Below are 109,444 nucleotides of genomic sequence, written 5' to 3'. Positions count from 1 at the left end.
GATACACTTAGTTACAAATTATAAAAAAAAAATAATAGATAGGGACATTTTGATTAGATAAATGTATAAATATATCAAATCGTAAAAAAATGAAAATTCATGATACTAATAGTGAGAAAAAAAATTGAATGCCATTTAAAAAAAATATGAAAATTTGTGGTACTAAATAGTTATAAACTGGATGATATATATTTTATGTAAAGTATACAGAGCTATTTTTTTCAACATATTGCAATAAATTACATTTTGGTGATTATTTTTCTTTCTGGAAACTTATCAATGATCCTATATGAAGTTATGAAGTTTATTGATGGTTCTCTGCTCAAAACATCTTAACTGTAGAGATTCTTAATACATGGAAGGATAGTATGAAACCTTTTTTGTCCACGTTGGAGTGTTGTGCCTTGCAAAGTTGCAAGTATAATTCCCTATGAGCCTACTATCTATATTGCCAACTACCACGGGCCCAAATCATGGTGGGGTGTACCACGTGTCGTGGGCAAATATCGTCCACACCAATATACCAATATTTCCAGCCCATAATCTTTTATTATATATTGAGATATCGACATTAGGATAATAGTCGATATCTCTATAAGTTGAATATTGCAAGTATGAGCGCGAAGAAAGTGGAGAAGAAAATAATAGACACGTGTCATCATGTGATTAGAGTAAAGCTAATTGGAAAGGCTATAAAAGGACTGATCTAGGAGAGAGAAGATCATTATCTTCTCCACACCAAAAAATTGTAAAACGAGAGAGAGAAAGCGAGAGTTTGTAACCGATACTATTAATCAATAAAAATTGGTTCATTTCATATCAAATTGCAGTTTAATCTTCAAACATTAGTAGGATTTTTAGAAAATCACATCAGACTACCACATTGGTGTCGTCCGTGCATCAGGAGCTTGAGAGTTCAAGTTTGATCTTTCTCCCTGCGATTCACTGATCAGTTTGGAGTGATTTTGGTTGAAGATTTGCGTAGTGTTGTTTGCTCATCAAGAAAGCATCATACGAGATTTTCTTTGGTAAGCGGAGTGTATTGAGGAAGTTTTGTTTTGAGGTTTGTTCAAAATGCCTCCATAAAGAGATACAACAAGTAAAGCAGCAATAAATGAAGATAGTAGTTCTCAGGTTGCTTCCAAAGTTGATGAGAGAAGAACTAGAAGATCAGTTAGTAAAGTAAGAGAAGAAGTAGAAGAAGTAGAAGAGATTCATGAGAAAGGGTTATCTTTGCAAGTTCTATTGCAAAAATTTCAAGAGTTGGAGAAACAAAACAAAAACTTAATATAGGAGAACAATACCATGAGGGAGATGAATGTGAAGCTTTCGCAGCAAGTTATATATGGAAAAGATGGAGAAGAGTCGTCATCATCAGATAGTCCAGTTGTTAGACAGAGCCATCAAAAAGAAATACCCTCTACAGCAAAGAAAGGCCCGGACGTAATGCGTGAAGAAAAAAACTTGCAAATTGTTCAGCCGATAACAAAAGAAATTATTGAAGAAATGATGATAAAGCAGTTTGGTGATAAATTACATGATAAGACATCAGCATCGGTAAGAAAGTTGGCATCAGACTACCACACACGCACCACCCACTCGCTTACAAACACTTTTACTTCATCAACATCTTGGTACATAACCAAGTAAAGGAATCTTCAAAATCATGCAAAAGGAAAAGAAAAACACACTTCAGCAAATTGATTTTGAGTGCTTTTTTTTTCTTTTTTCAGAAATATAAATAATCACGGTTGTATTATATTTTAATATAATTGTAGGTACGCACTTCACTTCACAACACCTTGTTGCATAACCAAAGTACATAAGCCTTCCCTTTCTTTTAGCACCACCAAACAGGTTGGAAGAGAATCACTCCATGACTTCAACCCCACTGTTTTCTGCATTATGACATTTAATTTGTAAGATCAATGGAAAAAATAGTAAAAACAAAAATAGGTGAGTAAAGCATGTAAGCATTATTTTAATAGTGCATTAAGGATCTAAATCACAGGTTTTTTCACATTTATATTGAACATAAATAATGAATCAATAAAATGACTTACCTTGATCTATGTCGATAAAAATAATAAAGTGGAATAAAAAATCAATAATAACTTGAATGACTTTCTTAGAATAACCGATTCTCTTCCTTAACCATTAGTTAACTTTCAGCGTCACATAAACTATGTGATGTAAATCACAGTGACAAGCAACACTAACAATATGAATAGTCTACTTTAGTACCTTGCTAATTATGTTCTTGAAATTGTCCATCATAGAAACCTCACACAGAACAAGCTCATAGATCGATTTTGAAAGAATCCATAAGCTTTCTCATTCCCTACTCAATGAATGTCAGCAAAGACAGGCAATAGGATATATCTTGCCACTGTTTAATATCTACAACGAGTTCAAAGGCAAAAATTAAGGAGTAATGCTCAAATGAAATAACTTTTTTAACAAGCTTGGTCTTGTACTTTCTACAATTTTTTAGATTTCCACCCCCAGCAACTTTGCTAATTAGACTTCCACCCCCAGTACTTCAATTATTAGACTTCCACCCCCAATTTGACAACATGACCAAGTCAGCCTTCTTTGACTGGATGTCATCCAATTGGAGCATGTGCAATGTCCATTCTACCCTTAACCATATAAAATTATGAAAATACCCTTTGACCTTTGCAAGACCAAAACCAATCTGAATGCCACGTGTCCTCATCACATCTATTTAATCCAATGAATAGAAATTTTTCTCCTAAATGACATCTACTACCCCTGCCCACCTAAAATTACCAAACTAACCTCACTCAAGTTTCACTCAATTGACACGTGTCAGCATCCTAACTAATAACATCAACGGTGGAGATTTACTCATGCAGAACACGTCTCATCAGCACTGCAAGAGCACATTGTTTTAGCTAGCTTACACAAGTAAACAAAGTGCAGAATCTAGCTATCTTCTTCACCGTAAATCAAACCTCACTCCATCTGAACAAGCAAGTTTAGCTCAAAGAACAAGAACTCAAAGAACTCAAAGAAGATAAGTTACATAAGGTTAGCTCAAAGAAGATACTTAAGATGTGGTAGATGGTTTACTCACACGTGATCGAAACTTTAGCTCAAGATAAGTTGCTTAAATTTCACACCTTTAATCAATTGTAACATATTTTTAGGTGGTTTAGAGTGTGTTAATTGAGAAATGTGAAACTTTTATGAGAATGTTTAACTTTCATGATAATATTATTTTGAAAAACCGATGTTTGAGTGCATTACATTTAAGTTTTTGTCATTGTAACATGAGTTATTGTTTGTATAGTTGAAAATAACGTGTATAATGGTGAAATGTTTTATAACTGTATAAATATTGCATCTTGGTGGGATAATACAAAATTTAAGATTTGCAGAGGGTCAGAAAACTAATATTTATAATTTTGATTCATATGTATCAAACACAAATGGAAAGGGATTGTTTGGCTAAAAGAAACTTGATCCTTCACTATCATGGGGCATTTCAAGAAGCACCTGATGGTTCATTGTATGCCCGTGATAATTATCGAGGTGGTGTTATGGAGAAGATGAGGAATGTGGACGGGGATAGGATAAATTTTATGGATTTAATAGATGATCTGAAGGAGAACTATTTGTCTGATATTAGTGTAGGGTTTGAAATATTGTACATTTTTAATGGTGAGAAAGTATTTGTTAAGAATGACAATGATTTGATGCGAATGTGGGCTAACATGGAGGAAGATATAAGGGGGTGGAGTCATGTATCTATTGAACTTGAAGGTGAACTTACAGAGTTGGTGGAAACTATGGTTGTGTCAACTCCACAAGTTACAACTCCAAAGTGTAAGAAGCCTAGCAAGAATGTACAGAAAAAGAGTACAAGGAGAAGAAGTACCACGAACAATAAGTATACTGATGATTTTTATACCATTTTAGATGATTATGAGGAAGAAGATGACTGGAATGATGATTTACCACCAATAGCACCTCCATCAGTATCTACCAATTTAGCTCCACAAGTTAATATATCACCTCCACCACCACCACCTACAAGCAATGCATCTACTCCTCACATTTCAGGTCCATCCTATATTAAAGATACCACAACACCCATTTCACCTGCACAAACACCTTTTTCACCTCCACCACCACCACTACCAAGACCCATAGATGAGATTGAGGATGATGAGGGGTATAGGAGTACACATTCTTCTGAGGATGAGGAGGATCATGTCATTGCAAACTAAGTGGACTTCATTGACTTCATTGGCCTAACTGACAATATTATTGATGTAGGTGAGGGAAATGAGCAATCCATTAACAAACCATCAGTTTGGGAGGTAGGAATGGAGTGGCCTAACATTGATATTTTGAGAGATGATATAAAAGATTTATGTATAGCAAATAGGTTTGCTGGTGACTTAATCAAGAATGATCAGTTAAGAATTAGAGTGGTATGTTTAGGAGAAGACAGAAAAAAGGTACAATGTCCATGGGTAGCTTATTTCAGGAGAGATGATGATGGATTCACAATGAGGTTTAATACACTGAAGCCAGTACATACTTGTCAGGCTGATTGTGATATGTTGAACAGAATAACTAATGTAAATTGGGTAGTCAGAAAAATTCAAAATCAAATGAAGGTTACTTAATTATTAGTGTGTTGAGCTAAATTATCTGTTATTTGATTGTTTTACATTTTACTAATGTAGTAACTCTTCTATTGTTTTGTCCAAGGTTCATTTCAAAACCATGACTCCTGTTTTCATAAAAGAAGAAGTCATGAGGGTTTTTCATGTCAATATAAGTTATTGGACAACTTGAAATGTGATAAGAGCCCAAAACTGTAGTTTTAACCCCTTAACAATAATACTTTTAGACCAATTATGCGAGTAATAAATAAGAGTTAATGCTGATTACGTGTTTTTATGTATTTCAGGCATTGAAGTCAATTATGTGCAGAAATGTGCCACTTTGGAGAGATAAAGGAGCAAGGGTTGGTTGCTAAGAAGTTCTGGGATTAAAGGCCAAGATTCAAGGAGAAAAAGCTTTTGTAAAGCCCGGTCAAAAGCTGAAAAGTCAAAGTCCACACAGGCAGAAACAACACACAAAAGTCAGCAAATCTTTCGAAAACCGTATCTTTGGACTCATGCCTCGGAATTAGACCTACCTTATGTCAAAACGACCGGCTCAGAAAGAGATTTCCAATGGTCTCAGCCTTGACCCAATCAGAGGAACAAAAGTAGACGAAAAGTTTATTGACATCAAAGCTAGCTGAAAAGGGCTCTGTGGACTGAAGGAATTGGGCTTTGGGCTCGATTTTTCGGCCCAAAATATGGCTCCTCAGCCCATGCACGAAAATGTGGATCTAGTCTCCTCCATATTCACACATAAGACTAAACTCTTAAGCGTCAATTAGGTTAGGTAAAAAGTAACCATTAGAGCATAGTGCTAGATCTAGTTTTCTTCCATTAATTAGTTTTCATACCTTGTTTTAATTTAGATTATTGAATCATTGTTATTCATTTATTAGATTAATAAAAATAGTTAGTTCTTCATAATTTCGGTTTTGATTTATTAAATTACTTAGATTTACATTCATATCTTAGTTGTTAATCATTTCTTAGTTGTTAAGTTAGATTTGAATTATTGATTAGATCAAATTAGTAAATTTACAATATTTATATGATGTCTTGTTTGATTTCCATGAAAAATGATAGTTTTATGAATCAAGGCTAAACCTCCATTAGAGGGGTTTGATGAAGCCTTGATAAAAATTTGATTGTGCAGTGTAGAATCGTTGTAAGAGTCTATTTCACTCTAGAGAGTAGTTGATTCGCCATGAAAATGGGTAGAACTTCCTCACATGCTAGTCATTAGTTGGTAAAGATTGTCATGAATGATTAGGGATTAGAACAACCAATTCTTATCATAAGAACGTAAAAATTTGATTACGACAATCTATGCTAGTTTATTAAGTTGGATTCAATGTGGATTCAATCCCCCCTAATTCTTTATCTAGATTTGAACCTTAGTATTTCGTAGTTGAGTTATTCATATCTTATTAGTTAAATTTGCATCGTAGTATAAAATTCCCACCATTACTCTCACTAACTTTGGCTAGGACTGATAATATTAGAAAACATTGAGTGCTAAAGAACTAGGAGTGGAACGAATCTTTTACTCCACTTTATTTTGATAGATTCGATAGTAGAACAATCTTTGATAAACACACGAGTTAAGTTTTAGTTTTATTTGCGTTTAAGTTTCATCGATACTTATTCATAGGTAAAACTAATTTTACGGTTATCAAATGGCGTCACTTCCATCATAGTTCTCTTTAGTATTGTTTTCTTTAGAATTGTTAGTCTTCCAAAGTCCCATAGCCTACCCACCCTTGTTTGATTCTAACTGTGGTTGTCCATTTCAGCACTGAAATTTTCCTCGCAGAATTACACGGAACGCGACCCGCGCCCTAGGCATGCATAAACTGAGCGCGCCACGCACCCAAATGCCTAGAACTCCAATTATACACGGAGCGCGATCCGCACCTATCCAAGGAAAAACTCGAGTGCCCCTCGTGCTGAAGCGCCTGAAACTTGAGTTTTTACTCAAGTGCGACCCGCTCCCTACCAAGGCAAAGTTCGACCTCCCCCCATGTTGAAGCGCCTGGAGCTCTAGTTTGACCTGAGCTTGACCCGTGCCCTACCTAGGCCTATTCCTAGCACGACCCGCGCCCTCTGCTGAAACTGCCCGATTTCCACAGGTTTGTTTCAAACTTCCATTTCTTCAAGGTTTTTAGTATTCTAACTTGTTATATACACTGAGCACGCGTATACAAGACGCTATTCATAAGCGAAGAAAGGAGGCATTCAGGTACTTCTTTCTTCAACACCTCGCATCTCTTGTTAGAGGTTCATACTAGCATATCAGGATTGTTTGGAGTGTTGTCGTGTTTAGTTAAGATTTGTCTTAGCCTTGCATGAGATTAAGGTCAGGCCGAAGAAAAATGCCTAACGTAATCAACCGGCAACGTCAACAAACACGCCTTTCTAGTATACCACTCACTACACCTTTAGCTAGCATACCACACACCACACTTGAAATAATGGCTGAAGAAATAGAGTCTCCTCTCTCTGACTTTTACAAAGCCTTGAATCATAGCCCAAAATCTTGCATCGTTCTATCAGACCCAGTGGGGGATTTCCGAATTCCCCCAAATATATTTAATTTGTTACACATTTTTCATGGGTTAGACCATGAAAAACCTTATCAGCACATGCGTAGGATTGACCAAGTCCTTACTACATTCCACCATCCTACGGTTGGTGCTGAACAAATTAAACTGAGGGTATTTCCTTTCACCTTAGCTAATAAGGCGGCGTCTTGGTTAACTGCCCAGGCGCCTAATTCTGTGGACTCGTGGGCCAAACTTGTTCAACTATTTATAGAACATTTTTACCCACCACTGAAGACCGATGAAATGTTTTCCAAGATTCATTTCTTTCGACAGAATCCTCATGAATTATTTTCAAAGGCTTGGAATTGTTTCACCGATCTTCTTATAGAGTGTCCACACCATAACCTTGCGAAAGACATATTAGTTCGTACCTTTTTCAAGAGACTGTTACATCACCACAAAGAGGTGCTTGAAATAATGAATTGGGGTAGTTTCCTCAGTAAGGGAGCCTCAGAGGCTTATAAATTTTTAGAAGATCAAACAAAGCGTAATAATAATTGGGGGGGTAGTGACGATATCTCCCGTTCTGCTAGTTCTTTTACAACAGTTAAGGCCGCCGATATGTTTGAGATGAAACCCGATCCTGAACTTAAAAATTTAATCGAATCTCTCACTAAAAAGGTAGAGTCTATTTATGTTCAAAAAAAGCATATTCACGTCATGAATGTCAACACCAATCCATGTAATTTCTATTTGAGTCCAGAGCATCCCGACTCCTATTGTCCTCTTTCCTATGAACAACAACAATCACAACAAAATAATGTTTGTTCCATTAATAGCGAACCTAACGTAGCTTGGCGACAAAACCCCAACTTCGGTTGGCAAAATAATTAACAACCTCCAAGGTTGTTTAACCCAAATGTTAGGCCGACAAACAATTACAACCAAGCTCAACCGAGGCAAGGACAAGGACAAGGAAATTACAATAATTATAACAATAATAATTATAATGCTAATAGAGGTATCGTTCCAGCAAATAATAACTATCAAAATCCACCCATTAATAATTAACGTGACATAGTTCCTGTCACACAACCTATAGCTAACAGCCCTCTACAACCGGATCGTTTTGATACCTTTATACAATCTCAACAACAGATTTTACAAGTCATCCAACTTTTCTTACAGCAGTTAGCATAAGAGAAAGTACAACCCAAAGGTGTGTTTCCAGGACAAGCGATACCTAATCCTAAAATAACAAACACATCCTTTGAGGTAAACGGTAATACTAGTACTAAAAATACAAACGTAGGTGAGCTAAATGCCATCACCACTCTCTATTCTGGGAGAGTGGTTGATAACAATGTAACTATGCCTATAGTTACCCCACCAGTTGTCCCTACACCGGAGATTATACTAGATACCGAAATAGAAACTGAAGAGCCTACCCCTATAGAGGTACCAGTTAAACCACAACCTAAGAAACATAAAGCAAAGGTTAGACATCCAGTTGATCCATACGCTAAATATAAAGAGAAACCACCGTTTCCCCATAAATTAGCTATGTTAAACAGGGATACAAACTTTGACAAGATTAGAGAAGTTTTCAAAAATCTAACAATAAACATACCCTTTCTCAAAGCAATTAAAAAATTACCTCACCACGCTAAGTTTCTTAAAGAGTTGTGCACTACTAGGCGTAAGACTAATATTCCTAAAGATGCCTTTCTAACTGAACAGTTTCCAATTTTAACAGAACATAATGGAATCGTTAAGTACAAGGACCCTGGTCGTCCTACTATACAATACACCTTAGGAGATTTCCACACGACCACTACTTTACTAGACCTGGGGGCGAGTGTTAACTTACTCCCGTATTATCTATACAAACAAATAGGTCTACAAGAGATGCAACCTACAACAATGACGTTGCAATTAGCTGATAGGTCTATCAAGTATCCTAAGGGTGTAGTGGAAAACATGTTGGTTAAGGTTTAGGATTTTTACTATCCTGCGGATTTTGTTATCCTCGATACAACTGTTCCAATCATTTTAGGGCGCCCTTTCTTGGCAACTGCCAACGCGCTTATAAACTGCCGCGATGGTTCGATGTCCTTTTTCCTTTGGCCATCTTTCTGTTGAGGTCAATGTTTTTAAAATGATCAACCAGTTTTCTTATACGAATATTGATGGAGAGGTTAGAATGATTGAGAGCTTAGCTCATGATTATTTCAAAACCACATTTCTAGATGATCAGATGCACAAATTCCTTTCCTTTAGAAGTTCCAACTTCGATGAGAACTCCTTGGAAGTTTAGGAAGATTTCTTTAATCTATTTTGCAACTCTTCCTTGCCACCTTGCAAGTCCCACCCTGCCAACATTCCTTCATCCCTTGACACTATGACGGGAGATAAATTTTTCACCCTCTATCCCAGTGATTCTTTTGACCCACCTATCAAGGAATGTCTTGCATATCTCAAGGCTTCTAATGATCGAGACCTGAGAGCTCTAGCTGACACTCATTCATCTTCCATTACTAATTTTCCCTAGTTTCTACCTTTTCAATGGAACCTGGAGTTTGCGCTTGACCCTCTTGTTTTTTCTGTGCTTAATGATTTTCTAAATCCTCTTAATACAAGAATTAATTCCCAAGGGAAAGGCACTTGACACCTTCATTTTCATAATTGAGACAGTACCCACATTCTCATTTTTTCCATTCCATCCTTCTAAAACTTATCCATATCCAACATATCTTCCACAAACATCCATTTTCTCACGATCATTCACTTCGACACGCTCTCATTCAAAGATGAAGAAGAAGGTGCATGCTTGGTTACGTTCAAGATCTATCAGACTTCATTTTCATTTCAATAAGTTGCGTCGTAGAGAATCTTGGTGCTTGATTTGATTTGGGGGTGCATTCCATGTTATTTATTTATGAAAAGACCCACAACTCTTTAGGTTGTTGATATATAGAAAATTGCAGGGTATATATATATATATATATATATATATATATATATATATATATATATCAATTATTTGTTAAAGTCTCAAATATCTTACTATAAACGGCTCATTTTGTTGTTTGGTGTACTTCCTTACAATTCCATATATTGGTAAGTGCACTATTCAGGTAACCAGGCCCTCCCTATAGAATGTGTGGCTGTAAGTACCGGATCCTAAGTTCACGGTTAACATAATTCACATATTCCACTCATGCATATTTTCTCAGTTTTTTAGTCATGTTTCTCTATGGTGTGAATTATGCATTTATTGCTTTATTGTTTTTCTTATATTAAATTTTATTCATAAAAAGTAAAAAAAATAATATCAAAACCATAAAAATAGTAATCTAAGAAGTCTCGGGAATCTGACTTTAAAATACCCACTTTTAAAAACAAATTTTCTAAACTCTATTCTCTAAAATTTGTTTAGGGGTGGGGTGTTCATTTTTCCGTACTGGATTGTTCAACTTTCCATTTGTGTTGCTTAGGCCGTTTAATTATATTTCGATTCGGGTTGACATTATCTATGAATTTAGATTTCACTCGTTTGCCTAACTTACATCATACACGCACTTCGAGGCATTTTCCATCTACTTATATATCACCCTAAGTTAGAATAGAGTGTTTTATGTATCATTGGATTGGAAATTCTCTCCTGATCGTTTCCATATCTCATTCGCATAAATCTGACCGGTAACGAAGCGGCAATTTTAGGTTGAAGTTGCGCAAAAAATCGACGAATTTCAAAAATCAATTTGGGCTTGGGCCCAAGGCACGCACGTGTGACGCACGTGCGTCTCCTTTCTCCAAACAAAACAGAATCGCGATTTCTTTCAAATTCCACCATTACCAAATTCAAAACCCTACCCAAAAATTAAAAATAATAAAATAAAAAATAAAAAAAACTTAAATAGAACCACGCCCAAATTTTAAACCCAGCCCAAAACCTTCCCCAAAACACTCCCACCACCATCTCTAACAATTTCAATCACCGGAAACATCCAAAAATCCAAGAATTCGAACTGCCACCGTGCCTCCTCCCTTTCTTTTCAGTGAGTTTGATTTTAACTCCATTCCCCACCTTATTCAAACCCACAAGTCCACCCAAAACTTCAATGGCTCTAAGACGAAGAATTTTACCAGAACAAGCTTTTACTGCCGCCCGCTTTACACCATTTTTTCGTAACGAAATGATTAAGAGGAATTGGAATAAGTTGTGGTACTCGACAGATGATTTCAACCACTCCGATTTGGTCGAACAATTCTATAAGAAGAGAGAGTTGGATGGTCAGAAAATTTTCATGAGGTGACTGGGACTAGGAGAGAATTATCGAGAGAGAAGTTGGTTGAGATTCTAGGCATTACGCCTGAACACCACCTCAAAGCCACCGTGTAGGAATCCCAGTATACTGGAGTTCCTGCATTGATGAACGACACTCTCATGGAGGGTCAATACAATCAATTCTCATTGTGCTCGAAATATCTCTGCTTGAACCAACCAACTGGTTGTAGCTCAGTGGATTGGTAAGAACGTCATTGGGAAAGAGAAAGTGAGCGACATCGGTTTGACATGTCTACACGTTATCTGGATATTGCAAGAGAAGAGGTATGAATTTTGTATCCTCGAGTTTTTGATAAATATGATTAGAGGAGTTGGGAAAAGTATTGCACCATTTCTTGCTTTAATTACGAAGATAATGTTGTCTTGGGGACCAAGAACTGAGCGGACTATGTTGAAATTGCATTCAAATGAAATTATTTATATGGAGTGCATCCAAAAGACTTGGATGTTGCCGGAGGATAGGGTGGTTGATTCGGATGAGGAAATGGAGGACATGACATGTTTGGATGAAGATGTCATGGAGAGGTGTACATCTGATTCAGAACGCATGTCAGTGTTGCATACTGGCGTGCGTTGCATTTATGCTATTTGTGAAGATATACGGGATAGGCAGATTATAATTCGAAATAAACAAAAGAACCTTCAGACGAGTTTTGAAAACCTCGAAAAGGGTCAGGATGATCTCTTATATAACATGGGGACACTCCTTCTGTAGGAACCGTTATTCAGAATACAAATATTTCTACAAACCGCGAGAACCACGCGTAGCGGAATTACTGGGTTCACACGATTTGGATAGAGCACATACTTTTTAGATCCGGTTTTGATAACTCTGAGAATCCAAGCTTTATGAATCCAAATCAACAATCAACCTCTTGATCTTCTATTGTATTCCTTTAGAACAGATTGGACATTGTGTGGGCAACGATCTACCAATCCCCTTCTTTCTCTCAAGATCATAAACGAATTCAGATCTACTTTTCTTGCCTCTTTTTCAGAACAAATGAATAGTGAATTTCGGCCAGAGAGAGTATTCTATTTATAGGCTACAACTGGGACCATGAGGAGAAATTAGGGTTGGGCCTTCTGACGGGCTTGGGCTTCCCATGTTCACCCCGAACACATGGCCCAAGTCCGTCAACAAATGGCTTATTCCACTAAAGGCCATTGTTGCACTACCGCCCTAATCCCAAATTATGTGTCAGCGTTTATGGGCTTCATATTATATGCTCGTTGATCTCCACATGTTTAAGATATCGAATGTCCATTGATTAAGTCAAGTTACTGACAACTACATTAATTAACTTCTTATGTCCTTGAGTAGTACCACTCAACCTCATTGTCATGTCGGAATAAATCCACCTGCAGGGTTTACATGACAATCTTTTTAAGCTCCTCAAGGGGACATCATCAACCCGACTTTTTGGGACACGATTCCTTCAGAATCAGCAAACACACCTTACATACAATGTCATTACCCAATCCATCGAGTTTGTTGATTCACAAATGAATCTCACTCATTGATAATTTAAAGTAATGTATAATGCATGTAAGTGCTCATTATTATAACCAGATTAGGAGGACAAGCATCCATAATAACAGAGGCGTTTGTTCTCTTATATAATCAGTATAAGGAGAAACAACCTCACTTGGTCCTGTTCAATATACACAAAGTGTACTAGTGTAATCTTATAGTCAAGATAGACTAATACCAGATTATACTACAACCGTACTAATGGTTTGTCCAAATCCATCTAGGTTGTGAACGATTACTTATACTTTATAAGGTACTGATGATATGATCTTCTGTGTGTTCACACCATATCATCTACAATATAAAGTATTAGACACATGTATATAACTAATAACATATATAATATGCATAACATTTGCCCATATGATTCTCATTCAAAATATAAAGAATTAGAGTTAATACAAAAGTAATGTTTTTAGTATATAACTCTATCATCTTCAGCGTCACGATGAGCATTATAAAGAGATGAAGGCAGAGATGAAAGCAACAATGCCTGTTCCAAGTAGAGATTCTACGATGCATGCCACCCCTGGAGGTTTCTGCTTCAGATGAGTCTGAGAGGCGTGAGCGTCGTCGTCAAAGGACGGATGGCTCGGGCCCTTTTTCATCTCAGGACCTATCCCAATCTCAGGCCCAATCTCCATCTCAGAGTCCATCTTCATCACGTGGCTAGTTGTTTAGAAAAAGTTGTTATTTCGATGTTATTTAGTTGTTTTTATTGTTTTTATTAATTCAGATATTAAGTTTTTTGAATTCCGTAGTTAAATTTGAATTTGGTAGTTAAATGTTATTTCAATTTCAATTTTAATATAATGTGGTTCTTTTCAAATTGTGCGTTGTTTTCATTGTTAATCCCACCTTCCCGAATTGTTATTTAGTCTAGCATGATTTTTATATATTCCAAAATTTATAATATAATTTTGGGGTGATTGTTAGGAATGTTGCCGATATGGGCATGGCTATGAGTAGATATTGTGGTAGGATGAAGTATCGATGAGTTAGGCAGTTACTATCCTAAATTCAACCTAAAAGATATTAGGTTTGTTTAGGAATAGAGAATATGGGTTGTTTCCGTTTTCGGTTTCAGAAATATTTTGTTTCTGGCAACTGCCTTAAAACTTTTTAGCAACTTGCCGATTCGTTTTGGAAGCTCACAACCTATATAAACTTTCTTCATTCTACACTCACAACCCACACTACATTCCACTTTCATCTCTCACCTTTCACACCCACGCTTTCCTTCTTATTTCCTTTTCACTTCAGCACTCAGCAGCTTAGAGCGCGCCTGCGCCTCAGTGGAGCACCACCTGCTCCCTAGGCACTGTCAGCCAAAATTTCTTCAGAGTGTGACCCGCACCCTATCAAGCCCAAACTTGAGTGCGACCCATGCCCAAAACACTGGAATTCCAGTTTTCATCCGGAGCGTGACCCGCGCCCTACCAAGACAAAAAGTGAGCGCGCCCTACGCCTAAGTGTCTGGAACTAGAAATTCACCAAGGCGCAACCCACGCCCTATCCAAGGATAGGTCGAGCGCACCCTGCGCCCTGACCCCCGTGGGCACGAAAAAATCCAATTTTTTATAGGTTGTTCTAGGATCGTTTGCAGCTGTTCCAGCAAGTAGTTTGGTGATGACATCCCCTCGTATCATACCGGAACAGTCTTTTGAAGACTTGTTCCAAAGTGACACCTATGGTGCGTGGTTTCGCGAAGTGATCATTCTAGCAGGTTGGGAGCCGCTATTGGTAAGTCCTAATGAACTTTATTCTCTCGCACTTACATCTTATTTTTATGATAATTGTAAGTTCTTTGATAGACCAAATGGAGAACAAGTGTTCTCCATCACCATCGAGGATGAACTGATGGAAATTTCAAGGTTCTTGCTAGCCTTTGTTCTTGGACTTGCTATGCCCGCTGAAATACAAGACTCATGGGCCTATTTGGTAAATAATATGTACATGTATAACTATGAGGATTTGCATGAGTATTATGGGGCAAGAATCTTTAGGATAGAGGACCAAGGGGATTATAACGTCGCCCTGGGTCGCCTGTCTATGAACGTAGGCACTGTTATGTTTTGGATCATGCTAAACATTAGAGGGGAATGGCATTATTCTTCTGTGAATGATGAAACTTGTGATATTTTCTTTACTTTAGCTGGGGGACGCACACTCTATGATATTCCCCAGACCCTAATGTCTAGTTTAGCCCGAGCCCATAGCAAGAGGCATAAGTACCTTCTTATGCCTGTTTTAATTTGCCGTATTATGCTATGTTTCTTCCCTGCTTTTTGTGCTCGTTTCACAGATTGGGTTGGGGTCGACATTGTGAGACCCACCAATTTTATTATTCGATCATTCTGTGCAATGACTTGGCAAGGGTGGAGGATACAACCTCATCAGGTTGCACCTTACACCCCATCCGACCAAGTGGCACTTGACAGGTTAGCTATAGTAGACGATAAGTGGCGTGAAGCCTGGCAAATTACCATGGCGTGGCAGGATGCAAAGGAACCTCATTTCTTTATTGAAGATGAGGAGGATGAGGCTTAAATTGGAGTTAAGGTTAGTTTTTATTTCAGTTAGTGTCTGCTTATGTCCCAAGCAATTTGATTCTTGTTAACCCCATAATGGGTGGAACTCATATCGAGTTGCGTCAGTTTTTATTTTCTATAATAGTATGTTTTAACCTTGTTTTGCAGATGTTCCAGAATTTCACGCGTTTCCATGGTATTTCTCTACCCTATTTATTTAAATACTTTGAGGACACGTGTAATTAAGGCATCTGTTAGGATATAGATATGTATAATATGCACTTGTTTTCTAGTTAAAAATTCAAAAAATTTAAAAATATTAATAAAAAGTTTATGTTGTACACTTAGGAATATTAGTATTGTTTTATTTCTCTATGCCTTGATAATCTAAAAATCTCACGTAGCTTTTGCATTAGAATAATTTTTAATATGTAGGTAATAATCTTTGCATCTATCTATAAATATATTACATGAGTATCTATGATTGTCTGGCAGTAAGTTTCTGAAATCTAGGCTAGAGTACTTATTCTACAAATCCTGTGAGAATATAGCCTACAGCCTTATATGAGTGAAACATTTGAGAAATGACACAAGGGAAAAGTAAAATCCGGAAAGAGAAATCACACGTCCACTTGCTTGATCACTATACCGTATCCTAAGCGAGAATTTAGGCCCTCTTTGGATCGATATAGCCAGAAATTCAACCCTTATGAAATTATTTTCCGCTAGTCGCCCTTTTGAGCCTTTCTTTAGCCTTTCGTAAACCGTAAATCCTTTACCCTGTTACAAAAACAAAACAAAATAAATAAATATATATATATATATATATATATATATATATATATATATATATATATATATATATATCAGCCTACCCATTCTTTGAATGAGTCTGAGAATAGAGATGAAGAATAGAAAAGAGAAAGACCTTTGAAATCAAGAATTTGTTAGTCGCTTCAGATAAGAAAAGAAAGTTTTCATCCAAATAAAATAAATAAATAAAATAAATAAATATATATATATATATAAGGATGGAAACAAAATGTAGAAGCAAAAGTAAAGAACAAGGTTTTCTCTAGTTGCATAATATGAAGACTATATATATATATGGCTAAGGATGGAAACAAAATGTATAAGCAAAAGTAAAGAACAAGGTTTTCTCTAGTTACATAATATGAAGACTCTATTATCTCAGACTTGTCCGTTTTGAATATCCATTTCCTTCCTTCTTAAACCATCTCCTAATCCCCACAACACCTAATAAAGACCTCTAGCTCAATTAGGAATAGGTTAGTGTGATAGTAAATGACAGATATGTTTGATCGACTCCAGCTTCCTTGTGTGTCATTGAGATTGTAAGGTAGAGTGTGCCCACTGCACACTGGAGTAGCAAAACTTGAGCGGAAAAATCAAAGTATTTTTGTCTTGACATTTATGTGAGGACCTACTTAAGGACGATATTCCGAGTTTTCATAAACAGACCTGCTAGTGCATTTCATAGTATTACTCATTGTATATATGTTTATTCGTAGATGATTGATTATTATGCATATATTAGCTTAGGTTTTGACTTGATTATTTTATATTCATTGCTAGTGAGATGTATAGATAATTGAGGTATAAATAGGGAAACAATAGTTTTATTTCTTAGTCGTTGTAGTATAGATAAAGTTTGTGAGTACCTTCACTGGAAAACTCTCACGAGGCTATAACTCGTCCACTAGGGAATTCCTAGTGGTTTAAGGCCTTGTTGCATATAGTCAATGCAATCGCACTCGGCGAAACGAGATTAGTTAGAACTCCATTTTTGGTCACTTATGCTAATTTCTCATATTTGCTTGAGGACAAGCAAAATGCTGTTTGGGGGTGGTTTGATAAGAGCCCAAAACTGTAGTTTTAACCCCTTAACAATAATACTTTTAGACCAATTATGCGAGTAATAAATAAGAGTTAATACCGACACGTGCTTTTTATATATTTGATGTGAAGTCAATTATGTGCAGAAATGTGCCACTTTGGCGAGATAAAGGAGCAAGGGTTGGTTGCTAAGAAGTTCTGTGATTAAAGGCCAAGATTCGAGGAGAAAAAGCCTTTGTAAAGCCCGGTTAAAAGTTGAAAAGTCAAAGTCCACGCGGGCAGAAATAGCACACAAAAGTCAGCAGAACTTCCAAAGACCGTATCTTTGGACTCAGGCCTCAGAATTGGGCCTACCTTATGTCAAAACGACCGACTCGGAAAGAGCTTTCCAATGGTCCAATCATTGACCCAATAAGAGGAGTAAAAGTGGATGAAAAGTCTGTTGATATCAAAGTCAGCTGAAAAGGGCTCTGTGAACTGAAAGAATTGGGCTTTGGGTTTGATTTTCCAGCCCAAAACATGGCTCCTCAGCCCATGCACGAAAATGTAGATCTGGTCTCCTCCATTTCCACACATAAGACTAAACTCTTAAGCATTAATTAGGTTAGGTAAAAAGTAGCCATTAGAGTATATTGCTAGATCTAGTTTTCTTCCATTAATTAGTTTTCATACCTTGTTTTAATTTAGATTATTGAATCATTGTTATTCCTTTATTAGATTAATAAAAATAGTTAGTTCTTCATAATTTCGGTTTTGATTTATTAAATTATTGTATGTACCTGTGTACTCATACCCCTACAAACGACCATCATTGGGTACTACTATAAGAACCACCCACTAATGAGGCGTGCTTGCTTGCCCGCTACTGTGGCATCGCTTGCCTACTAGTGAGGTGGGCTTGCTTGCCCACTACTATGGTAGTCCTGCTTGCCTACTAGTGTGGCATTCGGGCATGCTCCCTATTGGAGCAATGACACTGCCCACTAATATGGCACCCAAGTTATATATAGCAGGTCCGGAGATATGTCAAGGGATTTTTTCCATATGAAGCTTTGGGAAAGATTTCATACAAAGAGGAAAATATCTCATCAAATAAGGAAAGGGTATTTTAAGCAATAAGATTCCTATAAATACCCAACAATCATTTCAAACAAAGAACTACGTGCATTTTTGAGACTTGATTCCAGAGAACAATTTGGATACGTAGGCAACCGTACAGTCTCTTTCACTCTATATCAACCTCTCCAACAAGATCATTAGTGTGTTTGTGTGAGTTCTCACCCAAACATAATTGGTGCCGTCTGTGGGGATTACCAACGAACCTTCGTCCACGTTCTTTTTTCCAAGCACCATTAATAGCAAAAACTATAAAGTCTCAGGCGAACAAGAATGCAAGAACACAACAACAACAACAAGACGAAAATCCGGAAGTACTAATCAGTCAGGAGGTGATAGAACAACCTGCTGCAATAGATCTGCAAGATCAGCCTTTTCAACTCCAAGTGCCATGACAACCCAGATCTAGACGTCTGCCATCTCAGGCTCCAGTAACTCACCTTTAAGATCTAGATGTTACAAATGCAAATGAAGTAGATCCGGAAAATATGGAGATAGGAGATGAAGACGTACCGTTAGAAGTACTGCGTCAGAGGTTCAGAAGAGAGAAAGAGCATAGCAACTACTTGCAGAAGCAACTAGACAAAGAGAAGCAAGTACAAAGGGATTATGCCGGTGCTACATCTTCCACACCAGCAAGAGCTCCCAGATCCGGGGAAAACCGGAGTGTATCCAACCGACTACAATTTAATTACGGTACATCCCGGCCCATTGAGCCTGGCCCCCGAAAGCATCATCACTCAAGGTCAAGCAGACATTCATCCCATTCAAGAAGATGATCCAGATCTCGAAATACCAACAACACTAGGCGTAGAAGTGGTCATAACATGACAAGATTATTGAATGTTGATCATAGCGCATCAGAAAGGTGGACAACATCCATTATAAGATGCAATGTTGAACGCCAAGATTAGGACCTCAGAGACGAATTGCAACATGACCTTAGACATGGCTTGAATACAACAAACTGATACAGACAGGTTAACGACGGTCAGCCTAGAATATGGCGACACCAAAGAAACGGCTCCCCAGTTCGACAGCCTATCCCGTTTTATCGGCATAGGTCTCGCAGCCCAAGGAACCAGCCAAATATAGAAGCAAGCAACAACTGGGGGCGACAACACCGTGAGATGCAACGTAATGAAGTTATTCCTTAAGTCGTAAATCTAAAAGCCACAGGTGCACCATTCACGGAACAACAAATCAAAGACATCATCAAGAAAACAATGACCAATATGGGTGTCACTGAAGCACGATGGAAAGACCTTGTAGTGAATGAAGATGTCGTCGGGAGATTTTCCCTAAAGATATAAAATGCAGAGCATCAGAAAGGATTCAAACAACCAGACCTTCCTACGTTCAACGAAGCAGGAGGAGACCCGAACGATCATGTTATGGAGTTTAAAAGCAGGCTAATTCTATGGTGCAAAGATGACCCCTCCTGTGCAAACTTTTTCCATCTATGTTAAAAAAAGAAGCTCTACGTTGGCTTCCCAGCTTGCCAGCTCAATCTATCGCGTCATTTCAGGAATTAGCAAACTAGTTCACAGATAGGTTTAAGCATAATTGGACACGTCCTAAGGATGTCAACAGCTTGCTCAACACCAAGCAGCAAAAGGATGAAGCATTGGCAAAGTTCGTAATTCGTTTTCGCCAAGTGCAAATAGAGGTCACCAATGTTCCTGACATAATGATCATTCATGCATTCAAGGAAGGAGTCCATTTCGATAAAAACGGAATTTATAACTCCCTTGTACGGGACCCCCCACAATCAAAATCTGATTTGTTTGCACGAACGCAGCAGTTCATTAACGTGGAAGAAGATGTTAGATCAAAAGCCTCAAGAGACAAAGACTTTCGGAGTAAAGACTCAAACGAAGGTAAAGGCAAACAGAAGCAGAACATATCGGAAGGGCCACAACAGAAGTCAGAATACAACAAGGTTAACACGGTTAAGGTGGAGGAAATGAAGCTCACTCCATTAAATACCAAGTACGATGCGATATATGAAAAGATCAAGGGACGCAACTTACTTTTTCCTCCGCTACCCTTGCCTGAAAACACTAAGTCTACACGTGACAAAAATCTTTGGTGTCACTTCCACAATGATTTCAGCCATGAAACAGGAGAGTGCAGATCCCTCAAGGGAAAAATACAGAGGCTAGTCGACAAGGGACAATTAGACGAGTTTGTGCTTTCAAAAATTGTGAAGTAAAATGTAGCAATGACTAGCCATAATGTCATACTAGCTGGTCATGCCAAAATCAATGATGTTTCACAAACAAGGCAAAAGTGTGAACAACGAGCCAATTTGGTTTCTTGCGGGAATTTTATCACGTCAATAACATTGATTTTGTTGAAGGACTTCGTTCAAAAACCACAGAGCATGGTCCCCTATGTTTTATTGATAGAAATCTAATTGGCATCCATCATCCTCATTATGATGTTGTCGTCAACTCAACTTTCATTGGATTATGGCGAGTTCAACGCATCATGATATATACTGGAAGTTCTGTCAGCATCATTTTTACAGGTTGCTACAAGAACATGCAACTGTCAGAAAATTTAATTATTGCAGAAAATACTCCAATCATTGGGTTTGACAAAACCGCAACAACCCCAGTAGGAAGAGTCTCTCTACCAGTCACGCTCATGGACAAGTCCATCGACACTGAATTCCTCCTGATGAATTGCAAGTCCCCTTACAATGTAATCCTAGGAAGAGATTGGCTCCACAGCATGGGCGCAGTAGTCTTTACTTTTCACCAGGCAGTAAAATTCCCATCTCTTGACAAAATTTGTAAGGTGTGCGGCAACTAGATGGCTTCCCACAGCTGTTGATAAGCACCCAAAAGTGTATTATGAAACCCCGTTGAGACATATAAATTTGGTTAACTATGTGTTTAATAATCATGAAATAAATATGTTTTCATACTTTTGCAGGTATTCGCAGTAGACATGGAAATATGGTTTAAACCTGCGATAAAGCACGAGGAACGACATATATATGAAATCTTCTAAATCCACACAGAAGCATCAAACTTTCGAAGCTCCTACCTCTTGAACTAGGACTCCAAATGCGACAAGTGAGCTGCTCAGACAATCAGGACGATGAACTCTATGCATAGGCGGGAAGTTGTAAAATTGCCCAAAGACCGGACCGCCACTGGACTGCACATAGGACCCACTATACGGGCCCGCAAGATTGGATGAGTCATCAATCATGGAGCATGTCAAGACACAAATGACAAATTATTGGTGTAAAGTTGACACATTACATGTAATTAATTAGATTAGGTGTTAATAGTGAAAAAAAAGGCAAGGTGTCACTTTGTTTTAATGTGGTGGATAAAAATAAAGTAAATATGGTTTGATGTTTCACATGGGAGGAAATGAGATATCTCTCAAATGAAGAAGAAAACAAAACAAGGGGGGGACACTCCATTTACTCCCTTGACTTCTGTTCCTTATCTTGTATTATTTTAGTTCCTTAGTCATTTTTATTATTTTAGTTTTTAGTTTTGTAAGAAAAGCTTGTAATAGTTTTAATGGAGGAAACCTTAGTTTTCTTCTAAGAAATAAATAAAAATCAAGTGAGTTTAGATAGTTAGTTTTCTTTTTCCTCTTTCTCTCTCTTTTTGTTTTTCTAACTAGTAATCCTTTGTCCCAAGGATCATGAGCTAACTTCCCTTTAGGGGAGTTAATCCAACTCATGTGAGGGAAAATATTTGTTGTTGGGTTGGTAAGTTGTTTAGGAAGAACAACTAGACCTACATCCTATCCCAAAATGATAATTGGTGTAGTGTCTAGTTAGGAATCAAAGTGATGAGCTTAGAGATAAGTCATTGCTTTGTTCCACTTGCTAACATGTATGAGCTTAGAGATGAGCCATACATGCTAGGGATCAAGTTTTCTTCCATTATGGCTTGTCTATGAGTCTAGGAAGAATCAAATGAACCTATTCAAATCAACATCAAAAAGTTAGTTTCACATGAGGAGGGTTGGCTCTCCACCTTTTCTTTAGCAATTTGTATTTTGTCTTAGTTTCATGATTTCTAATCTTAATGTTTTTTTTTTTTAATGTTTGTGTAGGAAAGATACTTAGTATTTGTATTAACTTACTCACTAGTTCCCTAAGAGTAAAAACCAAATTGTAGTTGTCCTAGACTTTAGGTTAGATCGAATCCTTACTTCAACTATATGAACACGAAATTTTGTGAGTAAGGAAACTTTGAATTCGCTCTTTCGCCAAATTAGAGAAACAAATCTCTAACGTAGTAAAAATCTTATATCAAAATGGCGCCGCTGCTATTCTAAAGCCATAGGACTTGTGCTACAGATTGGAAGTTGCATCAAGGGGGAACCCCCACTCTCTTCCTTTCTTCCCTTTCGTTCTTTTTACGTTTTTTTTTGTTATTTTCGAATTTTCTCAGTAAACAACTTTGTTCGGGCTCACGGATTTTTCTTTGTACTTCCGTGTACCAAAAGTTAGAATTTGGAAAAAGTACACTTCAGGCGATTATAAGAGTTCTGTGAAAAGTTGAACTCATTGTGACATCAAAGACACGTGTACGCGGTATTGGACACGCGCCCGCTGGTCTAACCCGCGTCCGCGGGTGTATTTGTTCTGTTGGTGCTAATAATTTACCTCCAGCATCCCCTGATCTATCTTGATCCATATCCAGGCCTCAATCTCTGGACCTGTAACTGAAAATTCGACTATTCTATTGGGTTTAATCACGTCAATGAATTGAAACGTTTTTTTCAATTTTTTTGGCAGAATAGCGGGAAGCTACAGGTTCCAAAGTTTTACTATTTTTTTTTTTTTTTTGTTGCATGAATGCCATGTACGTAGTTATTATAACTTAGTAAGGAAATGATCGGAATTGACTAAGGAAGTCCAAGACTTTTTCTATCCTGTAGACTTTGTTATTTTGGATACAGAAGTTGCATGTGATTCCATTCCTATCATCTTAGGACGTCCGTTCCTAGCAACTGCTAATGCTCTTATTAACTGTAGGGATGGTTCAATGACCATGTCCTTCGGAAATCTATCGGTAGAGGTAAATGTGTTCAAGTTGATGAAACAAATTCCAGAGCCTGACATTGATGGTGAGGTGAGCAGGGGTTGACAAAGATTCAGCAAAGAGTATTTAACAAACTCGTTTCCGGAAGATGAAGTGTACCAATTTCTTTCCTTTAGAGAATCCGAGTTTGAGGACGATGATTATACACAAGAAGTAAATGAGTTATTAGAGTCAATACCATTATTTGACCCTACGACTGTGATGTCCAGTAACTTGGATGAACATCAATCTGTTTACTGCATGGATGATGACTTTCCTCAAGAATCTTTAATACCCACTCCGCCCACCCCTAATTTAAAACCTCTTCCTTCGGAATTAAAATACGTACAGCTTGATCCAAATGGTTGTCACCCAGTTATCATTTCTTCACAATTAACTGACGATCAGGAAGCTCGTTTAATTAATGTCATTCAACAACACCGTTCTGCTATTGGATGGTCCCTCGACGACATTAAAGGCATTGAACCTACTGTGTGCACCCATCGTATACACCTTGAAGAAAATGCTAAGACGTCGCGTGAACCGCAGCGTCGCCTAAACCCTACCATGAAAGATGTGGTACGAGATGAAGTTTTAAAATTACTCGATGCGGGTATTATTTATCCTATCTCTGATAGTGTTTGGGTGAGTCCAATACACGTTGTTCCCAAGAAATCTAGCATTACAGTTGTGAGAAATGATAAAGATGAATGCATTTCTGCTCGTATCCCAGTGAAATGGCGAATATGCATTGATTATCGCAAACTTAATGTCATTACTCGTAAGGATCACTTTCCACTTCCATTCATCGATCAGATGCTCGAACGCTTAGTCAGTCATGCATATTACTGTTTTCTTGATGGTTATTCAGGTTATTTTCAGATAGTCATAGACCCTGCTGATCAAGAAAAGACCACGTTCACCTGTCCATTTGGTACATTTGCATATAAACGAATGTCTTTCGGCCTTTGCAATGCACCTGGTACTTTCCAACGCTGCATGCTTCACATTTTCAGTGATATGGTTGAACGTTTTATGGAAGTGTTCATGGACGACTTCTCCATATATGGAGATTCTTTCAATAATTATCTATCAAATCTTGAAAAAGTCTTTACACGTTGTGAAGAGAAAAACCTTGTTCTTAATTGGGAAAAATGTCATTTCATGGTTACAAAAGGAATAGTTTTGGGACATATTGTTTCAAAGGACGGAATCGAAGTCGACAAAGCTAAGATAGAAAAAATGGCTTCACTTCCTATACCAAAATCAGTTCAAGACATTCGCGCATTTTTAGGACACGCAGGTTTCTATAAAAGATTTATTCAAGATTTCTCAAAGGTTGCTCGACCTTTAACCAATCTCCTGCTTAAAGATGCCGTTTTTTACTTCAGTTTCAATTGCAAACAAGCCTTTGAAATTTTAAAAACAGCATTAACTACCGCTCCCATAATTCAACCACCTGATTGGTCTAAACCTTTTGAATTAATGTGTGACGCGAGTTTAACTATGCTATTGGAGCTGTACTAGGGCAACGCCGAGAAGATAAGCCAGTTGTCATTTACTATGCGAGTAAAACCCTTAATGAAGCTCAACGTAACTATACCACCACTGAGAAAGAGTTTCTCGCCGTTGTATATGCTTTGGATAAGTTTCATCCTTACCTAGTGGGTTCTCCAACTATTGTCTACACTGACCATACGGCACTTCGTTATCTATTATCGAAAAAAGATGCAAAACAAAGGTTGATCCGATGGATTCTCCTTTTGCATAAGTTTACTCTAGAACTTAGAGATAAAAAAGGTTGCGAAAATGTGGTTGCGGACCATTTATCACGACTTGTCAGTGATGTTGATATTGATACCGAACCTATCTGTGATTCTTTTCCAGATGAACACTTGTACTCTATTTTTTCGTCCCCTTGGTACGCTGACATAGTAAATTACTTAGTTACCGAAGAAGTCCCTTCATCTTGGTCTCGTAATGACCGGAAAAAGTTCTTATCCACTGTGAAATTTTATTTCTGGGATGATCCCTACCTCTTCAAGTATTGTTCCGACCAACTAATCCGCCGTTGCATCCCCGATTGGGAACACAATGATGTGTTATCCTTCTGTCAGGAATAATCTTGTGGTGGTCATTTTAGTGGTAAGAAAACTGTGGCCAAGGTCCTACAATGTGGATTCTATTGGCCAACACTGTTTAAAGATGCACATGAGCATTCCAAAGCATGCAATCGCTGCCAGCAACTAGGACACATTACTCGACGCAATATGATGCCCTTAAATCCCATTTTAATTGTGGAAATCTTTTATGTATGGGGCATCGACTTCATGGGTCCATTTCCAAATTCACATGGCTTCCTATACATTCTAGTAGCAGTTGACTATGTATCAAAATGGATTGAGGCATTGGCATGTCGTGCTAATGATCATAAAACGGTCGTTTTGTTCGTAAAAGAAAATATTTTCTCTTGATTTGGTGTTCCAAAAGCTATAATTAGTGATGGGGGAAAACATTTCTGCAATAAAATTTTTGAATCATTAGTAAAGAAATATGGAGTCACGCACAAAGTGGCAACTCCGTATCATCCTCAAACCAGTGGTCAAGTAGAAGTCTCTAATAGAAATATCAAATCCATTTTGGAAAAAACTGTCAATCCATCTAGAAAAGACTGGTCTCTATGATTATCTGATGCATTGTGGGCATACAGAACAGCTTTTAAGACACCTATAGGGATGTCTCCTTATCACCTCGTATTTGGAAAACCTTGTCATCTGCCGGTTGAACTTGAGCACCGTGCTCTATGGGCCATCAAAAGCCTCAATTATAATACTAACGCGGCAGCGCCAAGAAAAAATTGTTAAATGAGCTTGAGGAAATTCGGAGTGATGCCTATGATCTCTTGAAATCCTATAAAGCCAACATGAAAAGAGTGCATGACAAGCACATATTGAGAAAAGAATTCAAAGTGGGTCAAAAAGTTTTGTTGTACAACTCAAGATTACACATTTTTCCAGGAAAATTAAAAACTCGATAGTCTGGTCCTTTCACCGTCTCTGCTGTCACCCCTTATGGGGCTATTTCTTTAAAAAACGTAAATGATGACAGCGAATTTCAAGTAAATGGCCAACGCCTTAAACATTATCATAAGTTGCGCTCTCCAGATGTCGAAGAGACTCTTCTCAATGATCCAGTCTACATAGACTAATAGATTCGATGGTGTACTTCTTTCCATGTGTTTAAACAGAGAAAGTACGCCATTTGGGTAGTCGGGCCCTCTTCTATTTTCTTTTCTTAAAATCCCTAGAGTGTGTGGTTGCAAGCGCCGGAACCATAGTCTACAAAAACTCTACTTCAGAACTGAGTATAAATGTCTTTTGATAATCGAGCATACGTGCCTCCTGGAAAACAATGGGTACCAAAAATCTCAACTCCTTCTTTCTCCTCCCTTTTCTATTCTCTTCCTCGCGAACTCCAACTCATCATTTGGTGTAAATCTCACCCATCTCGAATTGGTAATGGTCGTAGTACTTTTGCTCGAAAGTGACATGCGCGAAGGATGGGGTGGTGTATGAATTGTCAACAACGCTTCTGTCCAGGTCTTGATCTTCTATCCGAGATGAGCCGGTATAAGGTATATTATTATCTGACACCAGCTCAGCAGGATAAACTTCGTCGTCGTCCCGTTGTTCCCACAGGTTGGGATTCGTCTTGAGGATCTGACGTTAAAAGACTCACATTCGTCTTGAGGATCTGACGTTAAAAGACTCACATTCGTCTTAAGGATCTGACGTAAAAAGACTCAACATGTATATAATCATTTTTCCCTTAGCACCAAGCATGGTGCCCAAAGAGAGTCGCGGATATGCAACATCGGACATTTCCTAGTTCGCGGGCAATGGATTCCACCGTGCCAACCCCGATCGGTTTTCTATGTGATCAGTATCAAGGGGCGGTTTGAGGCTATACCATATGTACTAAGGGTAATATTATTATTAGACCATTGCACATTGGTCAGGGATGGTACCGTCCTGAACCCTAGGCCCCCAAAACATAAAGGTTAAGCCACAGTCTGGCTGGATTGGGTTCGCCCAGAGCCGACATGAAAGTTGCCTGAGTTAAGCTGTTGTGATGTGTTGTTTTATTTGGACTTCCGGTGTTGTTGACACGTTCCTTTCGTCTTGTACATTTGTATATAAAAGTCTAAATAAATAAAACCAAAAAAAAAAAAAAAAAAAAGAGTTTGAATGTGATTATGTCATATTCCAATGGATGGAATTTTTAATGCCGATCGTTTTGATATCTCATTGGTTCAATTTGGAGTTAAAACGAATCGAAATTCCAAGTTTGAAATTTCGGAACAATTCGGGACATAAGGGGAATTTCTGGAAATCATTTGGGCTTGGGCAAAAAATTGGACCTAACCCAAATTCACGGACCCGGCTACAAAGACCCACACGCGGGGCACCCACGCGTCCACCCCTCTCATTTCTTCCCCCTAAAAATCCGGATCTTGGTCTCCTTCACACTCCCCTCGCGCACGCGACTCGACAGACGTGAATTCAACCCGCGCACGCGGGCCAAACTCCACCAAATTGAAACTCCTTCCTCCAGCACCATCTCCTCCAACAATCCTAGCGATTTCCACCCTCAGAAAATCATCTAGACCGCTCTATGTCAGCACGAAGGAGAATCACAGTTGAGAAGAATTTCAAAAATCTCTACAATTCCGGGATGTTCCATCCATTTTTCGATGAAGAAATTGCTAGTAGAGAGTGGGAATATCTATTGGATCGAATTCCAGCCCAGTATTCCGAAGATTTAGTGTTGAAATTTTACAACAATGGAGGTTTCCGGGGTGATGAATTTTGGATTACGGCGGATGGGTTGGAACGTGAACTCACGCTGAAGTTAATATCGAATACAGCACAGATTTCAATAAACTCTGATAGTCCGACTCTGTTGTTGTCTGAATATCCGACTACAAGGGACTTAATGTTTGACATGCTTCTTGAGGGAGAGTACAATGATGGATCGAACTACGTGTACCAGCACTCGCTCAGACGAAACCAACTAGCCGTTACTTAATGGCTGGCTTGCAACGTCATTGGAACTTCAAAGACGTCTAACGTGAACAAGACATTCTTGCACCTGCTGTGGATCCTCTAGGAAAAGAAGCACACTTTCTGTATGGTCCATTTTCTAGGCCATATTCTTACGACCGCGTCAAACAGGTCAGCTCCTCTTGCTGTACTTGTTACTCAGCTTATGCTTAACTTAGGGTTCCAGTCCGCTACTCCTTTCATTCCAACAAGGTCTTTCGAGAATTTCGGAATTTTCAAGACTTGTGTTCTGGACCACTGGGACCCAGTAGCTAGAGATGACATTGAGCGTGATAACGTACCTCCTCCTCCCCCTTCACCACCCGACTGTTTTAATGAGGCTACCATGCACTGAATCAACACTCCCATGGAAGCCTTGAGACACATGAACACTAGTATGCGCAAGATGTTTCTTCGTCAGGAAGAGATGCTTACTTCCCAAAATGACTTCCAAAGAAGAAATGCTTAATAATCGCCTGTGCCGTTTCAGAGAATGATGATGGCAAATCAGCTGCAATTCCAAGATCAATTGCTACAATCTATAGGCCACATTCCAGACCAGTCAGCTCAGCCAGAAGTTCGTCGTGGCCGACAACGTAGAAACCCGGGTTCATCTTCTGCTAACTCGGAGGATTCCCAGTAGCTATTTATTTCCCTTATGCATTGCATTTTTAGTTTTCTTGTGATAAAAACAGTAAATATCGGTTGATTTCTCATAATTTTCAATCTCCTGACGGTTTGAATGAGAAATTATTTATGTTATGCAATTATTGTAAATCCTACTATATTAGTTTGTCCCTTGATGCATTGGGCCTACTCTCAAAGCCCAACGGTCAGAACCAAATGGATTGATCCAAACGGTCAGATGCCCAACGGTCAGAAATCAAGTTATAAATACAACTCTCCTTTTCCACTTTCACTCATTCCCTTCTCTCCCTCTTCACAAATTCTTCTTCACAAATTCTCAATTTCTTGAACATAATGAATCAAATAGAGCGATGGGAAAAGGAGCAACGCGAATGGGCTATCACAATATTCGTGATAATAGTGTTTATCATTGTTCTCCTGTCACTCATGCATAATATGATCCAGAACATCTAGATCTATGTAACTATCTCTCTTTCCGTCTGTCGTTTTGTATATTAGTCTAGTGTGTTAAATAATTTTCACACATTTGTACGGGTTACGTATTAAATGGAGAAGTTTAGTATTAAATATTTATGTATATTAGTTGTCTTTTACTCTCTAAAAAAAAAATATATATATATATATATATATAATAAAAAATAAAAAATAAAAAATAAATAAAAAAATAAAAACCATAATAAAGAAACACCATCCCAAAGTTACCAAAATAATTAATTGATACACATGGTGTTCAGAGAAGATCGCGCACGCTACAAGGTACGCATAACACTTGTCACACATGCAGCTCGATTATTCTATCCATATTCTATTACTGAGTTATGATCATCATTTCTGAAATTACGTGTAAGTCTAACTACCATGTAAAACTTTCCTCCTTATTTTCTAACATTGTACCATCTCATTAATTGTCTTTGGAAATCTGACATGACAAGACTTACTATGGATCCCCATTGATGTTGTTCATAATCACATGGGTCATTAACTACACTTGGAATCCAGATTGGTATAGACTCATAGATTGGCTATAAATCTCGTCTTTTTCAGCCATTCTTATTCAAACAATTTTCACTATCCTTCCCACAGTAATACTACCAATGGATCAACCAAGAAAAATAACGGCTGAGAAAGACTACCTGAAAACTTTCGAAGATGGCGGTTTTCTCCTTATTTTGACACGAAATCATACGTCACGGATGGACGCCTCTTTTATATCATTCAGTAGCTGGTTATTCCCGAGAATTAGTTTTGATGTTCTACCGATTTAGCGGATCTGAAAATGGAAAATTCTACTTCAATGCCTATGGACGATGATCGGAATTGACTAAGGAAATGATCTCCAACATACTTCAAATCCCAATGAATACCCACGAGTCCCTTTTTCAAGAGTCATCATTTGATTCCGCCAAATCTTTACTACGAGCTACCGTATCTCATGACGACGTTGGAACTACACATCACATTGTTCTTCAACGCTCTTTGAAACAGAATCAACGTATTGTGCTCCACTGGTTGGGACACAATGTGGTAGGTACATCACACCAATCAGGTCACAAAGCCTCAACTTCACCTACTTTGGATTTTGCAGACTCAAAGAGATGACTTTTGTCTAATCCAACACCTCTGGAACGTAATCACCAATAAAACAAGAAGGTCAGCACCCCTACCCACTTTAGTCACGCAGATTATGATGCGTTGGGGTTATCCAGTAATTTCTCCAGAGACACCCCTTCAAAGAGCACATATAAAAGTACTCCAAACAGACTAGTCCGTTGGTTTTTGGACTCCAGATACTCTGATAGATGAACAGAACGACCCAAGCTCAAATTCTGACCATTTATTTGATGAAAATGTCATGTTGAACATTATTATTCCCATGGAAGGCATTCAACTTCTTCATCATGGTTTGAGGGAACTACACGCTCGTCTGAATATCATCATCACAACTCTTCAGGATTTCCAAGAACGTCAAGCAATGCATGATGTTGAACAGGAGGAGATCTTGGAAAATCATTCTCAGTCCTTGCAAAATCACGCTCTCCTAATGGAAAATCAAACTGTACTCTCTGCCAGCCAAGGGGACATTCAGATGCAGCTCGGCCAACAAATGGAAGAACTAAACAGTCTGGTGCATGATATGCGTCTCCAAGATCAACATAACAATCCATAATTTTCTAATATTACTAAGTCAATAAATAAATACTCGTATATGTTATTACATTTTTCGTCGTATTATCAATTTTGTCTTATCTTTGTGTTTTCTTTTGTATGAAATGCTTAATAGGATTGTCATCATTTGCGTTGTGACTAATATAATTTAACATGTGCTTACAGGAGGGTCTATTCTCTTACATACTCATTTATCCATCCAGTTTGCCTTTGTCGTTACCTATTTCTTTACTTCATCCACTATGGCATCTTCATCAATTGCATCTTCATCAAACATGGTATCTCCCAAACTCATTCTTGAGCAATCCTTTCAGTCTTTGATGGATTCCAATACCTATGGCCATCTCTTCCGTGACTACATTATAAACATCAGATGGTCTTTCTTAATTCTTCAACCTGACCAAACTTATTCTCCGAGTTTGGCTGCATACTTTTATGCTAATATGGAAGACACACCAGCATTCAACCATGCGCATGGTTTCTACTTAGATGGGTTCACAATCCAAGTGGTGACACACCTCATATCTTTTTTGAACAACAACTTGCACTAACTTTGGATCTTCCATATCACGAACCTGTTGCATCATGGCATTACATCTATCATAATTCTTACCGTTCTTTTCAGTGGCAAGCGTTTCGTGAAACTTACGGTGATGGTCTTGAGATTAAACGAGAAGGAAATGCCCATGTGGCATGGCGTGACATCACCATTCCCTTAGCAAGCATGACCATGAACATGGGGACTGCGATGTTATTTGTACTCCTGAACATTATGGGAGATTGGCATTTTTTCTCGCCAATGAGGTTGCTTGCGTTGTATTGATTGCACTAGCTCAAAGGTCATACATTATTTAACATCCTAGGTTATGTTATCTCCAACCTGAAATGAGCTCGCGACTTTTTAGGGATCGAGATATACTTTTACGGTAACCGCTTGCGAATCATGAAGACACATTTCCACGGTTTGCAGCTACTTTTCATGACTGGGTCAAGGTAGATTCTATGTGCCCAGCAAACAGAATCATTCGTTCATTGAGGTTTCGGCAATGGAAGTGTCCCGCTCGGTACCTGAGGCATGTTCGTTGTTACCCGAAGGATGAAAATATGAAGACACATTTGAGGAAATCTGGAAATGAAGAATGGGCAGAAATTTGGCAGACTATTATCTTTTGGCGCGATGCTAAGGAAATACATTTCCTTCAAGAGGATGCTGATTAAACACGCATTTTATTTCACGTTTATTGGTTTTCTTGATTAATTAAGTCCGAGGTCCACAGTCCAAAGTCCGAAGTCCAAAGACCAAAGTTCCAAGTCAAAAAGTCCGTGAAAATGCGTTTTTCGTCAAGTTACCTTACTCACGTGGGTTTGGTAGGATAGGTCGAGTAAGGGATCGTCCAAACCTTAGGGCTCGGAAAAGGTTCACAACTGGAATTACAACTTTTGGTGAGTAGGGTTTTTAAGTTTTTTTTTTTAGTTGGTTTAATTAATTTTACGGTAATGTAATTAATGTAAATTACTATGGTGATTTTGATGTAGGTAAACAAAGATGGAGAAACAGGGAGAGAGTTAATCATGTTCATGCAAGAATCGTTTTTCAACAGTTTACTACCACATCACTACATCTCTAATTCGTCTCGTGTTCGGAGACGACGTCGAGTATTGATCCCTAGCGCATGCCCACATCTCTAGGCCACATTGCACTAGCATAAGAAGTTTAACTAATATCTCATCTCTGGTATATTATTTCAGCTCCTGGCTCGATTTCACATCAGCTGGACAAATTGGAGAGCTATCGACACAAAAAGTCGTAGCGAAGACATTTTTGGGTCACGACGCGAGACCGATGCGGAGCATCAAGACTCCAAATTGGTACGATCTCGGTCATTTTGGGGGACCGGATGTCTAATTTATGCCTAAATCCTAAGTAGTGATTCTAGAATATTAAAGAGTCAATCCGATTTTCACATCGGCGAAGATAACCCCCCGAGGGGGATTAGCTCATGGTCATAGAAGGAATAATAAAACTTGTTGTATACATTAAGTAAATAAATGCAGGACAGGAATTAAACTAGAAAAGAAATGACTGTTATTAAGGGTAAAATAACTTATAGTATTTAAAATTTCTTTGGAATGAAAATGACAGAATGTAAATCTTGAAAAGAAAACGAACTAAAGCTAAGCGGATGCTAAAAGCATGAAAATCGGCGGGGAAATAATGAAGGCGACCCCCTCATATATATAGGCGGATGCCTTGTGAAGCCTTAATTGAGTTTTGTTCGTTAGCTAATTGAATTGTTCAAAACTTTGAGAATCAAAGTTTTGTTTTGTTTTCATCTGTTATAACTTTTGTCTTTTACTTATTAAGTTTTCGTCCTTTTATGTTTTGTTTTCGTCTTTTAGCCCAATTTGAATTGAATTGGTACGTGTCTTTCCTCTTGCAAGGTGGCACCAAATTGAACCCATCACTTGCCACCTGCCTATGCTGACTCGTCATGCCTTTGGGCCCTTGCAGAGTGGGTCCACTTAGTGTGTCCGATTGGCGGTAGCCGATTTTTTGCGTTTTACGACTTTTCGTCCTAGCAGAGTTCGTCGCCGGTCGCTATATGGCAGCTTCACTAGCCAACGTCGGCATCTAGATTTATCCGATTTGAGCTTCGAAGTTTGTCGCTTCTTTATATGTGGACCCGTTCTACAATCTTTGGTTTTGTTCTTTTGGAAACCGGCTCTAGTCGGGCTTTGTTGGGCTTCACGGGGGTTGAGTGGGAAACTTCAAATATTCCGGTATTCCGTGCCCGATGCATGTTTTATCATTATATTCATTTTAATTGCGGAAACCCGCAAAAGTACGAAAAATATAATTATTACATGATTATTAAACACATAATCGACCAAAATGCTATGTCTCTCAGGGTTTAATATTACAGTTTTGGGTGCTTATCACACCACCCCCAAACAGCACTTTGCTTGTCCTCAAGTAAAGAAGGGACATTAAAACGATAAGTGGTCAAAAAATGTGTTGTCCTAAGCTAAATCTCATTTCGCAGAGTGCGGATACTCACAAACTTCATTTATACTACAACGACTTAGTAACAAAGGCTTGTTTCCTTAATTAATCTTAGGTATCTAGACATCTCACTAGCGGGGGAAACAAGGATTTAATTCTTTTGAATTTCAAGTTAATATACATACAATAATAAAAACATCTACGTATGAGCATGCATGCAGTGATCTTATAATGAAATGTACGAGCAGGGCCGTTTCTGGATCCTTTGGATAACGTCCTTAAGTAGGTTCTCACAGGTATGTGTCGAAACACAATTTCTCTCTTATTCTTCCACTCAAGCTTTGCTATCTCCAGTGTGTAGTGGGCACACGTTTCCTCAAATACTCAATGACAGTCAGAGGAACCGAGGTCGAGAAGTCACAACTACTACTTATTATCATACTATCATATTCCTAATTGAGCTAGAGGTCTTTATTAGGTGTTATGGGGCTTAGGTGGTAGTGTAAAAGAAACTGGAATGGAAAATTCAAAAATGATAAGTATGAGAGAATAAGGTCTTCGAGATATTTATACTAGAGAATCCTTATTTTCTTTCATGCTTCTAACATGGGTTTCCATACTTAGATTTTTCAAGCTTTTGTATTCCCTTTTGATTTGATTTTTGGGGGGAATTCTAACCTTGATATTTCTTTTGATTTTTGGAAACATATTTCTTTTTTCTTTTTTCTTTTTCTTTTCTTCTGAAACAGGTAACTAATTTTGATTTGTGACAAGGTTTTTCTCTTCATTTTTCTGCACTTCATCCTATTTCTCATACTCATCATCTAGGTATGCTTATTTATTTGTGGTTACTAGATGGGTAATGATTTTTTAGGTGAAGTAGAAAGGATTAATGAAAGGTTCAGTGGGGCGACTAGCGGTAAATATTTTTTACAAGTGTGAATTTTTGGCTATATCGATCCAAAGAAGGCCTAAATTCTTGCCTAGGATTTGGGTAGTGATCAAGTAAGTAGACGTGTGAACTTCTCTATTCGGAAGAACTACTCCTCTGTGTCATTACTCATATATCACACATTTTGAGGCTTTTGGTTAGATTCTTACAGGATATGGAAACTAAGTTGTCTAACCGTGGGTCCTAGAAACTTACTGCTGTGTACATTAAATGATAGTCAGTGCATAAATGCTCATGAAAAGATGTAAAAACTATTGCATACGTATTAAATTAAGTTTCTAAGAACAAGTCCTAATTCTGATGCTAGGGTGAGATTTCTAAATATTTTTCATCATAAAAAGGGAAACGAGAATTTGTCACTAAATACGTTTATTTAGATATCAAGTAAACTATATATAACTATGCATGCCTAATTTTTGCGAAAGGTTCTCACCACCCCCAAACAGTCAGATGCTGTGTCCTCAAAGTGTTAAGAGGAAGAAAAAGTATACCTGAGAGGCTTTGAGCAAAAATATAGCTGACATCTTCCATAGAAATTTATTGTAACACACTATATATATCATAAAAGTAGAAGCACAATTGCCCCAACCTTGAACTGGGGGATAGTCCATCCTTGCCTCGTCCCAGTAGAAATGTCATTCCTTTGCATCCCGCCAATCTATCATAGCTTTCCAAACTTCACTCCACTTCCTCTTCTTTGCATTGTCTAGATGAGCTATCATTTTATCATCATTAGGGAAAGAACGAACTTTCTTAAGATACCTTGCAGGGCGTCGCCATGTCCAAAATCGCAAAGAACGAATTATCTTGTTTGTTGGACACATAGAGTTGACCTTTACCCGTCCGAAAGGTGGCATAAACCGAGGGAAGCGCCCTCACTATCATCGCATGTCAGAATCGGGGTGATATAGTGTTGCCGAAAAGACCGAGCCTTCTTAAGATTCTCAATTACTAGGTCCAGTAATGTCGGCGGTATGTTCTTTCGGGCCAATGCATGGAATGTCTTACACGCCGACTTTGATGCGGTGGAAAAATGTCAATCCCCATGATGTTGAGGAAGAATAAATAACATGGGGTCCAACATTCATGGTAATCGGCTAGTGAAATAGTGAAGTCCGCCATCGGCCCGCCTTCGCAGACTGCGTTCTTTGGCGTTGGCAAGGCCATCGCCACACGGGCAACAAAATCTTCCCTAGAATAGTCATTAAAGTCATTCTCTATCATGTATTGAATGGGGAGATCCGGATGAAGAGGAGGAAGGTCTAGAGCCATAGCCACTGTTGGCTCATAAAAAGCGTGTCGGGTGTTACCAATACGTAGTGTAAAACCATTCAAAGGGAAACCCTAGGATTTGGTAGATCTTCCATGTGATCATAAAAATAAGTTGCCAAACACGGGGAGTATGTCCGCTCGGGTGTAGAATAAGAGAGTTCCAACCAACTTGAGTGATGTAGTCTCTCGAAAAGATGTCCATATGCCGAGAGAATTCAACAACGAATGGAAAGATTGTTCTGGAATCATCTTTGGAGCTTCCATTGTAGAAGATGTGTAAAAAAAATGTGACCTATTTAGACAAGGATAAACAAATATTAGAGTATGATGAGAATAATTAAGTAAAACAAATTACCATACGAAAATTAAAACTAAAAAGAAAATGATAAATAATATAAAATTGCAAAATTTAAATGGTTTCATTGGCCCAAGTAACGTGAGGATCCTTTTGTGGGAGGGATCCGTTTTTATAAGATTTTCTATCGTCAATCAATCCCGCAACAAATGTTGTTGCAATATTTTGCTTTCTGTCTAGTAAATCTCGGCGTGGTTCTCCATTATGAGAGTGTGATTTGCCAAGAATTGGTTGTGGCTATGCAAGAATTGTGCTTGTTCCTCTTCGTTTATTGTCCGCAGGTCCTGAAATTCAAGAAGGCTGGTGATGATAATGTTCTGACGTTTGAATAATGTCATCAGTCCTTGTTGAATTAAGTGAAGCCCTTCCATGGGATTAAATACGTTGCATAATGCATTTTCAGTGAAGATGTTGTCGGCGGAACAATCTTCGTCGGTTTCTGCACCGACATGGTTCTTTGCAACGTCGGGGCTCCAGAATCCGTTCCTACATACTGAGTGAATGGTAAGAATGTTAGCTCTTCGAAGAGGTGTATGAGGAGAAGTACTAGAAAAACCCCAATGTATCATGATAAGTGTCACAATGGTTGGTAAAGGAGCTGCCTTTTTCCTGGCACGTGCGATCGCATTCCAGAGAAATTAAATAATGCAAAAATCATTGCAGTTACTCTGCAAGACCCAGAGTAAATGGAGGAGGGGTTTGGTTATTTCGGAAGTCTTAGACGTGCCGAGGACATTATGAGCTACCCATTGGATCACAGATAATTGGTTCTTTTGCAAAGATCGCTGATAAACAATACGGTTTTTCCAATTGTATTCGCCGTGAAGGATAGTTGCAAACATCAGATGCCGGATATTATCGAAAGGTGAATCCTGAAGGTGTACTCCTTGGTTTGTAATAGGAATTTGAAGTACCTCAGAGATGATTTCCATAGTCAATTCATGCTCACATCCGTTAGCACAGACAAAGAATTGTCCGTTTTGGAAATAACCGCTTTTATAAAATAACAAGACCAATTCTCTGGAATAAAATGCTTGCTTATAGTGTAAAAGAGGGTACCATCCTCGACGTAATATTTCAGTGTCAAAAAAAGGATGAAAAAGACCATTTTGGAAATTTTCCATAAAATTTTGCTCGGGCACGAAACTTCGAGTGAGGGCCATTAAAGATGGAGTGGTGAAGAAAAAGATTATTTTGAAAAAGGGAAGTTAGATTTTTGAGGTGTCTATCCTTGTTATAAATAGGCACCCATCCAAAAATGTAAAAGATACGTTTCGAGGTGTCACAGGGTAGTTAGACCACGTGTATCTTCTAAGATATGCATAAAAAAAGTGGATGTAGTGTGGATGAGAAGAATGCGCATGTGACAAGGAGTTTTTTTTTTTTTTTTTTTTTTTTTTTTTGACTAGCGTAAGTAGAAGGACAAGGAAAATGTAGATATACTATCACAATAAGATATAAGAACGTACAACGATATGGAAACACAACATAATGATACGAGGAATTAAATACAAACCTAAATATTATATAGAACTATATGCCACATTAACAACATGACTATAATAAAACAACCGAGCATGAAGACTTGAGTAGCATATTCAATCTGCTGCTGCTCAAACTTTTCTAGTGCATCCATGAATCTTGAAACTTGGAGTGATCTAAAAACGTTTTTTAGAATAAGAAGTGTAGAGGGAAGAATATGAAATGAGTAAATATGGAGGAAGAGTTGAACTTATTTATAGAAAGAAAATTGCCGTTTTCTGAGCGTTTTCTGACCGTTTTTTAGATGTGGTTCATGACCGTTTTCTGACCGTTTTTTTATGCGTTTTCATTATCGTTTTCTGAACGTTTTATAAAACGTTAGTTTACGTTAAAATTTTTTGTCTAAGTATGACATTTAAAATATATATTTATATATATGTATATAATTTATTATTACCAATATATGTTCCTACCTATATACTATAATATTAGATATAGCTAATATATCAAGATAGAAATTTTTAGGAAACAATCTACTATTAAGCTGGAAAATGCAAACACGTAAATAAAATATCGATATAAATATTATACAAGACCGAAAAAAAATCTAGCTACCGATGATCCTCGGTCTTTGTAGCGAAGAGAATCCTCGGGGCTCTGAAGAAGAACCGGGAGTCATGCGACGTCGTCGGCAAGATAAGCTCCCCGTGGAGGCTAATCGCTCCCCGATATCACCCAGAGTATCCATCACCGAGCCTAAAATCGATCTGCCGCTCGCCATGAACATTATTTGAACTGGTTCTGGCGAGTAAGCATATTGTCCTGAAATGCAGTCATGGAAGCTCTCATTTCCTGTTGGAATTCGCCCATGCTGTCTGTCATCGACTCATGGCGAGTGGTCATATATGTCCTTAACTCGCCCAAGGTACGTCTCATCAATACCTGGCGAGTGTACATCTCAAACCACTGTTCACAGCACGTAAGGCCTCTATGGGGTGGGTGATCTTACTCATGGCAGTCTCATCAAAGTAGGTTGGTTGAGAGGATCCTACGCTAGCGTGCTCGACAGCCCTAGGTGATGTGGGTTCCCAAGGGTCCAATATGCATTTCTTGAAGACAAGCATATTCTCATATTGTGGTATGGGGAGTAGTGGGGTGGCGGACAGAAAACCCAGATTAATCATAACTTGCGTTACTAGAACGGCAAGAGGGGCTGACCTAAGAGTGGCATGTGTGATAATATCAAAAAGAAAGGTAACGATGCAGAAGTTACCCTTTCGCTCCTAGAGGATCCAGAGAAGGTGGAGGAAGGTCTTGTTGATGTCCGAAGGCTTCGAGGTGCCAATGACGTTCAGTCCCAGCCATTGAGTCACTGCTAGCTGGTTCCGTCGCACCGAGCGCTGATACGCGCATTTCCCATCGATGTTGTACTCTCCCTCGATTAGCGTGTCGAGCATTAGGTTGTAAGTCCGTGGGTACATGGACTGCTGCTGAGTCAGTACGTGGTCGACCAGAGGAATGCCCGTGATCCCGGAGAGCAACACAGGTGTGACTTCGTGGCGCACACCCTCGACGGTGACCCAAAAATGGTCGCCATTAAAGCTCCCATTGTCGTAGAATTTCATCACCAAATCCTTGGAATAAAGCCCTGCATTGGCATATAACAAACTCTCCCATCCTCTAGAGTGAATCCCGTTTTCAAACAAATTTCCAAAAAAAATTTCCACACAAATCCGCCTGTTTCCGGCCATTACTGGTCTTAGGGAAAGGATGGCTATTGATTACTAATGAGGGGGAGAAATGGGATGTTCTAACGAAAGGAAATCTTGGTCGAAGATGTGAGGGTCTCGTGCGAGACCTGGTTTTAGTGTGGGCCTGTCTCGTGCGAGACTAAATCGAGAGGGGGCAAGATCCGGTTTTTTAGGGAGAAGAATGATGTAAATGTGACGCGTGTGTTCCGGTTTTTTGTGTTTAAATAGACCGAGAATTCAATATTTTGGTTGGGCCAAAAAATTTCCCCAAGCCCAAATCAAGCCTAAAGCCCGATTTAAGCCTAAAAAAAATCTAAATGCTTACCCACGACTCGTTTGGACTCCGAATTGGACGAATGAGATATTGAAATGATCGACACGAAAAATGCTATCCAATTGTATGAGTCATCCTCAAAGGTCACAAGAGTTTTTGAAAAGAAGGAGGGTGTTTTATTTATAAACCAAGATTTTATTTATATACAAAGGAGATAAACGTGAAGAACACTGGATGTCCAAAAGAGTCACCATCTATAATCATAGACAACTGTCATGTCGGCTCTGGAGCCAACCCAATCTAGCCAGACTGTAGCTTTACCTTTATGTATTATGGGGTTAGGGGCTGGACGGTACCATCCTGGACTGTGCGCGCTACGGTCTAATAAAATTGCCCTTATTACATACGGCTATTGTAAGCACAAAAATGTGTACCTAAGTCTATGCAATTGCTTTTAGAGTCGCCACTAACTTTATTAAGGAAAAGTTGAGTAAAACCTATGTGAAGGACTAACCCTCGAAACTAGATGATTATTGGGTTCGGGAGTCAAGGTACGACGTGGGAAGGTGTTAGGCACCCACAATCGCCTGGTAAAAACCAGCCTTACTTCTATTGAGGTGTAACGTGTTAAGATAGGCAAACGAAGAAAGCTTGAAAAATTAATCTACCAAGTTGGATTAAAAACTAATAACTATATGCTATAATAAAAAAAGATAACCTAATATGCAATGCTAAAGGAAATAAAAGAAAAAAGAAAGATGTCACCTTATTTGGAATGTTGCCTCATACTTGATTGTAGATTGATTGATTGATTGATGATAAACTTGATTTTGAACTGATAACTGTGATTTTTGGATTGAAACAGGTGATTTGAGGAAAAAAACAACTTTTGGTGAAAAGAAGTTTCTACTCAAGATCGACAAGAAGAAAAAGAAGGCTAAAATAAAGAACTAGAAAAAAAAAAATGAAGAAGAACATTTGAAGAAAAGAAGGCTATTAGCTTTGAATAACTAGGTCCAGATTATTAACTCCGAATTCCTAGCTCTAGCTTGCTCTAGATTGATTTTTGTGGGTGAATGAGACCCATATTTATAGCTTTTTGGGATGGATTCAAATATGGTAATGAGTTTGATCCAATGGCTGAGTATTGATGAAGAAAAAATCCAATGGCTTGATATCTTTTTGGTTGCACCTCCTAAATCTGGCCCTTGATTCAAGAGGTGGGATAAGGGGTGCGATCTTGGCCCTTGGTTTTTGGATATTTCAGATGGATTAGGGAAAAAAAACAAGCCCTACACGTCCTCAATGAGCCCATAATCCAGGGTTTCCAAACTTGGCTCCAAAATGGCATATTCTCTAGAATATTCTTGATTTTAGGGATCAAATCAAATCAAACAATAAAGGAAGGTTCTCTAGGTTTTTGGAGGCTTGAAAATGGGCTAGAAACCCTAATAAAAAGGTCCAACTCGAGCTGGATCCACAGTCCATGAGCACGGGTCCAAAATCCACAAAAGGCCCACTTTGACCATATTTTCAAAATCGCAAATTCCCTTTGATTGGGGTCAAAATTAGGCAAACTCTTCTTCAAAAATTGTTAACTAATCCATTAGGAAGGTCCATGAACTCTTAAAAATACCCTTGGGTCGAAATCTTACTCAAAAAAAATGTTGCACTCAACAAAGGTCTGAGTAACAATTTGGAAAGCGGGATATGGCAAGATTAGGGTTTCCAAAATCCAAAAGGAACCTAGGCAAGCTTGTACTCATTTCGAAGGATTTTTCAAGGGGAATTCAAATATGAAATAATCTCATCCAAAGAAAGAGTGGAAAAAACGAGATTTGGGCTCCAAAGGGTTACAGGGGCATTTTGGTCATTTTCAGCTCAAAACTCAGATAGCAACGAAACTTCAGCCATAGCTAGAACATGATGAGGAGAGTCTAAAGACGCTAAAAGAAGATGAAAAGAAAGAAGTTTGATATGGAAATGAAGACTCTAGAAAGCAAATCACCTTATATGATCAAATTTAATTCAAGGCAAAATCGTGAATGAATTATGCCTGAGGTGCAAAAATGGGGTGTCTACAGTTGCCCCTCTTTGGCGGAGGTTGCTTGCAACGGAACGGCAAAGCCATGGAGACAAACCATTTTTGCCAAGCTCCAGCCAAAAGATCTCATGCAATTTTTTTGAAAATTCATTTGAAAAATATTTTTTTGAAATAGGGCTTTTCCCTAGATATTTGAAATCCTTGATTTTTTTTCAAGTTGTTTGTGAAAGCACAGTTTAAAATGGTTGTCACTCAAGAGAGGATGGTATCGTACTTTACAAATGCGTGTTTTACGTCTTACAATTTTTCAGTACTCAACCAAAGTATCACACCTTCTAATGCGTGTATTTTACGTCTTACATTACATCAGTGTGTACTAGGATAATAATTTCGGGCCGGGCACTTAGGCCAAAAATGATGATGGATAAGGATGAACAACTTTTTGAAATCAAGGGACAAATTTTTTTGAAATCTGATATTTTTCAAATTCATTTTGGAAAACTGGTGAAATCAAATGGATAGATCAATTCATTCATGATTTTGACTTAGATTAAAGATTCTCATATAATTGTGATAACCAAACACTGACGAAAGACTCACTGGGGAGAGCAAGAAGATCCACTAGGGATAGGAGATTCTAAAGATGAAGAAAGAAGACACAAAAAGATCAACTTTGGGGAAGATAAGAGATGTCTTTGGAGATGAAAGATGGATCTTTGGGGATGATGATATTCAAATTTAATCAATCAATCAATCAATTACGTTCAAGTACACTTGGGTTGGAAAAGATGTCACTATGAGTTCAGTCGATCCATCCGTGAGGTCGCCGATAAAATCGACATTGTTCTCATGAACAATTTTAATATTGCACAAATAATTCTTGAAATGATATTAATGATCAAGTGGTTACCAATAGTGCGGTGAAAAACAAAATTTGATGAATATTTTCATATCTTTGGAGGGTAAGAACCCCATGGTACTAATAATATTCATTTTTTTTTTTTTTGAAAAGTTTTTTTTTTTTTTTTTTTTCAAACTTGGTCAACTGTCAAAACTGGTCAAAATCGGGTCAATTGGTGAAAACCGGGTCAAACAGTTCAAACCCGGGTCAGTCTAGACCAATCGGGTCAACCTGGGCCAACCGGATCAAACGGGTCCAAAACTGGTTGAACAGGACCGAACCTTATGCCAAAATAGGTAAGGGGTACCCGACCTTCCTTATCTGGTGCTTGCACCGAATAATTGAATTAAACAGTTTTGTTTATAGAAGGGAATCTTTGAAGAGTCAAACCGTTTTGTTTCCAAAACAAACATTACTTTTTTTGTAACCAAAAAACGAGCAGTACCTATTTTGTAAACAAAATCCGCCGCACATGCCACTTTCTAAATGACCCATCCACCATGCCTATATATATACAGAGGACCCAAGGAAGAATTACAAGAAAACATACCTTCGTCCAGAGCGAAAGAGAATAGGAGAGTCGTACCTTAACCATCGTCCAGGGGAGTAAATAAGCCAAAGTGCCACACTGTCAGACATTCTACACCACGCCATGCCATGCCGGCGCCAGGCCAAGGTAAGCCAGCGCAATATTTTTTCTCGTGAAGCCCATACATGCGCTTGCGCTTCACTTATTTACATGTTAACTCAAATTTGCGCTTTCCTCACCAATCAATTAGGTCTGAAATCAACAAACTCACAGTACACACATACGATGAGGATGAGCCATACCTTACTCAGCCGATCAGTCCAACGGAGGAGAAGTTGGTGATGCCAAAACGTCAAGCTTACTTACCAATGACAGCTTTGCTCTCACGTACTCTTGGCATTTAGCAACTGTGAAACTTGGAGAAACTTCTTTGGCCAAGGTTAGACAATTTATTTTCTCTACATATTACAATAGAGTGAAATATACAATGATATGCATGAACACAATGAACGCAATGCAACTATGTTAGCGTGAATTATTAGAAAGATTATGGTGTATGCATACTATGTTAATAAACAAAAGTACATGGTTTAGTTAGGAATATTGGCTTGAGAATTTTCTACGTGCTTGAAATCCTAGATTTTTTTCATCATAAGCCATCCAAAGCAAACCAAGTTTTGAAAACAAAATTTTTTTTTTTTTTTTTTATTCATTTTGAAAACAATGGAAAACAAAACATTTTTTTTTTTTTTTTTTTTTTTTAAAGAATAATAAATACCACAGATGATTGAATAACAAGTGAAGGTGGGGGAATGAATTACCGACAAGAAGATGGGCATGAAGACGACCATAGGATAGAAGTACGATCAAACTTGGCACCTATGAAGTAGATGATATTCTTGTCCCTTTGATTGCTTGACCTTCACAACGTACTGAACGACACCCAAAAACTTTCTTCCAAAACAGATAGAGCATAAAGCATAGGACCAATCTTCTGGAGACAACTTCTTCATATATCGCAATCACTAGTAGTGAATCCTCCAATGCTTTTTTTTTTTTTTTTTTTTTGAGTACTTCTCAACTAGGAGATATAGTGGACTTAGAGATCAAGAGTGGACTTTCATAGGACTATAATGTAGGCTTAGGTGATGGGCTCAGAAAGAAATGATAGGATCAAAAAATTATTTTTGGAGTAGAACTTGTCATATAAAGGGAGGAGTAATTGGAATGATAGTAGTGAGATGATGATACGGATCCCAAATCTCAAATGACGCTGCCCCTTGTTTAGGTTTCCCATTTTGGACTAGTGTCGATCATTTTGTACAACTCTAAGCATTTTGAGCTATAACGGGGGGTTTTTTTTTTTTTTTTTTTTTTTTTTTTTTTTTTTAACCCCTTGCACTAGGAGTTTTTTTTTTTTTCTTCTTCTATTTTTTTCGACACCTTCTTGGGATAAATAACATGGGGATAATTGTTTCGTGATCAAAGATGAATGGAATGATGCCCCTGGAATATGACAAGTTCTATAAAAATAGGTATGGGTAATCTATGGGCAGGCTAAAGATTTATTAGGCTTCCTAAAGGATATGGGCTTGTATTGTGGGAAGTAAAAGAATAGGCTAAGGCTCAAATGGGCTTCTGATGGTAGCATATGACATTAGGTGGGCTTATGAGGCTAAAAACAAAACGATCAAAGATGGCCTGTTCCATCGTCTCTCTAAGATTTCCACTATACTCTTCGTCTTAAAATAACCAAAGTTGGGTAAAAAGTAGTACCTCTTTAATTGGTCGGCATTGGTAGGATTTTCCACGTAGAATCTTCATAGTGAATTCACTGTTAGGTTCGAACTTTTTGGTTCATTGATTCCACTCTAGTCTGGATTCGCTTGCTCAGCTTTACTTGCAACAATCTGTCTCCATTGGTATCTAAGTCCCAGTAGAACATCAATGCTCTCCTTCATATATCTCGGCTCTCAAAAATGTTGATCGTAGATGAACTCCTCTTAGCATTTCGCTCGTTGATGTAGTCAGATTCGAGTCAGCTGACTTCTTTGGTAGATAGCTCTCATGTCTTCGATGGATGCAAATGGATGCTAATTATGCAATATGGAGTTTGCCCTCTCCACGGTAGGGTAGCTGGTTGGTTGATTGGCTAAGTAGCCGTTGATTGATGGAATGCAGAATATTTCCCTTTTTCAGTAGGATAGTTGATCAAATGATGTTGTGGAGCTTTGTCCTCTCCACAAGGGTAAATGCATAATCCTGAATGCTGATGTTGATGTTGGTGATCTTAGACATTTGAAAAACCTTCTCAAACATAACCGCTGAACTTTCTTCCTCCTCAATTTCTCCTTCTCGGTGAGTGATTCTCTCATCTTCAAACAATGAAAATCATGCACCACCCTAAGATAATAGATTGTCATAGGTATGATCAACACTTCTATAGATTCCTTCAGTAATTTGATCAGGCTTCAACGCTCAGAGGGAATCAAGGTTATACCAATCTGCACATAATGTGGTCCATCTGTGGTGCCAAGGTTGATGGTCTTTGTCTCCACAATGACTAGTGTCTGTCAATCCTCAGACTGCTCATGAGAAAGAATGGACTCAGCAGCTTCATTGTCCATTCCTTCTTCATCATCGGGGGGAGGGGATCATAATAATCTGCACAAGTCATTCAATCATCTTGCACTAAGGTAAGTGGGTAAATTATATTCTGTGGGATTTTGAAAACTTTTTTAATTTTTTTTTTTTTGTTTTTTGAAATATCTGGATTTTTTTAGATTTTTGAAATATTTGATTTTTTTGGATTTTTTGAAATATTTTTTTTTTTTTTTTTTTTTTTTTTTTTTTCATAAAAGAATAAAACAAACTAATTGAGAGTAGAAAACTTATCTGTGCTAAGCAGCGGACCGGGATCAAATATAGGAGAGAAATTGATTTGGAACCCATCAACCAATGTTGTAGCTCCATGCATGAGTGATGAATTTTCTGAATGATGTGATTTCTCCATGAGCAACATATCAAACTTCGTGACGTTATGTGATTTGTACGCCACACCCCCTGAGAAGTCAAGTTTCCATCCTGGGTCTAGTGCATGAATGTCATCAAAAACACATGAGCGCCTAGACGTGCCCCTAGCTTGAAAGTGATTGTGGTGGTTGAATGGCCATTTCATATGATCATGGTTGGTGGTGTTTCCCAACCTCTCCATTGTCAACTTACTTTGGGTTTGATGGCAGCTAGATCTTGAAGAGACAAACATAGAGTAGTCCCATTCACCAAATACCAATAAGGTCATTAGAAGAATAACTGCGAGAATATTGCAATGGCAAATGACTTGATTTTCTTGAGCTCGGCATCGATCTTCCAAGTGTGAGGAAGATGTCAAGTCTTTGAGACTAGTAGTAAGGCCCAAAATGCCTATCATCGAATCCGACTTAGCCATTATAAACCGGTCTGAGGAGAAAAGTATTGCAAAAGCATCATTATAGTCCTCTTCCTTGCATTCTAGTGAAGTGATCTTGATAGCAGAAATGGAATCTTTTTCTTCATAAAAAATAGGACAAAACATGTCAAAGAGCTCGATACCATAATCTTCTGAATCATCTATTGGGGATACGTTTTGAGAATCTCGCCATCGATTGAACGTAGACTTGGTAGACTTCTCAAGTACCATTTCTTGGACCTTTTGGTCTTCTAACAAACTTAACTCACAAACCTTCAACTGTCGGAAAGAAGATGGGGAAGTATATACCTTATCTTTGGGCTTATCAAACTCCTTATCTAGAACATGCAACAAAGGTGGAGCGGTAATGGTGCCTTCTTAGTTGGTGATTCAGCAAATAGAGGTGCTACTTTTTCATCCAACGATATAGCCTTGGCCTTGGGCCTTGCTTGTTTTGTGCCTTGTAATCTTTAATTGCATCTTGAAAATTGAGCGGCTTGAAAAGCGACATGGCATTAACCTTGGATGCTTGCTCGAGTGGGGTAATGAATGAGGCCGGACTTTTTTTGACAGGCTCTAATGTGTGAACTTCTCCCTTATAGTATGGTAATGGATTTGTCACAACATTTGGAGCACCGAGATGTGATACATCAATTCTCCCGATTCGATCAAATCTTGTATCGCATGCTTAAGAGCTCCACACTTTTCTCGTAGGATGTCCAATAGATCGATGGAAATCACAATGTTTAGAAGCATCATACCAATATGGTGGTGGATTCGAGGAGGAGGCCTAGGCTGCAATGGTGTAACTAGGCCTTCTTTGGATCAAAGCCTTGAGAATGACCGACAATGGAGTGCGGTAGCTCGTGAACTGCCTCGTGGCTTAGGGAACCCTCTATTTTGGTATCCTTGTTGTCTTGGAAGATATGCAATCTGATTGGAGGAAGGATGAGCTGTCACCTCTTCTTGGATGCGTGTGGTTGAGATCAGTACTTGTGTGGCCTTGGCGTTGGCTTCTTTGTTGTTCACCGTTACGATTGGGAGGCTTCTTTTCGCGGGTTAGATCCTCGTAGACATTGAGCTGATGGGAGAAATATTGCGGATGATAACCCATCTTCTATTTGTGATCCAGTGGCAACTAAGGCTTGATATGTCGGATGATAACTAGCACTTAGCCCGGTGTGCATACTCTTGGTTCAAACTCTTCATAACCATCCTAATTTGCTCTCTGTCCGTGGGCCTATCAATGATTTGGGCGCTTTTGTCCTCCATCTTGTAATGTACTCTGTAAAACTTTCATTCGGACCTTGCTTCAAAGCTTCAAGTTGCCTTGGCCCATTTGGATGTCGGTGTTGTAAGAGAAGTGAGCTCTGAAAGCATTTACCGGTTCGAGGCCAAGTCTTGATTTTTTGCGTTTGGTATTCATCCACCAAGTAAGGGCTGCACCCTTAAGACTCCTCTGGAATAGTTGAACCATTAGTTCGGCCCGATTCCCATCGGTTGTAGATAACTTGCATACATAATGAATGTGGGCCTTTGAATGGCGGTTCCCTCATATCGCTCCATCTTTGGAAATTGAATCCATGTGGTACTACGATCGTGGATATGGACCTGATTATCAAGGTCCAGTCTTCACCTTTCATCTTGGTCATTGCTTCTTTCAATTTCTTAATCTCCTCCATTACGGGGTCAACCGGTGGTTGGATTGGGTTTTGGCGCTTGGTATTGGGGGTTCGTGTGTAGAAACGATGGTTGTGGAGTTTGTGGAAAATAGGTTGGGGTTGGTAACATAAATGGGTTGGACATCATGGTTGTAGTTGGAATTTGGTTTGGGCTTTGAAAAGTTTGATGAGTGAACGGTTGAGGCATGTAGGTTGTGTTATCCCCGAGGAAAAAAAATTGGGACGAAGTATGGGTTGACATGGGAACATGCAATTGGGTTGATCTATGTGTGTCGCGATCTGGAGTAGGTAATGAGGTTGGTAGAATGGTAGGGTTAGGACTAACCATGGGAGGTAGTGTGATACCCGGTTGTTGTGGTTGACCCGGACTTGGAGTTATTGCAAACTTTGACATCATCTTGAGAAACATCTTTTCCATCGCCTTCTCCATCAATTCCTCTTGACCGGTAGGGATTGACGATTCACCGAGAATTACTTGTATGTGGACTTGAATTTTATTTGATAAAATTTGTCCCTCATTTGGAGGTCTTTGGTGGAGAACTTCCTTGTGGCACATACATCCGTGATGAAGATATAGGTGGCGGCGATAACTCTTGAGAAGATGCGTACGGTAGATTCTCCATTTGAATCAGTGAGTTAATGGTTGCACGAGATAACCTTAACCCTGGTCTTCTATTCCAACTAGCTACGGATAAGCCTTCTTCTTTCCTATCTTACCTGAAACACCTCAAAGAAAATGTAAGTCGACTCTCTAGGGATGTCCCCCAGAGTCGCCAAAAACCGTAAGCACAAAAATGTGTACCTAAGTCTATGCAATTGCTTTTAGAGTAAGCCACTAACTTTATTAAGGAAAAGTTGAGTAAAACCTATGTGAAGGACTAACCCTCGAAACTAGATGATTATTGGGTTCGGAGTCAAGGTACGACGTGGGAAGGTGTTAGGCACCCACAATCGCTGGTAAAAACCAAATTTTACTTCTATTGAGGTGTAGCGTGTTAAGATAGGCAAACGAAGAAAGCTTGAAAAATTAATCTACCAAGTTGGATTAAAAACTAATAACTATATGCTATAATAAAAAAAGATAACCTAATATGCAATGCTAAAGGAAATAAAAGAAAAAAGAAAGATGTCACCTTATTTGGAATGTTGCCTCATACTTGATTGTAGATTGATTGATTGATTGATGATAAACTTGATTTTGAACTGATAACTGTGATTTTTGGATTGAAACAGGTGATTTGAGGAAAAAAACAACTTTTGGTGAAAAGAAGTTTCTACTCAAGATCGACAAGAAGAAAAAGAAGGCTAAAATAAAGAACTAGAAAGAAAAAATGAAGAACACTGAAGAAAAGAAGGCTATTAGCTTTGAATAACTAGGTCCAGATTATTAACTCCGAATTCCTAGCTCTAGCTTGCTCTAGATTGATTTTTGTGGGTGAATGAGACCCATATTTATAGCTTTTTGGGATGGATTCAAATATGGTAATGAGTTTGATCCAATGGTCGAAAGTATTGATGAAGAAAAAATCCAATGGCTTGATATCTTTTTGGTTGCACCTCCTAAATCTGGCCCTTGATTCAAGAGGTGGGATAAGGGGTGCGATCTTGGCCCTTGGTTTTTGGATATTTCAGATGGATTAGGGAAAAAAAAACAAGCCCTACACGTCCTCAATGAGCCCATAATCCAGGGTTTCCAAACTTGGCTCCAAAATGGCATATTCTCTAGAATATTCTTAATTTTAGGGATCAAATCAAATCAAACAATAAAGGAAGGTTCTCTAGGTTTTTGGAGGCTTGAAAATGGGCTAGAAACCCTAATAAAAAGGTCCAACTCGAGCTGGATCCACAGTCCATGAGCACGGGTCCAAAATCCACAAAAAGGCCCACTTTGACCATATTTTCAAATACTGCAAATTCCCTTTGACTGGGTCAAAATTAGGCAAACTCTTCTTCACAAAAATTGTTAACTAATCCATTAGGAAGGTCCATGAACTCTTAAAAATACCCTTGGGTCGAAATCTTACTCCAAAAAAAATGTTGCACTCAACAGTGCGAACAACGGGCTGAAACGGGATATGGCAAGATTAGGGTTTCCAAAATCCAAAAGGAACCTAGGCAAGCTTGTACTCATTTCGAAGGATTTTTCAAGGGGAATTCAAATATGAAATAATCTCATCCAAAGAAAGAGTGGAAAAACGAGATTTGGGCTCCAAAGGGTTCTGAGGGCATTTTTTGGTCATTTTCAAACTCAAAACTTCGGATAGCAACGAAACTTCAGCCATAGCTAGAACATGATGAGGAGAGTCTAAAGACGCTAAAAGAAGATGAAAAGAAAGAAGTTTGATATGGAAATGAAGACTCTAGAAAGCAAATCACCTTATATGATCAAATTTAATTCAAGGCAAAATCGTGAATGAATTATGCCTGAGGTGCAAAAATGGGGTGTCTACAGCTATCCTCAAACCGCCCCAAGGGAACTCAAAGTAACCAATTCTATGGTTGGTCTGGTGGAATCCATTGCCCGTTTATGTTCCAAGTATGCGACATCCGAGGTTGGACACGAATCTCATGTGCAAAACTTAATGTAAAGGGAAAAGGCAACAATATAAACATATCTACAAGATGAGTCTTTTAACGTCAGATCCTCAAGACGAATTGAGTCTTTTAACGTCAAATCCTCAAGACGAATCGAGTCTGTTAACGTTAGATTCTCAAGATGAATCCCAACCTGTGGGAGAAACAGCTCGGCGATGAAGATTATCCTGCACAGCTAGTGTCAGACAAAAGTATACCTTAAACTGGCTAGTATCGGATAGGAAGTCAGGGCCTAGACAGAAGGGTGTTTGGCCATGCATACACCAGCCCATCCTTCGCGCACGTCGTTTACGAGCAAAAGAACTACGACCATTCCCTATTCGTGATGAGTGAGACTTACACCAAATGATTAGCTGAAGTTCGCGAGGCAGAGAGTAGAAAAGGGAAGAGAAGGAAGGAGGTGAAATTTTAGGTACCCATCGTTTACCGAAAGGCACATTTTCTCGTGTTGCAGAAGACATTTATACTCAGTTCTGAAAAAGAGTTTTCGTGGACTAAGATTCCGGCGCTTGCAACCACACACTTCAAAGAACTTTGGAGATCATAAGATAGAAGATGGCCCGGCTACCAAAATGGCGTACCACTCTATAGAAACAAGATTGAGTACGCCAAAACGAAACATCTAGTGCGGTATCTTTGGATCCGAAGAAGAGTTTGTTCAACATCGGTGGCGTAATTCGTGTGGTAATGTTTTAAGCGTTGTCCATTGACTTGAAATTATTTGTTATCTTTTGGATTAAGCAAAGAGATTGCCCCATAATGTTTCACGGTGACACAATGAAAGGACCATACCATCGTGTTTTCAATTTACCAAGAAAGATGTGTAATCCGAGTTAGACACGGTAAAACTTTTGGCCAATTTTGAAATCCTTACGCGAAAAATGTGCTTGTCGTGCACTCTTTTCATATTAGCTTTGTAGGATTTCGAGAGATCATAAGTATCACTCGAATCTCCTCGGCTCATTTAATTGCAGTTTTGCTTCGCTGCCTCGATGATATTGTAATTGAGGCTTTTGATGGCCCAAAGCGGCACGATGCTCAAGTTCATTTGGCGGATGACAAGGTTTTCCAAAAACAATGCGGTAAGGAGACATCCCTATAGGTGTCTTAAATGTTGTTCGGTATGCCCACAAGGCATCCGATAAGTGGAGAGACCAGTCCTTTCTTGATGGGTTGACAGTTTTCTCCAGAATAGACTTTATCTCTCTATTGGAGACTTCCACTTGGCCACTCATTTGTGGGTGGTATGGAGTAGCAACCTTGTGAGTAACTCCATATTTCTTCATTAAAAACCCAAAAAATTTGTTACAAAAATGTGTACCCCCATCACTGATGATAGCTTTGGGAACACCAAAATGAGAGAAAATGTTTTCTTTTACAAATCTCACGACAGTCTTATAGTCATTTGAGCGACATGCGAGTGCCTCAATCCATTTTGGACACATAGTCTACAGCGACTAAAATGTATAGAAAACCTTGAGAAATAGGGAAGGGTCCCATAAAATCAATGCCCCAAACATCAAAAATTTCCACAATCAAGATAGGATTTAGGGGCATCATATTTCGCTTTGGTAATTAGACCCTAAGTCGCGACAACGAATGCAAGCTATGCAATGTTAGGTGTGCATCGCGAAAAAGGGTAGGCGATAAAACCACATTGTAACACCTTGGCGCAGTTTTCTTTCCACTAAAATGACCTCCGTAAGATTGTTCATGGCAAAAGGATAATACGTCGGTGTGTTCCCAGTTGGGAATGCAGCGAGGAATGAGTTGGTCGGAACAATACTTAAAGAGGTAGGGTTCATCCCAGAAATAATATTTCACAGTGGATAAGAACTTTTTATGATCGGGGCGTGACCAAAAAGGAGGGACTTCAAGATAACTAGGTAGTTAACGATATCCACGCACCATGGAGATGAGAAAATATAGTACAAGTATTCGATGCAGGAAGGAATCACCGATAGCCGGAATCACTATCGATGTCACCAAACCAGCCTTGATAAATGGTCGGCTACGACATTTTCGGTTCCTTTCTTGTCTTTGATTTCGGGGTGAATTCTTGTAAGAGAAGGATCCAGTGAGAACAATCGTTATTTTGCATCCTTTTTAGCGAGTAAGTACGAATTGCGGCATGGTCAAGATATATCGATGGTCGATGTTCCAACTAGGTAGGGGTGAAACTTATCCAAAGCATAGACAACAGCTAGGAATTCTTTCTCAGTTGTGGTATAATTATGTTGAGCGTTGTTTAGAGTTTTACTAGCATAGTAAATGACAATGGGTTTGTCGTCACGTCGTTGGCCTAGTACGGCCAATAGCAAAGTCGCTAAGCGTCACACATCGATTCGAATGGTTGAGACCAATCGGTTGGGTTGAATAATCTGGCGGTAGTCAAAGCGGTTTTAGAGTATCAAAAGCTTGTTTGCAATTGAAATTGAAGTCGAAAACTGCATCCTTAAGCAGGAGATTGGTTAAGGGTCGAGCAACTTTAGAAAAATCCTGAATGAATCTCCGGTAAAACCCAGCGTGGCTTAAAAAGGCACGGATATCACGAACTGTACGTGGGAAAGGTAGCGAAGCAATTTTAACAATTTTATCTTTATCGACCTCTATCCCATCTTTCGAAACAATATGACCTAGAACAAGTCCCTTGGTAACCATGAAATGACACTTCTCCCAATTGAGTACCAGATTTTTCTCTTCGCAACGCGTTAATACTTTAGAAAGGTTGGATAAGCAGTCGCCAAAGGAATTTCCGTAAATGGAAAAGTCGTCCATGAAGACTTCCATATAATGTTCCACCATATCACTAAAAATGTGAAGCATGCAGCGTTGGAAATTGCCTGGGGCATTACAAAGACCAAAAGGCATTCGTTTGTATGCAAAGGTTCCAAAGGGACATGTGAAAGTTGTCTTTTCTTGATCGGCTAGATCGATGACAATTTAGAATTATCCGGAATAACCATCAAGAAAACAGTAGTAAGCATGACCGGCTAAACGTTCTAGCATCTGGTCAATGAATGGGAGAGGGAAGTGATATTTACGGGTTCTAGCATTAAGTTTGCGATAGTCAATGCAAATTCTCCATTTCAAAGGAATGTGAGTGGAGATGCACTCACCATTTTCATTTTGTACAACTTGAATGCCGGACTTTTTGGGAACAACGTGGACAGGACTAACCCAGTCACTATCAGAGATAGGGTATATGATACCCGCATCAAGTAAACGTAAAACTTCCTCTCTCACTACTTCCTTCATGGCGGGATTAAGGCGGCGTTGTGGTTCTCGCAATGTCTTTGTGTCGTCATCAAGATGTATGCGATGCGTGCATATGCTAGGGTCTATTCCCTTGATATCATCTAAGGACCATCCGATAGTGGAGCGGTGTTCACGAATGACATGAATCAAACGTGCCTCTTCGTCGGTAGTCAAGTGAGCATAAATTATGATAGGGTGACTACCATCGAGATCGAGATGCACGTACTTCAAATCAGAGGGTAGAGGTTTTAAATCCGGAGTTGGAGGATTGGGGATCAAGGATTCGTGAGGGATCATCTCTTCAATGGAAAAGAGCGAATCCGGTTCTTCTGAATCAGTTTGCAACGCAGCATTAGGGTCAAATAGTGGTACTGACTCTAATAATGCATGGACATCCTTTATGTACGAGTCATCGTCAAACTCCGGATTATCAAAAGAAAGAAATTTGTGTATCTCGTCTGGGGGAAAAGAGTTTGTGAAATAATCATGTTCCAGACTATCAACCAAGCTAATCTCGCCCTCCATTATAGGATCGGGAAACTATTTCATTAATTTGAACACGTTGAGTTCGACAGAAAGGTTCCCGAAAGACAATGTCATTGAACCATCCCGACAATTTATGAGAGCGTTAGCAGTTGCAAGAAAAGGACGTCCCAAGATGATAGGAATGGAGTCACATGCCACTTCAGTATCTAAAATGACAAAATCAACTGGGGAGTAAAAATCTTGGACCTTGACTATGACGTTCTCTACTATGCCCTTTGGGTACTTGATGGAGCGATCCGCGAGTTGCAGTGTCATATTGGTAGGTTTTAATTCATGAAGACCTAACTGCTTAAATAAGTAGTAGGGAAGTAGGTTAACACTAGCACCTAGGTCTAAAAGTGCGGTAGCGGTATACTTGTCATGGCGTGCATGGTACAGTTGGTCGACCTGGGTCTTTGTACTTTACCACACCATTGGTAGTGGTAATAGAGGGAAATTGCTCAGTGAGGAACGCTTGTTGAGGAACATTCGTACGTCGTTTGGTGGTGCACATGTCCTTCAAAAACTTGGCATGCTTGGGTAAATGCTTAAGCGCATCTAGGAAAAGTAAGTTTATGGTCAAATTTTTGAAGGTTTCACGGATCTCATCGAAATGTTCGTCACGTTTGTTCTTTACCAAACGGGCAGGGAATGGAGCTTTTGGGCGGAATCACGTATAAGGATCAGTGGTATCTTTTCCTAGGGACGTGGGTGTAGATTTGGAAGGACGTCAGTCGTGGCTTTCGTCGATTCCTCGTCTGGCATACGTATATTATTGTCAATGGTTCGGCCAGAACGAAGAGTGGTAATGGCATTTACCTCACCCTGGCTTGGATTACTAGATCCTGGTGCATTGTTGAGTTCAAAGGCAGTGTTTGTAGGCTTAGGGTTTGGAACTGCTTGCCCAGGGAACACGCCCTTTTGACTTTTATCCTGAGCTAACAGCTGAAGAGACTGTTGGATAGAAGCTAGGATTTGATTCTGTTGATTCATGTATGTTAAGAAAGTTTCAGCCGTTTTATCGGCTGTGGATTGTACCAGAGGAGCAGCAGGAACTAGTTCACGGTTATTATTCACGGTTTGATTTTGGTAGCCATATCCTTGATTAGTGGGAACAAGGTTGCAATTGTTTTGGTACCCTATATTTGCATTGTTGGGAAAATTACTTTGCCCTTGCTGGAATTGCGGAGGATTTCCTTGACGATAGGAATTGTAGTTCGCGGGTGAATTAAATGCAGGAACATTGTTGACACCTGGAGGAGCTTGTTGTTGGACAGGGGGTGCCCAAGCTAAATTCGGATGTTGTCGCCAAGGTGCATTAGGGATGTTGAAAGCACAAGCCTCTTCAGAAGATTGGGGAGGGCACTTTCGTGATACCAAAGGACAATAAGAATCGGGCTTTCGGGACTTAAGCAAAGAGGGCATGGGGAAGCATTGGCAGCCATGACCTGTTTGGGTTTTTGTTCATTTACTTGTACCGAAAGAGCATCGACCTTTTTGTTTAGGGACTCGATTAGAGTTTTTAATTCCGGATTAGGTTTGACCTCGAACATAGACGTAACTTTGGCAGGAGTGTCTTTAGAAGATCTAGAAGAATCAGTGTTTCCCCAATGGGTGCTTCGTGAAGCCTATTTCTCAAGAAAAGTGTATGCTTCAGTAGCGCCCTTGTCCATAAAACAACCGCCGTTCATGATATCTAATGTTTCCTTTTGATGGTCAGAGAGACCATTAAAGAATGAACGGACTAATACAGCGGTGTCGAGTTGATGATAGGGACATTCGAGAAGCAGATCAGTAAATCTGCTCCATGCTTCCGAAAAGGATTCCTGGGGGTGCTGGCGAAAGAATTGAATCTTTTGAAGCATTTCTGTAGTTTTCTTCTGAGTATAGAACTTTATCATGAATGCTTATGCGAGTTTGGCCCATGTGTCAATGGATGCGGGCGCTTGTCCAAATGAGCCAAACTGAAGCTTTATCAGCTAAGGTGAAGGGAAACAACCTAAGCAAGACTTGTTCGTTGGTAACGGTCGGATGGCGGAAAGTGGTGACTACTTGTTGCATCCGACGAAAATGATTGTACGGTTTTTCATGGTCTAAACCATGGTAAATAGGTAACAAACCAAAAATGTTTGGCGGAATGCGAAAATCACCTACAATCGCAACGAGTTTAATGCAGGAAGCAGGTCCTTCCTATAAGGCAATATAGAAATCCGAAAGGGGTTTCTCGACTGTGAGATTTTCCTCAGCCATAATTAAAGGAGATAATGGCAACGGAGATGTTTGACGAGGTTGATTTACGGAGGAAGAACTATGTCTAGGAGATAACATAAACAGTTGTTTCTTGTATTTTCGACGACGAAATGTAAGTTCTAATTCCTTATGTTTACCAGACCGTAGTCTCATACAAATATAAATTTTAATTTAAGGCTCATAAGGAACGAATAATGACTGGAGGTTTTAGAATTTAGGAAGGAGGGAGGTGAAGCACGTCTTCCTGAGCTGTTGCTAACTCGAGCAGGTAAGCTAGGACAACGTGTGAATATTCCAGCAGCCAGGTCACCTGAGAGGATTGAGGGAGGTTGTCCGTGCTAGCACGTTCCTTAATTAGACAACCTCAATCTTTTGAGTTTCCTAGACACTGATGGAATATGATGATGATTTATGATGGTGTATTATGCGGGGTATTATTAAGATTATTAAGATGAAATTTTTAATTACTATGGTTTTTTTTTTTTTACGTAATTAATGTATTATGGAGACGTGATTACGAAATATGCAATTAAAACGATAGATGCCAAAATAGAAATTAACTAATATATACTAGTTTACGCAGAAAGTCTACACATGCAAATCTATATTACTTATACGTGCAACTATATGTAAGTTATATGTGAGCTAGGGAAATGTCGAGAACGAACTCATGCAATTGAATACCGCGTACGTGAATTGATGTAACATACACATACAAAAATATTCTAAGCAGGTGGTTTGAAGCTACGCATATATCCAAATATATTCGAATCATATTAATTGTGTTAACGTGAATATGTAATGACGAACCACCTTTACATGCAAGGAGTTCTCATGCCAACATACAAATATACGAGGTAAAACAGGTTATAGGAAATAATATCCTCGAAAAAGTTTGAGGAGTTTAAGAGTTTGAAACCTGGCGTCCCGAGCTTATGCTTACTAGAAAAACAGGACCAGAGAGTCCAAAAGAGTACTGAAAAGGAAAGTGGCATGTACCTGAAAACCGGAGTGTTGATACTCTAGGTAAGTCTCGCGTGCTACTAATTCAGTCTCGTCCGAGACTCTTTTGTCTGTTCAGTACTTCAAATCCCTACGGAGTACTTAGACTGTGCTAATGAAAATAAACAAAACTTGGTTCACAAATATTTGTTAGTAGAAAAAGTTAGGGTAAAGAGTTACGTAACTCGTTAGTATTGTAACAGAAATGAAAATTAAAAAGATGAGGAGGTAGGGGAGGGGGTTTTTATGGATGTATTCCAGTTATTACGTTAAGTCCAGAGTCCTTCGGCGTGCAGCGGCGCCATTTGAATTAACAGCCTTTTTATTTCATGTTTATTGGTTTTCTTGATTAATTAAGTCCGAGGTCCACAGTCCGAAGTCCGAAGTCCAAAGACCAAAGTTCCAAGTCCAAAGTCCGTATAGTCGTACGTTTTCGTCAAGTTACCTTACTCACGTGGGTTTGGTAGGATAGGTCGAGTAAGGGATCGTCCAAACCTTAGGGCTCGGAAAAGGTTCACAACTGGAATTACAACTTTTGGTGAGTAGGATTTTTAGGTTTTTTTTTTTTTAGTTGGTTTAATTAATTTTACGGTAATGCAATTAATGTAAATTACTACGGTGATTTTGATGTAGGTAAACAAAGATGGAGAAACAGGGAGAGAATGCTCATGCAAGAATCGTTTTTCAACAGTTTACTACCACATCACTACATCTCTAATTCGTCTCGTGTTCGGAGACGACGTCGAGTATTGATCCCTAGCGCATGCCCACATCTCTAGTCCGCATTGCACTAGCATAAGGAGTTTAACTAATATCTCATCTCTGGTATATTATTTCATCTCCTGGCTCGATTTCACATCAGCTAGACAAATTGGAGAGTTGTCTAACACCAGAGAGTCGCGCGCGAGACATTTTGGGTCGCACACGAGACTGTTCTAGAGCATCAGCACTCCAAATTGGTACAGTCTCAGTCATTTTGGGACCGAATGTCTAATCTATGCCTAAACCCTAAGTAGTGATTCTAGAATATTAAAGAGTCAATCCGGATTTTCACACAAGCAGCATAACCCTCCCCCTGAGGGGGGGATTAGCTCATGGTCATAGAAGGAATAATAAAACTTGCTTTGTATACATTAAGTAAAATAAATGCGGGATGGGGAATTAAACTAGAAAAGAAATGATGTTATTAAGGGTAAAATAACTTACAGTATTTAAATTTCTTTGGAATGAAAATGCCGAGAATGTAAGTATTGAAAGAAAAAACGAACTAAAGCTAAGCGGATGCTAAAGCATGAAAATGTTGAAGGGGAAATAATGAAGGCGACCCCTCATATATATAGGCGGATGTCTTGTGAAGCCTTAATTGAGTTTTGTTCGTTAGCTAATTGAATTGTTCAAAACTTTGAGAATCAAAGTTTTGTTTTCATCTGTTATAACTTTTGTCTTTTACTTATTAAGTGTTCGTCCTTTTATGTTTTGTTTTCGTCTTTTAGCCCAATTCAATTCAAACATTGAATTGGTACATGTCTTTCCTCTTGCAAGGTGGCACCAAATTGAACCCATCACTTGCCACCTGCCTATGCTGACTTGTCATGCTTTTGGGCCCGCAGAGTGGGTCCACTTAGTGTGTCCAGTAGCGGCGTTGATTTTGGCATTTTTACGACTTTTCGTCCTTAGAGTTAAATTAAGCCCGGTCGCTATGGCAGCTTCACTAGCCAACGTCGGCATCTAGATTTATCCGATTTGAGCTTCGAAAGTTTGCTGCTTCTTTATATATGGACCCATTCTGCACTGGTTTTGTTCTTTTGGAAACTTCGGCTCTAGTCAGGCTTTGTTGGGTTTCACGGGGGTTGAGTGGAAAACTTCAAATATTCCAGTATTCCCGTACTTCGATGAATGTTTTATCATTATATTCATTTTAATTGTGCAAACCTGCAAAAGTACGAAAATATAATTATTACATGATTATTAAACACATAATCGACCAAAATGCTATGTCTCTCGGGGTTTAATATTACAGTTTTGGGTGCTTATCAGATGCTAGAACTTCACATCCTGCTGGATGGTAAACTTGATCTTGCCATTGTACATATATCTAGCTAAACCTTATGTTTGGTGTGCTATTGTTTTTCATGTTTTGTATGCTATTGTTTTTTATTTCGTGTGCTATGTTTAGTGTGATATTGAACATTTTCTTGTTCTTTTTGAATAATATATTATGTTCTCCAACCTTTCTGTTCCAGCAATATAGCCCTAATCTTGCTCACGGTTCTCAGGTACTTTCTCTCTTTAATTATTGATACTTCGAGGACTAAGCATCATTCTGTTGGGGGTGCTTTAACCCTGTAGCAAATATTAGGCAAATTGTAACCTGTATATAGTTTTTATTTTCATGTTAATAATTGTACTTAGTGACAAAGTCTTGTTTCCTTTTCAATGATGAAAATTGTCTAGAAATCTCACATTAGTATCCGAATTAGGATTTGTTTTTAAGAAACTTAAGATAATATGTATGCAATAGTTTATACATCTTTTCATGAACATTCATGTACTGAGTATCATCGATTGTACATAGCAATAAGTTTCGGAACCAACGGTTAGTTACTTAAACTATAAATCCTGTGAGAATCTAACCAAAAACCTTGACATGAGTGATTTGTGTGTGATGACACGGAGGAGTAGTTTTCGATTAGAGAAAATCACGATCTACTTACTTGATCACCACCGAACCCGAAGCGAGAATTTAGGCCATTTTTGGATCGACATAGCTAAAAATTCTTACCTCAGAACAAATTTTACCGCTAGTCACTCCACTGAACCTTTCATCAAACCTTTCACTTTCACCAAAAAAATTCCTTACCCATCTATTAAACCAAATAAAAGAACCTACCTAAGTGATGAGTATGAGAAATAGGATGAAATGTGGAAAGAATAAAGAGAAAGACTTGTCCCAAATAAAAGTCAGTTACTTGCTTCAGGAAAGAAAAATAGAATCATGTTCTTAAGCCATCTAGATAAAAAATCCATTAGAGGCTTAAGAACAAGGTTGGAAAACTCAGTTAGAAGAAGGAAAGAAAACAAAGATTTCTCTAGTGTAAATATATGAAGACCATATTCTCTCATACTCGTAAATTTTAATTATCCATTTCCATTTTCTTGTACACTATCACCTAAGCCCCACAATACCTAATAAAGACCTCTAGCTCAATTAAGAGTAGGGTGGTGTGATAATAAGTAGTAGACGTGATTGATCGACATCGATTCTCCGATTTGTCATTGAGATGTGAGGAAACGTGTGCCCACCGCATTAATGGAGTTAACAAAACCCGAGTGGAAAAATTTTGAGTGAAATTATGTTTGACACATACCGCGGAGAACCCATTCGTGTACACTCTCCAAAGGATTCGAAACAACCCCCGCTAGTACATTTCAATGAAAAGTTCACTGCATGCATAATCATATGTAGATGTTTTAATTATTGAATACATATTAACTTGAGTTTCAAAGAAATCAATCCTCGTTCCCTGCTAAGGAGATGTATGGATATCTGAGATTAATTTAGGAAACGAGTTTCTATCACTGAGTCGTTGTAGTATAAATGAAGTTTGTGAGTATCTTCTCTGGAAAACTCTCACGAGGCTATAACTCGTCCACTAGGGAACTCCTAGTGGTTTAAGGCCTTGTTGCATAAGGTCAATGCAATCGCACTCTGCGAAATGAGAATTAGTTAGGACTACACATTTTTGGCCACTTATCTGTTTTAATGGCTCTTTTTTGCTTGAGGACAAGCAAAGTGCTGTTTTGGGGGTTGTGTGATAAGCACCCAAAAGTGTATTATGAAACTCCGTTGAGACATATAAATTTGGTTAACTATGTGTTTGATAATCATTAAATAAATATGTTTTCATACTTTTGCAGGTATTCGCAGTAGACATAGAAATATGGTTTAAACCTGCGATAAAGCACGAGGAACGACATATATATGAAATCTTCCAAATCCGCACAGAAGCATCAATCTTCCGAAGCTCCTACCTCTTGAACCAGGACTCCGAATGCGACAAGTGAGCTGCTCAGACAATAAGGACGATAAACTCTACGCATAAGCGGGAAGTTATAAAATTGCCCAAAGACCGGACCGCCACTAGACTGCACATAGAACCCACTATACGGGCCCGCAAGATTGGATGAGTCATCAATCATGGAGTATGTCAAGACAAAAATGACAAATTATTAGTGCAAAGTTGACACCTTGCATGTAATTAATTAGATTAGGTGTTAATAGTGAAAAAAAAAAAGGCAAGGTGTCACTTTGTTTTAATGTGGTGGATAAAAATGAAGTAAATGTGGTTTAATATTTCACATGGGAGGAAATGAGATGTCTCTCAAATGAAGAAGAAAACAAAACAAGGGGGGGACACTCCATTTACTCCCTTGACTTCTTTTCCTTACCTTGTATTATTTTAGTTCCTTAGTCATTTTTATTATTTTAGTTTTTAGTTTTGTAAGAAAAGCTTGTAATAGTTTTAATGGAGAACCTTAGTTTTCTTCTAGGAAATAAATAAAAATCAAGTGAGTTTAGATAGTTAGTTTTCTTTTTCCTCTTTCTCTCTCTTTTTGTATTTCTAACTAGTAATCCTTTGTCCCAAGGATCATGAGCTAACTTCCCTTTAGGGGAGTTAATCCAACTCATGTGAGGGAAAATATTTGATGTTGGGTTAATAAGTTGTTTAGGAAGAACAACTAGACCTACATCCTATCCCATAATGATAGTTGGTGTAGTGTCTAGTTAGGAATCAAAGTGATGAGCTTAGAGATAAGTCATTGCTTGGTTCCACTTGCTAACATGTATGAGCTTAGAGATGAGCCATACATGCTAGGGATCTAGTTTTCTTCCATTATGGCTTGTCTATGAGTCTAGGAAGAATCAAATGAACCTATTCAAATCAACATCAAAAAGTTAGTTTCACATGAGGAGGGTTGGCTCTCCACCTTTTCTTTAGCAATTTGTATTTTGTCTTAGTTTCATGATTTCTAATCTTAATGTTTTTTTTTTAATGTTTGTGTAGGAAAGAAACTTAGTATTTGTATTAACTTACTGACTAGTTCCCTTAGACTAAAAACCAAATTGTAGTTGTCCTAGACTTTAGGTTAGATCGAATCCTTACTTCAACTATATGAACACGAAATTTTGTGAGTAAGGAAACTTTGAATTCGCTCTTTCGCCAAATTAGAGAAACAAATCTCTAACGTAGTAAAAAGCTTATATCAGCTGTCACGAAAAAGTATTGGAGGAATATCGTCAATCGGATATGCGGGAAAATACAATTCTCAGTAATTCACAAGCAGTATCTAAATCAGAATCAGTCACGCACTGTATTTATACTGCTAGTTCACAAAATGAAGGACCGCCGACTATCGACTGCCTCTTAGAAGTTCAAATTGGGAATTTAGGCGGAGAAACAACTTTCATATCGGCAAAACTGACGGAAAATGAACAAAAAGAAATGGTAGCACTCCTCAAAAAGAACAAAAAGATCTTTGCTTGGTCAGTCGAGTAGATGCCAGGAATCAGCCCAAAAGTTGCATGCCACACACTTGACATGGATCCTACCATCAAGCCAATTCTGCAGAAGCCTAGCTGCATGGCCTGGATAGAAAACTCAACGTCAGAGAGGAAATTGATTGGTTACTCTCAACTCAATTCATATGGCCTGTTTCATATCCGTCGTGGTTGTCTAACGTGGTTGCAGTGCCCAAGAAAGATGGTAAAATGAGAGTGTGCATTGATTTCACGAACCTTAACAAAGTTTGCCTGATTCATCCCTACCCTCTTCCACGAATATCGGAATTGGTAGATGCCACGTCTGGCTACCCACGCTTACCATTTATGGATGCGTATTAAGGATACCACCAGATCCCGCTAGCTGTTAAAGACCAAGAAGCAACTGCATTCATCATTGACCAAGGGATTTTTTGTTACCAAGTTATGCCTTACGGTTTAAAAAATGCAGGGGCTACGTACCAGAGGATGATCAACACCATATTCGAGATATGTTGGGCAAGACAATGGAGGCTTACATTGATGACATGGTTGTAAAATCCAAGCACAGTGGCGATCACATCTCTGACTTACAATCAGTTTTTGATAGAATTGACAAATTCAACATGCGGCTAAATCCTTTGAAATGTGCTTTCGGACTGATATCAGGAAAATTTCTACGGTATTTGATGACTCGTCGAGGCATCGAAGCTAACCCAAAACAAATCCGATCCATTCAAGCCATGCCCTCTCCAAAAACCAAAAAGGAGATTCAACAGCTCACAAGGCGCTTAGCAGCACTAAATCGTTTCATCTCTAAATACTCAAACCAGTGTCATCCTTTCTTTCAGACGTTAAAAGACTCAGCAAGGTGGAATGATGATTGTGAAAATGCCTTTCAATCAATCAAGAACTACCTGGTCTCGCCACCAATCTTGGCGGCCATTTCTGAGGCAAACTTCGTTGGAGCTTACTTGGCCGCTATAGATACTGCAGTAAGTGCAGTCCTGTTCATCGATGGAGAAGACGGTCGTCTGATCTTCTTCATTAGTAAAACACTAGCGGGGGTAGAAAGCAGATATTCGAGAATTGAAAAAATTGCTCTAGCGTTGGTTCATGCTACCAGACGCCTCAAGCCGTATTTCCAAGGAAGATTGATCAAAGTATACACGGAATATCCATTACACAAAGTTTTCCGAAGTGCCCAGGAATCAAGTAGACTCGCGGAATGGGACATCTACTTAAGTGCTTATAGCATCAATTTTGAACCTCGCATTTCAGAAAAGGGTCATGCACTTGCATCCTTAATGGCAGATTTCCCTATCGATGATTTTGTCCCCGAAGTCAACCAAGACAACGGTATCTATAGCGAAATGGCTATAGTTGGGGGCGAGGAAGCCCTGCCAAAACATTATGACCCGTCATCCGATTCATGGATTGTTTACACGGATGGCTCACACAACAAATCCGGCTCTGGATTAGGATGTGTTTTTATCAAGCCAGATAAATCAACCATTAAGCACTCAGTTCGTTTTAGGTTCAAGGCCTATACAAATTCAAAGTCGTGGAGGTTGCATTTACGACACCTTACTCCATGCATCAGAAAGTCGTGGAGTTTGTGTTGACAAAACCTTACTCCACGCATCAAAAAGTCATGGAGTTTGCGTTTGCAAAACCTTACTCCACGCATCAAAAAGTCGTGGAGTTTGCGTTTGCAAAACCCTACTCCACGCATCAAAAAGTCGTGGAGGTTGCGTTTGCAAAACCTTACTCCACGCACCAAAATGTCGTGGAGTTTGCGTTTGAAAAACATTACTCCATGCATCACAACATTGTGGAGTTTACGTTTGCAAAACCCTACTCCACGCATCAAAAAGTCGTGGAGGTTGTGTTTGCAAAACCTTACTCCACGCATCAAAAAGTCGTGGAGTTTGCGTTTGCAAAACCTTACTCCACGCATCACAACGTCATGGAGGTTACGTTTGCAAAACCTTACTCTACGCATCAAAAAGTCGTGGAGTTTTGCGTTTACAAAACCTTACTCCACGCATCAAAAAGTCGTGGGGTTTGCGTATGCAACATCTTGCCCCACGCACCAGAAAGTCGTGGAGTTTGCGTTTTCAACACCTCTCCACCCACCAAAAAGTCATGGGGTTTGCATTTTCAACACCTCTCTCCATGCACCAAAAAGTCGTACCCCTACGAACGACCATCATTGGGTACTACTATAAGAGTCGCCCACTAATGAGGCGTGCTTGCTTGCCCACTCCACGACTTTTTTGGTATCAATACCAACACTAGCATTAACAGATGCCATGTCAAACGGGCGGTTGCTACTATCAGCTTTGTCATGCACTTGCACTGCAGATATTTCAATCACACTATTCCATTCTTTTGCAGTAATATTATGTTTATTCTTCGCCGCAAGGAACGTATTCCATCCGACGAAGAGGGGGCAGTGTATGTACCAGTGTACTCATACCCCTACGAACGACCATCATTGGGTACTACTATAAAAGCCGCCCACTAATGAGGCGTGCTTGCTTGCCCGCTACTGTGGCATCGCTTGCCTACTAGTGAGGCGGGATTGCTTGCCTGCTACTGTGGCAGTCCCACTTGCTTAGTAGTGTGGCATTTGGGCATGCCCCCTATTGGAGCAATGACATTGCCCACTAATATGGCACCCAAGTTATATATAGCAGGTCCGGAGATATGTCAAGGGATTTTTTCCATATGAAGCTTTGGGAAAGATTTCATACAAAGAGGAAAATATCTCATCAAATAAGGAAAGGATATTTTAAGCAATAAGATTCCTATAAATACCCAACAATCATTTCAAACAAAGAACTACGTGCATTTTTGAGACTTGATTCCAAAGAACAATTTGGATACGTAGGCAACCATTGGTGGTACAGTCTCTTTCACTCTATATCAACCTCTCCAACAAGATCATTGGTGTGTTTGTGTGAGTTCGCACCCAAACAATTACTTAGATTTAAATTCATATCTTAGTTGTTAAGTTAGATTTAAATTATTGATTAGATCAAATTAGTAAATTTACAATCTTTATATGATGTCTTGTTTGATTTCCATGAGAAATGATAGTTTTATGAATCAAGGCTAAACCTCCATTAGAGGGGTTTGATGAAACATTGATGAAAATTTGATTGTGTAGTGTAGAATCATTATAAGAGTCTATTCCACTCTAGAAGGTAGTTGATTCGCCATGAGAATGGGTAGAACTTCCTCACATGCTAGTCATTAGTTGGTAGAGATTGCCATGAATGATTAGGGATTATAACAACCAATTCTTATCGTAAGAACGTAAAAATTTGATTACAATAATCTATGCTAGTTTATTAAGTTGGATTCAAGGTGGATTCAATCCCCCCTAATTCTTTATCTATATTCAAACCTTAGTATTTCGTAGTTGAGTTATTCATATCTTATTAGTTAAATTTCTATCGTAGTATAAAATTCCCACCATTACTCTCACTAACTTTGGCTAGGACTGATAATATTAGAAAACATTGAATGCTAAAGAACTAGGAGTGGAACGAATCTTTTACTCCACTCTAATAAACACACGAGTTAAGTTTTAGTTTTACTTGTGTTTAAGTTTCATCGTTTATTCGTGAGTAAAACTATTCAATTTTACGTTTTATCAGAATGCAAGATTCAAGTCTCTACAACATATTTATGGTTATTATGGGGAAAGCTACAATATGGTCCTAGTGCTATGTAACATGGTATACACTTTATAAATGTAGTGTTTACACATTGTGATTTCAATTGTTCCATTTTTGTACTTGATTGCATGTTTGTTGTTTGCTTGTAGATTCATGAGAGTAATGGTCTATCTACTATTGCAAAGTACTCAAGAGATGCTGACACACTTCAATTTGAAGGAGTATGTATTTCATTTGATGCTTGTATTCAAGGTTTTTCAATTGGGTGTAGGCCATTAGTGGGGTTGGATGGTTGTTTCCTGAAAGGGAAATATGGAGGGCAGGTGCTTAGCATGGTTGCTTTAGATGGAAATAATGGTCTATTTCCGTTGGCTATATACATTTGTAAATCTGAGTGTAAACAATCATGGAGTGACTTTTTGAGTATCATGGCTGAGAAACTAGAATTACACCCTTGGCCTGTTACCTTTATTTCTTATAAGCAAAAGGGTTTGATTCAAGCTATGAAGTGCATATTCCCTAGAGCACAACATAGGTTCTATTTCAGACACATGTATAAGAATTTCAAAAAGCTTTTCTAGGGTGACTATATGGAACAACTTGCCTGGGCTGCATCAAAGGCATATAAAAAAGAAGACTTTGAGAGGTGGATGGAAGTGATAAAGAAAGAAAACATTGATGTATGGAAGTGGCTGCAAAAAGAGGAATATGAAACATGGGCAAGGTCTCACTTTGTTGAGGAACTTAAAGCTGAATAGGTATGCAGCAATTTCTTAGAGTCTTTCAATAGTTGGATCTTGGAGCTGGGAGACCTTCCAATTACCAGTTTACTTGACAAATATCACATTTTGTTGATGAGTTTAAGGTACAAAAGGAAACAAGCTTGTAAAGAATGGGATCAAAATGGATTGGTCCTTAGAGTGAATAAGCATATAGCCAAGATGATTGAAATATGTCCAAACTATACATTTGAAGGTTGTTTGGAACATCTTTTCGTGGTGAAAAATTACCATGGTGATAGGTGGGCTGTCAATATTGTGGACCACACTTGTGAATGTAAGGTATGGCAGATGACTGGGATTGTGTGTGAGAGTGTTGTGAGATTGCTCTTACCAAGGAGAGTTGAGTGGGTTGAGTACTGCAGCTCTTACTTTTGGGTGTCAGAGTACAAGCTAGCTTACACAAGTAATGTCAAACCCATGAAAGATGTGAAAGTTTGGCCTAAACCTGTAAGTATTTATATATTTGCCTTGTTAAATGTTCTTCAAACAAATTTGTAAAGTGTTCTATTTTGTTAGGATCCAACCAAACATGTGAAACCACCTCCTTTGGTGAGGGGTATTGGAAGGCCTATAAAGGAGAGAATGAGAGCTGAGGATGAAAATGAAAATGAAAATGGGCATGTGCAAAAAAAGAGGAAAATGACTTGCAGCAAATGTAAAGGAGATGGGCATAATGCAAGGTCATGTAAGGGTCTTGCTACATCAAAAATGGCAAGCAGTGGAAGCAGTCAGCCAAAAGCAGCACCAAGATTGAAACCTAAACCTCTGACAAGGTCTAGAACTGTCACAGGATAGTCCACTGTCATGGATAGGGCAAAGTAAGTTTTCATTGTACTAGCTAGTTACTTGATTGCATGTGATTTTATTTGTTTTAAATTGGATTTTGTTTTGTTTTGTTGTAAACTTTGCTAGAAAAATTATTAGGAAAACTAAGAGTGGTATTAAAAAGGCAAAATACAAGGCATTAAGAAGTGGAAGTGATGGTCCTGCAAATGATACTCCAAGTGAGCCCATAGCAGAACCACCAAGCAATTCACCAGTAAGAGTGGCACCACCAAGACATGAACACCCAAGGAAGAGCCAAATCAGTGGACCTACCTTTTCAAAGCACCAGAGCACAGACATACTATGGGTGACTTGATCAGAAAGCAAGGAGAGGGGAAAAAGAATATTGCAAGTGTGCTACATGCTGCTACACAAGTTGTGAAGGCACAAGGCACTTCCAAGGCACAAGCAACTGTCCGAAGCCACCTGTGAAGCCAGTGGAGAAGCCTTCTCTCAAGCCCGTACAACCTAGACTAGGGTTCAAGGTGGTTAGGGTAGCTGATCCATGACCACAATTTGGAATTATCTATATTACTTTTGGAACAGTAATCTTGTATCAAATTGATGTAATGTACTTTTGTAAGTTAGTATGTTTGCTTTTTGGTTATTTTGGTTATTTTGGAAACAAATTGTTGTAATGGATTATCACTTCTGTTAATGGCGTATCTTGCCTTTTCTAATGCCTTTTCAAATTTGTAAATTGCATTTATGGAATGGAATCAGACTGATATTGTGTGTTTACTAGGCTAGCTAGTCAATGCCTTGAGAATCATCAAAACATTGTTCATCTTTTTTCTATAAAAGTATAACCACTCCCCCCAAGAACACCTCACATCACCAACCAAATCTCTCATCCAGTACTGCCTCTCATCTCTTACTGTCTCTTCTCAAACAAAAAAACAGTACTGACAAAAAACTTATACAAATTGCAAAGAAAACAAACAACTCCAGCAATGGCGAAAGCAGGGTTATTATGCGGACTTCAGTTAGATAGCAAACAAATTGATCAATCTTTTGAGCAAATCAAGTATTTGCTAAAAGATAAGAAAGATAGGAGGTTGTTCTTGGAGATGTTGGAGAACGATGGCAACTTGAGTCTCAAGGTCTGTAGGCACTGCAACAGCTTGTGCTTTTTAGAGTTGGATGATTATTTTGGTCTATGTGAATAGGAACTAGAAGCATATCCACCACCTGGCTTTCCCCCCAAACCAGGGTTTGCTCCTTCACCACCAGCCAAGGGATTTGCTTTGAAATTTGCTCCAAAATCAACACCACCACAGCCAGCACCACCACTTCAACCAACACCACTACCACAAATAACAGCAGCACCTCCTCCTCTCAGGAGATCAGGAAGAGTTACAACTCCACTTCCAGGACCATCACAATCACCTGCACGTCAAGCTAAAGAAATTGTCTTGGCACTAGAAGCAGCTGGAGTTGGAGTTTGCATGAGCAAAAAGAAGTCCAACAACAAGAAGAAGTTCTATGTTTGAAGATCTATGTCTTGTCTCATGGCAGTCTCATGGTGTGTTCTATGTTTATGCAGTGATGTTTTTGTTTGAAACTAGAATGGTGTGTTCTATGTTTAGAGTCCAAGTGTCCTGTGTTGCTATGTTTATTTTTAGTGTTGCAAGTGCAAGTGCAAGTGCAAGTGTAAGTGTAAGTGTTGCAGTGTTGCAAGTGCAAGTGTAAGTGTTGCAGTGTTGCAAGTCCAAGTCCAAGTGCAAGTGTTGCAGTGCTATGTTACTATAGTTTCATTTGTCAAAGTGGTCTATGTTAGTTTCATCAGTTTGTCAGAGTGTTCATTTGTGGTTGCCCAAGTTAACAGATTCAACAATTCAAATGTCTGTTAATTCAAACAAATTCGAGCAGAACCAAGCATTGTCAAATTAATGAAACTCAAAAATTAAATTAAACTAAAACTTCATTACTGATAGAACAAGATTACAAATTACAACATCCAAAAGTCCATAACAACATCAATACTGATAAAACAAAGTTGCTAACCAAATCCTAAACCAAATACACACTTAACTTTAAACTTAAAGCACACCCTTGCCTTTCCCTTTCCCTTTCCCTTTCACAGTCACATTTGCCTCAAACCCATCACATAAATTATCCACTTCTATTTGAATTGAAACTTTCGACTTCTCCTTGCAACTCCCTACAGATGAACTCTCCCCATCATAACTCCCCCCATCTACAGATAACAACTTACAAGGCTGCTGCTTGATTGACTCCTTCAGAGCATCCTTCATCCATTGAAAACTCCTGCAGTTTGGGGAACTCAAAAAAAATTCACCAAATGAATGAGGTTGTTGTGAAGTTCTCGCAACACGACCAGCAGAGCATCTCTTGCAATGAGAGCCATTCCAGGGACAGCTATCAATCCAATGATCAAGCATTCCACATGAGAAACAACCAAGATCCTAAAATTAACCAAAGTTAACATTTACTTTTAAAACAGTTTTAAAAACTAAAATTAAAACTAACCCATCACAAACAACTAATCACATCTCTCAAATTGAAACTGGAAATACCTACCTTCTCCAACGTTACTTTTGACGAGACAATTTTACCACCACCTCCCATTTTCACTGTTCTTCTTCTTCACTGTTTTTCTTCTTCAGTTCTTCTTGCTTCTGGTTTTTTTTTTTCGATAATCTCTGTTCAATTCTTTTGCTTAGAGCCCAAAATTCTTGCGAACTTAGAAAGGTTAGAGCCCAATGTCCAACCCAAACGACTATTTTTGCATGAGTAAATCTCCACCGTTTATGCTATTAGTTAGGATGCTGACACGTGTCAATTGAGTGAAACTTGAGTGAGGTTAGTTTGGTAATTTTAGGTGGGCAGGAGTAGTAGACGTCATTTAGGAGAAAATTTTATGTTCATTGGATTAAATAGATGTGATGAGGACACGTGGCATTTGGATTGGTTTTGGTCTTGCAAAGGTCAAAGGGTATTTTCATAATTTTATATGGTTAAGGGTAGAATGGACATTGCACATGCCCCAGTTGGATGACATCCAGTCAAAGAAGGCTGACTTGGTCATGCTGTCAAATTGGGGGTGGAAGTCTAACAATGGAAGAACTGGGGTTGGAAGTCTAATTAGCAAAGTTGCTGGGGGTGGAAATCTAAAAAACTGTACTTTCTAAAAACAAAATATGTCAGGCCTTGCACGAAAACACGAAAGGAAAGAGGACATTGGTGATATCAGGACCAATAATTAACTCCAAAGAGGCATACCTGAGACTCCGCTAAACCTATTGCAAAGTTTTTCAACCAAAGATTCCATTTGTTTGTCCTGGATCGAAATTAAAATCACTTTCTTGCTTCTTTAACTTAATTGATCTATATCCACCTTCTTGATTGAACCTATTAAGAACTGCATAATGTTGCAGAAAACCTCCTCCTTCAAGTTTTGGTTGGATAATCTACTAAGACTATCTGGAAGTAGATTATAAATCCGATTGCTTCCTGCAAAAAGTTGTCGGACTCCCATTAGGATGCACTCATACCATAGTACAAAATGCCAAATTTTGCAAAATTTCATCCCTGGATAAATTGATACAAATTGTGACCTGAATAATGTCCAGTGAAACTACAACGCTTGTGTTTTCTGTTTCTGTTCTAAAAAAGACTACTCAGTACTTTGCAATATCACGGCGTTTTGTACCATGTCAGTACTAATCCACATGAAAAATGGTTGTATATTACTTCTCTTTGATGACTCGTGGAAAAAGAGTTTGGCAAGACTCGAAATTCTCTCATCTTCATCTTCTAACCGCACAGCCATTTCATTTATTTAGCCTTTCACCTGATTAAGTAATACTTTGTGAATTCAGTCTAGATTATCCTTAAAGGAAGAGAAAAACAATGATCAAATTGTCCGTCAGACCTTCATCATGTCATTCAATATGAGATGAGAAAGCACCAAAACTGCATTTCTTCGGACAGATATCGAAGGATCTCGCAATCGAGCGTACATGTTTTCAGTCCAGGGCTCTAACAAATTAGGAAACTGAACAGCCAAATCGCCCAGAGCTATGGACCAGTTGGAACGGACAGTCTCTGATGTTGCATTCTTGGCGATCGTGAAAAGAAGCTGGAGGTTTGCTTCACTGAGAACTCATTTAGTTAGCATTCAGGTACTCTCATCTGTTTGTGAAGTTACTTACTAAAGATGTGATATGGACATACCAAAAATCGGCATCAATAATCATAAACCGACATAGTGTAGTTCTGGATGCTAGTAAATAAAGACATAAGAACAGTTCAGTTTGTAGTTACAAATCTCAGGTTGAAATAACTAATCTCAAAGTTTATCCTACTACAAGATAAGGATTTGATATGGCACAAAAGCAGTGTAAGGTAATAAAAGAGAACAAACGAATTGCCTTTTGCATAATACCAAAATTGCTACAAAGCTTTGACAGAAAAGGTGTGCATAACCCAATCGCCGGAAGCGATTTCTTTTTCTGATCTTTCAGAGAGAGTACCAAGTATTGCGTCCTTAGATGCGTCTAGACCTAACTCAGAATTTATTCCATCCTCCTGCAAGCAACCTCTAAAGAAGAAGAAATGATTGGACTAACAAAAAACATTAAAGCCTCAATATCCTCACCAAAAGACATGGAAACACACAAAAAATTTCAAGTGAAAGCACTTTGTTCAATCAACAAAACCATATGAAACATCCCAGTCTAGCCTTAATCGTTGAGTCCACTTTTGTCACACAATCATCTTGGACAGTCTCAGAATCAGCATCGGGTTTCTCTTCCTTCTCTTTTGTTTTCTAATTTTTCTGACACATGATTCAATGTAGACCAACTGGTTAAGTGCTACAAGGCTTACAACAAATAAATATCTACTTAGTTTCGCTATTTGCAGAGAGGAAACTCAATGTCATTTAGTAACTCATCTCCTCCAATACATTCAAAAACAGATCCAAAACACCTTTTCACAACATCAGCAGCAAAGGATTCAGGAGTTGGATGTATCGCATATACAACAGTTATGGCTTTTTCAGCAGCAGCGTACCATATGTTTCCCGGCAACCAAAGACCAGTTATTAAACCTTGTAAAATCCCAAACACCCGGTTGCCGCAACTAACCATCAGATTATCCTTCTCTTCTTTAGACAAGTTTTGAAGGGCAATACAAGCTGTTCTAGCAAGGAGTGGTTCCTCTTTTGCCCAATGACCAAAACCAATATCAATAACGTCCTGCAAGTGGGAACGAAAAACCCCTGTAGATTATTTTGCTGCCATGCAGAGGACTGAGAAAGCCCCACGGCTTTGCTCTGCCGTCACCCCCATTGACTTTAAAGGTAAAGAAATCCCACAAGGCTGATATCTGCAAATGGCGAGGCATACTATAACCTTTTACTAGGTAAAGGCGTAAAGCACATCATCAAAATGAAACAGTTGGAACTAGCTTGAATGTTTCTTCCAACTTTTATAATTTCTAAAAAATTCTTGATATTGCACCAGCCAGTGAGTAGAAGCATACTATCTTTACGGACTTAAATGGGTTACTTATAAAGGTATAATGTAAAATGCACAGGTAACATAAAAGTGTTACACATTTACACCACTAAATTGCGGGGATAATAACTAAATTAAAACAATGATTGTGGCAAGGGCTCTACAGCAAAACATAAAAACGACGATACACTAGAAAACTCAAGAAAAGAGTTAAAGGAAAATAGAAAAGGGATAAAGAAACATTAAAGATCAGATGGCAATCCTGCAGAAGGCAGCTTACTAGAACACACTCAACCAGCGGCGCATAGGCATTACACAAATTAATAACAGGGCCACACTATCAAACTTAGCAAATTTGACTCCCTAAATCAACATGAATTCCCAAGCAAATAAATAAAAGTAACTTGTATGGAGAAAAATGTTCATTAAATAAATAGAAAAATAAGCATACCGTGCTTGTAGAAATGTTGCCTTTGGATACCAAAGAAGAAAGTATAACCTCCAGAGCTGCAAGATCACCAATATTTGAATCTATTGCTAGATCCAATAAATTTTTAGCTGTATCATTGGCGTTTTTCCTAATATATTTTGTGATGAGCGCATCCTCCACAGCATCAGAAACGGATTTGTCCTGTGAAAATACCTGTGCAAATCAAACATTCATACTGTCACTGCGGACAGCCAATTAAAGTTCAAATTTACAAATTCATTCATCTTTGGAAAATGTCAGTATTTTAGAAAGTTTTGAAAGGTCCAAAATCAGGAGCAATACCAATGGCAACATTTTACGGAGACAGGCCTCTCAGCCATCCACTTCAAACTGTCTGAACCTCATTAGCAAGAGAATGGTGTTTTCAACATCAGTGGCAGAAGATGAAGCCATCAATTGAACAAGTGTTGGCATCGTGTCTGACAAACACTCTGAGAACCTCAGACCTGCCTCAAGTGATGCTACCAAGGCCCTATTCTGTTCAGAATTTTCAATGTTTGCAACTAAAGAATTTTTGTGTGTAGCTCGATCTTCCACATGAGGCAAACAACTATCACTGATGTCATGATCCTCCACGACCTCACCTTCAGATCTTCTATGATCACCTTTACTGTTTTCTTCAGACGTAACAATGCCAGGGAGCATTGCATCAAAGTGGCCATCCACAGTTCCACACATACAGCCAGCTCCTGCTCACTTAACTTCTCCCGATATTTATCCAAGGTAGCCTTGAAAGAAGAAATGCGAAGCTGTGGCCCAAAAGGATTATGCTGCAACATTGCAATGAGTAAATTCAAGGCAGATTTCCTCACCATTGCACTCTTATCCTCCAACCTACCAGCTGCTATCTTCACAACCTCATTCCACAAGCCAATAGAAATGGCATGTTCTTCGCACAGTTCACCCCACACCTGAAGCACTCGACTCCTTGTGTATGCTGAAACATTGTTTTGTTTTTTTTTTTGATTGGCAAGCCTGTTTTTAAATGAGATTAGTAACTCTTTGATGCTGGCGGGTTTTTGTTGGGAGATTTCACTAGAAAGTCACACCTCAATCTAGTTATTTTCTATCCCAAATAACTTCAACTTGGAGATCACACCAAGGAAATCACCCACCCAAGACTTTGGTAGTTATCACAACAAACCCAACAAAACAAAACCACTAATTTATCATCACACATAACAAACAAACAATAAATAAGAAAGTAAATGCAAAGAGACACAAAGATCTAAGGTGGTTCGGTAAATGTTACCTACGTCCACACAAGAGCCGAGTTTCTTTTATAGTAAAGATTGGAGAGTTTACAAGAGGTAACAAGAATCAAGAACAAGAGGCCTCACTCAAACCCTAGCTCAATAGAGCTCCCACAATTCCCATGAAATGAATCTCTCAAAGTTGTCTCAAAAACCTAATCTATTTCCTTTATATAGGTACACATAGAAAAAAGTGAGAAAATGGGCTTTGGGCCGAAATTTCGTAAACTGTCAAAATTCCAAAAATAAGGTTGAGTGCGGGCGCGCCTTTGAAAAGGCAAAGGAGAGCGCGTGGCACGCCTCCTTCATGTCCAACTTCCAGTTGCATTAGCGCGGGGTGCGCCTCGACCAAGGCATGGTTGAGCGCAGGGCGCGCCCCCTTCGTTGCCAACTTCTAACAACTTTCTCACAGCATGAGCGCGGGGTGCGCCTTGGACAAGACCAAGTGGAGCGCAGGGTGCGCCTTCTTCTCCAAACAGAAAATCATGAAAGCGGCATAGTCGGACACCGGAGCAAAGCTCGACGGTTCCATAAACCTAACAATCTCCCACTTAGAACCTTCGAGATTCTACATGCACATCACATCTCAATTGTAACAACTCCATCCAAATCCAATTTACTAATGAAACACTCGGCTCATCCATCATGGTCTTCAAGCAAGAAGACCCGACAAAGTTGAACATTTCAACTTCATCTTCACAACACCCCTACCATGACATAGACATGTCTCCGTGGTACTCCATGAATAGCACAATATCCATTTCATTCACCGCTTCCCAATGATGTTTGCCAAGGTTAGCCATAAATCTCCAAGCAACTCTCGCTGCATGGGATATATCTGGGTGCGTGCAAACCATGTACCACCGCCTAGGGGCTTGTTGGAAACCATGCAAGCTCTTTCTCAGCTTGCGCACCATATTCCCTCTATCCTTCCGTAGGAAACCCAACAGTTGTCGCGTGTAAATCTCCTCAATATGGTCGCAATGGAGGTGAATAGTTTTCACATCTAACTGCTTAAGATTTAAACATTCTGCTACAACAATACTAAACACTGACTGAAAAGTATTTGGGGAGAATATCATTACCATATATCTCTTGGAACCATCATGTTCCTTCTTTACTCGATACACCCATTTGCTCTGTAGAGTCATGTCCTTGGGTACTTTGGCCAACTCCCAAGTGACACTAAAGACGAGGGACTTCGTCTCATCATGCATAACAAGCTCCCACTTGCTAGCATCACCAACCTCCAATGCTGCATCATAGCAATGAGGTTCACCATCATCAGTAAATAAATAGGTGGAGGGAGGATACTTCATGCTCGGTACAGTTTGCCTGGATAACCTCCTTAGTGCACGAGGTGGAGATGGACTTGGTGGTGAAGTCTCTTCACCCGAGTCACTACTATCATCATCTGACTGTGGAACTTCCACAACACCACGACTCATATAAGAGTCTTCCAACTCAACATACTTAGTGTCACTGTCTGTAACCAGCTCCATGGGATGTGCTTCTTTCCTATCCTTGTACAAAACTGTCTCACTGAACAAGGCATCTCTGCGTCGAATAATTTTCCGATTTTGGTCATCCCAAAAACAATAACCAAGATCATCATCGCCATATCCAATGAAGGTACACTTGACATCAAGCTTACTCCTAGCTTGGTCACTAGTGTGCACATAGGACTCACACCCAAACACTCTCAAATGGGAAAGGTTCACATCCTTCCCACTCCACACTTCCTCTGGAATCCTAAAATCCAAAGGTACTGATGGTCTTCGGTTGATCAGGTAAGCTGTTGTGCTAACACTCTCTGCCCAGAATTGCTCAGGCAAGCCTGCTAGTGTACGCATACACCTAGCCCTATCTGTCAGTGTTCTAATCATCCGCTTTGCGACCCCATTCTCCTGAAGTGTCCCTCGCAAAGTCTTTTCCATCTTGATGCCACTGTTAGCACAATACTTCTCAAAACCTAAATCAACATACTCTCCACAATTATCGGATCTCAGCTTCTTCACCTTGAAGCATGTCTCATTCTCAACCATGGTCTTCCACATCTTGAACACTTCCAGTACCTCGAACTTGTGTCTCAAGAAATAGACCCACACCTTCCTAGTAAGATCATCAATGAAAGTCACAAAATATAACTTTTCGCCAAGTGAAGAGACATTAGCTGGCCCCCAGACATCTGTATGAATCAACTCAAGCTTCCTAGCTTTCAGAGTTCGACCCATCTCCTGAAAACTCACCCTTCTCTGCTTTTCAAACATGCAATTCTCACAGAAGTCAAAGTCCGTCGACTTTAACAAGAGTTTACCAGTGGAGTGAAGGACTTGCATTTCTTTCTCACTCATGTGACCAAGTCTGCAGTGCCAAATATTTGGTTCCTCTTTGCCATTTGCCACAGCATTCGACCCACACCTGTGTGCGGCCATGTAGAGAGTATCATCCTTGTCGCCTTTAGCAACTGTTAGAGAACCCTTAGAGACTTTCCCAAGTATCCCTCGTGAAAATTGTAACAAATCTTTCACTAGCCAATTGACCCACCAAAATCAAATTTTTCCTCAAATCCGAAACATGTCAAACATCCCTTAATAACCATGTCCTATCTTTCAACATGACACGGACATCACATTTGCCAACAATGGCACAAGATTGGTCATCACCAAGAAAGACATTTCCAAGGTCACCTTTGGTGTAGTTCACAAAGAACTTTTGATTTGAGGTCACATGGAATGATACGCCGGAATCTAAAACCCAAGACTCCTTATTGTTCTCTATCGAACATATCAAAGTATCATCTTTCACTTCAACTACATTAGCTTATTGATTCTTCTTGTAGTTGTCATTCCTTGGTGTTTGGCATTGGTTACTATAGTGGCCAGGCAAACCACAATTGTAACATATAATGATACTATCATCTCTAGGCTCATCGCTAGGGGCATGAGAGTTCATTCTCCCCCTTCTATTTCTAAGTCTACCACGACCCTTGTGCATGTGCATCCTCTCGGTACTCAAAGCCGAACCTGATGTCGAGGCCCCATTCGAAATCCTTCGAATTTCCTCCGCTAGTACCATACTAACAACATCGTCGAATTTCAACTTATTCATTCCCGCCGAGCCACTAATAGCCGCAACCGTAGCCTTCCAACTTTGAGGCATTTGTCCTATTATCACCAACGTTCTCACTTCATCACTAAATGTAATCTCAACTGACTCTAATTGGAGGCCATCGACTTTGAAAGACTCGATTGAATTGTCGCCAAAGCTTTTCGATCTAGCAACTCCCATTCACTTTGCTTGTAACTCGCTGGCTTCTCTCCCATCAAAGGTTCATACAAATCCTTTTGATAGAGTATGTCCTCAATTTGTATCCTTCAATAGCCGAAGTTTGTACCATCAAACTTCTCTATCTTGTAGCTTTCTTTATCGGTAGTCATGACCTCCACTGAACCAAAACAACGGTGGGAAACCTCTCAGAGGAATTTCTACAAACACCTAGCTCTCAATGCTAAAGGTGGAGTCTTTCCTCACACACCTTGTATACAATGATTTAACCTGAAGCTCCGATACCACTTGTTGGGAGATTTCACTAGAAAGTCACACCTCAATCTAATTACTTTCTATCCCAAATGACTTCAACTTGGAGATCACACCAAGGAAATCACACACCCAAAACTTTGGTAGTTATCACAACAAATTAAAACCACTAATTTATCATCACACATAACAAGCAAACAATAAATAAAAAAGTAAATACAAAGAGACACAAAGATTTAAGGTGGTTCGGTAAATATTACCTACGTCCACACAAGAGCCGAGTTTCTTTTATAGTAAAGATTGGAGAGTTTACAAGAGATAACAAGAATCAAGAACAAGAGGCCTCACTCAAACCCTAGCTCAATAGAGCTCCCACAATTCCCATGAAATGAATCTCTCAAAGTTGTCTCAAAAACCTAATCTATTTCCTTTATATAGGTACACACAAAAAAAAAGTGAGAAAATGGGCTTTGGGCCAAAATTTCATAAACTGTCGAAATTCCAAAAATAAGGTTGAGCGCGGGTGCGCCTTTGAAAAGGCAAAGGAGAGTGTGTGGCGCAGCTCCTTCATGTCCAACTTCCAGGTGCATTAGCCCGGGGTGCGCCTCGACCAAGGCATGGTTGAGCTTAGGGTAGGCGCCACCGTTTCCAACTTCCAAAGAACTTTCTCCACAAAGATGAGCGCTGGGTGCTTTGGACAAGACCAAGTGGAGCGCAGGGTGCACCTTCTTCTCCAAACAGAAAATCATGAAAGCAGCATAGTTGGACACCGGAGCAAAGCTCGATGGTTCCACAAACCTAACAGTTTCGACCCCCAGACCTCTGGTATCATCACCCAAAGGTTTTACCAACTTTGCTACTCGGCACCTGCTGTATGCTAAAACATCACGACACCGCTCAAGCAAAATCTCCAACATGGCTTGCTTGTTCCGCAACCGAACAGATTTTGAACTGACATCGCCCTCAATGTCCTTGAAAGCCTTAGAGACCAACTTCCCCAACACACCAACAAGAGCATTCCTTATCTTGTAAGATTCTCCACCAAAGTGATCGATCAAGACCCCTACATTTGTCGACATTACCTTCGGAAGTCGGTCAGCTAACTCCACAAGAAAACACCCTAAGTTCTCTGCTCCAACAGTGTCCTTAACATAGTCTTTCGGGTTAGCCCGACCAATTTGTCTGATAAGGGCAATAGCCAAGCTACCATCTGCATACTTTTCCTCCGCCTTGGCAACAGCCTAAGCAAAATGGGTAACAACAAAATCAAATTTGTAAATCAAATGCAGAACTGAAGCACAAGATTGTTCCAAACAATGGTACTTAGTAGCACAAGCGCCAATAGAAAAAGCACGAAACACGTAATTATTTATATGTCGTTGTTTGTGTTACGTATCTTTTGCAAATCTTACTTAGCCTAATATATATTGATTAGTATAGTGGCTAGCAAGGTATCAATCCTACTCTAAATAACTAAGTGATGATAATAGAAATTCCTAATCTAAATTACTCTAATGGATGCAAGTAAAAGATGTGGCTAAGTAATAATTAATATATAGTTGATTTGATTTGAGATTTAAGCTATGCATAAAATAAACTAAATTAAATATATAAATATGAATCAAGAGAGAGAATATCTTGGGAGAGATGAATCCACCAAAATCATAGAATTAGTCTAATAGATCTACCTATCATGCTTAATATAAATCACCAATAGAAACTCACCATACCTACAAACCTTATGCTCATAACCATGATGATAATATGTGGCTTTCAACGTGCTTTCTATCTTTCCATCAAATACTTATTCAATTTCCAATGATATCTTCTATCTAACCAAATTGTGCTTTAAGTGGCATTCAATATACAACTCTAGGTGCCATGGAAAATCCACATGTGGCATTAACCATACAACTAATTGAGGTGCCATAAAGAATCCAATCATCACACTAGAACACTAAAAACTAGAAGAAAAGAATCTAGGGTTTGTGGTATTTGGCTCTACACAATCTTGAATTACCATAAGACCTCCTAACCTCCACAGGAGCGTTAGATCAATGGATGAATAAGAAGAAACTCAATGAGGGATTTAAACTAAAACATGATAGAAGAAGAACTAAACTAAAACATACGAAAAAGGCTTCATCTCCCCTCCCAAGAGAAGGGAGATTAGCCCTTCATACTATGCTATGAACACAATATGAAAAGGAATAATCTTTATAGCTATTAATGGTGAAAAGGTCTGAACTTTCTTCTCTCTTAATTCTAGATCTAAGATGCAAACACTAAATTTCCTAGATGATGTAAACTGAGATTTTTGTGCCTTATATATTGGCTTACATGCTCGCGGATAGAGATCCGAATCCTATGTTTATTTGGTGTCAAACTCTCGTAATCTTTCTAGAAGCAATCCCGGAAAAGTTAGATTCGGTTGGACCGAAGTTGGACGTGGCTCCACTTTGCCCCAAGGGCTATTTCCCAATTTGCGACCGACGACTTCGGTTTCCTAATTCTTGTGAAAGTCCGACTTCTTTTCCATGTTGATCTCATCTTCCTATGAAGTCGAAATTAAGGCTTTGAGATCAGATTGAAGACTCTTCTAACTCAATTATTATCCTCTTTTAGAGTCCCATTAGGCTTGGCACTTATGGAGACAAATATGACATTTTTGCCCTAGGCCTTTAGCTGTAATTCCCAATGACTCCTTTTTTACTTGTTTGACTTCTTTTCCCTCCATATTTCACATTTAGGTTCTTTGACCTGCAAAAACTCAAATTGCATCATATTAGAATATTTAAATATAAAATGGATACTAACATACACATAATTGGGGTTATAAATTATTACTTTTGAGCACTTATCACCAATCATACGAGAACTCATGCGATATTCCCAATTTGCCCCTTAGATTCCTCGACGACAACAATACGATAGGAAGCAATTCGATCAATAATTGAAGAAGACGAATCATCATCATCCTCATTATCATACGCAGCTCGAGCGAGTGAATCAACAAAATAAAGGTAAAATTTGAGTGGAGTGAAGTAAACTTTTTTTTACCTTTGACGAAGTCGTTGAGTTGTGATGTTGGTGGGAGAGTGGACGTGGAGATGATGATTGTCTTCTTCTTGATCTTGGAGATTGGGCGGGAAAATGAAAGGGGGAGCCATCAAGTGAGAGAAAAATGAGGAGTGGACTAAATATTGATTAAAGAATTATGGCGGGAAAAATCGGTCAATTTGGGTCAACGTCGAGGTGGGTAATGGGACCTACTTTCTATTTGATATATTTAGCCACCGGTAGGTACGATTGGGCCAGTCACCAGTGCAGACCTCTGTATTGGTGGATGCCCACTAAAATTCTCCAATTCTCATCTAATTGGAATAATTGAAACTTTGAAAGTTGACAATTATCCCAATGTAAGTGGGAATGATATGATAACATCGTCATATCTAAGTTGTGTAAAGACGTCTGTTTATGTGGGCCATCACAGTCGCTATTATTGTTTCCATATATTTTTTTTAAACATGGACGTGAGTTAAAGTGATATGTGTTTTCTACCATTTTTTTTTTTTTTTTTTTTACAGACTTGAAATAATGTCTATTTTGTTTCCACACCTATGTTGGAAGAGCCATGGGGTATATCTTAATATACATTAGAAATGAGGGTGTAAAATCATAAGGACATCTCCAAGGAACCACCACCTTGTCCCCTTCATTCATATGTTTCCCATTTCCCATTATAACGGCCTAACATTAACTAGATGTGAGTATCCGAAATATGGGACCATATTTGGCTTCAAGGCCTTCAAGGATTTCTTTCGCAGTTTCGTATATCTCGTACAAAGGAATCAAATTGTCATTCATGCTAGCAAGTATGGAGGCTTTAGCAAGACTATTGCCTTCCTCCCATTTTTCCTTTGCCTTCGTTGGATTTTCAGGTTTAGGCAAGTTCATAACATAGTAAGACTTATCATGGATTAACATGTAAGAGATCTTACGTTTCCATATGCGGAAATTCATGTCATTCAACTTTATCAATGTTAAAAGCATTAAAGCTTCCCTTGTTATTTGACATATTTGAATAATAAAATAAACTTACAAACCTTAAATATTTTGATTGGTAACCGACTAACCGTCCACGGGTCTTGCATTGAACTCGTTCAAATGCTTACGCGAGTACCGCTTCTTAGGATCATAATCAACTTCAGAACTTCTAGGGATAATACTGTCTTCGTATTTCTCAAAGAATTTCTTCTCCTTCGACGGCAACAATTGGGTAACACGAATTGGATGTCTTCCCTTGATGCTTCGCTTAGAATCGATTTCCGTCGATAAGTGATCTGGGATAGTGAAACCAATTTCCTAGTATGGACGTATAGTCCAATAAGTAGGCTTCAAAGTTATTTTTAGCCTTTTGGATATTGGCTTCTTTTTCGGTTTTGCACAGTCAAAAAATTTTGGTTGCACTTTTTTATAATTTTTAGGATTGCAATGATCAAATTTAAGATTCTTTGAGGAGGGATTCTTAAAATTGAAATTCATTGTATTCGGCAAATTTGCCAAAAAGCGCCTAATAGATTTTTCTACTTTGTTCGCTAATCTTGTAGAACCCAACTCAAAAAAATTCGACGAGTTATTTTGATTTTCTGACTGAGTCGCCACAATGAAGAAACTAAGTAAACCTTGTCCAATAGTTCCAAACTTAATGAACAAATGGGGAAAAATTTTGTTCAGTGGTTTTTAGGTGGTTTTAAGAACCGTCACTTAACTGTTTACCCAAAAGTAAACTTTGAATTTATAACAAAGAGTGATGCTACCAATACACAGTAAGTGTAAATGGGTATTTGATGTCAAACCAACGAGAATGACAACACCAGTAAAAGCCTCAATCTTTGTTTCTCAAAACTGATGAAATCTCTCCCAAAAAATACAAAACAAACTCTAAACAAACCTTGCTCTGATACCACTGATAGAAGATTAAAAATCGGTATGAGTAATGTCGTGAAACTATCGATCACACACTCAGGGCCTGCTTGAAAAAATTTCTCACTTGCTGGGCAAATAGATAGTAGGAAAATAATTTCACACTTAAAAATTTGTCAGGAATATACCTAGTGGGAAAATAATTTTTTTGCCACTACTTGTTTACACAAATTGCATCAACTGGAAAATGTTGGCAAATATCATTTTCCAGGTTTCCCGATGCTGTACCAATGGCGTGTAGAACTACAGTTTATATAGAGATGGAAACACCTCTTCAAAGAGTTGTGTCTTTTCCAAGCGAGACATGTGTCTCTTCCAACAGACACTTGTGTCTCTTCGAATGGACACAAGTGTCTCTTCTAGCTAATGGACACATCTCTTGAAGGAGTTGTGTCTCTTAGAAGAGACACACCCCTTCATACAAACCTACCCATCACACTCTCTCTCTATAGTGTGGAAAATAACCAACTCACATTATTCCAAATATGATCACATATATCACTCAGTGCACCATGGTCCAACAATTTTTAGAATGAATTGAGTTGGTTTGTCATGGTCAAAGATCTACGAGAGGCATATACTTATCATCCTCAAAGAACGTATAAGTAGACCTGAAGGATATTTATTTAGAGTTAATAACTTTGTACTTTATTAGTACCCTGAGGCCTGAGCTATTACTTGGTATATCATAACCTTTTAATCTAGATTCAAGCGAGTTTGATGTGAATTGTTATTAAACTGATTAAACACACTTCTACCAAAAGCCGATTAGACGAAGCTCTCATCTCTCACATTTTAAGTTGGCTTGCTGACTAACCTGGACATGATTCTGCTGCCTTACACCTGCTATGAACCAACTTGATTCTGAAGATGTATGACATGAAGAAGGTTATGAATGTGCAGCACTCCTGGGATGAGGAAATATTTTTCGGATACCAGTATTATACCTAATAGTTCTTACTTTTTAGAGATTCAGAAAAGTTGTACATGAAGTCAAATCCCACGCATCAACAAAGTGGTTTGTTGTTCTGGAAGAGATGACTGCCATCGTACAAGACCTTCTGTATATGCTTTTTCAGGGTGCACATTGGAGAACATGACCCACTTTATCTCCAGTACCTCCGGAGATGTGCGCAAGATATCTGTTTCATAGAAGAGGCAGGAGTAAACTTTGCCTTGTTTTTTCGCTGCTGGAGATACCTCTTGGCTCTTGATTTCCTGGTCATCATCAGTACTCACTATTCTTAAATTTTGATCCTCTCTTCCAATGTCGCACAATGTCAAAGCATGCGCTAAAGGAACTAACAATATATACTTTGGAAGGCAAACTTTAGTTTTTTAGATTTCCACCCTCAGCAACTTTGCCAGTTAGACTTCCACCCCCAGTTCTTCCATTATTAGACTTCCACCCCCAATTTCACAGCATTACCAAGTCAGCCCTCTTTGACTGGATGTCATCCGGCTGGGGCATGTGCAATGTCAATTTTACCCTTAACCATATAAAATTACAAAAATACCCTTTGACCTTTGCAATACCAAAACCAATCCAAATGTCACGTGTCCTCATCACATCCATTTAATCCAACGAACAGAAATATTTCTCCTAAATGACGTTGACTACCCCTGCCCACCTAAAATTACCAAACTAACCTCACTCAAGTTTCACTCAACCGCCGTTTAGGTTGGACGTTGGGCTCTAACCTTTATAAGTTCGCAAGAATGTTGGGCTCTAAGCAAGAAGAACAGAGATTATCAAAAAAATAAATAAATAAATAAAATAAAATAAAATAAAAACCCAGAAGCAAGAAGCAAGAAGAGCAGAAGAACAGTGAAGAAGAAAACAGAAAATGGGAGATGGTGGTAAACTTGTCTCATCAAAAGTAACGTTGGAGAAGTTAGGTATTTCCAGTTTCAATTTAAGAGATGTGATTAGTTCTTTGTGATGAGTTAGGAGATTACTAATTAAAGTTATACTGTTAATTTTGGTTAATTTTAAGATCTTGGTTGTCCCTGGAATGGCTATCCTTGCAAGAGATGCTCTGCTGGTCGTGTTGTGAGAACATCACAACAACCTCATTCATTTGGTCAAAAAAAATTGAGTTGCCCAAACTGCAGGAGCTTTCAATGGATGAAGGATGCTCTGAAGGAGTCAATCAAGCAGCAGCCTTATAAGTTGTTATCTGTAGATAGGGGGAGTTCTTCTGTAGGGAGTTGTAAGGAGAAGTCGAAAGTTTCAATTCAAATAGAAGTGGATAATTTATGTGATGGGTTTGAGGCAAATGTGACTACGAAAGGGAAAGGGAAATGGAAGGGTGTGCTTTAAGTTTATAGTTAAGTGTGTATTTGGTTTAGGATTTGGTTATCTGTTTGTTTTATCAGTACTGTTGTTCTGGACTTTTGGATGTTATAATTTGTAATCCTGTTCTATCAGTAATGAAGTTTTAGTTTAATTTAAATTTTTTCATTAATTTGACAATGCTTGGTTTTTCTCGAATTTGTTTGAATTGACAGACATTTGAATTGTTGAATCTGTTAACTTGAGCAACCACAAATGAACACTCTGACAAATGAATTTTGAAAATAGGAGAAATGAAAACTAGCATTGACACCAAACGTTGAAACTAACATCGCACTACAACACTTGCACTGAAAATAAACATAGTAACACAGGACAAAACATGCAAAACATTGGACACTTGGACTCTAAACATAGACCTTCAAACATAGAACACTTAAACTTCAAACATAGAACACACCATTCTAGTTTTAAACATACACATAGAACACACCATGAGACAAGACATAGATCTTCAAACATAGAACTTCTTCTTGTTGCTGGACTTCTTTTTGCTCATGTAAACTCCAACTCTAACTGCTTCTAGTGCCAAGACAATTTCTTTAGCTTGAAGTGCAGGTGATTGTGATGATCTTGGAAGTGGACCACCTACTCTTGTAGATCGCCTGAGAGGAGGAGGTGCTGTTGTTTGTGGTTGTAGTGGTGTTGTTGTTTGTGGTTGTAATGGTGCTACTGTTTGTGGTGGTGGTGATGTTGTTTGCATATGGTGGTGGTGTTGGGTGAGGTGGTGGTGCTGGTTGTGGTGGTGTTGGTGTTGGTTTTGGAGCAAATTTCAAAGCAAAACCCTTGGCTGGTGGTGGAGGAGCAAACCCCTGGTTTTAAGGCAAAGCCAGGTGGAAGATATGCTTCTAGTTCCTCTTCATATAGACCAAAATAATCATCCAACTGTAAAAAGCACAAGCTGTTGCAGTGCCTACAGACTTTGAGACTCATGTTGCCATCGTTCTCCATCATCTCCAAGAACACCCTCCTATCTTTCTTGTCTTTAAGCAAATACTTGATTTGCTCAAAAGATTGATCAATTTGTTTACTATCTAACTGAAGTTTACACATTAACCCTGCTTTCACCATTGTTACTATCTGTTTTCTTTGCATTTTTTGTTCAGTTTTTTTGTTTGAGAAAAGATGAGAGGCAGTACTAAATGAGAGATGTGATTGGTGATGTGAGCCTTGTGAGGTGTGCTTAGGGGGAGTGGTTCTGCTTTTATAGAAAACAGATGAACAATATTTTGATTATTCTCGAGGCATTGACTAGCCAGCATAGTAAACTGATGTCAAATTTCTTATTATGAGAACACATAATATCACAGTCTGATTCCATTCCATAAATGCAATTTACAAATTTGAGAAGGCACTGGAAAAGGAAAGATACGCCATTAACAGAAGTGATAATCCATTACAACAATTTGTTTCCAAAATAACCAAAAAGCAAACATACTAACTTACAAAAGTACATTCCACCAATAGTACATTGACTGCATTGTTCCAAGATCATTGTTCCAAAAGTAATACAGACAATTCCAAATTGTGGTCAAGGATCAGCTACCCTGACCACCTTGAACCTTGGTCTAGGTTGTACGGGCTTGAAAGAGGGCTTCTCCACTGGCTTCATAGGTGGCTTCTCAACTGTAGTAACTCTAGACCTACTCGTAGTTGCTTGTGCCTTGGAAGTGCCTTGTGCCTTCATAGCTTGTGTAGCAGCATGTAACACACTTGCAATATTCTTTTTCTCCTCTCCTTGCTTTCTGATCAAGTCACCCATAGTATGTCTGTGCTCTAGTGCTTTGAAAAAGGTAGGTCCACTGCTTTGTGTCTTCCTTTGGTGTTCATGTCTTGGTGGTGCCACTCTTACTGGTGAATTGCTTGGTGGTTCTGCTATGGGCTCACTTGGAGAAGCATCATTTGCAATATCACTTGCAGGACCATCACTTCCACTTCTTAATGCCTTGTATTTTGCCTTTTTAATACCACTCTTACTCTCTTAGTCTTCCTAACAATTTTTCTAGCAAAGTTTACAACAAAACAAAACAAAATCCAATTTAGTATCAACCAACTAGTAAACATGCAATCAGGTAACAAACTGCAACAAGTAAAATCACATGTAATTAAGTAACTAGCTAGTACAATGAAAACTTATTTTTCCCTGTCCATGACAGTGGACTCTCCTGTGACAGTTCTAGACCTTGTCTAAGGTTTAGGTTTCAATCTTGGTGCTACTTTTGGCTGACTACTTCCATTGCTTGCTATTTCTGATGTAGCAAGACCCTTACATGACCTTGCATTATTCCCTTCTCCTTTATATTTGTTGCCAGTCATTTTCCTCTTTTTTAGCATATACCCATTTTCATTTTCATACTCATCTCTCATTCTCTCCTTTCTAGGCCTTCCAATACCCCTCACCAAAAAAGGTGGTTTCACATGTTTGGTTGGATCCTAAGAAAATAGAACACTTTACAAATTTGTTTGAAGAACATAAATTTGTTTGAAGAATATTAAACTAGGCAAATATATAAATACTTACATGTTTAGGCCAATCTTTCACATCTTTCATGGGTTTGACATTACTTATGTAAGCTACCTTGTACTCTGATACCCAAAAGTAAGTGCTACAGCACTCAACCCACTCAACTCTCCTTGGTAAGAACACTCTCACAGCATGAACATACACAATCTCAGTCATCTGCCATACTCTACATTCATAAGTGTGGTCCACAATATTGACAACCCACCTATCACCATGGTAATTTTTCACTAGGAAAAGATGTTCATCTGAACCTTCAAATGTGTAGTTTGGACCTATCTCAATCATCTTGGCTATATGCTTATTCACTCTAGGGACCAATCCATTTTGATCCCATTCTTTACAAGCTTGTTTCCTCTTGTACCTCAAACTCATCAACAAAATGTGATATTTGTCAAGTAAACTGGTAATTGGAAGGTCTCTTAGCTCCAAGATCCAACTATTGAAAGACTCTGAGAAATTGCTGCATACCTGTTCAGCTTTAAGTTCCTTAGCAAAATGAGACCTAGCCCATGTTTCATATTCCTTTTTTTGCAGCCACTTCCATGCATCAATGTTTTCTTTCTTTATCACTTCCATCCACCTCTCAAAGTCTTCTTTTTTATATGCCTTTGATGCAGCCCAGGAAAGTTGTTCCATATAGTCACCCTTGAAAAGCTTTTTGAAGTTCTTATATATGTGTCTGAAACAGAACCTATGTTGTGCTCTAGGGAATATGAACTTAACAGCTTGAATCAAACCTTTTTGCCTATCAGAAATAAAGGTAACAGGGCAAGGGTGTAATTCTAGTTTCTCAGCCATGATACTCAAAAAGTCACTCCATGACTGTTTACACTTAGATCTACAAATGTATATAGCCAATGGAAATAGACCATTATTTCCATCTAAAGCAACCATGCTAAGCACCTGGCCTCTATATTTCCCTTTCAGAAAACAACCATCCAACCCCACTAATAGCCTACAACCAACTGAAAAACCTTGAATACAAGCATCAAATGAAATACATACTCCTTCAAACTAAAGTTTGTCAGCATCTCTTGAGTACTTTGCAATAGTAGATAGACCATTACTCTCATAAATCAACAAGCAAACAACAAACATGCAATCAAGTATAAAAATAGAATAGTTGAAATCATAAAATGTAAACACTACATTTATAAAGTGTATACCATGTTACATAGCACTGGGACCATGTTGTAGCTTTCCCCATAATCACCATAAATCTGTTGCAGAGACTTGAATCTTGCATTCCAAGCTGTTCAATAACTTATATTGACATGAAAAACCCTCATGACCTCTTTTTTTTATGAAAATAGGAGTCATGGTTTTGAAATGAACCTTGGATAAAACAATAGAAGAGTTACTACATTAGTACAATGTAAAACAATCAAATAACAGATAATTTAGCTCTACACACTAATAATTAACTAACCTTCATTTGATCTTGAATTTTTCTGACTACCCAATTTGCATTGGCCATTCTGTTCAACATATCACAATCAGCCTGACAAGTATGTATTGGTTTTAGTGTATTAAGCCTCATTGTGAATCCATCATCATCTCTCCTGAAATAAGCTACCCATGGACATTGTACCTTTTTTCTGTCTTCCCCTAAACAGACCACTCTAATTCTTAACAGGTCATTCTTGATTAAGTCACCAACAAACCTATTTCATATACAGAAATCTTTTATATCATCTCTCAAAATATCAATGTTAAGTCACTCCATTCCTACCTCCCAAACTGATGGTTTGTTAACAGATTGCTCACTTCCCTCACCTACATCTATAATATTGTCAATTAGGCCAGTGAAGTCCACTTTGTTTGCAATGACATGATCCTCCTCATCCTCAGAAGAATGTGTACTCCTTCAATCTCATCTATGGGTCTTGGTGGTGGAGGTGAAAAAAGTGTTTGTGCAGGTGAAATGGGTGTTATGGTATCTTTAATATAGGATGGACCTGAAATGTGAGGAGTAGATGCATTGCTTGTAGGTGGTGGTGGTGGAGGTGATATATTAACTTGTGGAGCTAAATTGGAAGGTACTGATGGAGGTGAAATATCAGCTTGTGGACCTAAACTGAGAGGTGCTATTGGTGGTAAATCATCATTTCAGTCATCCTTTTCCTCATAATCTTCTAATGTACCCAGACACTTCTTCGTATAAAAATCATCAGTATCTTTAATGATATTGGTATACTTATTGTTCGTGGTACTTCTTCTCCTTGTACTCTTTTTCTTTACATTCTTGCTAGGCTTCCTACACTTACACTTTGGAGTTGTAACTTGTGGAGTTGGCACAACCATAGTTTCTACCAACTCTATAAGTTCACCTTCAAGTTCAACAAATACATGACTCCACCCCCTTATATCTTCCTCCATGTTAGCCGACATATATTTGCATCAAATCATTGTCATTCTTAACATACAATTTCTCACCATCAAAAATGTACAGTATTTCAAACCTTATACTAATATCAAACAAATAGTTCTCCTTCAGATCATCTATTAAATCCATAAAAGTTATCCTATCCCCATCCACATTCCTCATCTTCTCCATAACACCACCTCGATAATTATCGCAGGCATACAGTGAACCATCATGTGCTTCTTGAAATGCCCAATGATAAGGAAGGATCAAGTTTCTTTTAGCCAAACAATCTCTTTCCATATGTGTTTGATACATATGAATCAAAATTATAAATATTAGTTTTCCAACCCCTCTGCAAATCTTAAATTTCGTATTATCCCCCCAAGATGCAATATTTATAAAGCATTTCACCATTATACACGTTATTTTCAACTATACAAACAATAACTCATGTTACAATGACAAAAACTTAAATGTAATAGACTCAAACATCAGTTTTTCAAAATAACATTATCATGAAAGTTAAACATTCTCATAAAAGTTTTACATTTCTCAGTTAACACACTTTAAACCACCTAAAAACATGCTACAACTGATTAAAGGTGCGAAATTTGAGCAACTTACTTTGAGCTAAAGTTTTGATCACGTGTGAGTAATCCAACTACCACATCTTCTTCAGTATCTTCTTTGAGCTAAACTTGCTTGTAAGTAACTTATCTTCTTTGAATTCTTGTTCAGATGGAATAGTTGGATTTGTCTAGATGGAGTTTGTCAAGATGGAGTGAGGTTTGATTTACGGTGAAGAAGATAGCTAGATTCTGCTTCGCTTTGTTTACAAATTTAGCTAGCTAAAACAATGTGCTCTTGCAGTGCTGATGAGACGTGTTCTGCATGAAAGCATCTCCACCATTGATGATTTTAGTTAGATGATGACACGTGGCGGTTGAGTGAAACTTGAGTAAGGTTAGTTTGGTAATTTTAGGTGGGTAGGGGTAGTCAATGTCATTTAGGAGAAATATTTATGTTCGTTGGATTAAATGGATGTGATGAAAACACGTGGCATTTGGATTGGTTTTGGTCTTGCAAAGGTCATAGGGTATTTTCGTAATTTTATATGGTTAAGGATAGAATTGACATTGCACATGCCCCAGAAGTCTAATAATGGAAGAATTGGGGGTGGAAGTCTAATTGGCAAAGTTGCTGAGGGTGGAAATCTAAAAAACTGGACAAACTTCTCCATTTTAGTTGGCTATGTTCTGCAATGCTGCCATGATTGCCGTTTGGTACGAGAGCGGCAATATTTTTTGAATGTGAGAGTTTTTGGGATGACCAATGGTTACTGTATAATAAATGGTATTAAATAAATTTTTAATTATATTGGATGCAGACCTGCTTTTGGTAATATACATGCGCGTAATGCTACCTTCAGTTTTTTTCTTTTATCTCCTCTAGTTTTAAGTACTAGCATACATTGAATAAAGGTTACAGTAGAATACAATTAAAGGAAAGAGTATAAAAGCAAACGTACGCTTCAAGAAGTATGTATGTTACTAACCTTTGGTTCTACTTAATACCCCCCGTCTCGCTCAAATACAGAAGTAGTAGCAGCTGGGGGAGCAAACCACAATCAGGATTGAACAAAATGTCTTTGAAGGTTTCATTGATCGTAGCATGTGTAGCAATATCAGTGATCTCTCCTACAATAGCCCAGTTAGTTGTACCCCCAAATCCAATTCATGATATCACAAAATGCTGGTCGTCTTTCCTAAATGTTGATGGATGCGTGTCAGAAATTTTCACCTCTTTTCTCAGTGGTCGAGTAGGCTTACTTGGTCCTGCTTGTTGTAATGCCATCAAAGAAATTAGTACGAGTTGTTGGCCAGCAATGTTCCCCTTCAATCCTTTGTTTCCTCCTTTGCTCAGGCAATATTGTGTTAATGTTCAGTCGGGCACCAAGGCGGCCTTAACAGCTTCATCTGCTCAAACTGATTCCAAACTTGAAGATGTATCTCTGAATACATTTGGGTTAACCCCAGATGTCGAAACATGTATAGCGTCACTCCAGAAGACCGAAGGGTGCTTGAATGAGGTCATTACCTCTTTCTTCAGCTTCCAAGTTCGCCTACTGGGTCCAGCATGTTGCAGAGCTATCACTGCAATTGATATCGATTGCTGGCCAAAAGTATTTCCTTTCAATCCTTACTTTCCTCCATTGGTCAAGACCTACTGCACCAAACTCGGAAGCGAAACACCTAGCAAGACACCAACAACAGCACTTCCTCCCAAGACACCAACAACAGCACTCCCTCCCAAGTCCCCGCCTAGCCAAGGCAACTGATCCATTTCTAATTATGTCATTACATATCGTGCTCTTTTTGTTATTAGAAACCTAGGACGTGCTTATTTATTTCTTAGTTCTAGTAAGGAATGTATGCTTAGTTGCTCAAGGATTCTAATGTATCTCTATTAATTTTATGAATGCACAAGATTGCGAGAGACTTATTCCAAAATCTATAGTAAGTAAAATCTGGATTTTCAAGCTTGTTGAGCCAACATGGTTTATGATCCCACCCTTGTTTACAACAGTCACCTAGTGAAGCTCCTTTGTTTGTGCACGTCTCTGCAGCGAAGGTAACTTCCCTCCATGAACTCGTGAAATGTAGCCAAACTGAACAGTGCTTGGTGAAGATTCTCTACAAAAAAGCTGGTTTACCTTTCAATAAAACATACCCTGAGCTTGGGACTTTCAAATTTCAATTTATCGCCTTATATTAACACAAGGGACATTTCCTTCATAGAAAAATCAAAGTGCTAGTTAAGCTTAATAACTTGTTTAATCTTAAACAGGGAACAGTACAGAATCTACTTTTATTTGTGAGTCTGATACCGTATAAATACCTACTGCTCCTCTGACCCATCTTCTTTCTTAAATTCTTTGAGGTTCCAATTACAGCTGCTTCCCTACTTTGATCCTATCTAGAAGGGGTCCCGCCCAAAATTTAAACACTGATTGGATTTCAAGAAAACTCTAAAATAATCACCGAGTCTTATCCAACTTTTGTTGAGAAGGACCACATTTCAAGGCAGTTCTCGTGTTGGCCTTATTTGGTTTTTCTGATTTGATTAAGAAGAGAGTGAGAGTTTGCTAAATTTGGACATGGTAATGCCATGGGGAATGACACTTTGGATGACTAAGATGGTGTGGGTGGCTCTTTGTGGTTGGATTTCTTCATGTTTGACTGTTGCTCATGAAATATCTCTTGCAATTAGGAATGGTGATGTTGGTCCATTTCATGTGGGCTGATCATTCCATCAATATTCAGGTATGTTATTTGACATAGCAAGTACGATTTTCTGAAGTGAGTGTAAAGATTTTAGCAAGTATTTGCATAGCAAATACGATTTTAGCTGATGATTGTAAAGATTTAGCTAAAATCTATTAGAGAAAGCATGTATTTCTACAAGCACATCTTTAGTTAAGTCTTTTTGAAGGGTTTGTTTGTTGGGTATTGTGAACCTGAAATCTTATAGTCCCACATGGGAGAAGAAATGAGTTCATCATGGGTTGATAAAGTGGGAAGCTCACTAACCATAGTACCGAGGCCTTTTCAGATAAAACCTCACACCCATGGCCTGTAGGAACCGTTATGGTCGCAGTTTACAAACCGTGAAAAAATCAGCAACCTCTTGATCTTCTGTTGTATACCTTTGATCAGCTAAAATCAGCAACCTCTTGATCTTCTGTTGTATACCTTTGATCAGCTGTCTGAGAATCAGCAATCTCTTGATCTTCTGTTGTATACCTTTGATCAGCTGTCTGAGAATCAGCAATCTCTTGATCTTCTGTTATATTCCTATCTTAGAATGGGCGTTGTGTGGGCAACGATCTACCAGCCCCTTCTTTCTCTCTTGGCCCTCTCACTCACAAGATCATAACCGAATTTGGAACTTGTCTTTCTTGAGCAAACCCTGAGTAATTCCGCCAGGTGAGAAGGGTTTCTATTTATAGGCTACAACAGGGACTATGAGGAGAAATCAGGGTTAGGCCTCCTGAAGGGCTTGGGCTTCCCATGTTCGCCCAAAACACACGGCCCAAGTCCGTCAACAAATGGCTTATTCCACTAAAGGTCATTGTTGCACTACCACTCTAATCCCAAATTACGTGTTATGTTTATGGGCTCCATATTATATGATTGTTGATCTCTCCGTGTTTAAGATATCGAATGCCCGTTGATTAAGTCAAGTTACTGACTACTACATTAATCAACTTTTTATGTCCTTGAGTAGTACCACTCAACCTCATTGTCATGTCGGATTAAATCCACCTGCAGGGTTTACATGACAATCCTTATAATCTCCTCAAGGGGACATCATCAACCCGACTACTTGCAGGTCACAGATTCCTTCTATAATCAACAATACACCTTACATACAATGTCATTACTCAATCCATCGAGTTTGTTGATTCACAAATGAATCTCACTCATTGATGATTTAAATCAATGTATAATGCACGTAAGTGCCCGTTATTATATCTAGATTAAGAGGACAACACTACAAGAATACGTACTAAGTATTTGCCACGGCCATAGACTGTGGCTAAAGCCCTTTTGCCACGGTTTATGGCCGTTGCATGACTGTTGCCAATGCACCTGTTGCTAACATTTTGCCACTACTATTGGTTGTAGCCAAAGCTTGGTTTTTGCCCACAGTTTTGGACCGTTCCATAGGCCGTGGCAGATATCCCTTTTGCCACAGTTGTTAATCGTGGCCAATGCTTAGATGAACCGTGGGGATTGTTTTTCTTGAACTAGATCAATAATTCAGCCACAGTTCTAAGCCGTGGCAAATGTTTTGAATTGGGTAAAAAAAAATATGATTCCAACGCCTTTATACAACACCTGTAATTCATACAAAGATATATAATTCCATTCAAACCCACAAAAATCATAATTCTTCACAATTTAACACTTCATACACAATGTGTACTTGACATGAACGTTTTTACATCATATATTCCATTTGAAATCCAAACCAACATAGAGAAAAAAATATAGTACTCTTTAAGAAATTTGAAATATTGTTAGGACTCCCCCAAAAAAATGAAAACATCACCAGACATAGCGCCCAAACTCGATAGACTATATTCCTAGTCATCTAAACAGCACCTCAATTTCTTTGGATCAAAGTCCATATTCGGTTAAACTTGCTTGTACCTCATCATGTTGACATGATGGGCCATGTATTGAAGATATAGCTAAAACCATATAAAATCAATCATTAGAACTTGAATTACACACACATCTTCACAGAAAAATTAAATCGATATTTAAGATTCAGTCATCATCAAATAGAAAGATTAATAGTACAAAACACTAATAAATATCAGCACCAGCCTCTGCTCACTAGGAATGGTTTAGAGCCTCTGAAGCTGCTCCTATAAAGACCTCACATGAGTTTTATAGACATGAGCGTCCACAATTACATGGATAAAATCACCAAGAACAACATCGGGGTGTGAAGGAAAACAAAGCCAATTACAGAAGTAACTAATGAAAATTATCACATTACTAAACTAATCAAAAGTGTACTCGACAAAAGTAAAACTGGGAAAGGAGAAAAGGATTCTTCAACCCCTATGTCTTTCTTTTCTCCTTTTCATTAACTTGTTCTCTACCAAAACTACCAAGCTTGCCTTTAGATGTGTAATTATTAGGAAAGTGCAAAGAGTACACAACATTACATATGCAATATCATCATTGTAAAAGAGGCCATGCCTAGCTATTCTAAAGTCGATTATTTGGGGACTCCCATAAATAATTCTTGATACTGTGATACATCATTAGTCATCGCACCGATCAGGAACATGCAATAAGCTTAAAATTGCTGACAAAATAAATTCAGGTTTTAAAGATGAACAACACATACCACAAACACGAGCAATCATGTGAGAAAAGCATAAGATGCAATGTTGAAAGGCACACCAAGACCCAGGTCTGCATATCTCTAATACATTTGACATGATAACTCTCCATTGGCCACATAAAAACTGCCAAAAGATGAGAGAATAAAGGAAACAATAAGTAAAAATTTACATCAATGTAATAGCCTAGAAAAAATGACCAAGTCCAGCAGGGATAACCTATGCAAACATGTGGCAAGGTGGAAGGGCCATCAATTTGAGATCAGTAGGATTCCAAGCTGACAAAATAATCCACCGGTCGTCAGGCTTATTCTTTACCTTCTCAATCACGTCCAGGAACTGATCAAATCCTTGACCAGTGTAATCAGCATGCATATTAGTATACCTGTAAAAAGCAACTCTTTATGAGGATCCATGCAAATAGGAAAGTGAAAACATACAAAAGACTTGGGTTGCTCACCTGGCACCAAACTGTCTCCATTGGAAACCATAAATGGGGCCTAAATCACCATCGTCCCAATCACATAATATTTTTGATGTCAGTACTTCTATATCCAAAGTTCTATTCTCTTTCACCAATCACAAAATATTTTTAATGTAAGTACTTCTAACCAGTTTAAATAAAAGCAGAGAATAAGTTCAAATCAAGACCAAAATATTATTTATCCACGTTGTACATGTAAGAAAAGTGTAGTTGATACTTGATCTGATGTGCAACATTTCCTTAGTATCGGACCAACAGGTAGACCATCATCACTAAGTAGTTTTTTTCCTTTCTTCAAATCTGGTTGCGTTTTTGAAAGCCCCTCAAAGTCCTTTAAACGGCAATCATAAAAGTAATAAGCAAACCTCAAACAAATGAATTCGACCAACTTACACAACAGCGGGTAACTGGTGATATGTACAGTAGTTATACCATAGTCTCCAAACATCTTTTCAAAAGATAATTTCCAACAAAAAACAGACCAAACAACACTAGAATGCTTTTTTAACCAATGACGCAATTCATCGGTATCTTAGTATAAAAAAGTGTACAAGACATTCGTTCAAATTATCATCTTCAATAGAAATCAGATAAAATAACACAAGTACACCACATTTTCACATTATCATTTCTTTATTGAGATTCACGCATACACATTTCCACAAATCAAATAATTTTTTATGCTAGTACTTCTAACTTGGAAATGAAAACTGAGAATTTGTTCACGTTAAGACCAAAAGATTATGAAAGCACTTGTGCATGTAAGAAATGTGTATTTTGTACCCAGTCTAATGTGCAACATTTCTCAAGGAAAGGACCCACAGGTAGACCATCACTAGCTTGTTCTTTTATGTTCTTCAAGTCTCATTGTATTTTTGAAAGCCCCTTAAAGTCTTTCAAGCAGCGATCAGAAAAGTAGTAAGCAAACCTAAATGAAATAAATTCAACCAACTTACACACAAACAATTTACTAATTGTAAGAAGTAAAAACATACTCTCCACATATTGTCTAAAAGATTATATCCAACAGAGAACATATTTTTTTTACCGAGAGAAGACAATTCATTATTATCCTAAAGATAACTATGTACTAAGAGTTTATCAAGCTTTATAATAAAGACCATTCCAACCAATCAAATTACATTTAATACTATCTCGCTACTAAACACCAACAAACAGCATAATAGGCTTGTTGTTTTGTTAGCTAAGAAATTGCACAGAAGCTTATAAATAAGACCATCGGTCCATCATATAACTATGGAGAAAAGGAAAAAGGATGATAAAAGAAAACGTGGAGAGAGGATAACCAAGATTCTGAAAGTTTCTCCACGAAGATGAAGAAGCCAAAATCGACTTCGAATGCTCCAAAGACGATTTAGAAGAAGAAAAGTGGTGGGGTAAGGGTATGAAAAATGTTGATGGAAAAGCAGACAGTAGCAATGGTGGGTAGGGTGGAGGTTGCAGGTTACTGGTGATGGTGATTGTGCACGCATTTTGGATTCTAGTTATATCTATTTTGATATTCACTAAAACAGGTAAGTTACTGCATTATATCTCAGAAAATGTTAAAAAAAATATGTAAAACAAATGGTAGAAACATACCTCCTCAAAATTGAGATTTAATGAAATCGGTAGAATATTGATCAGCACATCGTCCATAACAACACAAGACTTGCGGGGCCTTAAAGAGATAATATGAAGCTCATTAAAGTGCCCGATTCACGGGATTCGGTTTGAAATCTCTCATGAACATTCTGAACAAGCAAGGTTCTATTGATAACAATGTCGGGTGGCATAAGAAACAGCATAATAGCATATAGTATTCATGGCACTCATTTCATCAAATGAATAGCATATAACAACATAAACAACTTGTTTATAAACAACATAAGTTCTATTGATATATAATTCATCTAGTCTGAAGTCTTTTTTTTTTTTATAAAGTCTAGTCTCGAGTCTATAAAACACAGTAAAAGCTGTCGCAGTTAGAAAAAGTATTGGTTTAACCCTAACTAATGCACTTTAGGCACCAACATGCCATTAATTAGCAAATAAAGTAATCTTCACCCCAAAGTAAGCTACCAAGCTCTCCTGAGTCCTATCATGTGATTGTGCAACAACAACTAAATACCTACCTTGTTTGCTGGAACTCCAAAGGCATACGGCATATCAAAGTCAAGACAACAGAATGAATTGGAATGGGGCATAAAAAATTAAGAATCACATTTAAATGCCTACACACTTGGACAGCCTTTTCTTTTCTTCCTTTCTCTTTTGGCCGGCCGGTTTAGAAATGAGCATACATCGTCAGTAAAACATCTCAAACTTTTATAGCATTACAAACAATACATTCGCATTTCTCTATTAGTCCAATGGTTTATGGTTTTATGTTACAAACCATTGAACATTTAAACGGTTAGATAAATTGAAACGGAACAAATGTTTCCAATGAGAATTAACAGCAATTCCTAATTCCCACCATTAACTAGCTAGAACTCTAGAGTACCCAAAGCAACCCCAGAACTAACCTGTTAATCTCCTTGCCGCATAGGCAACTGATCATTGCTAGAACCAATCAACTCTCCTCAATGCAGAGTCCCTTAAATCTTAAGATTAATCACTAGAATTCATAGGTTTTGTAAAGTATATGAGCAAATGATCAAGTGAATTGTTTCACTGAATGAATAAATAAGAATAAATGGCTCAAAAAATATAATCAGCTTGATTTAATTTATTGAACCATACTCTGATACTCTACAACGAAGAGGGAATCTAGGAATGCATTTCAAATGGGTTTACTATTCGAACAAAATTTGAACATGTTAACAAGACATGGACTAGAAACAATTGGTCACCAAAAAAATACACCCAATAGAGTGTATTTTAAAGGTCCATAGTCCATCCACACGACAGACATGACATTGAAAACTCCATTTACACCCAAAGCATTCAACCCCATGTGCAAGTGCAACACTGGCCAAGCTAGAATCTACGCCACTACTCTTTGTCCAAAGTCCAAACAAGATGTTATTAAACAAAAAAAGATGTTATCAAACATTACTAAAATTTGATATGCCTTAAATGCCCATCAACTTGACCATAATAATGTATCTATAAATATATCTGGGCACTTTCGTCATTAACGACCACCTCACTCACTCTGACATAATCTAACTACACAGCCAGAAAACCAATCACATTGATGCATACTGACAAGTGACACCACTACAATATCAGTTTCTAGTTTGAGAGTTTCTCTTCTCTCTTTCATCTGCAAGATACTAATGGCTAAACAAACAATACTTTTTATTAAATATCAAATAGGACATATGAACAGTGATGTCCATTAACAGTAGTAGATCTACAACATAACCCCCAAAAAATTCCAGAGAAAAAGACCTAATACTAAAAGAGTACATTACATACCCAAGATACCTTTGAAGATAAAGTTACTTATCAGCACCTCTACCAAGCATCTCCTTGTACCTGAGAATAGAATCTAACCTCTGCAACTTCAATAGAACTTGTTTATAAACAACTTGTACCTGAGAATAGAACTTCAATAGCATATTTGTGAGAGAAGGGAAGATCTATTAGAGGAGAGAAGAGAAGCTCATGTTTATAAAGGAGAGAAAGAAAGGAAACAAACCTGGAGAACGACTCGAGTCTTCTTCTTCAATTTTTGGTAGTTGTTTCGCGGCTCCTCATTATTTTCATGAGGGTTTTCATTAGATCTTAACCGAACATCAAAAGCCAAGTCTAATCTAACGGTGGACGAAACTATGGACACAGCCGTGCCCAAAATGCGAAGTAAACCCAAACTACACAAACAATATCCGACGGCCACTTAAAAACTTGGCCACGGCTGTGGGCCGTTGGACCCTGGCAACAGCTAATGACCGTAGCTAAACCTAGGTTGTACCTGTGGCCAAAGCTCAATTTTCTTGTAGTGCAAGCATCCATAATAACAGAGGTGTTTGTTCTCTTATATAGTTAATATAAAGAGAAACAACCTCACTTGGTCCTATTCAATACACACAAAGTGTACTAGTTTAATTTTGTAGTCAAGATAGACTAATACCATATTATACTACAACCGTACCAATGGTTTGTCCAAATACATCTAGGTTGTGAACGTTTACTTATACTTAATAAGGTACTTATGATATGATTTTCTGTGTGTTACCACACACCATACTATCTACAACATAAAGTATTAGACGCATGCATATAACTAATAACATATATAATATGCATAACATTTGTCCATATGATTCTCATTCAAAATATAAAGAATTAGAGTTAATACAAAAGTAATGATTTTAGTGTATAACCCTATCATGGCCAAGATGTGGTCCAAGCCCAATGGATGGTTAAGTGGAGGACAATATCGATACTAAGTTATCCCATGGGCATGAAGGCCCGAGGTCAGGCTGTGTGCCAGGCCAGCCTTATCAACTCCTATGGAGTTATGTAGACATATACAATAGTGTATGCAGCGGCCTTAATGACGGGGGTAGTGGCCTGTGTTAGAAAAATAGATTTGCACAAATTCATTGAGATATGAATGAGTAATTTGTCTCCCAAGTTACCCCACATTGAGATGAAATGGGTTTATCTTGAAATAGTACGTAAAGTGAGAAAAACCTTTTCGAAAGGGTGCACTGGTTTGAAACAATGCATCATGCCGAAAAGGTGCAACCTTTTGAAATGTGCACTGGTTTGAAATAGTGCATCATGCCGAAAAGGTGTGATCTTTCAAAACAGGCACTGGTTCGAAACAGTGCTTTATGCCGAAATGGTGTGTCCTTTCAAAACATGTGACTTTTCAAAAAGTTACTTACTTTTTCCCAAGAGTCACTGTGTTGTTTCGAAGAGGCACCACTCACCTATAAATAGTAGATAAATTCAGAGAGAAAGACACACGAGATCACACAGAGTTCTGATCTTTCTCTTCTCCCCTTGTTCTTAGTCAAATACTATGTTGTGTTCGTTGAGTCTATAGAATTGAAGTGCTAGCTTTCTATAGAAGGAAATCCGTTCTATCTTGAGAGACAGTTTCCCATCAACCTTCAAGCACCGTGAGGGGAAAAATCTGTCTTAAGGACATAGTGATCATCACTAGGCTTGGATTTAATCATTGGTAAATTAAGTTCATTACCTTAACTAAAAGATTTGTTTGTTTGTTGAACTAAAGGTTTGTTCATGATATATTTGTTATATCAATTTGATTTTCTTGTTTACTTAACAGTAAGTATATTTTTGAAATAAGTTTCCTACAGCCTGTAGTGGCGGGGTACTAGACTGTAGTGGTCTATAGTGACCGGTAACAGCTTGTAGTGGTGGGGTAGTCGATATGAACTTCAATTTGAAGGAAGAACTACGTAGGGCTTGATCCCTTAAAGAGTACGAAGGCAGCTTCTCAGCACAGCCATTTTATGATCTATAGAATTGTGTGATTCTGAATATTTGATCATCGATTAGTCTCGAAATAACATATGATTAAATGTGCTAAGTGTAGTGATGGATGTTTAGGATGTTTATGTGTTGGTTCTAGTATGAATTGAAACTGAGAAATTTTACGGTTTAAAGTTATATTTGTTTGGTTACAAGGGTACAACGCAAGGTATGTGAAAGTGTAAATGGTCAGTGTCTAAATTTCTAGATGCACTATATGTTGCTCTATATGCTGGTGTTATCTGTTAGCTCCTACTATTTGTTCTACTATTTATTCTACTAGTTCTATTATTAAAGGATGATTCACTGAAGTTTACCCTTGGACGCACATTGACTCATGGTAATGTTGGACTCAATATGAGCGGGTAAGTTTTGGGGATTAGCTTAATGAAACCTTGAATAAATCCATATCTTTTTATTGTTGGATGATGGCTATATTTTGAAATGATGTTTATAGTATCGGGAAGTCCATAAGTTGTATTTGTTTAAGTCATGGATGTGTCTTAACGTTATAGTTCCTTCAAGCATGTTTGCTCAAATTTTAGTATCGATATTTCTTGGTGTATGTATGGATGGTTTCGATTGTTATCATGTTCTTTCTTGCTACTTCTTACCTTCACTCATCATAGTGAGCCGGCGTTGGGTAGTTTTTATTCGCTTGGTATGTTGTTATTACGCCTTTACAAGTTTTACAGAAGTACTATGTTGTTTTCATATTTAGGTTATGACAGGTTTTATTTTTTACGAAAGGTTGAAAATACAGAGAAAGTTCTGTCGAATTATTATTATTATTTTTTTAGATTTCACGTGTCTTAGGTAATTTTATGGTTTGTGTTTTGGAGCGTTACACTCACTGTAGTGGTCATATTCGTGACACGAGAGGTTATATGTGGCAAGTGGACCGGATGGGAAATAGAAAGAAAGAACATACTGCAATATATCAGGTCCGCGGAACCCTAACTGCCAGGGACCTAGGCGGCACATGGAGAGGTAGTGGACACAAGATGAAAGGGAGATCAACGAACCAGAAAAGAGAGGAAGTTAGAAAGAGAAAAGGAGTTATAAAGAGGAGAGGAGAGAGAGAGAGAGAGAAGGAGGGGGAGAAAGAAAATAGGAGAACTACGGCACAACTTGATCCTCCGAAAAGGGCTCGGGGGTACGTAGGCAACCCAAAAGGGTTCAGCTGATAAATTCAAATGGCAATTATTTCTCATCTTCAATATGAAATCGAGGAGTGGAGACATGTAAGATTAGTGTGTATGAAAGGGGTTCATACAATGGCGCCATCTGTGGGGAACGAGTAGGTGAGTATAGCAGATGGGGTGAGAAGTAAGAGTGCCGCTAACGCTATTTGTGGTCGATGAAAATCATAGAAAGGAATCCACGCTTGAATTTTGTAAGGGGCTCTTTAGAGTTTTATTGTAGGTGTTCGATAAAATGCGCGAAAGAGAAAAACAACTCTGGAAATATGACAAGAAGCAATGGATTCGAGTTCAATATACTAGAGTGACAAAAGAGAGAGACAACTCTTCAAATGAGTTCGTTAAGTGGCGTGCAGACACTGAATGGTTAGCTTTCTTTGATGTTTGTTTTATTTTATTCATGTTCTAACACCACTTTATTTATGTGGCCTAGTGATTACTAATGAAACGACAAATTTTGTTGGAACTACACCTAATTTAAAAAAGTTTAATGACTCATATGGAGTTGAGCTGAAAACTGATATTGAGTTTGGAACTGTGGCTTGTGTCTTTATAATGAATTTGTTGTCCCAATCAAATAGTTTGTCCGTTCTAAAACTTTGAGCTCTGAGTAAGTTTGTTATTAGAGTAGAAGGGGAAAAACTTAGTCCTGTTTAAAATTTGGATATGGCCAGCCTATATGAGGATGTCTATGTTGTAAAAATTATAGTGTCCATATTGTCCAAAGATGAATGTGTGCTTTTACGAGTCAAGTATCATTGAGGCCTTTAAAGTAATGTTTGTATATATTGTTTGTATATATTGTTTGTATAAATATACGTGTGATTTCTCAGACTAGCTGAACTTGCACATAAGAATGAGGGCGGATGGGAGGAGCCATCCGCAAACCCACAAGTAAAGATAGAGCTTAGGGCAGTTGGATATACTTTGTGCTATCAAACATAATATAACACCACCGCTGTCAATAGTTCCATCTGCAAATCTGCGGCTACAAGCCACCAACTGGCCTTCTAGTGCCGGCGTAATAAGAATTTTATAATCTAATGTTTGCTTCATTGATACAAGGTGAATCTTGAGTCACTTTCGAGATTAACACTTTTGCTCTTAGGGCAAGGTATGTGCACTAACCCTTTTTAATATCTTAATAGCATGTTAAGCTTGAGTATCATGATTTCATTTGTTTGTTTGTGCTAAGTTCACCGCTTTACTTAAATTTAGCGTTGAACCGTCATTGTGGGAGTGGATTGATTATAAGGTTAAGTTCATAAGAATGGCGAACTATTGCAAAATGTATGAGTACTGTGTCACATTCATTGTTTCATTGAATTACTACGGCAATCCAAATTATAATCTATTATGGTCAAGTGTGTAGAGTAGTAATGTGGGTGGACTTATGGCGTGTGGGCTGTGTTGTAGTGTGTGGACTATGGCATAGTGTGGGAAATGGTGGCATAGTATGTGCGTTGGTGGACTAGGGCTAGTGTGGTAGTAGGATGGCCTAATACGCATACCACGAGTGGGAAAAGTGATACTTGTCCACAGACAAGCCATCATATCCGTATCACAATCTGAGTCCGCGACCATACTGGGGTAGTCGATTCCTATTCCTATCGTATACTGGGGGCAAGCAAGCCTTGTCCCCATCCTTGGCAGAGATGTATGTAGGGACAGGCTGAGGGGTCCCTAAACATCGTGATATTCCGTGGAGCTATTTGCTCTAGGAGTCCATGAGATCACAGTGGGAGAACAAGATCAGTACACCTCAGGGGTAAGACGAATTGTACATAATCTTGAGCACATTATCGCCATTAGTCTTGTATGCAAATGTTTATGTGGAATATCCTTCATTGAATTTCACATGTTATTTGTACAATACTCGAACATGAAAGTTCCAGGTTATAGATAAAGAGAAAGACTTGCGGTACCGTGGAATCGAGCGGAGTTTGAGCTGGTAGTAGGAGATGGATCCATCTCACCTCATTTACTACCTAGTTTTCATACACTATATTCTCATCAAAGAGTTTACTTTCTGCATTAAATGTTTATTGCATGATATAGCATTGAGTAAGACCCCGAGCCCCGTACTAGCTATACGGGGAACCTCGGAGTCTACTGGTATCACTATGTAGTTGTGACTTACAGTTCACATTAAGAGCATGATATATTTGCACTGAGTTACATACATGTACACTATTATTTCTTAATGCCTTGAGAATTTGTCCTCACATATTTACTAGAGGATACTTGGTCTACTCTTGTGTGGGAAGAGATAAAGTTGAGCTGCATCTAAGCCAGAGCGGGGGGGATGAGCCCTTCGTGGACCGCAGTGTCCAAATCAAGCTTGGAGCAAAATGAGTTGCCTCGAAGCCAGAAAATGGGGGGGATGAGCCCTTCGTGGACCGCAGTGTCCGAATCAAGCTTGGGGCAAACTGAGCGGCCCCATCAAGCTTCACAGCTGACCAGAGACAGCAGGGGGGATGAGCCCTTCGCGGACTATACATCCGAATCAAGCTTGGGGCAAACTGAGCGGCCCCATCAAGCTTCACAGCTAACTAAAGACAGCGGGGGGGATGAGCCATTCACGGACTATACGTCTAAATCAAACTTGGGGGCAAACTGAGCTGCCCTATCAAGCTTCACAGCTGACCAAAGACAGCGGGGGGGATGAGCCCTTCGCGGACTATACATCCGAATCAAACTAGGGGGCAAACTGAGCTGCCCCTCAAGCTTCACAGGTGACCACAGAGAGCGGGGGGGATGGAGCCCTTCGCGAACATGATGTGGAGTTTTACAGAGTGCCGATGAGAATGGGATCACTACTAAAAAAAGGGCTTATAAGCTCAGCTAAAAGGTGAGATGTTAGAATTTTTATCTCGGTTTTCTAGGAAACTACAACCGAGGTAAAATCCACTGAGGTAATAGAGTTCTATAAAACCGAGATAATAAGCTACTAAATTATCTCAAAAGTCTGACATCTTATCTAAATATATTATCTCAGTTTTCTAAATAAAACCGATATTATATAGAATAAAACCGAGATAAATTATTGATTGAAACCAATTAGTATAGAAGAAAACTGAGATGTTTTTTTTATTGAAACCGAGATAATATCAAAAAATAACCGTGATAAATTCTTTTGGAAAGGGAGATTGTTGGACAACCTTTTATCTCACCCTTTGTCATTTTTTGTTGGTATTGCTCATGACAATTAACCAGCAAATAAAAAACACGTCCCCAAACCACCACATTCCCTTTCATATTCATAAACATACACCAATTAACAAAAACAACCCAACATAAATAAATTATTTGAAGAACTTATTTCATTAAGATAAGAAAGAACAATGTCGAACATGCATGAACTTAACTTTCAAAAAGTACTAGTGATCAGTCAATTATTTATAGAAACTCAAATATTGTATCAACTACTATTCTTCGAACTATAATAAGACATTTTTTAATCTTTCTCTATAGGAAAGGAGACAAATGGTTCCTACTGAATTTCCTACTCAAAAAAAATTTGAGAATCCACAACTCCCAAGGTATTCACGTCGGTCATCAGCTGTGAAAAGTTATAGGTGATAAGTGCTCAAAAAGTGCAATTTAACCCTCGATTATGCCTCTTGTTTAGCCATCTTAGTGGACTAATAGTGTTT

General features: G+C 38.5%; 1 protein-coding gene and 1 pseudogene across 1 annotated transcript; one reads left to right on the top strand and one right to left on the bottom strand.

Moving 5' to 3' along the window:
• Positions 1-1,787: 1,787 nt before the first annotated feature.
• Positions 1,788-81,846, bottom strand: LOC147515108 (condensin-1 complex subunit CAP-D2-like; annotated as a pseudogene).
• Positions 81,847-94,156: 12,310 nt separating this feature from the next.
• On the top strand, positions 94,157-95,880 carry LOC147515107 (uncharacterized). The gene has a single exon (XM_086594444.1). It carries the CDS (start codon positions 94,263-94,265, stop codon positions 95,058-95,060), a length of 798 nt encoding a protein of 265 aa, XP_086450570.1. The 5' UTR covers positions 94,157-94,262; the 3' UTR covers positions 95,061-95,880.
• The last annotated feature ends 13,564 nt before the right edge of the window (positions 95,881-109,444 follow it).

This window comes from Coptis chinensis, chromosome 2, assembly GCF_015680905.1.
Source record: "Coptis chinensis isolate HL-2020 chromosome 2, ASM1568090v1, whole genome shotgun sequence".
Taxonomy (NCBI): Eukaryota; Viridiplantae; Streptophyta; class Magnoliopsida; order Ranunculales; family Ranunculaceae; genus Coptis; species Coptis chinensis.
Note: the sequence above shows the minus strand (reverse complement) of the source record. Positions and strands in the feature narration are given on the sequence as shown.

Excerpts from the sequence above, each read along its gene's own strand:
- LOC147515107 (XM_086594444.1), top strand. The coding sequence starts at position 94,263 with ATGTATGTTACTAACCTTTGGTTCTACTTAATACCCCCCGTCTCGCTC.